The sequence below is a fragment of the Oncorhynchus tshawytscha genome, linkage group LG22 (genome assembly GCF_018296145.1).
Source record: "Oncorhynchus tshawytscha isolate Ot180627B linkage group LG22, Otsh_v2.0, whole genome shotgun sequence".
NCBI classification, from domain to species: Eukaryota; Metazoa; Chordata; class Actinopteri; order Salmoniformes; family Salmonidae; genus Oncorhynchus; species Oncorhynchus tshawytscha.
In genome coordinates this window covers 35,155,778-35,299,956 of record NC_056450.1, presented here as the reverse complement: position 1 = coordinate 35,299,956, position 144,179 = coordinate 35,155,778, and the positions used below count along the sequence as shown (strand labels likewise).

General features: G+C 41.4%; 6 protein-coding genes across 8 annotated transcripts in view; 1 reads left to right on the top strand and 5 right to left on the bottom strand.

Moving 5' to 3' along the window:
• si:ch211-180f4.1 (uncharacterized protein LOC100144405 homolog) overlaps positions 1-6,429 on the bottom strand; it is a 12,646-nt gene extending 6,217 nt beyond the window's left edge. The window contains exon 1 of the mRNA XM_024385130.1: positions 6,182-6,429. The gene's annotated coding sequence lies outside the window, so the exon portion shown is untranslated. The remainder of the gene's footprint in view (positions 1-6,181) is intronic.
• Positions 6,430-34,514: 28,085 nt separating this feature from the next.
• Positions 34,515-46,525, bottom strand: elk1 (ETS transcription factor ELK1). Its single transcript, XM_042303583.1, has 7 exons — positions 45,556-46,525; positions 36,783-36,991; positions 36,086-36,460; positions 35,777-35,920; positions 35,286-35,555; positions 35,071-35,206; positions 34,515-34,786 (listed from the first exon to the last, which is right to left on the bottom strand). The coding sequence occupies exons 1-7, from the start codon at positions 45,578-45,580 to the stop codon at positions 34,515-34,517; spliced, it is 1,431 nt and encodes a 476-aa protein (XP_042159517.1). The 5' UTR covers positions 45,581-46,525.
• Positions 46,526-47,893: 1,368 nt separating this feature from the next.
• Positions 47,894-49,821, bottom strand: uxt (ubiquitously-expressed, prefoldin-like chaperone). Its single transcript, XM_024383613.2, has 7 exons — positions 49,714-49,821; positions 49,433-49,587; positions 49,240-49,321; positions 48,848-48,915; positions 48,651-48,758; positions 48,367-48,430; positions 47,894-48,193 (listed from the first exon to the last, which is right to left on the bottom strand). The coding sequence occupies exons 2-7, from the start codon at positions 49,516-49,518 to the stop codon at positions 48,131-48,133; spliced, it is 471 nt and encodes a 156-aa protein (XP_024239381.1). The 5' UTR covers positions 49,519-49,587; positions 49,714-49,821; the 3' UTR covers positions 47,894-48,130.
• A 9,861-nt stretch (positions 49,822-59,682) lies between these two features.
• Positions 59,683-63,423, top strand: zgc:86609 (TMCO1/EMC3 family protein). 3 transcript variants are annotated; one of them, XM_024385124.1, is made up of 9 exons: positions 59,683-59,784; positions 60,152-60,330; positions 60,454-60,511; positions 60,588-60,681; positions 60,866-60,970; positions 61,181-61,262; positions 61,752-61,831; positions 62,093-62,175; positions 62,437-63,423. In XM_024385124.1, exons 1-9 carry the CDS (start codon positions 59,758-59,760, stop codon positions 62,563-62,565), a joined length of 837 nt encoding a protein of 278 aa, XP_024240892.1. In that variant the 5' UTR covers positions 59,683-59,757; the 3' UTR covers positions 62,566-63,423. The 3 variants fall into 3 exon arrangements, with proteins under 3 accessions (XP_024240892.1, XP_024240893.1, XP_024240894.1); XM_024385125.2 differs by having other exon boundaries at positions 59,698-59,784; positions 60,147-60,330; XM_024385126.2 differs by lacking the exon at positions 59,683-59,784 and adding an exon at positions 59,805-60,031.
• Positions 63,424-64,546: 1,123 nt separating this feature from the next.
• usp11 (ubiquitin specific peptidase 11) lies at positions 64,547-76,902 on the bottom strand. Its single transcript, XM_024385123.2, has 21 exons — positions 76,691-76,902; positions 74,919-75,028; positions 74,700-74,830; positions 74,139-74,256; positions 73,885-74,030; positions 73,676-73,737; positions 73,359-73,458; positions 73,087-73,260; positions 72,806-72,964; positions 72,457-72,681; positions 72,283-72,366; positions 72,060-72,154; positions 71,752-71,958; positions 71,491-71,612; positions 70,746-71,372; positions 69,183-69,253; positions 68,956-69,068; positions 67,758-67,907; positions 66,710-66,825; positions 66,542-66,630; positions 64,547-66,446 (listed from the first exon to the last, which is right to left on the bottom strand). The coding sequence occupies exons 1-21, from the start codon at positions 76,798-76,800 to the stop codon at positions 66,276-66,278; spliced, it is 3,180 nt and encodes a 1,059-aa protein (XP_024240891.2). The 5' UTR covers positions 76,801-76,902; the 3' UTR covers positions 64,547-66,275.
• A 6,846-nt stretch (positions 76,903-83,748) lies between these two features.
• Positions 83,749-128,638, bottom strand: grm6a (glutamate receptor, metabotropic 6a). The gene is made up of 12 exons (XM_042304124.1): positions 128,243-128,638; positions 121,220-121,831; positions 102,721-102,937; positions 102,286-102,421; positions 100,575-100,729; positions 99,780-99,920; positions 99,456-99,656; positions 97,043-97,182; positions 95,978-96,601; positions 91,388-91,699; positions 90,326-90,567; positions 83,749-86,269 (listed from the first exon to the last, which is right to left on the bottom strand). Exons 2-12 carry the CDS (start codon positions 121,781-121,783, stop codon positions 86,266-86,268), a joined length of 2,736 nt encoding a protein of 911 aa, XP_042160058.1. The 5' UTR covers positions 121,784-121,831; positions 128,243-128,638; the 3' UTR covers positions 83,749-86,265.
• Between the last annotated feature and the right edge of the window lie 15,541 nt (positions 128,639-144,179).

Sequence of the window (144,179 nt, the reverse complement as noted above, 5' to 3'; positions counted from 1 at the left end):
CCAAAGAGACAGCAAACCCACAGTCTCATTCAATTATTCACTAAAGTACAGTGTGGGGAGAAAAAGAAGTGGGTAACAAATCACAAAAACACAGTGTGAGTATTCTGTGGCGCTCCCAAGACATATTCTCTTGCTCAGCCTTTGGAAACGTTGGCATGACAAAGCCTTGTTTGAAATCTTCTGAACAAAGCCGGTACATTGACACACTAGAGTTACACCAATAGAACCAGAATGAAAAGACACGAAAATGAAAACAAGATGGGAATAATTACCCAGCTCCTTTCAAGCGCTGCACACAAATTGACTCCCTGGAGAGTTGCATCAGAGAAAGCTAAGCCGCAGAGGGGCAGAGCCGAGCACGGTTAGTGGCTTTAAAATATATCTGATGGAGGAGGCTACAGTGGAGGCAAGCTCCAGTCCTAATATTACATTGGGAGATGTTTCAGAGTGGTACTCGCTGAGCTGGCAGCACTCAGTGATGGGCTGGGGCCCCTGTCTGGCTGGGAAGTGTGACAGTCTCCACCACGCCTGTCTGATCACATTAGAGAACAGGGGCACACTTAGGACGTAACCCCCACAGTTCCTCTGGGCGGCAGGAAACAGGGCCACCTTGCCTGATGCCATGGCAACCTGACAGGAAGTAGCAAAGGAACCAACCCTTGGGCTGCTCTTAATGGCTGGTGCTCCGTGGCTGTTCCTTATCTCTAAAACCTCAACGGGCTCTAACGGGTGGAACACTGGAACATGCAAATGGAGGACAGGATAGACACAGAGCTGAAAGATCAGTGGGTGTAACTAAAATATAGAAATGTAGGTATATACAAAATAGTGTGTGTTAGAATGCTTTTACAGCAGGATGTACAGTAGGAGGGATGGATCAGTTGGGAGAACACAACAACCAGACCTCTATCTGGATCAGAGGCACATTCAGCAGCCAGTACTCTGACACCAGTATGTATCACTGTACATTTTCCTTCATTTCCATTTTGATATCACTACCCAGGCAGACATACCTCGCCCCATTATCAACCCCTCTAGCCATGTTTAAAGAACCCAACTACAATGGATCCTTGATCAACAGGATGCTCTGTCCCAATCATTCTCCAATCCTTTGTCAACAGGATACTCGGTCCCCATCATTCTCCAATCCTTTGTCAACAGGATACTCGGTCCCCATCATTCTCCAATCCTTTGTCAACAGGATACTCGGTCCCCATCATTCTCCAATCCTTTGTCAACAGGATACTCGGTCCCCATCATTCTCCAATCCTTTGTCAACAGGATACTCGGTCCCCATCATTCTCCAATCCTTTGTCAACAGGATACTCGGTCCCCAACATTCTCCAATCCTTTGTCAACAGGATGCTCTGTCCCAATCATTCTCCAATCCTTTGTCACTCAGACATGACTTCTTGCCTCCTCTCCTAACCGTGAGTGATGTGTCTGTCCAATCCAGACAGTATATTAATAAATTGTCCAAAGGTCTAGTGTTATTTTTAGGCTGTCAACTGTGCTCCTAGACCTAGGGCATCAGATGCTTGCAGCTGTCTCATTTTGATGGACGCGGCTCTTTAAAATGACAACCTCACAAAACAACAAATTAACCACTAATCACTATGTATTACCTCTCACTCCAATTTTTGTTTAACAAGTGTAATTTCATATTTTTTAAATGCACTGGTAACCATGTAAGCTAATGTCCTAGGAAGACAACAACACCCTGTTGTTAATAAATAACAGTCCTCCTCATGAATAAACAATTTGCACCAGACCTGACATTATGCATTTTACGGAATGCTGGGGACTAAGGTCTGTTATTGTTTTTCTGAATGCTGCGATGAACAACCTTGTTTAGGTGCTCTCATGTTGAAATGAGAGATAATAACTAAGTATCTGAAAAGCCCTTTCTGGCATTAGAAACACAACCCTTAGACAGATGTTAGACTCCATGCTTCCCCTTAATACAAAGTTGAGCCACTCAGGGCCATGACCAGGCAGGGTGCTTTGCATGGCTCACATTTTAATTTAAGAGAGATTACCGCGCCAGATGTTCACACTACCATTGTGAAGTTGAGCTACTACTTCATTACTTACAGGCAGGGGAGAGTTGTTTTGTTTGTTAAATCAACACAACATACACCAGCTCTGCTTTCAAGTGACAGTTATTGGCTAACCAGCCTGTGCTTTATGAAAGATCAATCGCAAAAAAAATACATTATACAAATGAACATAATATTGCTGTTGCCCGCCACTAAATCACTATGTAATGTAAAATGGCTGTGGCAGTGCAAGAAATGTGTGACAATGTATCATACAGTATTGGTCATCTACCTTGTCATTCAGAAGCCGCACATATGTATGATGACTTTACAACCAGGGGCAGTTCTAATTATACCCTCTCTTGTGCTCGCTCCTTCTAAAAACATGTTCTTTCCCCTAATCCTGAATGTTATACAACATCTCTGCACATTTGCAAATGTATTGGAGACGATAAAACATTTATGTCTGCTTTATGAATTATTGATAGGGCTGTAGGCATGTCTCTAATTTTCAGCCTGGCCTTTTTTGCACTGAGCAAAAAGACAACAACGTTGATTCAACCAGTGTATGCCCAGTGGGATGTCTCATTTAATGATAATGAAATTAATTGCACAGGTTTTTATACTAATTTCATCATAATTTTATTTCAGCTCAGCCAGACTGAATCAACACTGGTCCTGTTGGGAAAATAAATATGTTAATTTCTTACAATGCTTTCTGTGAAAATGACTTTGGCACTATGTAATTCAGAGCAGCGTGAAAATGATCTCTACCCCTTTTAATATCTAACACATGGTCACTACAGTTGGTGTTTGGAACATGTGCACATGACCCATGGAAAATGCATAAAATTAGTCTCTGAAAAGAACCACTGGTGAAAGCATTTTTCCAAAATGCTTGAAATTGTAATTCTTAACCGTCTCTTGCAGTCTTCATGCAAATGCACAGTAAATGACCTTACAGTTATGGAACAAACTAATGGATATTCAACCCCTGGGCATAACTTGAATTTAAGTATTAAGGTTATGAACAATCAAAGAACTGTAACATCTTTAAAATATGACTGCATTCATTATTCAAATTCACTGTCTTTAAAAAAAATCTAAATTTATCCATTTAATCACTTAAAGATGCACCCCAGGATCTTAAGCACAACAAATTCATAATATATAGTACGAGTGGAATTCGTAACACACGTAGTACACAATTTGATGATGTGGTACACAAAAAACGGGGACCCTTTTTGGCTGGCTGAAATTATTACAAAGTTTGAGAGTGCATATTTAACATTTTTTTTAAAGGACATTTCAACTTCCACAGATGCATAGCATAGCACTCCATTATTTCCAGAGATACCAGAAACAATTTCCTAATTATCCACTTTTTGTTCCACTATTTTCCAGAGCACTTCAAGTATAGGTAGTTGTATTTCAGCATAGAGGTAACATTAATATGTTATCATCAATTCATGCTGTAGGCTTTATGCAAACAACACTCTTAATACCATGCTGTATTGGGTTATACTAGTATGCTGCCTAAGATTTTAGTCTGATCCATTTTATTTGCTGCAATGACCTCTCTTCTCTCTCTCTCTCTCTCTCTCTTCCTCCCTCTCTCTCTCTCTTTCTCCCTCCCTCTCTCTCTTTCTCCCTCCCTCTCTCTCTTTCTCTCTCTCTCCCTCTCTTTCTCCCTCCCTCTCTCTCTTTCTCCCTCTCTCTCTTTCTCCCTCCCTCTCTTTCTCCCTCCCTCTCTTTCTCCCTCCCTCTCTCTCTTTCTCTCCCTCCCTCTCTTTCTCCCTCCCTCTCTCTCTCTTTCCCTCTCTTTCTCTCTCTCTCTCTCTCCCTCTTTCTCTCTCTCTCTTTCTCCCTCCCTCTTTCTCTCTCTCTCCCTCTCCCTGTGTATATCTGATGCGTTGTCTACTGTGAGAGTGTGAATCTGCTAAGACAGAGCTAGTGATACACATCAATAGACATATTACTCTGGCTAGATAGAATGAAAAAGCATCACTCAGGGGAGAAAAGCCTTGCTCAAGGACATGCCTTGGAGCGCTTTCATGTTCATTTGTTCTGGGACATAAAAGCTACCAACGCACTCTCCTCCCACAGTGCAGTCGACTGTTAATGATTTAGTCTGTGAAGTTAATTTATTATCTCCTCAAAGTGATGCACAGAGCTTCTTCACTGTGTTTCACTGTATTATGTAAAGCTACAGCAACCAACCAACCAACCATTCTGGCCCCACTCCTGTTGCAATGATGTCTGGGTAAGTACATGAGGAGGCCTCAATCCCATTGAAACTGAGGGGGCATGTGTCTCCTGAATTTCATCCACTTGAAGGATGAAAATACATATACAGGTAACTGCCAAAATAAAGGAAACACTTTAGTAAATGAGGGATACAAAGTATATTGAAAGCAGGTGCTTCCACACACAGGTGTGGTTGCTGATTTTATTAAGCAATTAACATACCATCATGCTTAGGGTCATGTATAAAATGATCTCAACCCAATTGAACACTTACTGTACGGGAGATTCTGGAGAGGAGCCTGAGACAGCGTTTTCCACCACCATCAACAAAACCCCAAATGATGGAATTTCTCATGGAAGAGTGGTGTCGCAGGCCTTCAATAGAGTTCCTGTCACTTGTAGAATATATGCCCAGGTGCATTGAAGCTGTTTTGGCTCATGGTGGCCCAACACCCTATTAAAACACTTTAGGTTGATGTTTCCTTTATTTTGGCAGTTACTTATATTTGAGTGAATAACGTATTCAACTGTATTTCCAGCACGATGCCTGTAAGTACATGCATGGGTCTCGCACAGCATGCGGTTCATTAGATATACTGTATGGGCCTAATTGCAAGATATCAAAGAGCAGTTGATTGCCCTTTCAGTATGTTCATCTCAGAGAAGCTAGCGTGAGTTGCATTAAAGATCTGGTGGCATCTGTTCTCTTTGCAGCCCTAACACTGAAAAGGGATGCTGATGATGATTTACGTTTTTTTGCAAGATCCTTTATACTGTCCAATGCACATTCTCTGGGTCCAATATGTCTCTGAGCAAGGGTAAGTTCATCAGTCACTTTTAACTTCAGACCCCCCCCCCCCACACACACACACATTTAAAAAATATATATATAATAATAATAATCTGGTGGGGGACCCCTGGTGGTCGGTGCCCCGGGGCTCCTTATGCGATAATACGGCCCTGTTTTTTGCAGATCCTATATTTGTGGAGAACAATTTAGGTGGGGGACATTCAAGAAGTCAAGAAGCAGTAAAACTAATTGTGTTGCAAAAGGAGGTCAAGAGCATGAATTCTTCAAAATAACCATCCATGCCTTTGGGGAATAGCTCCCCAAGTTGAAGCTCTAAACTGTCAAATAAGATACAATTAGACACTTAATGAGCCCTAGGTACAGACCCTCTGGACTTGTCAGCCAAAGCATATAATATATGTTCAGGTGATGAATATTACATGATCAAGTTGAAGTCTGAGAACACATATTGCCTTTTGAATCAAATGATCGGAAATAAAATCATATTTACATATCATGATACTGTATATCACTTGCAGCAGTTTAACCTTACCGGAGGCTACTTATTTATGGGATACAGTGAAGGGGGATACTTAGTCAGCTGCACAACTGAAAGCATTCGTTCAAAATGTGTCTTACGTATTTTAATTTATCTAGCCAGGTAGTTGCTGTTTATTATTTTGGGCACCTGTACAATCCAGAAAATGTACAACATCATATCGGAATGATGAGCATGATCTATAAACCTGCAAAGAAAATACATACATTCCATTATGAGAATATGTTTAGGCTACTTTGTGTTGTCCTATAAACATGCATCCAAAGATTATGAATATGGATGATGGTTGATAATCTTAATAAGAAGCATTTCCAAGGTTAAAGGCTGACTGTGAGGCAACATTATTGGTAAACTTGAGTATCACCGTAACCTAAACCACACAGTCACAGACAGAGAGGGATGTGATAGATACATAGGCTACTCAGACAAAATGTGATATTATAATCAAACAAAGCATTTTGAAACTTTTTCTAAATTGCCACACTGAGGAGAGGAACAGAGTAGGCTAGTCTACTGTAGTCTACTGTAACTGGATAACGCCCTTACCTCTGTACCAAATGCAGGCGGCTTCCAATTGAACGATGTCTTCCACTCCTTGGTTACAAGAATTTCGCTGTCACCTTGAAAATTAAATGACCAATATCGACATCTTCGGTCGTAATAACCTTGCGGATGTTGAATTTGAACCTTTCTCGCTATCTCGAAGCTCGCATTACAATAGAATAACCGACTTCTGTAAAATCATAACATCAGTGCATTATAACCTGGCCCGACGTTCCTCACTGTATTTGAAGCACTATGCGCGCTCCACAGAATACGTCGCTAAAGTCCGCCTGTTTTACTATCATTAGCCAATAGAATTATTGGGCCACGACTATCCTCCAATCACATGGAGGAGGCTATCGTGCTTTCTCTCAAACAATGATGTAATGCTTCAGTTTTCATCCTGCCCTAATGTTTACCGATGCGCCAGAAAGAATGAGACAGAATTGTAAGTCATGTTATGATTCGGTCATCGATTAGGTCATTCACTTTCTGTAAACGAGAAATAGTTTCAGTGAGGTCATGTTTTCCAGTATAAAGGTAATGTGCCAAACATGATACAGAGACACAATGTAATTTATTATGTACACAAACACAGTGCATTTTTGATGGCAGCATTGTTATTGGTGGATTATGATATTGTTATGATTTATTATGTACTTTTCTTACCTTGCATTATTGTATCAAATTATGAATGTTAAAATGATATATCACAGAATGAAATATGAGTTGTAGTTTTGCGTTCTCATTATACTCTCCTCTTTACACAGTCTACAAAGCAACCGCTAATCCTTTGTTGACATATAGCAGTGGTTCTTTAAAGGACGAACATGCACTGTCAAAGCGACCCATTTGTTTCCATTTCAGACGGTTTTTCCTCCGCTAAGCCACTAAATGACAACCTGCATGTCAGTTTGTGTAGCTGTGGCATCTATCCAATTCCTTCATCACTGGTGATGAAGATCTACAACTCATAGTCAAGAGAGAGACCATGGACAGGCAATTCTAAACTTTTAATCCAACCTGCTATTCTACACATTTTTCCATGAGGCTGAGAGAAATTGTTGAAGTTTTAAAGCTAATTTCCAGCAATTCTACAAAAACATGGCATCTTTACCTTTATTTTTATCATGTATGAAATGTAACATTTTTTATTACCTACTTACCTACCTAGTTAAAAGTATAATATTGCTTACTTAGGTATTGTATGTTTTAATATGGGGCTATGTATTGTCATGCATTTAGGTTCCATGTGTTTCATACATCATGCAATAGTTGCAACGATTTATTTATTCACAATCTCTGTATTTCAACATTCCAAAGCAATTAAATTACTATCTGAGGTCAGTAAGTGATATGAAAACTAGACAATAGCAAAGTGGATTGAGAAGAATCCAAAAGGATTAGATATGACATGAAATTAGATATTTGATTACCAACCCTGTTATCCCCAAAACCCATTTAATATCCCAGACACTCTTAACCTTTATTTAAACCAGGTAGTACCATCGAGGTTAAGGATCCAAGGATTGCGTTTACAGAAGACTGTTTGTCATGTACACTACCATTCAAAAGTTTGTAGTCACTTAGAAATGTACTTGTTCTTGAAAGAAAAGCACATTTTCAATCCATTAAAATAACATCAAATTGATCAGAAATACAGTGTAGACATTGTTAATGTTGTAAATGACTATTGTAGCTGGAAACGGCTGATATTTAATGGAATATCTACATAGGCGTACAGAGGCCCATTATCAGCAACCATCACTCCTGTGTTCAAATTGCACATTGTGTTAGCTAATCCAAGTCCTCATAGCGCTTGATGGTTTTTGCGACTGCACTTGAAGAAACTTTAAAAATTCTTGACTTTTTCCGGATTGACTAACTTTGATGTCTTAATGTAATGATGTACTGTTGTTTCTCTTTACTTATTTGTGTCACGACTATCACTGAAGGTGGCTCCCCTTCCCGTTCGGGTGGCGCTCTGCGGTTGTCGTCACCGGTCTACTAGCTGCTACCGATCCCTTTTCCCCTTTTCGTTTTGTTTGGTCTAATTGGTTTCACCTGTTCCTTGTTTGGGGTTTTGGGTTGGGGTTATTTAAGTTCAGTTAGCCCACCTGTGTTCGTGCGGGCTTGTTTGCTGTTTTTGGTTCAGGAGTGTCCTGTCATTGATTTTCCGCTGTACAGCGTATGTACCGGTGTTATACATTTTGGAATGTTTTACGCCTGTGTTCGGCGTTACCCTCTTTTGTTTGCTGTGATTGTTGCGGAATAAATGTTTTTTCTGAATCCTCTGCTCTATGTCCCTGACTCCACATCCATCACTCTTCGAAGCCTAACAGAAGTCCGCACCATCAACTGTGGAGTCAGCAGGAGCAGCAACCACCCCTCTCCCAACGATGGAGAACCGTGTCCTTCATCATACGTCCATCCTCCATAGCATCGGATCGGCGATGGATCAGATGATGGAGAAGATGGACCAGTGGGAGAGGAGTGGTCTCCCTACTTCCCCTCCAACCCCCCCACCTACAACGCTACAACCTCCTCCAGCGGTATCCGGAAACCAGCGCACTGCGTATTGCGCCTCCGAGGGAGTACGATGGAGCGGCGGCGGAGTGCCAGGGATTCTTGCTCCAACTCAAGCTTTACCTGGCCACCGTTTGGCCGACTCCCTCGAACGAGGAGAGCGTGAGTGTCCTCGTCTCTTGTTTGACGGGTAGAGCCCTGGAGTGGGCCAATGCCGTCTGGATCGGGCCCGACTCGGCGAGGGGCCACTACCCGGGTGAGGGATTGTTCCATCTCAGGCAGGAGACGAGGAGCGCGCAGGACTTCGCACTGGAGTTCCGGACCTTGGCCGCTGGGGCGGGGTGGAACGACAGGGCCCTAATAGACCATTACAGGTGTAGCCTGAGAAAGGACGTCCACAGGGAGCTGGCTTGTCGGGACACCACGCTCATCCTGGACGAGCTCATAGACCTGTCATTCAGGCTGGACAATCTGCTGGCTGCTCGCGGACGTTCTGAAAGGGTCCTGTCTCTTCCACCTCCTGGCCCTCCCGCTCCCATACCAATGGAGTTAGGGGGGGCCGCATCTAGGGGGACCGGAGGAGGAGGCTCCTCCTGCACCAGCTGTTGCCGGAGAGGACACACTTCCGGTCGGTGCTGGAGGAGTCCATCTGGGAGTCGAGAGGGCAGGCAGAATACTTCTCGGTCACCCCAGGTGAGTCAACACCACACTCACCCAGAGCTTCCTGTTGGTCACATGTTTTTATTAATTTGTTTCCCCCAAATGTTCTCCTTCTCTCCAGCATAAGGCTCTAGTCGATTCAGGCGTAGCTGGGAACTTTATAGATCGCGGACTTGCCCAGAGGTTGAGGATTCCGTTAGTACAGATAGATCCCCCTTCCCCGTGCACTCCTTAGATAGCCGACCATTAGGGTCAGGGCTGGTCAGGGAGGCCACGGTTCCACTGGAGATGATTACGCAGGGGGATCATAAGGAGCTGATTAGTCTGTCCCTTATTGATTCACCTGCATTTCCGGTGGTGCTGGGGATTCCCTGGCTGGCTAGTCACAATCCTAGGATTTCGTGGAGACAGGGAGCTCTCCAGGGGTGGTCTGAGGAGTGTTCAGGCAGGTGTGTAGGAGTTTCCATCGGTGCTACGATGGTGGAGAGACCATCCAGACCAGGTTTCCACCGTGCACATTCCCACTGAGTATGCTGATTTGGCTATCGCCTTCTGTAAGAAGAAGGCGACCCAATTACCACCCCATCGACAGGGGGATTGTGCGATAAACCTCCAGGTAAACGCTGCACTGCCCAAGAGTCACGTGTACCCATTGTCCCAGGAGGAGACGTTGGCTATGGAGACATATGTCACGGAAGGTCTGGGACAGGGGTACATTCGGCCCTCCATGTCACCCGTCTCCTCGAGTTTCTTTTTCGTGAAGAAAAAGGTGTGAGATCTGCGTCCGTGCATTGATTATTGAGGTCTCAATTCCATTACGGTGGGTTTTAGTTACCCACTACTTGTCATCGCTACGGCGGTGGAATCATTTCACGGAGCGCGGTTCTTCACGAAACTGGACCCCAGGAGTACGTATAATCTGGTGCGTATTTGGGAGGGAGATGAGTGGAAAACCGCATTTAGTACCACATCTGGCCATTATGAGTACCTCGTCATGCCGTATGGGTTAAAGAATGCTCCAGCCGTCTTTCAATCCTGTGTAGATGAGATTCTCAGGGACCTGCACGGACAGGGTGTGGTGGTGTGTATTGACGATATCTTGAGCTACTCCGCCACACGCGCCACGCATGCGTCTCTGGTGCGCAAGGTACTTGACCTGTACATTAAGGCTGAGAAATGTGAGTTTTCCAAACGAGCCGTTTCCTTCCTGGGTTATCGCATTTCCACTTTGGGGGTGGTGATGGAGTGTGACCGTGTCAAGGCCGTGCGTAATTGGCCGACTCCGACCCCGGTAAAGGAGGTGCAGCGGTTCTTAGGGTTTGCTAATTACTACCGGAGGTTTATCCGGGGTTTTGGTCAGGTGGTGGCTCCCATTACCTCTCTGCTGAAGGGGGGGGCGGTGTGTTTACAGTGGTCGGCAGAGGCAGACCGAGCTTTCCTCCGTTTGAAGGCGCTGTTCAACGATGCTCCGGTGTGGGCGCATCCGGACCCCTCTTTGGCGTTCATAGGGGAGGTGGACGCGTCCGAAGCTGGGGTTGGAGCCGTGCTCTCACAGTGCTCGGGTACGCCACAGAAGCTCCACCCCTGTGCTTTTTTTTTTCGAAGAAGCTCAGGCCGGCGGAGCAAAACTATGATTTGGGGGACAGGGAGCTGTTAGCTGTGGTTAAAGCCCTGAAGGTGTGGAGACACTGGCTTGAGGGGGCTAAGCACCCTTTGCTCATCTGGACTGACCACCGCACCCTGGACTATATATCCGATCAGCTAGGAGACTGAATCCTCGTCAGGCAAGGTGGGCCATGTTTTTCACCAGATTCAGATTTACGATCTCGTATAGACCAGGTTCCCTTAACACTAAGGCCAGCGCGCTGTCCCGTCTCTACGACACCGAGGATCAGTCCATCGATCCTGCTCCCATCATTCCGGCTGCTAGGCTGGTGGCACCGGTAGTATGGGAGGTGGACACGGACATCGAGCGGGCGCTAAGGGGGTAACCTGCGCCTCCACAGTGCCCGGAGGGTCATAGGTACGTGCCGCTTGCTGTTCGTGATCAATTGATTCGGTGGGCTCATAGTCTACCCTCGTCGGGTCACCCGGGGATTTCGAGGACATTGCGGGGTCTTAGGGGGAAGTACTGGTGGCCCATCTTAGCTAAGGACGTGCGATTCTATGTCTCCTCCTGTTCGGTGTGCTCCCAGAGCAAGGCTCATAGGCACTTGCCTAGAGGGAAGTTACAGCCCCTCCCCATTCCACAATAGCCGTGGTCTCATCTATCGGTGGACTTCCTCACTGATCTTCCCCCGTCTCAGGGAAACACGATGATCCTGGTCGTTGTGGATCGGTTCTCTAAGTCCTGCCATCTTATTCCATTGCCCGGTCTCCCTACGGCCCTACAGACTGCGGAAGCTCTGTTCACCCACGTCTTCCGGCACTACGGGGTCCCTGAGGACATCGTTTCTGATCGGGGTCCCCAGTTCACATCCCGAGTGTGGAAGGCGTTTATGGAACGCCTGGGGGTCTCGGTCAGCCTGACCTCGGGGTATCACCCGGAGAGTAATGGGCAGGTGGAGAGAGTGAACCAGGTGGTGGGTAGCTTTCTGCGGTCGTATTGCCAGGACTGGCCAGGGGAGTGGGCGAGATATGTCCCCTGGGCTGAAATGGCCCAGAACACACTCCCCCACTCCTCCACCAACATGTCACCGTTTCAGTGCGTGTTGGGTTACCAGCCGGTCCTGGCACCGTGGCATCAGAGCCAGACCGAGGCTCCTGCGGTGGAGGAGTAAATTCATTAAAAATCCTACAATGTGATTTTCTGGATTTTTTTTCTCATTTTGTCTGTCATAGTTGAAGTGTACCTATGATGAAAATTACAGGCCTCTCTCATCTTTTTAAGTGGGAGAACTTGCACAATTGGTGGCTGACTAAATACTTTTTTGCCCCACTGTATATTGCACTGGTCATCCCCAAAGCCAACACTTCCTTTAGCCACCTTTCCTTCCAGTTCTCTGCTGCCAATGACTGGAACGAATTGCAAACATCTCTGAAGCTGGAGTCATATCTCCCTCTCTAACTTTAAGCATTAGCTATCAGAGCAGCTTACCTATCACTGTACCTGTACACAGCCAATCTGTAAAAACCTCATCCCCATATTATTACTTACACTCTTGCTCTTTTGCACCCCAGTATCTCTACTTGCACATCACCATCTGCACATCTGTCACTCCAGTATTAATGCTAAATTGCCTACCTCCCTACTCTTCTACATTTGCACACACTGTATATAGATTTGTCTATTTTTCTTTTCTTTTGTGTTATTGACTATGTTTGTTTATGTGTCACTCTGTGTTGCTGTTTTTGTTGCACTGCTTTGCTTTATCTTGGCCAGGTCGCAGTTGTAAATGAGAACTTGTTCTCAACTGGCCTACCTGGTTAAATAAAGGTGAAAAAAGGGGTATTTTACCAAATAGGGCTGTCTTCTGTATACCTACCTAGTCACAACACAACTGATTGGCTCAAACGCATTAAGAAGGAAATAAATTACACAAATTAACTTTGAATAAGTTAATTGAAATGTATTCCAGGTGACTACCTCATGAAGCTGGTTGAGAGAATGCTAAGAGTGTGCAAAGCTGTCATCATGACAAAGGGTGGCTACTTTGAAGAATCTCATATATAAAATATATTTGGATTTGTTTAACACTTTTTTGGTTACTACATGATTTCATATGTGTTATTTCATAGTTTTGATGTCTTCACTATTATTCTACATTAAATAATCATTGAAATGACTGAACATATCAAATGTATGATAAGGTCATATGATCAAAATGTACATTTCTATCTCGGGTTGATATATCTTTGTTGCATTACCATGATGAAATTACAGACCTCTCTCTGATAATTCAACCTCAGTGTACACAGTCCTGAGAGCAAATAAGTTGTTTGTGTTTATAGGGCTCCTTCACACACTCTGGTTAATGTGTGAGACCTCAGACCTGTGTGTCTGTCTTTCAGCTCCCCAGCGCTGAATGAAAAACAATCACATCCCTTGAAATCCGGGATTAAGTTGGATTAGGAAGGCAAATATTAATTCCCCCGGGTCGGGACTTTATTGTGCTTGGTCGGGCCTCAGTCTGTCACTCTGGGACAGTCACGTTGCAAGTGACACAGAAACATCCAAATGCCTTAGGACTTCAGAGTCATTCTGATACTGAGATTCTCAAAGTGAATTCCAGTATGCCATAGAGAAATGTATTTAATGCTGTCCGCATCTAGTGTTGTGTAGGATAATACCAGTTCAACAAAGAAATGATATCATTTCTGTGTTGAATGCTAGAGGAATCAAACTCGCTGGATTTTAAATCAAACATTTTATATAAACAAGAAAACTAACTGAAGATGTTACATTCATGTCTTTTATTTGGGATAAACATTTACTTGTAATAATTCAAAACTCATCTTGATAAAAATGTTTATGATTTCATCTGTGATGTCATGTATATTTCTGCCTAGTTGAGTTAGTTAATGTTGTATTATAATTGTTATTGTTTACTGTAGGTCAGGATATTGATCCAGCATTAGAGCATAGTGCTGACTCATCAACAGACGGTTGACGTGTTTGAATTCTGCCCTCTCTCCTCTCCTCCACCACTGTCTGTTGTCCTCTGGCTTAACCAGGAAAGAAGCATGCAAATTACTATAGCTCTTAGCTTTTCTGTCTGTTTAGTAGTCTAGATTTCTATCATGTGGTCTTTGTCTATTCACTGCCCGAGGACTGAGTCAAAACACATTCACTGATGCTGTACTGTAATTATGTAGTGGTGCCACAGCATTTTGTGAACTTTCTATTGCAGTCACTCTGTGTTACTGTACCTATTCAGCATATTATGCTTAGGACTATGTCTTGACCCACAGCATTTAGTGGTAACCTTGCTAATACAATTCAATATGTTCAAGGAGACAAAATTGCTGAACTGATTTGAAATACAGTCTGCTTCTGATGGATAAAGGGACTGTTAGGGTACAGAGAGGCTCATTTCACAGAATTTTTATGGGACCATTTGAGATTTTAAATAGCCGCCCACCATTATATCTAGGTCAGAGTACGTTCTGTGTCATTTTAGAGGAATAGGTTTTAATGTTAGCAGTTGGCACCAGTCACTTACTAATGTACTGTAGCTTTGGTACAGACCCTCACTCTGCTTGTCAGTTGTGAAACCCATGTAGTTTGCACCTTATTTTATGGTTCACGTACACTACATTGCCAAAGTATGTTGACACCTGCTTGTCGAACATCTCATTCCAAAATCATGGGCATTAATATGGAGTTGGTCCCCCCTTTGCTATTATAACAGCCTCCACTCTTCCTGGAAGGCTTTCCACTAGATGTTGGAACATTGCTGCAGGGACTTGCTTCCATTCAGCCACAAGAGCATGAGCGAGGTCGGGCACTGATTTTGGGCGATTAGGCCTGGCTCGTATTTTTTTGTTCCAATTCATCCCAAAGGTGTTCGATGGAGTTGAGGTCAAGACTCTGTGCAGTTCAGTCCTGTCTGGGTTGGCGCCCCCCCTTGGGTTGTGCCATGGCGGAGATCTTTGTGGGCTATACTCAGCCTTGTCTCAGGATGGTAAGTTGGTGGTTGAAGATATCCCTCTAGTGGTGTGGGGGCTGTGCTTTGGCAAAGTGGGTGGGGTTATATCCTTCCTGTTTGGCCCTGTCCGGGGGTGTCCTCGGATGGGGCCACAGTGTCTCCTGACCCCTCCTGTCTCAGCCTCCAGTATTTATGCTGCAGTAGTTTATGTGTCGGGGGGCTAGGGTCAGTTTGTTATATCTGGAGTACTTCACCTGTCCTATTCGGTGTCCTGTGTGAATCTAAGTGTGCATTCTCTAATTCTCTCCTTCTCTCTTTCTTTCTCTCTCTCTCAGGACCTGAGCCCTAGGACCATGCCCCAGGACTACCTGACATGATGACTCCTTGCTGTCCCCAGTCCACCTGACCGTGCTGCTGCTCCAGTTTCAACTGTTCTGCCTTATTATTATTCGACCATGCTGGTCATTTATGAACATTTGAACATCTTAGCCATGTTCTGTTATAATCTCCATCCGGCACAGCCAGAAGAGGACTGGCCACCCCACATAGCCTGGTTCCTCTCTAGGTTTCTTCCTAGATTTTGGCCTTTCTAGGGAGTTTTACAAAACTTTACAGTTGGCACTATGCATTGGAGCAGGTAGCATTCTCCTGGCATCCGCCAAACCCAGATTCATCCATCGCACTGCTAGATGGTGAAGAGTGATTCATCACTCCAGAGAACGCGTTTCCACTGTTCCAGAGGCCAATGGCGGAGAGCTTTACAACACTCCAGCCGACGCTTGGCATTGCGTATGATGATGTTAGCCTTGTGTGCGGCTGCTCCGCCATGGAAACCCATTTCATGAAGCTCCCGACGAACAGTTCTTGTGCTGAAGTTGCTTCAAGAGGCAGTTTGGAACTCGGTAGTTAGTGTTGCAACCGAGGACAGACAATTTTTTTTGCCGGCTACGCACTTCAGCACTCAGCGGTCCCATTCTGTCAGCTGGTGTGGCCTACGACTTTACTGCTGAGCCGATGTTGCTCCTAGACGTTTCCACTTCACAATAACAGCACTAACAGTTGACTGGGGCAGCTCTAGCAGGGCATACATTTGGCAAACTGACTTGTTGGAAAGGTGGCATCCAATGACTTTGAAATTCACAGGCCATTCTTCTGCCAATGTTTGCCAATTGAGATTGCAGGTCTGTGTGCCCGATTTTATACACCTGTCAGCAATGGGTGTGGCTGAAATTGCCAAATTTCCTAATTTGAATGGGGTTCCATAAACTTTTGTCCATGTAGTGTATTACAAGGTACTGTATGTACTGACATACACTGAGTGTACAAAACATTAGGAACACCTGCTCTTTCCATGACATAGACTGATCAGGTGAAAACTATGATCCCTTATTGATGTCACCTGTTAATCCACTTTAATCAGCGTAGCTGATGGGAGGAGACAGGTGAAATAATCATTTTTAAGCTTTGAGACAATTGAGACATGGATTGTTTATGTGTGCCATTCAGGGGGTGAGTGGGCAAGAAAAAATATTTAAGCGCTTTTAAATGGGGTATGGTAGTAGGTGCCAAGCACACCGGTTTGAGTGTGTCAAGAACTGCAACGCTGCTGGGTTTTTCACGCTCAACAGTTTCCTGTGTGTGATCCACCACCCAAAGGACAACCAGCCAACTTGACACAACTGTGGGAAGCATTAGTCCAGAGTCAAAATGGGCCAGCATCCCCATGGAACACTTTTGAAACCTTGCAGAGTTCATGCCCTGACAAATTGTGGCTGTTCTGAGGGCAAAAGGTGTTCCTAATATTTGGTATACTCAGTGTATATGGAAGTTGTTTAGACCAGGGAGGTTTTCCAATGCCTTGCAAAGTAGGGCACCTATAGGTAGATGGGATTTTTTTTTTTAATAGACATTGAATATCCCTTTGAGCATAGTGAAGTTATTAATTACACTTTGGATGGTGTATCAATACACCCAGTCACTACAAAGATACAGGCATCCTTCCTAACTCAGTTGCCAGAGGGGAAGGAAACCACTCAGGTATTTCACAATGAGGCCAATGGTGACTTTAAAACAGTCACAGAGTTTAATGGCGGTGGTGAGAGAAAACTAAGGATGGGTCAACAACATTGTAGTTACTCCTCAATACTAACCTAATTGACAGAGTGAAAAGAAGAAAGCCTGTACAGAATAAAAAATATTTCCAAACATACATCATTTTTGTAACAAGCCAGTAAAGTCATACTGAAACAAAATTGGCAAAGCAATTCCCTTTTTCTCCTGAATGCAAAGTGTTATGTCTGGGGCAAATCCAGTACAACACATTACTTAGTACCAGTCTCCATATTTTCAAGCATAGTGGTGGCTGCATCATGTTATGGGTATGTTTGTAATCATTAAGGACTGAGGAGTTTTTCAGGATAAAAAATAAACGTAATGGAGCTAAGAACAGTCAAAATCCTAGAGGAAAATATGGTTCAGTCTGCTTTTCAACAGACACTGGGAGATGAATTCACCTTTCAGTAGGACAATAACCTGAAACACAAGGCTAAATCTACACTGGAGTTGCTTACCAAGAAGACAGTGAATGTTTCTGAGTAACCGAGTAACAGTTATGACTTAAATCTACTTGAAAATGTATGGCAAGACCTGAAAATGGTTGTCTAGCGATGATGATCATCAACAAATTTGACAGAGCTTGAAGAATAATTGGAAAATGTTGCACAATCCGGTCTGGAAAGCTCTTAGAGACGTACCCAGAAAGACAGCTGTAATCGCTGCCAAAAGTGCGTCTACAAAGTTTTGACTCAATGGTGTGAATACTTATGTAAATGGAATATTTCCGTATTTAGTTTTTAAATACATTTGCTAAAATGTATAAAAACATGTTTTCTTTTTGTCATTATGGGGTACTGTGTGTAGATGGGTAAAAAAAGCAAACAATTGGATCCATTTTGAATTCAGGATGTAACACAACAAAATGTGGTATAAGTCAAGGGATGAATACTTTCTGAAGGCGCTGTATGTATCTCTAGTGTCATGACGTTGGCCTCTTTGGGTATAGCAACCCCATCCCCCTCTCCCTGCCTCCCCCCCTTGCCTCCTTCAACTAGGCTGCTGTGGTCAGAGGTCGTAAATTCCTGAGAAGAACCTGCCACATGGCCACATAGTAGAGAGAGGGTACACTTTCATAGAGGGCAAAGGAAATCCTTCCACCTCACAGAACTTGAGGTACAAACACATTTCATGTTCCGGAGAAAGTGTAAAAGATCGGTGAAGAATCCAGCTACGAACTGGTCCGTTTGTCACAACTTGGGGAAGCTCATGGGAGACGGTGTGGCCACATTACCATAACGCTGTTTATATAATAGCCTCAGATATGAGGTTTACATCTAATTGTTGTATAAGATGAATGAGTGAGTATGATACTGTTTGTATAATTGTGTAATATGATTGTGGACTGTTTAATGAAGAAAAATACAATTCCCTTTTGATTTGAACTAAATCAGAGGACCGCTCGACAGAATAAGAACAAGTCTTTGATACTAATTACTAGTCTGCAGTTAGGAATTCGGTATCATTCAACGCGAACAACGACATCATCCATTCTATAACGAATGTCACTTTGAACTATCCCCTCTAACCAAGACAGAGAGAGGGAGAGAGACGGACAATTCTACGAAAGACACAAACTTTTCACCAGCGACCAAGACGACACACTGAGCGTAAATATATGTATTGATTGCAATTGTTCCCGAATGAATGAGCGTTCATGTGTAAAGGATTCGTATTTTAATTGTTGTAATTATCACTCTGTAGTGACTTATTAGTCGACCCCTACTTCCCCTTTTTGTCTAACAAGCCGCCATGCCGGTTTAGCCCACTAGGGCGCATTTTCCTATCATTACATTTACCTTGTTTGTTTGTTTGTTTATGCATTTCTGTGAATGACTTAGTAATAAATAAATGATTTAAGACAATTGATGTATGGATGACTCATAGTGAAGACTGGGGTCGTGCAGATAACCAACAATTTCGACGTTTGGAATGAGACTAACGTGAGGTACAGTAAATAATTCATTAATTCGAAGACTAATCGATCAGATACTTTGTAATCTGAATATTTTTCCTTGGTGCCCCGACTTCCTAGTTAATTAGTTACGTGATTAATCAGTTGATCGCGCAGTAACTAATTACAGAGAATCTTTGATAAAAACTATCAGTTAATGATAGTAAAGACACGACACTGTGTAGTGTAGGATGATACAAGTTAGACAGAGAAGTGATAGCATTGCTATGTTGAATGCTAGAGGAATCAAACTCATTGGATTTGAAATAAAATATATGTTATATAAACCAGAAAACTAACTGAAGATGTTACATTCATCAGTTTTTTTATAGACAGTTTACTTGTAATAATTCAAAGCTCATCTTGATAAAAAAAATGTTTTCCTTTTTATGATTTCATCTTTGATGTCATGTATATTTCTGCCTAGTTGAGTTAGTTATTGTTGTATTATAGTTGTTATTGTTTACTGTAGGTCAGGATATTGATCCAGCATTAGAGCATAGTGCTGACTCATCAACAGACGGTTGACGTGTTCAAATTCTGCCATCTCCTCTCCTTTCATCCACCACTCTCTTTTGTCCTCTGGTTTAACATCATTTGAGGAGTCGCCTGAAGCATGAGAGGAATGCAAGATGGAGGCATACAGCAGTGGTGAGGCAGAGGGCTCGTAGTGAGGACGACTGGCTTGGTACTATTCTGAACTTTGTGTGGTGATCTTTCTGGTGCCCAGAGCTGCTGAGGCCTCACCTAAGTGGTGTTACACAGAGTGGAAGAGGAGAAGTTCAGTGGCTATATGAGTCAGGGTGGTTCCCAGACTCTTACAACATCATCTACCATCCTCTGTCCAGATCCCTTCTCTCAAGCCATGAACTGACCCTCTCTATCTTCGGAGGATGCCGCTTTCAAAGACTGGGCCTGTATTGGTCGACCTGTCATGATATATTGGTTGTTTGTTTTTTGCTCTTGAAACGCTTTAAGATTCTATGAAAAGCGCTATAGAAATGTAATGAATTAATATGAATTATTATTCTCATTAACCAGGAAAGAAGCATGCAAATTACTATAGCTCTTAGCTTTTTTGTCTGTTTAGTAGTCTAGATTTCTATCATGTGGTCTTTGTCTATTCACTGCCCGAGGACTGAGTCAAAACACATTCACTGATGCTGTACTGTAATTATGTAGTGGTGCCACAGCATTTTGTGAACTTTCTATTGCAGTCACTCTGTGTTACTGTACCTATTCAGCATATTATGCTTAGGACTATGTCTTGACCCACAGCATTTAGTGGTAACCTTACTCATTAGTGAAGGACAAAGTGCTAAAAAATAGGCTAATACAATTCAATATGTTCAAGGAGACAAAATTGCTGAACTGGTTTGAAATACAGTCTGCTTCTGATGGATAAAGGGACTGTTAGGGTACAGAGAGGCTCATTTCACAGAATTTTTATGGGACCATTTGAGATTTTAAATAGCCGCCCACCATTATATCTAGGTCAGAGTACGTTCTGTGTCATTTTAGAGGAATAGGTTTTTAATGTTAGCAGTTGGCACCAGTGACTTACTAATGTACTGTAGCTTTGACACAGACCCTCACTCTGCTTGTCAGTTGTGAAACCTATGTAGGTTGCACCTTATTTTATGGTTCACATATTACCAGGTATGTACTGACAAGTAAGTCTTGGTAAAACTGTAATTCCACTGTAATGAAGTATGAGTTACTTGTTTGTTTCTACCCTTATGAATGTACCAGCAATATGTTGTCATTATCATGTTTGGAGTCTGTAGATAAGTCTCTGGACTGTAGATACGTCTCTGGACTGTAGATACGTCTCTGGACTGTAGATACATCTATGGACTGTAGATAAGTCTCTGGACTGTAGGACTGTAGATAAGTCTCTGGACTGTAGATACGTCTCTGTATGGAGGATGGGACTTTTGGATGAGATGACCCCAAAGGTTTTTAATCTTTTTGTCTTGGCCGAGCGCCAACCATCAGCTTGTCTTCCCTCACATCTCACACACTTCTTATGCACTTTGATAAAATATTGCCTTTAATAGGTTGCACCTCACATGTCAATTGTCATTTAGTTTGATAGTTATCTTGGTTAGGATACATTTTGAAAAAAACACCTCATCGAATAAAGGTGACTTTTCTCTCTTTGATCAGTAGAGTAATTAAGAGTTAATGAGTGTTGATGACAAGCCAAAGTGTCATTACCAAGAGGTCAGAGGGCGTGTAGCAATAAACATTGAACAGCAGCAGAGCCCAGACAAGGCCATCAGTTTGGTGAAATGAAACATTTGGCAGCTCTGTGATCCATGACAAGGATCAGCTATCTCACCATCTGCATCAGTCGTCTCCCAACCTGCCTGCAGACGGCCAGGGAGTCTGCCTCATTTTCTTCGCCTAATCAACTCCTCTGTAATAAAGACTCTCCACCGCCCACCTCTATATAGAGCAGATAGTCGTCCATCATTCCCTCTCAACTTCCAGCCAAGTGTTATCAAAGAACATTTTCTGGGAGTGTTCTGGGGTTTGGTTAATCAGTACATTGTGTGAAAGTCCTGCTGTGCCTCTGCTTGCTTTCCTCTTTAATTAATACCTAACCTGGTACCCTGGAGGACCCGCTCTCCCCAGAGGGATGATGACACCAGCGACGGAAGCTCCTTCAGGGAGTGCTTTTGGAATATTTTGAGGGATATAGTACTGTGTATTAAATCCCTCACAGGTTGCATCTGATGCTGCTATCACAACCAAAAACAGGAAGGATGATTGTGGTTGGATTTCTAAATTAAGAGGCTGCATTTTGATATTCAGAGATGTTTATTCATTTGTTGTAAAGTTTTGGTGTCAAGAATATCTCCCAACTGGGGCATTATTGGTTTCTGTCATTTCAGAAAGAAGAAACGTGCATGGTGCTGGAAATGATCATATGCTGTTTGGCTGAGTGTAGTTCCAGTGATGGCATACTAGTTTGACTGTCACTCCACACACCTTTCAGCCTTGTGCATCATTTAAGATAAACCTTTTGAGGTGTACTTCAAACTGCAATACACTTCAGAGAAACAAACAGCATCAACGTGATTTCAAAGAAAGGAAGAACAAAACCTTGTACAGAACAAAATAGGATTTTATTAACTCCTAATATTAGTTCTAGATCTGTTTTTAGAAAACAAGAATAATATCTATAACATTTACACAAACAAATTGAAGTGTGTAGATAAAAAATAGTTTGTCTCTCTCTCTTCCAGTAAATATAATATATTTGGATATTTCCAAAAAAATAAAAGCAAACCCTCCCCTCTGTAAATAAACCCCCAGAGACAATCACTCCCATGGGGAAGGGAAAAGGCTACACGCATCTGAAACCAAACGCGACAGAAACAAACAAGAGCCAATACCTCAAAGACAATGGGTACTTATTTCAGCAAGAGATACGACAATTTTCACAAACATATATACAGTATTTTAGGTTTCCCTAAACATTCTTGAATAAAAAACTGTACACAATGACAAAGCCATCACACAATAGTACATGTCAAGGTTGTAGATCCCATAGTGTTTCAGAAACGTTCAAAAAGAGACAACAAAAAGCAGCTCAAATCTCTGGTCAGAGTTGAGAGCCACAGAACGTTTGGAAACACAACTGCATTTTTCATACAACCGAAAAACACAAATGTACTGTATGTAGCATTTAAGTTACAATGAGATGATAGACAATGTGGGTCTGTCTGTGTGGCATTCAGACTATAGCGCTCATGAGCAGAGTAAAATATCCCTCCTCTGAAAAAAGACAATCAATACATCTTTTGCTGGTGAAAGAAGTGGTGAACTTAAATACTGAAGTTTATCGAACTTCTAAGCAACTCAAGATGCTCATAATTTTCCCCACTTCTGGTAGGTGAAAATATGTTCCAATAAATGGCTTTTCTTCACAATATCCATCTCACCCGTTTCAAAAAATCCCTCACTTGCATAAATGGATACCTAACACCCAAATGTTCCTCATCTCCATTTGTCTGAAAACTTAACTTTAAGGCTTTGGCTAATTCATTTGCATGGTAGTCAAAAAAGAATGATCAAATTCATACATGCTGTATATTATTAACAGTCTGAAGAGGGTTCAGAATGGCCTGGTGCGTTTATATCCATTTCACATTTGATGGATATCATAGTTTATTAGTTCAGCTAAACTTGCTTCGCATTAATAACTGATTTCTGAACAGTTTTCAGGAGAGTTGAGACAGCAACATGCTAAAATGTGTAGACTATGGAACTGGGACAAAGAGGGCCAGTATGTTAAAGACAAGCACATGATGAACAACCTCCTCCTCACTGGGCAAAAACTGGTTGAATCAACATTGTTTCCACGTCATTGTGAGGACGTCGAAACAACGTGAAAAACTGATTGGATTTGCAAAAGGTCAAAGGGCATTTAATTTTTTATTTGAACCAACATCCAATGACATGGTGATTTTTTGTTGTTGTTGAATTCACATTAGTTGACAACTCAACCAAATGTAAATCGAAACTAGACATTGAACTGACGTCTGTGCCCAGTGGGTCATGTGCCATCTGAAAATTGGGATGAAGAAAGGATCAAGTGAGTATTTTCATGTCATCCATATCTAAAAAGAGCTTAAACATGGATGTCTTAAGAACATATTTACAGCACATTACAGGGCTTATGTCCATATATGCAGTAGAATAAACTCTAGCACACAACAGTCAGATCCTCTTATCATAGAAGACGTAGCAGAGCGCTGTATCTACGTGATAAAACTGCAATAACACATTTACAAAAGCAATACATTTCTGTATAGACAATTATTCATATGCAGACAAACATACTGTATTCTTAGGTATATCATTTAGGCTTGTATTTCCAAGAATAGTTTTCATTTGTGACCAAAACGGACAACTTTTTTTTAAATCAAAAGGCTTTTGCCCCAACACTTGAGCAAACAGTAGCAGTCTCTCTCTTCTGTAAAATGCTGCCATTTATCCCTCACTAACCTATGACATCACTATCCCATCACTGTTGCTCCTTCTGATTTAAACTGTCAGCCCACGGGTCTGGGGAAATCCCCCAGCTGTCAAACTGAGAAATAGGCCAGGTATTTGAGCAATCCATCAACATTCATGTCATAAAAGTGACTGGTCAATAGTAAACACATTTCATTCAATTGCCTACACAACACAAACATGCTAGGCTAGAGCAGGATGTATCACCAGTACTGTAGCAATACACAGGCAGAAGTATCAACAAGGTACTGGAGTTACACCACGGACACATAATATTACACACAAACTATCAAAACTATCATTTTTCAATTAGAAGGGGTAAGTACATTTTAAGTCCCAGGTAATACAATCGAATAATATTAGCACACGACTGTTAAAAGACAGCAATATCATGAACAGAACACAGCCTGAGATGTATAAAGCTACAGACTGGGGCGTAGGATGTTAAAATATACAGAGGCATTTATAATCTTCTTGTTTCCATGATGCTTACAATTTTGTTGTTAAATACACTCTGCACAAAAAGACAGTCTAGCCAACAAGGCATTGCTAAGCGCATTGTCATAGAATAGATTGCATGTATATTTAGAACTGTTGTTTCTAACCGTTCAGTTGCAATAGTGTTTATCAGCGTTAGAAATGACTTTTAGACCCATGTCATGATGACTAATAACAAGGCATATTCTTGTGGTAAGTGTACCACCATGACATCGGCGTTAGTGACTGATCACGTGAAGGGTAACTGATTTGACGAGAGTGGCACACACCGTTCCAATACTAGCTAATTGTTTTGCCAATTGTGACGAGGAATGAAGTAGAAAAAAAGTCAGTCCCTCAAAGAGGGTTTTGACATTGTGATGTTAAGTTCAAGGTAAAGTGCTATGCATGAAATCACTGGCCAACAGTCTTTACTTGACTAGAAGTAGGGTAAGAGAGTGAAGCAGGTACTTAGAATAGCCAAACATCCACTAGGATTATTTTTAAGTGCTTTTGAGTGGGCAGATGTGACATTTCTAAAGGTTGCTTAGTAATCGAATGAAGCCTATTTCCTCAGATCTGCTGGGCACCTGTAACTAAAACCAGAGGTTAGACAGGCTCACAGAGAAACAAACAGTCACAGAGCAGTGATTGAAGAGACACACATTACATTCTGGGGAGAGGGTTCAACCAAAACACTAACTGGTTAACAGTTGGGTTCAATTCCTTATTCTTGAGGCACTCCTATTTTTTTTTTTAATATTTTTTTTAGATGCACATTACAATTATGATTTAAAATATGCCAATCTAACATTACAAATGAAATACCAAATGCAACTAGGTGTGTTTTGATTGAATCACCTCATTAAATACAATTTCAGATATTGTCCGTAGACATAACACTAAAAAATACATTAAAAAAAAAAGCCTCATTTGTCCTGAATAAGCCCCCGATTAGACAATAATTACAAGCTCTCAAACTACAAAAGATGATTAAATGAATTCAGATATTATTAATGAATTCAGATATACATTATAGACTCCAGTACAGTAACAGACCAAAAGAGCCCTGCCAATAACAAGTTACTGTAGTCCACTGACTCTAGAAGGCTAACACTACTTCATTAGATGGTACAGTAAGTATATTTGGAAAGGCTATTTGGTGTGAAGCTGGACTGTTGTTAAGGATACTAATGCATCTCCTTTAACTAGGAGCAAGCTGAGCTAACAATGTCATGAGTCAGAACTTTATAAAATGCACTCTTTAAGAGTAACATATGTACTATTTTAATGTACAAAAATAATTGTTGGACACCAATTGCTAATCAACCAACAAAGCTTTTTAAGCTATTTGCTATAAGCATTGTCTGAATAAATTAAAAATAATTGTGTCAACATTTCCAATTGTTTGCTAATGTAAAAATGGCCAGTGGACAAATATCTCTATAAATCAACCAAGTTATTTTCAGTAAAAACTAAATTAAATCAAAGCTGATCAAAAGCTTAACCATTTTATTTTCAATGATAACCTGATCTATTGTAAGTTATACTTGGTCTTTAACCATGTCGCATAATGATTATGTACAATTATGCAAGCAAACCTAGTCTTTTCTAAATCCATTTTGAAAGTAAACTGGGTATTCTGTGTGTGATTTTGGTAACATTATAAGGTGTTATAGCCCTTGCATGAATGAAGGCTACCACTGCATCTCTAAAATTACATAGGATTTAATCAATGCAGCTGGTCTTTGGTGAAGTTTCACATGATACTCCAGAACCAATGTTCCATCTTGGCATCAAAATAATTAACTAGTAATTAAACCTAAAAGAAAACCTGGAATGGACAGTGAACATGACCGACTATCAAATTCACATAACAATAGAACGCGATCACACCTGATTCTCCATCAAAATAAACAGTACATTTGAATGTATTCATCTGAATCGTTAAAACACATCCACTAGTTCTCTGGTTTTCATGTTAAAAAAAATCCAGAATAAACTTTTCCAGAATAAAAGTTTCAATCCAGCCATGAGATTATCAATGGTAAGCGCCATTTCTTCACCATGATAATAAAATGTTCCCATGACTTGGCTTCTTTAAAAAAAACAAAAAAAAACAGCATCAAGCATCAACATGCCTTCCAAGTTCATCTCAAAGTAAAACACTCGGTATGGTACCACTACAGGTACCCATGTCTTCTTCATGGAACTGCTCATTTGAAAAGTACTTAGAGAATAAGAAACCAATTACATGTAAAGCAATGGGCAAGCACTACCATAATGCTTTCATGGACAAAGTTTAATCTATAAAGTCAAGTGCCCTGTGATGGGGGAAAATTATAAAACAGGAAAATATATTTAAATATATATATAATATCAATTTAAAATTTGAGGCAAAAATCTGAATCGACAAAGAAAGAGAGACGCACCAAAAATTCCTTATCTGGCAACAAAAAAAGAAAAAAGTAGCCCCTCTAAGTTTCAAAGTTGCCAACACCACCTCTTGGCCTTGATCCAGAACCTCTGGGCTAGCCCGTCATGAGGTTCTTTGAATGCAGATTCCAACTGCTAAAAAAATCATTCATTCAACAGCACTCCGGACACCAGATCTCCACTCATGAGTGCACTCTGGCTTGGAGTACTTGATTTGGTCATGGAGTGTACCTTCTGTCCCATAGGCTGAACTGGGGAATCAATGTCCACAGGACTGTGGAAGGACTCCAGGACTCTCCTCATGGTTTCTGTGGGCCTGGCGACAGCACTACAGGAGTAGACAGGCCGTCCACACTCAAGGCAGGGATATGGATATGATTGCTTCCATTGGAGGGGAACTAAAACAATAAAGTACAGCTGATTAGTAACATCTAGAGTAGTTACATCCTGTTGCCCATTTGTTATGTGTTAAAAGGCTCAACTATGTAATAAATGAGAAGTTGTGGTCCAGCACTGGGACGGTGTAAGATGTTGTAGTATGATTGTTAACCAGTAGAGGGAGGTTAAAGTATTTTCTATTAACGCAGTAATCATAATGTACCTAAACCTACATACAGTACAGTACCAGTCAAAAATTTGGACACACCTACTCATTCAAGGGTTTTTCTTTGTTTTTACTATTTTCTACATTGTAGAATAATAGTGAAGACCTTAAAACTATGAAATAACACATGGAATCATGTAGTAACCAAAATAAGTGTTAAATCAAAATATATTTAATATTTGAGATTCTTCAAGGTAGCCACCCTTTGCCTTGATGACAACTTTGCACACTCTTGGCATTCTCTCAACCCTCTTAATGAGGTAGTCACAGTCATGGAGGAGGAGGGGTAATGGTGCTTTGCTGGTGACACAGTCTGTGATTCATTTAGAATTCAAGGCACACTTAACCCGCATGGCTACCACAGCATTACGACATCCCATCTGGTTTGCGCTTAGTGGGACTATCATTTGTTTTTCAACAGGACAATGACCCAATACACCTCCAGGCTGTGTAAGGGCTATTTGACCAAGAAGGAGAGTGATGCATCAGATCACCTGGCCTCCACAATCACCCGACCTCAACCCAATTGAGATGGTTTGGGATGAGTTGGACCGCAGAGTGAAGGAAAACCAGCCAACAAGTGCTCAGCATATGTGGGAACTCCTTCAAGACTGTTGGAAAAGCATTCCAGGTGAAGGTGGTTGAGAGAATGCCAAGAGTGTGCAAAGCTGTCATCAAGGCAAAGGGTGGCTACTTTGAAGAATCTCAAATCTCATATCTAATTTGATTTTGATTTGTTTAACACTTTATTTGGCTACTACGTGATTCCATGTGTGTTATTTTATAGTTTTGATGTCGTCACTATTATGCTACAATGTAGAAAATAGTAAAAGTAAAGAAAAACTCTTGAATGAGTAGGTGTGTCCAAACTTTAGACCGGTGCTGTACATACGCAAGTAGTTGTGCTGAGCAATTAGTGATTTGTGGTCAGTTTTCGATTTCAACAATTTTCTTTAGACATTAAAGGTGCACTACGCAGAAATTGCTCCACCATTTTGTGGTTGCTAAAATGTTAATAGTTTGCTTAATTTCAGTTTGTGACAAAACAAGCTCTTGTACCTAAGTGTACATAACTCTAAACCACTGTGAAATATCTTTTCCATAACCCAAAATATTGTATTTCCAGCTGGTGTACAAAACCGAAGGTAAAAGACGCAAAAACAAAACTTAAGAACGGGAAGCATTGAAATAATGCACACAGATCTACCGCTTCTTAGACTTGCTTTCAATGAGAATGACTGATCTATAACTCACATTTCTATGGGAATTTGGTCAGCTCGCCCCAAAAGTTTCATATTGTAGCTTTAAATGCACTATGAATTATATTGAATGCTGTAACACCACAGAATAAAACAATTAATACTTAAGTCCCATGATGATAGTGACTGCCCATTACCTGCTATTCACTTATTAACCATCATTTATTCACATTACTTTAATAAAATATTTGTTTTATTTTACAACTTTTTTTATTTAATGCCGAGTCATCATCTCATATCTATAGAGCTGTAGCCTATTCTGTCTGACAAAAATCACTATTTGAGTAGTTCTTCAAAGTAAATAAGGTATACTTTTATGACTGCTGAATACCAACTATCAACAGTTTAGATCAGGGGTCTCCAACAGATAGATCCCGAGCTACCAGTAGCTCACCTATGAGTGGCTCACCTATGAGTGGCTCACCTATGAGTGGCTCACCTATGAGTGGCTCACCTATGAGTAGCTCACCTATAAATAACCTTAGTGGCTCACCTGAGTAGAACCTATATCATGATGATCTCACCTATGTAGTGGCTCACCTTGAGTGGCTCACCTTGTTTTCCAAAGTGCTCACCTATGAGTAGCTCACCCTAACAGAGTAACTCACCTATGAGTGGCTCACCTTGCTAGATGCTCACCTAAAGGGGAGCTCACCTATGAGTAGCTCACCTGATGAGTAGCTCACCTATGAGTGAACTCACCTAATGAGTGGCTCACCTATGAATAATTGCTCACCTATGAGTGAAAAGCTCAAAAAAATACAAAATATAAGTCCAGCTCAAGAAAATACTGTACTATAGTGGCTCACCTATGAGTGGCTCACCTATGAGTAGCTCACCTATGAGTAGCTCACCTATGAGTGGCTCACCTGTGAGTGGCTCACCTGTTTATTCACCATTATTTCACCAGGTATATTGGCTCAAAACATGTCTTGCTCACCTATGAGAGCTCACCTATGAGTGGCTCACCTATGAGTGGCTCACCTAATGAGTGGCTCACCTATGAGTAGCTCACCTATGAAAAAAACCTATGAGTAGCTCACCTAAAAGTGGCTCACCTATGAAATGCTCACCCTGGAGTTAGCTCACCTATTTTGGCTCACCTATGAGTGGCTCACCCTCTGAGTACAAGCTCACCTCAGTGAGTGGCTCACCTGTCTGCTCACCAGAGTAGCTCACCTATGAGGGCTCACCTATGGAGTAGCTCACCTTGAGTAGCTCACCTTTTCTGGCTCACCTATGAGTAGCTCACCTTTGAAAATAGCTCACCTATGAGTGGCTCACCTATGAGTGGCTCACCTATGAGTGGCTCACCTATGAGTAGCTCACCTATGAGTGGCTCACCTATGAGTGGCTCACCTATGAGTAGCTCACCTAAATGGCTCACCTAAGTGGCTCACCTAGAGTGGCTCACCTTAGTGGCTCACCTAAAGTGGCTCACCATAGTGGCTCACCTAGTGAGTGGCTCACCATTATAGTGGCTCACCTAGAGTAAATCCTAAAAGTGGCTCACCTAAGTGGCTCACCTATGAGTGGCTCACCTTCTGAGTGATGCTCACCTATGAGATCACCTATGAGTGGCTCACCTCTGAGTGCTCACCTCTGAGTGGCTCACCTAGCAGTGGCTCACCTAGAGTGGCTCACCTGATGAGTAGCTCACCTATGAGTGGCTCACCTGGGACTGAGTGGCTCACCTATGAGTGGCTCACCTAGGGGAGAGTGGCTCACCTATGAGTGGGACTCACCTATGAGTGTAGCTCACCTATGAGTGGCTCACCTATGAGTAAATCACCTATGAGTGGCTCACCTATGAGTGGCTCACCTATGAGTGGCTCACCTTGAGTGGCTCACCTATCAAATGGCTCACCTATGAGTAGCTCACCTACATGTGGCTCACCTAGAGTGGCTCACCTATGAGTGGCTCGCCTAAGTGGCTCGCCTATGAGTGGCTCACCTATGAGTGGCTCACCTATGAGTAATCACCTACAAGTGGCTCACCTAAGTGGCTCACCTGTCATGAGTGGCTCACCTATGAGTGGCTCACCTATGAGTGGCTCACCTATGAGTAGCTCACCTATGAGTGGCTCACCTATACAGTGGCTCACCTATGAGTGGCTCACCTATGAGTGGCTCACCTATGAGTGGCTCACCTATGAGTGGCTCACCTATGAGTGGCTCACCTATGAGTAGCTCACCTATGAGTGGCTCACCTATGAGTGGCTCACCTATGAGTGGCTCACCTATGAGTGGCTCACCTATGAGTAGCTCACCTATGAGTAGCTCACCTATGAGTAGCTCACCTATGAGTGGCTCACCTATGAGTGGCTCACCTATGAGTAGCTCACCTATGAGTAGCTCACCTATGAGTAGCTCACCTATGAGTGGCTCACCTATGAGTAGCTCACCTATGAGTAGCTCACCTATGAGTAGCTCACCTATGAGTAGCTCACCTATGAGTGGCTCACCTATGAGTAGCTCACCTATGAGTGGCTCACCTCATGAGTGTGCTCACCTATGAGTGGCTCACCTTAGTGGTGGCTCACTGATGGCTCACCTTGAGAGTAGCTCACCTTGAGTCAGCTCACCCCAGCTCACCTGATGCACTCACCTGAGTAGCTCACCTTCTGAGTGGCTCACCGAGTGAACAGGCAGTGGCTCACCTTGATGTCTCACCTGATCTTTAGTGGCTCCTGTAGCACCCTATGAGTAGCTCACCTATGAGTGGCTCACCTATGAGTAGCTCACCTGAGAGTAGCTCACCCATGAGTAGCTCACCTATGAGTAGCTCACCTATGAGTAGCTCACCTATGAGTGGCTCACCTATGAGTAGCTCACCTATGAGTGGCTCACCTATGAGTAGCTCACCTATGAGTGGCTCACCTATGAGTAGCTCACCTATGAGTGGCTCACCTATGAGTGGCTCACCTATGAGTGGCTCACCTATGAGTGGCTCACCTCCTGAGTGGCTCACCTATGAGTGGCTCACCTATGAGTGGCTCACCTATGAGTGGCTCACCTGTGAGTGGCTCACCTATGAGTAGCTCACCTGTGAGTGGCTCACCCGATGAGTGGCTCACCTTGAGTGGCTCACCACTACTGAGTGGCTCACCTGGAGTGGCTCACCTATGAGTGGCTCACCTATGAGTGGCTCACCTATCAGTGGCTCACCTTGGTGGCTCACCTGATGAGTGGCTCACCTTGAGTAGCTCACCTATGAGTGGCTCACCTCCCTGAGTAGCTCACCTATGAGTGGCTCACCTATGAGTAGCCACCTATGAGTGGCTCACCTATGAGTAGCTCACCTATGAGTGGCTCACCTATGAGTGGCTCACCTATGGTAGCTCACCTATGAGTAGCTCACCTATGAGTGGCTCACCTATGAGTGGCTCACCTATGAGTGGCTCACCTATGAGTAGCTCACCTATGAGTAGCTCACCTATGAGTAGCTCACCTATGAGTGGCTCACCTATGAGTGGCTCACCTATGAGTGGCTCACCTATGAGTAGCTCACCTATGAGTGGCTCACCTATGAGTGGCTCACCTATGAGTGGCTCACCTATGAGTAGCTCACCTATGAGTAGCTCACCTATGAGTAGCTCACCTATGAGTAGCTCACCTATGAGTGGCTCACCTGAGTGGCTCACCTATGAGTGGCTCACCTATGAGTAGCTCACCTTGAGTAGCTCACCTATGGTAGCTCACCTATGAGTAGCTCACCTATGAGTGGCTCACCTCAAAGTAGCTCACCTATGAGTAGCTCACCTATGAGTAGCTCACCAGCATGAGTAGCTCACCTAGCTGAGTAGCTCACCTCTGAGTAGCTCACCTGGTGGCTCACCTATGAGTGGCTCACCTATGCTAGTGGCTCACCTTTGAATGTAGCTCACCTATGAGTAGCTCACCTGATGAGTAGCTCACCTATGAGTAGCTCACCTATGAGTAGCTCACCTATGAGTAGCTCACCTATGAGTAGCTCACCTATGAGTAGCTCACCTATGAGTAGCTCACCAATCAATTCTGAAAGTACATGCATTTCTTCATTTGTTCCATCACAAACTGTCAAAAACATAAATCTCCCGGCTACTATCCAATCAAAGCCACAATGACATTATATCACCCCTGGTTAGCCACTGCAAAAGTAACAACCTCTGTCAATACATTTCTAGCACGTTTGTCTATGTCTGTCTATTTGGTGCATTGTTTGTTTACCACTCTATATGTAGCCATTGATTGATGCTAATGATAACCGCCATGTGGGTAGACAAAGAATTTCCCAAAAACCTTCTCAATTAAATGTTAACTGCAAATAATTAGGCCTAGCTGACAGAACTATATCATGATGATCTGTATCAATTGGGTGGCCATTGTTTTCCAAACTGTGCCATGACGTGTGCTGCAGCAGTAGGCCTAACAGCAGAAACATCGCTAGACTGACACATTCCTCTCTTGCTAGTCCAATGGAAGGGGTTCCATATTAGTATGTTGTTCTGATGTGATTTAAGCATTGACATGAACTCAACCTAATTTTTGTTTTTCTGTCTGTATGAATAATTGTAAAATTGGAGTGAAAAGCATTTAAAAAAATACAAAATATAAGTCCAGAATTCAAGAAAATACTGTACAAAAGGGTTTTCCACCCTGGGGTCTGTCATGGCAAATCCTGTTTATTAACCTTATTTTACCAGGTATATTGAAAAAACATGTCTTGCACACCAAGGACATTGGGAAATGTTGCAGGGTGAGAGAGGATAATAATGTATCTATTTGAAAGCTACATAAAAAAAATCGTATATAAAAAAAAAAGTAGTTAAATAAAAATGATCAGAGCCATGATGTGTCTGCTCATGGGGATATTCGGCTGTGATTATAATCGAAGAGAAGCTTCTCTTGGTAGATAATGCGGTCTACATTTGATTGTGAGGAATTCTAAATCAGGTGAACAGAAGGATTTGAGTTCCTGTATGTTTTTTCATCACACCATGTCACGTTGGCCATAAGACAAAACCCCTACTACATCTCTTCTTACCAGAAAGATGTTTGTCTTCTGTCAGAAACTGCACATGCGTGGAGAAACCCAGAAAAACTGGCTGCACCAAATAATTGCGTCTCTCCAGTTAGCCATTTAAAAAAACTGAAGCAGAGAACGTTACATAGTCTCTGATGTCCCTCTGGAATGCTACCCTTGCTCGACCAACATTATATGGCATTAGAAGAATGCTAAATCTAAAAATATTTATAATCCAACCCATCTCTCTATACTTCTGTTAGTGATGTAGATGAGATCAGGATGGCCAGATGGCCTGCTCTAGTGCCCTCTGCCAGGCTGAGCAGGGACAGGACAGAAGGACATACCTGAAAGTCGAGCTTTTTTTTTGGTCGGGCTGCATGTGATCCATGGGACACTGGTGTGTAAGGCAGAAGTGGATGGTGGAAAACATATTCTTGGTGTCAGTAATGATGGTGAGTCTGACAGAGATCTTAAATTCAGTAGATTATTAGCCAGTTTAAAGAAACTATTTTAATCAATGCATTACTAGTGTAAGAAACTAAATACATTAAAAACAAAAAAATGCATAGTTTCCTAAACATTTGCGAGGCGTAGATCTATGTCGGCGCCGGAAAGTTGAAAACACACTAATACACCGACATTTGTTAAATGAGGCCCCAGGAAGTGTGACAGTTTAATTTATTTTTATGTGGCACTGACCAGGCCAGAGATGTCACTTACCAGAGAATGGGAGGTGAACACTGTAGGAGTCAGAGTGTTGGTGGCACTTCCAGGGGCCAGAAGGCTGTTGACGGCAGCATTGACCTGATCCAGTGACAGACCAGGGGGTAGGAGGGTTGAGGAAGAGGGCAGTTCTAGGACTTTGGGCTTCTTGGCTTTCGGGGGTTGTACTTCCTGGGGCGACCAGGCTGGATGAGTAGCCGCTTGAAGAGCAACTGCTGGAGTCATGGAATTTTCTGAGGGGGAGGAAGGACCAAGAATGAGGGAACAGTAGGCATACCTGTCTTTACAGGAATAAAAACCCAGTAATAAGAACAGTGTAATGTTTAAGTGAGAAGCCAGTGTTAGGAAGATATATTGGCACGGGTGTAACTTCTGGAATAGACACTGGCTGGAATGCAGTTTTAACCAATCAGCACTGCAGATTAGACCCATCTGTTGTATAATACCACACATCTAAAGCATACAGTATAGCTACAAATATGTGGACATCATATTGTGTGAGGTATGTATGACGTGCCTGGTAAATGAGCCTCATCTTTGCCTTGTTCCTCCCCTTCCCCAACAGGCTGGCCCACTGGTTCCACGCAGGGTGGGAGGACATCAATGGAGAGGGGGGTTTCAGGTTCCCTTGGTCCTGATGCAGATTCAGGAACCTAGAAGAGGAGAAAGGTCCAAATAAAACCATGGAACAATGGAACATGTAATTTGCTTGTGTGTTCTCTTCTCATTCACCTCTACAACATGTTTCTCCCCCAAGGTCATGATCTTCACCAGTTCCTCTTCAGACGTGAGGTTTTGCTCTTTGGAATGCACCAAATGTGAGGGCTTGATGACCACAAAGACAGGGTGGCCCTGAGGCTGGTTCACCACACACTCCCCCGGGGCCCCAGGTGCAGCAACAGGGGTCAGGGTCAGAGGAGTGAGGGAGCCAGGGTCCGACACACTGGTCAGATAGATCTGAGGAGGGTCGCATAGGTTCTGGGTCTTCTGTGGCTGAGACTTCTGGACGTTCAAAACAGCATTTAAAGAGAAACATTAGATTTGCACACCATAGCATCTAGAATCAGAATCCGTGAGCAACATTTGAGTCAACAGGGTACTATGGTTCAAACAGGGCATTTGGGTGCACTTTGTATAAAATAGTTTTAAGCACAAATGTTAACATATGGATCAACAGAATCTTTGAGAAAAGGAGGACATATTGTGACTTGTGAGTGTCTTACCGAGCTGCCTGTGGTTGACACTGACAAGGTCTGGGGGCTGAGGGCAGGCGTGGCGCAGGGCGAGGGATGAGTCAGTGTGACCTGCAGGCTACTCTCTACGCTGCCACAGCCCTGCATGGAGGAGCTCTGGCCATCCAGACACACCTGACAGACAGGTAACACTTGTAGTAGTCTGAACCGTTCAATAGTCACTTCAATCACACATTTGACATTTCATCAACACCAATAACGGAAAAAAAAGGGAAAAAAAATATATTTAGTAGTAATGACCATGGTTAAAATGGAGAGGTCCTCGTCATGGGCCCTCACCTCCCGCAGTGTCCGTTCAGCGCTGTGGGGTCTGGGGGAAGAGTCCTGATTCAGCAGCTCAGTCTTTATAGGCTGTGGAGAGGTCCTGCAGGGGGCTTGGAGGGACTGGATGGTGAAGGTGGAGTAGAGCCCTGACTTCATGTAGTCGTTGCGAGAGCTGCGCTGGACAGAGACTGGAGAGGACCGCTGCATCTGCAGGTTCTTGGAGGGGCAGTTAGAAGACCCCCCTCCTGGGGACTTGGTCTGGCCCGCTGCATCAAGATTCTCCTGTTGCTGAGAATCCTCACCGCCTCTGACACAGTCCACTGATGAAGGGTCAGGGTGGGCTACAAACTTGTAGACAAACTTCTGCCCACTCACCTTCTTGATGATATTCTATAAAGGATTACACTGAATTAACAGACAATTGCAATAAACCATACTGAAAAAACAAAGACAATTACCTCAATAAAATATCTAGCTGAAAGAAGTAGGCTTACACCTACTGGGCTGCTACCAGTATACTGCTACACATAAATGATCTGGATTAGCCTTTTCTGCTTTGAGTCGTGAATTTACACCTGAACACAATGCTGAGCTCATTGTTTGTGGACAGAAAATCAACAAATATGATTAATTTTATAGCTTCACTCAGTGCATCAAACATCTCATAAATACTTGAAAAAGTCTCATACCAAACAATAAGCAGCAAGGATACCTTATCATAGTAGTATCGCAGCGCCCTGCTTAGTTTATCGTAGTTCATGTTGGTCTTGTTCTTGCGGAGCCCCCAGAGGCGAGCCACCTCCTCTGCGTCCAGCAGCTTGAACTCCCCATCCCCAGAGGTCCAGGAGATGAGGTGCCTATGGCTGTCGTCCTCGAGGAGATGCAGCAGGAACTGCCACAACGTGATGGACGGGTCCATGGCTGCAGGGTGGAACAAATCAGAAACATGAGTGAGACTGCCTTGCAGCAACGATCCATAACAGACAACATCTGAATGAGCTCTCACAGCCTCATTTAGACACAGCAGCTAGTCTAGCTACTGAGTTAAGATTAGGGCCACCTCATTTGTGCCATGGCTAGCTACTGAATTTAGTTTGGGGTCTACTCATTCGTGCCATGGCTAGCTACTGAATTTAGGTTGGGGCCTACTCATTCGTGCCATGGCTAGCTACTGAGTTAAGATTAGGGCCACCTCATTTGTGCTATGGCTAGCTACTGAATTTAGGTTGGGGCCTACTCATTTGTGCCCTGGCTAGCTGCTGAATTTAGGTTGGGGCCTATTCATTTGTGCCATGGCTAGCTACTGAATTTAGGTTGGGGCCTACTCATTTGTGCCATGGCTAGCTACTGAATTTAGGTTGGGGCCTACTCATTTGTGCTATGGCTAGCTACTGAATTTAGGTTGGGGCCTACTCATTTTTGTGCCATGGCTAGCTACTGAATTTAGGTTGGGGCCTATTCATTTGTGCCATGGCTAGCTACTGAATTTAGGTTGGGGCCTACTCATTTGTGCCATGGCTAGCTACTGAATTTTTGTGCCAGGTTGGGGCCTACTCATTTGTGCCATGGCTAGCTACTGAATTTAGGTTGGGGCCTACTCATTTGTGCCATGGCTAGCTACTGAATTTAGGTTGGGGCCTACTCATTTGTGCCAGTGTTTGGGAAACATTGCAAGAAAAGGAAAATATTTTGTCACACTGATTTGTTATTTTTCAGATCTGTGACTAGGGTTGCACATTTTGGGGAATAATCAGGTGGAAACCTTCCATGGGAATGAACGGGAATTAACAGAAATATATGCAAATGAATATTAACACCATTTAAAATTTAGATATTTTTTGCATTGGACATATTTACCATATCACATGGAGATGGAAACATAAACCTTTTACCTTATAAGTTGACATAATTGCAATTTTTAAATCCTTCCAATAGAAATAAAAAAAACAATTTAGTTATGAATTCAACTTTAATTAAATGAGTTGATTCTTCACATTGGACGATTTAACTGAACAACAAAAAAAAGGGAATATTGAATGATCCCCAATGATCCATCGCATCTCCCAAAAAGGTTTTCAACATACATCTGTAAAATGATAGTCTAGAAACTAAAGCTTTGATTGTCTTCCTCTCAAGCTTCCATGTCTTCTCCTTGGACCTCCTCAATGTCCACCTCTTGAACGTCAGACTCTGGGGCCTCATCTTCCCTGTCACTTTCCAACTTTTTCACCCCTTGTATTGGTCAGCCTGTTGCGTGCTTTGGTGTGTGTGTTCCCAAACAAGGACCAGTTGCGCTCTGAGGCGGCTGATGTTGGTGGGATTTGAAGGATGATGGAGGCAACAGGGGGAAGATCCACAAAGTCCCTTCTACAAGGTATGCTGATGAGATACAGTGGGGCAAAAAAGTATGTAGTCAGACACCAATTGTGCAAGTTCTCCCACTTAAAAAGATGAGAGAGGCATGTAATTTTCATCATAGGTACACTTCAACTATGACAGACAAAATGAGAAAAAAAAATCCAGAAAATCACATTGTAGGACTTATGAATTTATTTGCAAATTATGGTGGAAAATAAGTATTTGGTCAATAACAAAGGTTTATCTCAATACTTTGTTATATACCCTTTTCTGGCAATGACAGAGGTCAAACGTTTTCTGTAAGTCTTCACAAGGTTTTCACACACTGTTGCTGGTATTTTGGCCCATTCCTCCATGCAGATCTCCTCTAGAGCAGTGATGTTTTGGGGCTGTTGCTGGGCAACACAGACTTTCAACTCCCTCGAAAGATTTTCTATGGGGTTGAGATATGGAGACTGGCTAGGCCACTCCAGGACCTTGAAATGCTTCTTACGAAGCCACTCCTTCGTTGCCCGGGCGGTGTGTTTGGGATCATTGTCATGCTGAAAGACCCAGCCACGTTTCATCTTCAATGCCTTTGCTGATGGAAGGAGGTTTTCACTCAAAATCTCACGATACATGGCTCCATTCATTCTTTCCTTTCACACGGATCAGTCGTCCTGGTCCCTTTGCAGAAAAACAGCCCCAAAGCATGATGTTTCCACCCCCATGCTTCACAGTAGGTATGGTGTTCTTTGGATGCAACTCAGCATTCTTTGTCCTCCAAACACGACGAGATGAGTTTTTACCAAAAAGTTTTATTTTGGTTTCATCTGAACATATGACATTCTCCCAATCTTCTTCTGGATCATCCAAATGCTCTCTAGCAAACTTCAGACGGGCCTGGATATGTACTGGCTTAAGCAGGGGGACACGTCTGGCACTGCAGGATTTAAGTCCCTGGCGGCGTAGTGTGTTACTGATGGTAGGCTTTGTTACTTTGGTCCCAGCTCTCTGCAGGTCATTCACAAGGTCCCCCCGTGTGGTTCTGGGATTTTTGCTCACCGTTCTTGTGATCATTTTGACCCCACGGGGTGAGATCTTGCGTGGAGCCCCAGATCGAGGGAGATTATCAGTGGTCTTGTATGTCTTCCATTTCCTAATAATTGCTCCCACAGTTGATTTCTTCAAACCAAGCTGCTTACCTATTACAGATTCAGTCTTCCCAGCCTGGTGTAGGTCTACAATTTTGTTTCTGGTGTCCTTTGACAGCTCTTTGGTCTTGGCCATAGTGGAGTTTGGAGTGTGACTGTTTGATGTTGTGGACAGGTGTCTTTTATACTGATAACAAGTTCAAACAGGTGCCATTAATACAGGTAATGAGTGGAGGACAGAGGAGCCTCTTAAAGAAGAAGTTACAGGTCTGTGAGAGCCAGAAATCTTGCTTGTTTGTAGGTGACCAAATACTTATTTTCCACCATAATTTGCAAAAAATTCATAAAAAAATCCTACAATGTGATTTTCTGGATTTTTTTCTCTCATTTTGTCTGTCATAGTTGAAGTGTACCTCGAATGAAAATTACAGGCCTCTCATCTTTTTAAGTGGGAGAACTTGCACAATTGGTGGCTGACTAAATACTTTTTTGCCCCACTGTTTGTTGGCATCTCCATCCCAAAGCCCTTGCTTGGAAGCATACTTCGCCAGACTGCCCTCATCCAGGCCACGGTGGCGAGAAACAGTAGTGATGACACCATAGGCCTTGTTGATCGCTGCACCAGACAGGATGCTCTTGCCAGCATACTTGGGGTCCAACATGTACACTGCGGCGTTTATGGGCTTCAGGCAGAAGTCATCACGCTTTGTGATGTATTTCAGAACTGCAGTTTCCTCTGCTTGGAGCAACAGTGAAGTGGGCAGGGCAGTATGGATTTATTCTCTTACATCTGCAAGCAGAGTCTGAACATCAGACATGATGGCATTGTCTCTCTCAATCCATGCAATGGCTGCTGCTACAGGTTTCAGGAGTTTCAGGCTGGCTTACCACTCTCTCCCAAAATACATCATCCAGGAGGATCCTGTTGATGGGGCTGTCCATATCGGCAGATTGTGATATGGAACATTTCTTGGAGAAACTCCTTCCCCTCCAGAAGACTGTCAAACATGATGATAACACCACCCCGACGGGCGTTGCTAGGCAGCTTCAATGTGGTGCTCTTATTCTTCTCACTTTGATTGTTGAGGTAGATTACTGCTACAACTCAATGACCCTTCACATAACTAACCATTTCCTTGGCACTCTTGTAGAGTGTATCCATGGTTTTCAGTGCCATGATGTCCTTGAGGAGCAGATTCAATGCATGAGCAGCACAGCCAATAGGTGTGATGTGAGGGTTGGACTCCTCCACTTTAGACCAAGCAGCCTTCATGTTCGCAGCATTGTCTGTCACCATTGCAAATACCTTCTGTGGTCCAAGGTCATTGATGCCTGCCTTCAGCTCATCTGCAATGTAGAGACCAGTGTGTCTGTTGTCCCTTGTGTCTGTGCTCTTGTAGAATACTGGTTGAGGGGTGGAGATGATGTAGTTCATTATTCCGTGCCCACGAACATTCGACCACCCATCAGAGATGATTGCAATAAAGTCTGCTTTCTCTATGATTTGCTTGACCTTCACTTGAACTCTGCATCCAGCAAAATAGTAGATAAAGCATGTCTGGTTGGAGGGGTGTATGCTGGGCAAAGAACATTCAGAAATCTCTTCCAATACACATTGGCTGTGAGCATCAGAGGTGAACCAGTTGCATACACAGCTCGAGCAAGACATTCATCTGACTACGTTCCTCCATTGAGTCAAAAAAACTTCTGATTCCAGGAGGACCATGAGCTGTTGCCATCGATGAGGTGTCGGATTCATCATTTTCACCTCGAATAGAAGTAGAGGGACTTTTGTCAGAGGTTGCTTGATGCGAGTGCTGAGGGAACTTTATGCACATGGCTAGATGATTCTGCACCTTTGTTGCATTCTTTACATATGATTTGACACAGTATTTGCCAATCCTTCTACATCAGCTGCAGTGAAATGTCTCCACATATCAGATAGTGCACGTGGCATTTTCCTGTAAAAATTAGAAAAATAAATAATAATAAAAAAAGTAAAATACAATTCCATGTACAGATAAATAGTTAAGCAGTTAGATTAAACAACTCATTTTGTAAGATAAATGTTTTAAAATGAAACGTATGGAAACAGGTGAATTAACACTCCTCAGTTAGCAGGCTCAAGCAAGCTAAAACCCACATGGTAGCAAAAACTAACTAGCAGAAATTATTTAGAAATTATTTAAACAAACTTTGCTGTAGGCTACTATTTACTTTAATTATGAATGTCATATAAAACATATTCACCACAACCAGTACTGTAATCAAAACTTACCAGAAAGCATGTAGTCCTTGGCTCAGACAGTGTAGTAGTGTAGGCTCAAAAGCATATCATTAGTGTGCAAGATCTTGATAATCAGCTGTACATGTGATGGAAGAATGCACTGTGCATGTAGAGGGTTGCAATTCCATTGAATTGGGGATAGTTTAACCAAAATATGCCACAAGACCTAGAATTGCCTTATGTGTATCCCACAAAAAAGGTTCACCGTTATAAGCTAACTAAAGCAAAATTCCCCAAATTCCCAGGCAAAAATAATAATAATAATAATTCCAGAAATTCACCGGAAAGTTTTCAACCCTATCTGTGATCATGGTGTACAAAACAGATTATTTTAATTATTGGGTTTAATGTTGCCTACCCATTCCCCTTATTAGGGTTTAACAACATTCAGTATGTTAATCCCTTTTATCATAAAAGAACATCTTTATTTGGCCTTGCTCATTTCCTTACAGTGAAGAGAGTAGTAGTGTAGTATTTCAATACAGTTGTTTCTGGGTAGTGTAGTATTTCAATACACTGAGTAGTGTAGTATTTCAATACACTGAGTAGTGTAGTATATCAATACACTGACTCTATAGTGTAGTATATCAATACACTGAGTAGTGTAGTATTTCAATACAGTTGTTTCTGGGTAGTGTAGTATTTCAATACACTGAGTAGTGTAGTATATCAATACACTGAGTAGTGTAGTATATCAATACACTGGGTAGTGTAGCATTTCAATACACTGAGTAGTGTAGTATTTCAATACACTGAGTAGTGTAGTATATCAATACACTGACTCTATAGTGTAGTATATCAATACACTGAGTAGTGTAGTATATCAATACACTGACTCTATAGTGTAGTATATCAATACACTGAGTAGTGTAGTATTTCAATACACTGAGTAGTGTAGTATATCAATACACTGGGTAGTGTAGCATTTCAATCCCCACGGTAGTGTAGTAGTGTAGTGTTTCAATACACTGGGTAGTGTAGTATTGTAGTATTTCAATACACTGGGTAGTGTAGTATTGTAGTATTTCAATACACTGGGTAGTGTAGTATTGTAGTATTTCAATAAAGTGGGTAGTGTAGTATTTCAATACACTGAGTAGTGTAGTATTTCAATACACTGGGCAGTGTAGTATTTCAATACACTGACTCTATAGTGTAGTATTTCAATACACTGACTATAGTATAGTATTTCAATACACTGAGTAGTGTAGTATATCAATACACTGAGTAGTGTAGTATATCAATACACTGAGTAGTGTAGTATGTCAATACACTGAGTAGTGTAGCATTTCAATACACTGGGTAGTGTAGTATTTCAATACACTGAGTAGTGTAGTAGTGTAGTATTTCAATACACTGGGTAGTGTAGTAGTGTAGTATTTCAATACACTGGGTAGTGTAGTATTTCAATACACTGGGTAGTGTAGTATTTCAATACACTGGGTAGTGTAGTATTTCAATACACTGGGTAGTGTAGTATATCAATACACTGAGTAGTGTAGTATTTCAATACACTGGGTAGTGTAGTATATCAATACACTGAGTAGTGTAGTATTTCAATACACTGGGTAGTGTAGTATTTCAATACACTGGGTAGTGTAGTATTTCAATACACTGGGTAGTGTAGTATATCAATACACTGAGTAGTGTAGTATTTCAATACACTGGGTAGTGTAGTATTTCAATACACTGGGTAGTGTAGCATTTCAATACACTGAGTAGTGTAGTATTTCAATACACTGAGTACGGTAGTATTTCAATACACTGGGTAGTGTAGTAGTTGACAGATCTAATGGTCTAATTCCAGAATAAAAGACAGTAAACGAAGAGCTACTAGCGAACAACAGGCCACAGAAAGAAAGGAAGTGCATTAGTAGTTAAGGAAGGACATGTTGGGCATGCAAATGAACCTTATTACCATTTTTTCCCCCCAATTACATAACTCCTATCAAACACCTTGGAAACTATCACCATGGTAAAAAGCCTTTCATTAATGGTAACTAGGGGAGGGAAACAACAAAGTCTAACATGAACATATGTGAGTGTAGCCAAGTTAGGCAAATACTAAAGTGTAAGGATGCATCATTACTGTCAACATGATTTTGAATAACAAAGTTACAAGTCCTTTAGCTCATGTGAAGGAGGGAAGAACATAGGCCTAGCTTCAAAGTAACTGTTTCCCAGCTTCCTTAAGGCGCACTCTGAACATGTCACTAGGTTTTTAGGTGAGTGCTGGGATAGAAGAATTGAGTAATGTGGACATTTTGTAATGTTCAGCTAAACAGTGTACAATGCATCATAAATTAAATGGCTGTATAAATATTAGCGGAACTGACAAAGAGTTGTTGTAAATCTGTTTTCACTGACAAACATTATTGCCTCAGAGGTAAACCTATGCATGGAGTGAGCCTCAGCTTCAATAGCCAATTATTATTCACAGACAAAAAGGTCTGAGAGGATTTATACACCTAAATGAATGAACTGCATTGACCTCATCAAGACAAAGCAGCAGCATTGTACATAGAGATTAGACTCAAATCTATCAATCTGAATCTCCATTCATTCAAAACTGACAGAAGAACAATTACCAATGGCGATATTTTATAGGCTAACTATGATTTTTGGGGGGCTTCATGCCACCCATATGACCATCCTTCAGGGGGACAATGCATCAAAGGGTGTCTCCATTTTGAAAAGTGGTATTAGCCATCTATCAAGGCTTTAGCTTCCCTACAAGCATGAGACGAGTAATGCCATTGTAGTAAATGAATGTACTGAAAAACAATGGCATAAACCACAACACTTAGTACTGAGGTATAATTGTGTAGTCCAGTAAGATACTGGTTTGGATGGTAGATCTAATGGGAATAGGACCTTGAGTGTGAGAAGTCCTGGGAAGCTATGTGGTGTTGCTTTTGTGGTTGTTAGCAGGTACAGACTTTCAATAAACTGGGGTGGAGGAGGCAGCGGCAATAATTCTGTGAAGTGCACCACAGAGAAACAGTATGGGTGACCTTTGGGCTGTGAGGTAAGGCAAGAGGGGGAGCATGTTTTATGTACTATACACATACATTTTCTTGATCAAGTTTACCCCTTCATTTATGGAGATGACTTATGATTAGTTTAGTACCGCATAATGACCTATATACAAATTAGCCTACCGTTTCAACTCAAAACAGTTAGGCCAAGGCTATATAGAAATCAAGTGCAACTTGCATGCGAGAATACACCGTGAAATGCACCTTAAAATAATGCACCAATTCTTGCTTACATTATGGTCTACTCTTCATAGTAAACTAATCTTACATAATGTGTGGTTTAACATTCTTGTTCTTGGAATGGTGAGCAACCTGTATCTCTTGTGAGTAAATCATCTTCATAGTAACGTTACAGTAGTTCATGAAGATTGAATAATTGCTTTCAAAATCACCAATGGCTGAACCTACAAATTATTGTGACTATAATAAAATGCTTTAAAACACCTGTTGCGACATTACATTTAGCCAGAGGCTAGTTCGATATCCACATGGCTAGTAGCAATCTAGTCACTGGTAACATCCTAGTCCGATTATGAATTGAAGGCCAAACCTTTCTATTTTTAGCTAGCACAAGATGAACATAAACAAATATACATGACAGTCGAGACTAGCACGGAAATGTTTTCCCCGATTACAATCAATTTACATACATTCAGGGTAAACACTTACCACTTATTAAGGGGTTAGACTCCATCTCGTCTTGAAATTCCTTTTTATTTTATCCGTCAATCAAATTACGTCCATTATGTCAGCGCACTGAACGAAGGTGTCAAAAGTCGATTTGCGACACGGTAGAGATGGATGCGATTTACAGATACAACACCGATTTGTTATTATGCAACAGTGATCCGATGGTAACACTTGCATCTCTCCCTCCATGCTACAGAAGCTGGTTATTGACAGTGGTGAGCTAGCTATCTAGAAGCTAACGGGTAGGAATGTTTGTTTGAGGGAAAGTCATGTTTAATTTAATTATAGCAAATATGAGAATTAAATTCGCAAAACATTGATTCGCTCCTTTTAGCTAGATAATCAAAACTTTCAAAATTACGTATGTTATTTTTTTTTTTAAACAAATGACAACAGATCATGTTGCTAGCAAGCTAACATAATCGCCAAGATTGCGTCGCTGCCCCTTATGAAACCCCCACCGTCTCTCATTTGTGCGTCAATTCCAACGACTCAACGCTCAATGTAGACTTGCTTCCGAGTTCAGTGGAGAGCGCCAAAAGTCCTCCATAATGTTAAAGGCGTTTGCGATTATAGTTCATGGTATAAAAAACATTCAACAAGGTGTGTCTTTCTGACGCCCGAACGGCCTGACTTAATCCTTTGCTTTTCCCTCGTTGCTTCCTGTTTCCACAAATGCCTCGACTACTTTCGTGTTCCACCATCACTCATTGCTGCCTGTTGGCTTTTTTTTCCTTGATCGGCTGCTGCCTGAAAGGCTTCAAACGTCACAAAATCGATGACGTTTCTTGCTCACCAAGGATTTAGACAAGGTGGTAAAGTGAGAGTTTCAACTGTGTCCCCTTGCAGTTAAAAGTTTACCCATTATATTTGGAGCAGCATTCATTTAGTGAATAATCTGAATCTGTAGTAATCTTGAACAACCCACAGGTATACTTTCCCCCGCCATATTGTTTTTTTTCTTTTTTTCTTACATAGCATAACAAAACATGATGAATGCAATTAGGCATGGGCAGGCATATAACAAAGTACAGGCCTATTTGTGGTAGTATTCAGTGCCTGACTTAGACTGAAATAGGTGCCGGTACTGTTTATATTTAGGTGCAGGAGCTCCACAATACTTTTGAGCTAATATTCTATAAGAGGAACAGGAGCACAAGCAGTAGAACATTTGAGGTGCTGGTACTCAGCTCCATTGAGCTCCTGCCCAAGTCAAGCACTGGTAGTATAATTTTTTTAGCTTTATATAAACATTATGTTCTTTACAACAAGACCATCATTTTAAGATTCAGAGGCCCCGTAATATTATTTATTTAATGTTTAACTATTACATTATATTAGCTTACATCTTTCTTTTTAACCTTAGGTCACATTTTCTTCAATTGTAAATCTTTAAAATGTTTTTTTTTTTTTTAAAGTGGGCTAAATATCTTAGCAGCATGAATCTTTCTTGTTCCACATCAAACTAACACCGTATCGGGGACATAATCATGCATGTGTCCCTTTTAAGCAATATGTACCCAGAAAAAATATATATCTATTTTGAGAGTCAGGTCTTAACATCCAGTTGCCATGGAAACTATTTCTGGTGTGATGGGGCATCAGTCAAACAGAGATCCTATGAAATTACTTTTTAATTTAAAAAAAAAATACAATTAATGAGTATCCCTAATTCTATGGTCACAAAAGCCTTACAGGTATATGATTGGAATAAAAATATATATTAATGTGAGTACATGGTAACTTGTCCAAAGGGCCCGAATTAAATGAGCTGTTTTGTAAAGCGATGGTGACATGGCTTCAAATGTCATCATTTAATAAGTGAAAGTTTAAAAATACATCATTACAAAAATAAATTAAGTGAAAAAGTGGATATGGTTCCTGTGGATTTGGTTTCTGTTGCCGTATAAGTCAAGAGACCAATGTCTCTGATACTTGAAGTATTATCCAGTTTCTCAGCATGAGAAACTAATATAGAGTACTCTGAACGTTCCCTTCACAACAGCACTTCACCATGCTATTCGAAGATGAAAGTGCTGGTGGCTTTGAAGATGTGACATTTATGCGAGATACCATACTAAGATCAGACATGCATGTTCATCCGCGTTTGCAAGCTTAATTTTCTTCAATCTTTAATTGTGTTATTGATGATGACTTCAAGCATTGAAAAGAGAGGTCAGGATACCAAAAATGTGAATATATTTGAGATATTATTGGAAAGAGTTGTAGGAATATAGTTTGTCAACATAAGGTTTGCTTGATCTAGTAATACAATGCAGAAAAAAATGCATCAAACATGAGCAAGCCACTGAAACTGTTTAACAGATTTTAAAACTTCTTTCCCCATTTTATTTTATGCAGAATTACAGTTTTAAAGCAACTTCTAAACAGTACAACCTGTTCAGATGCCAAGTTTGTATCAAAGGTTTGTTTTACACACCATTTATATTACTTCAGATAAACCAAAGAGCAATGGAAATAATACAGTCTTATCACTATTATGAATGTGATAGAAAACTGATATCTAAAGGTCTGAACAGAAGCACTACTGCAGCTAAAGAGCATCTCTCATCCTTTTCTCCGGAACATCCGTAAGACTTTGAAGTTCTCTTAATCCCTGTTAGTTAGAAAAACATTTGCATCATTAAAAAATAAATCTGCCATTACATTTAGTTGTGAAATATTTCCCACATTGTGTAATATTGTACCATGCTCATAATACCATCATAATAGTTTGCAAGTAGTAAATACTATTGTGCGAGCAGGAATACCATCTTTTCAATCACTCACCTCCAACACCATGCGAATGTTGGCTTTGATTTTAGCTGCGTCTTTGGTCAACACTTCGGTATGTCTGGAAAAGGAAATAGAATTTATAAGGATTCACTCATTTCTAAGGTTTATCCAAGATTTGAGAGCTTGAAACATGGGCCTAAACACAATGCTGTATCACAGTAATGTAATAACAAAACACATGTGCCCCCTAGAGGCAATTCTTTTGACAGATGTTTACAAAATACTGTACTAATGACCTCTGTGTGTGTGTTTTAATGGATATTGCTGGTGCTACTCACACTGTAAGCTGATTTGTCTTTTTCTCAATGAACTTCAGAGCTTCCGAGTGCGTTAACTCGACAAAAAAGCCATATCCAACAGCGACAAAGATTTTTGACGAGTCCTCCCTGAAACAAAACAACTCAGTCAAGGCCTCAATCAAATCACAATAAAAATAAAGTAATATGGACAATTTTCAATAAGCCTAATCACTTACACATGTGCTTGGACGTAGAAATTACAGCCAAGATCTATCTCTGTTTTGAGTCCCTTCGTCTCAGATTCCTACAAAGACAATTTGTTAGTACAAACAAATATAAAAATGTGTGCACTAACTACTGTAAGTCGCTCTGGATAAGAGCGTCTGCTTAAATGACCAAAATGTAAATGTTCTCAATAACTGAGGAAAAGCACAACAAAACAACACATTTATAATGTACAACATTTATGTTATACAATATCTATATGCCACAACATAGCCACATTAATATACATGTATAGAACGTTTAGAAATGTTGATGGCCCACTGTTTGATGGTCACATCTATTCATCATGGTGTTGGCCCATAGATATCCCAAAGTAAGTGGGTGCCATGGTGGTAACTTATACCTTTAGGCTGTCAATGGTATTTTTCAGTTGTAGATATTGTGCAATTTTTTCATACACTCCATCTCTTTGCTCCAATACCCTCCTGTCAGAACATTAAAAAAATCAATACATATTGTGCACATGCGCGAAAATGTTGCGCACATCCGAGTTAGCGAATAAACTGACACTGGTCTAAGGAAAATAGACTACTCACTCCAAATCTCGTTTCAACACATCGCTAATAAACGTTTCATACTGCAAGACCTTTTTGTCAATGCTGGGTTTTCCAGCATGAGCCATTATGAGTCGTGAAATCAATCAGTTGTTGATGGTCATTCGTGTTCGTAAACGACGCAATGATTCTGAATCCTGAAAACAAAATGTTCCAAAGATATTACCCATATAATGAAGTTAATAAGGCGACTGCAGAGTTATTGTTGACTATCTATGTTTAATAACAACATAGTCCACAATTTTGTTGTAGCTTTGGCTTACCTAGCTCCACAGCACAAAAAAAACTGCAGCTATCTTATGTAACCACTGTCAAGCTAGCAGGCATGAATAACTAAATACTTCCGGGCTCACGGATTTGTGGAATTCTTCAGAATAAGAGTTGTGTCTTGTATGCTTTGTAAATTAATAATTAGGGTGAACATTTGAACAATTATCGATACATTTTATGCTAGTTATCATACAAATAATAATTTTAAGTTTTTCTATTAGATATTGTGATTTTTGGGGAAAAAAATGCAAGCCTAAATGGTCAACTATGTTTATTGTGTGTCTACTAATATAATTTATTTCCCCGTACACACTTTTCTGTACATTGTGTCACAGTAAAATGGGGTCAATTCTACTAAGGCGCACTTCTAGTTTCCAAATCCATAGAGTTTACATCAAGAAGAGCTTCACTGCTCATTCTGCGGACCTTAAAGAGCGGCCCATCAGCTTAAATCCAATATGGTTTTCATGTTTGACATACATATTGCACTGTACACCATTTTCTATATGTTTTGTCACAGTAAAAGGGGGTCCATTGTACTTAGAAGCACTTCTAGTTTCCTAATCCACAGATTTTACACTCCGAGGAGTGTCACTCATTCTACAGGCAAACAATATGTTTATTCAAAAAGACAAGAGATGCAATTTGGTCAAAAAAGCATACTTTATTCATAACAAATATCACAGTGAAGTTATTCAACTACTTTTCGTGAAATTGATCATCAACAGTGTAACAGAAGTTTGAAATGATATGCAAGATCCTCTTCATCTCATGGGTAGAGTCAGTCCACGGGCGCAAACTGGCTGAGTCAACATTGTTTTCAAATAATTTTAAGCAAAAATCTATGCAATGATTGGGGTTCTACTGACCTATAGAAACATGATCTTACCAGCATACTGCCTCAAAAATATATATTTTATTTATCTAGCCAAAACACTTGACCTGATGCATGTTTTGGCACCTAAAATGTGTAAAGTCTGTAGCCTTCTCACCATTAGGATAATGTAGGTCATTAACAGGTACAGTGACTTCAGAAAGTATTCACACCCCTTTACCTTTTCCACATTTTGTTGTGTTACAAAGTGGGATTAAAATGGATTAATTGTCTTTTTTTAAATGATCTACACAAATACTCTGTAATGTCAACATGGAAGAAAAATTCGAACATTTTAAAAATATATATGAAAAATGAAACACTAATATATATCTTGATAAGTACTCAACCCCTGAGTCAATACATGTTAGAATCACACTTGGTAGTGATTATAGCTGTGAGTCTTTTGATGGGAAATGATGTAAATATATCACTAGCCACTTTAAACAATGCTACCTTATATAATGTTACTTACCCTACATTATTCATCTCATATGCATACGTAGATACTGTACTCTATATCATTGACTGCATCCTTATGTAATACATGTATCACTAGCCACTTTAACTATGCCACTTGGTTTACATACTCATCTCATATGTATATACTGTACTCGATATCATCTACTGTATCTTGCCTATGCTGCTCTGTACCATCACTCATTCATATATCCTTATGTACATATTCTTTATCCCCTTACACTGTGTATAAGACAGTAGTTTTTTGGAATTGTTAGTTAGATTACTTGTTCGTTATTACTACATTGTCGGAACTAGAAGCACAAGCATTTCGCTACACTCGCATTAACATCTGCTAACCATGTGTATGTGACAAATAAAATTAGATTTGATTTGATTTGGTAAATCTCTAAGAGCTTTACACACCTGGATTGTGCAACATTTGCTCATTATTCTTTACAAAATTCTTCAAGTTCTGTCAAATTGGTTGTTGATCATTGCTGGACAACCATTTTCAGGTCTTGTCATAGATTTTTAAGCAGATTTAAGTCAAACTGTAACTCGGCCACTCAGGAACAGATTTGGCCTTGTGTTTTAGGTTATTGTCTTGCTAAAAGGTAAATTAATCTCCCAGTGTCTGGTGGAAAGCACACTTAACCAGATTTTCCTCTAGGATTTTGCCTGTGTTTAGCTCCATGATGTTTATTTTTTATCATGAAAAACTCACCAGTCCTTAATGATTACAAGCGTAACTATAATATGATGCAGCAAAAACTATAAATTAAAATTTGGAGAATGGTATTCAGTATTGTGTTTTATTGGATTTGCCCCAAACACAACGCTTTGTATTCAGGACAAAATTTGCAGTCTTTTTTGTTGCAAATAGGATGCATGTGTTGGAATATTTTTTATTCTGCACATGCTCCCTTCTCTGCCAATTAGGTTAGTATTGTGGAGTAACCACTATGTTGTCGATCCATCCTCAGTTTTCTCCTTTCACAGTCATTAAACTCTGTAACTGTTTTAAAGTCCCCGTTGGACTCATGACGAAATCCCTGAGTGGTTTCCTTCCTCTCTGGCAACTGAGTTAGGACGGACGCCTGTATCTTTGTAGTGAGTGGGTGTATTGATACACCATCCAAAGTGTAATTCATAACTTCCCGATGCTCAAAGGGATATTCAATTTCTCCTTTGTTTTTACCTATCTACTAATAGGTTTCCTTCTTTGCGAGGCATTGGAAAACCTTCCTGGCCTTTGTGGTTGAATCTGTGTTCGAAATCCTCTTCTTGACTGAGGGACCTTACAGATAATTGTATGTGTGGGGTACAGAGATGTTAAAATCATGCTAAACAATATTATTGCACAGATAGTGAGTCCATGCAATGCATTATATGATTGTATGGCAAGCCTAAATAAGTTCATGAGTAACAATTTGCTTAACAAGTCATATAATACATTTTTACTCCTGAACGTATTTAGGCTTGCCATAGCAAAGGGGTCGAATACATACTTACTCAAGACATTTCAGCTTTACATTTTGAATTCATTTGTATACATTTCGAAAGGCATAATTTCACTTTGACTTTATGCGGTATTGTGTGTAGGTCAGTGACAAAACATCTCAATTGAATCCATTTTAAATTCAGGCTGTAACACACCAAAATGTGGAAAAAGTCAAGGGGTGTGAATACTTTCTGAAGGCACTGTAAGCCAGTCAGTTAACACTCCATCTACTGATCACATTATTTCCATTGTTTCTCTTAAGCAGTTAGCTTCTCACCCAATCACAAGCTAATAGTCTGAATTTGTCACCTCCATTATTGGGCAAGCCAATAGTGAAAGTCTGTTATAGAATGGCATTTTATTGTACACTGGAAGTAAACAAGCTAAAATAGTTACTTTATTCTTTTGTAAATAAAATATTGTCCTAAATTAGTCAGTGGTCAGAGGGATAACACGACAGTACAAAAGTGCAGACTGGATCCAAAGCTGTATTTGAATGCGCATACTAACATACTGTATGTAGCATAACATACTGTAGCATAACATACTGTAGCATAACATAGCATAATGAATGACTAGCTAGACATCTTACGACTTCATTAACAATGCCCATTGAGAACGCACAACGACTACTCAATTTACGTCGCAAATAGTACGGTTAGTATGAGTATTCGAACACAGCTCTGGTTTTATGGACAAAAACAATCGATAATTTTTCCTGTAAAGTGCTATATTTGTACCATATAGTGGCCCCATGCAAACCTATTTGACCACAGTAGAAGTCTAGCAATACTTCCTATGACCTAGCGTTTTGTTCAAACTCATCTATTTTATAATCTACGGACTCTAGCCTGGACCCTGGTTTCATGGAGACGCAATCGATAGTTTTTCCTGTAAAGCGCTATATTTGTGTCCAGACACCCCACATTAAGCTGTTTGACTACAGTAAAAGGCCAGCAACACTTCCAATGATCTATATTTTTGTCCAACTCATCTATTTTGTACAGATAAAAACATACTCAATTTCATCTCCCCTGTGTGTAAACGCTGTGATTTTAGATACTTGAACTGTGTTCTAACCCTTAAAACACACACCCTATCTCCTCAGCCCTCAAATTAAGAGGGCACTTCTAATGACTTATCCATGACATCTAACGATTACACTTGCAGGGCAAGGGGTGAGGGAGGAAGGAATGATTTTTAAATGGACCGTCCTTGCCTGGAAATTCGTCACTCGTTCATCCCTTGATGATTGTGTTTTCAGCCACCGGTCGCTTGGGGGTGCTTTATACGCGCCACAGTCAGTTATGATCGCATGTCTACTTATATTAACTATACAATTATTAATATACGCCTACTTTATGATAGCTAGCAAATTAATTATCTTACTTACGTTAGCCTGTGCAGTTGGAACTACTTTTACGAGAAGTGTTTGTGCATTAGTAGCACAATTTCTAACTTGTTTACATTCGCGAATTGAATTATGGGGCGTTTCAGGCCCGAAGTGAACATCATTGTACACTCGCAAACTCCATTAAAAACGAGGGCGTGGTGTTTACGTTGCAAACCTCCCTTGCTTGGTTAATCATTTGGAATGAAAATGAATTAGAGAAAGAAAGTATAGGGTTTTGGAATAAACACCGAAAATAAGGTCTGAGGTTAACACAGGCTTAGGAGATCTTATAAGTGTTGTTCTATAAGATAATAGCAGTCAGTTAACATGGCCTGTATGAATTATAAAGTGTTAAGTGCTTTTCTTACATTCATTCTTCAAAATTCACAAAAATGTAGGTTAGCTAATGAAGATTATCTCATAGAACAAAACGTATAAAATATTCTAAACCTGTGTTGCTGTGTTCGCCACAGACCTTATTTTCGGCATTTATCCAAAACCCCTACAAAAATGCCCTTAATTTTCCCCAGAGTCTCTGTCTAATGAACCATGGCAGAGTTAGTGCCTACAAAATAGATGCCATTATTATTTCTCTTTGTATAGTGGCTTGCAAAAGTATTCACCCCCTTGGCATTTTTCCTATTTTGTTGTTACAACCTGGAATTAAAATGGATTTTTGGGGGGTATGTATCATTTGATTTACACAACATGCCTACCACTTTGAAGATGCAAAATATGTTTTTATTGTGAAACAAACAAGAAATATGACATAAAAACAGAAAACTTGGGCTTGCATAACTATTCACCCCCTCAAAGTCAATACTTTGTAGAGCCACCTTTTGCAGCAATTACAGCTGCAAGTCTCTTGGGGTATGTCTCTATAAGCTTGGCACATCTAGCCACTGGGATTTTTGCCCATTCTTCAATGCAAAACTGCTCCAGCTTCTTCAAGTTGGATGGGTTCCGCTGGTGTACAGCAATCTTTAAGTCATACCACAGATTCTCAATTGGATTGAGGTCTGGGCTTTGACTAGGCCATTCCAAGACATGTAAATGTTTCCCCTTAAACCACTCGAGTGTTGCTTTAGCAGTATGCTTAGAGTCATTGTCCTGCTGGAAGGTGAACCTCTGTCCCAGTCTCAAATTTCTGGAAGACTGACACAGGCTTCCCTCAAGAATTTCCCTGTATTTAGCGCCATCCATCCATCATCATCCATCAATTCTGACCAGTTTCCCAGTCCGTGCCGATGAAAAACATCCCCACAGCATGATGCTGCCACCACCATGCTTCACTGTGGGGATGGTGTTCTCTGGGTGATGAGAGGTGTTGGGTTTGCACCAGACATAGCATTTTTCTTGATGTCCAAAAAGCAACATTTTTGTCTCATCTGACCAGAGTACCTTCTTCCATATGTTTGAAAAGTCTCCCACATGCCTTTTGGCCAACACCAAATGTGTTTGCTCATTTTTTTCTTTAAACGGTTGCTTTTTTTCTGGCCACTCTTCCATAAAGCCTAGCTCCGTGGTGTGTACAGCTTAAAGTGGTCCTATGGATAGATACTCCAATCTCTGCTGTAGAGCTTTGCAGCTCCTTCATGGTTATATTTTGTCTCTTTGTTGCCTCTCTGATTAATGCCCTCCTTGCCTGATGTGTGAGTTTTGTTGGGCGGCAAGTTCTTGGCAGGTTTGTTGTGGTTTGTTGTGGTGCCATATTATTTTTAATAATGGATTTAATGGTGCTCTATGGGATGTTCAAAGTATCAGATATTTTTTTATAACCCAACCCTGATTTGTACTTCTCCACAACTTTGTCTCTGACCTGTTTGGAGAGCTCCTTGGTCTTCATGGTGCCGCTTGCTTGGTGGTGTCCCTTGCTTAGTGGTGTCCCTTGCTTAGTGGTGTTGCAGATTCTGGGGCCTTTCAGAACAGGTGTAAATACACTGACATCATATGACAGATCATGTGACACTTGGATTGCACACAGGTGGACTTTATTTAACAATTTTTTTAAATTATTTTTTTCACTTTATTTAACAAGGTAAGCTAGTTGAGAACAAGTTCTCATTTACAACTGTGACCTGGCCAAGATAAAGCAAAGCAGTTCGACACATACAACAACACAGAGTTACACATGGAATAAACAAACATATAGTCAATAATACAGTATAAAAAGTCTATATGCAGTGTGTGCAAATGAGGTAGGATAAGGGAGGTAAGGCAAGAAATAGGCCATGGTGGTGAAGTAATTACAATATAGCAATTAAACACTGGAATGGTAGATGTGCAGAAGATGCATGTGCAAGTAGAGATACTGGAGTGCAAAGGAGCAAGATAAATAAATAAATACAGTATGGGGATGGGGTAGTTGGATGGGCTATTTACAGATGGGCTATGTACAGGTGCAGTGATCTGTGAGCTGCTTTGACAGCTAGTGCTTAAAGCTAGTGAGGGAGATATGAGTCTCCAGCTTCAGTGATTTTTGCAGTTCGTTCCTGTCATTGACAGCAGAGAACTGGAAGGAAAGGCGGCCAAAGGAAGAATTGGCTTTGGGGGTGACCAGTGAGATATACCTGCTGGAGCACGTGCTACGGGTGGGTGCTGCTATGGTGACCAGTGAGCTGAGATAAGGTGGGGCTTTACCTAGCAGAGACTTATAGATGACCTGGTGCCAGTGGGTTTGGCGACAGGTATGAAGCAAGGGCCAGCCAACGAGAGCATACAGGTCGTAGTAGTGGGTAATATATGGGGCTTTGGTGACAAAACGGATGGCACTATGATAGACTGCATCCAATTTGTTGAGTAGAGTGTTGGAGGCTATTTTGTAAATGACATCGCCGAAGTCGAGGATCGGTTGGATGGTCAGTTTTACGAGGGTATGTTTGGCAGCATGAGTGAGGAATGCTTTGTTGTGAAATAGGAAGCCGATTCTAGATTTAATTTTGGATTGGAGATGCTTAATGTGAGTCTGGAAGGAGAGTTTACAGTCTAACCAGACCCCTAGGTATTTGTAGTTGTCCACATATTCTAAATCAGAACCGTCCAGAGTAGTGATGCTGGACGGGCGGGCAGGTGCGGGCAGCGATCGGTTGAAGAGCATGCATTTAGTTTTACTTGCATTTAAGAGCAGTTGGAGGTCACGGAAGGAGAGTTGTATAGCATTGAAGCTCGTCTGGAGGTTAGTTACCACAGTGTCCAAAAAGGGGCCAGAGGTATACAGAATGGTGTCGTCTGCGTAGAGGTGAATCAGAGAATCACCGGCAGCGAGAGCAAGAGCAAGTATGTGACTTCTGAAGGTATTTGGTTGCACCAGATCTTATTTAGGGGCTTCATAGCGAAGGGGGTGAATACATATGCACACACCACTTTTCTGTTTTTAATTTTTAATTAATTTTTTTAAACAAGTTTTTTTTCACTTCACCAATTTGGACCATTTTGTGTATGTCCATTACATGAAATAAAAATATAAATCAATTTAAATTACAGGTTGTAATGCAACAAAATAAGAGAAACGCAAATGGGGGTGAATACTTTTGCAAGGCACTGTATGTCCAATATGAAAAAGCTATTACATTTGTGATTGGCCACTCTTTAAGGAAAGTACAATGTGCAGTGACACTCCTCTAGGTGTAAACTCTGTGGATTTGGAAACTAAAAGTGCTCTTGAGTAGAATGGACCCCCTTTTACTTCAACACTACTGTACATTCAGGGAATTATGTACGGTGCAATATGTATGTCCAATATGAAAAACGTAATAAACATTGTGCAGTACGATGGGTTAATTAGCAATGTTAGTAATATTGTTACTATAATTTATAATTAATAGTAGCATTATAAATAATGTGTTATTTGTATTCTCGTTGTTACTCTAATAACTATCTAGTAATCATTACGTGTATTGCTGTTAACAATAATGTCAACGATATAATATTATTTGTGTTATAAAGGTGATTCACTTTCATCAAGAAAAAAAATCTATGTCTACTAAGATTTCCTCATAAAATGTTACGAATTTCGACCATTTTATTTTTTTACAATCTTCATTGTGGGACTTTTAAGGGAAATCGCCGAGGTCACGTCCATATTCTTGCTCGGTCTTGCTGGCGGAACGGATTTTCACATCCCCTTGCATGTACCGGAAACGGAAGTAGCTAGCTCTTCTGAACTTTTTTCAGTTTTTCGATGGTTAGTGCTATCCGACTTCCTCGGGACGTACCTACCCTAAACCCTAACTCTTACCATTTAAAATGTCAACTTCAACAGAGAGGAAGAGAGAGAGAACAAATCCAATTTTGATAAACTCCCATTGGGTGAAATACCACAGTGTGCCATCACAGTAGCAAGATTTGTGACCTGTTGCCACAAGGGCAACCAGTGAAGAACAAACACCATTGTAAATACAACCCATATTTATTTTCCCTTTTGTACTTTAACTATTTGCACATCGTTACAACACTGTATATAGACATATGACATGTCTCTATTATTTTGGAACTGTGTAATATTTACTGTTAACTCTGTTGTTTATTTCACTTTTGTTTATCCATTTAATTTGCTTTGGCAATGAAAACACATGTTTCCCATGCCAATAAAGCCCTTTGAATTGAGAGCGAGAGGCCCAACTCAGCGGAAAATCTGTCTCCTTCCAGCAGGTGGAGTTTTTTCGCACACAAAACGGAGTTTTTTGTATGGAGTTCGATAAGAGTGTTGAATTTGGTGAACAAAAACATTTATGGCTTATTTACTATGTGAGGTTTATTTAATTAAATATACGTTTCGTAATGCTTAAGTTGTTACGAGTGTACTGATATAAGGTGGACACGTGACATCCCGGCATCTTTGAGAAAAACACTTTTTATCGGAGTTGTCTGGAGATTGATATGCACGTTCATGGCATGAGGCTAGTAGCATAGCATCTCTCTCAATTTAATACATAAGGGATAATGAAAGTGGTGGAACTAACCTTCCACGGAGTTGTATTATTGTCCTGAGTATGCATAACTCCGATTTGATTACCCATTTTATACCATGGCTATAATTTAGCCACATTTGCTGATAGAAATGTGTTCAACATCCACTGAAGTAGCTAGCATGTTTACTAGATAGCTACAGTTGTTGTCTTGGTAACGAAACAAATTAGCTAGTTTAGCTAACCAAAACATCACTCCTAGTTTGCTTTTATGAAAATCGAATTCAACAGTGCCGATAAGGTTTTCAATTTGACTTTTGCTTTCAAATGCAGTTCAAACAACATGTGGGAATGAACTATAGCCATTGAATTCTACTGTGCTGATATACTGTGTGTTATACGGAAATAATGCACGTTCTAGTATTCCCTTAAAGCCAATCAGAAACAACTATTCAACAATGCCATGGTATGAATGCAGTTGAGGTCAACAACCCTCATCATATATTTCAAAAAGGATTACAGTAATGAAATGTATCCACCAATCCAGAGAAAGTATAAGCGGGAGCTAGAAAGCCCAACATATCGCTATGTGGACAACGACTCTCCCATTGCTAGGGTGGAGAGACATGTAATCTTGTCAGTTTATCCATAATGTTTTAAATCAATGGGGACGTCCCAAGGATCCCTACTAGCATGCACCGTTTTTCGACAGCTGAAACTACATTAATTAGATCATTAATTGGTTGAACTAAAATGTATTATTGATTATTTAAATGTGGATGCTTTCTATCTTCAGAAAATACATAATATCATTCTGCATAATGACCGTATTTAATCATACGTCAGGGGTCAAAGCGTTATGGAGTTCAAAGGTCAGAAGAAAGAGCGCTCGCTACTCTGATGGTCGGAGAATTGGACTTAAAAAAGGTATAAACGCGTTATTTGAGCTTATCATTTAATTAATATATTAACGTATGTGAAAAATACGATTGTTGTTTGGATGACTACACTCACTCCTTTCAATAATCTGTGGTTGGAGACGGTCTTGTCTTATTCAATTATTTAAGGAAACCTATTTGGGTAGCATGCTATATGCGAACTAGCAGCTAGCTAAGTTAAGTTACAGGAAGCCCCCTAGGGCCGTCGTGTCAACTAAAGATCCGAGCCAAAGATAGTAAGCAACGCTTTCAGGACAGCCTAGAACGAGGAAGTTATTTGTCTAGTGACTTGAGCAGCTCACAATCTATTAGGATAACCTTATTTGTTCAACTGTCTTTTTTCCTTCACAAAATAGTCCTGTAGGTACGCTAACCAGTTAAAAAACATGGCTGAGTTGCTTCTGGATTCAAGTATCCGAATATGGGTGGTTTTACCAATTGTATTGATTACATTTTGCGTTGGAATTATCCGTCACTATGTCACCCAACTCCTGCAAAGTGACAAAAAAGTTGATCTGGAACAGGTGTCAGACAGGTGAGTTAACTGACTGAAATACTGTGATCCCATGGTATGAGAAACTTTAGGCAAACTGTTGTAATCATGATTACTAAATATGTCAGCTTATTGCTTACTATAACCTTAAATTGACTTTTGCAGCCAAGTCCTTCTGCGTAGCCGCATCTTAAGAGAGAATGGAAAGTATATCCCTAAACAAGTAAGATTTGCATACTATTCTGAAATGTTCTATACCTAGTGTGTGTTAGAGAATAAATGTATATATTTTTTTGTAGTCATTTAACATGCGAAAGCAATATTTCAATGATGCGGAGACTGGGTTCTTCAAGAAGGTCAAGCGAAAGGTGACTCCCAAAAACCCAATGACTGGTGAGTCAATCTAACTATTTGTGTTCTTCCTACTTTGACAGCCTATTTTAGTTCCATTCTTATAAATGAGATTAGCAAACGCATTTTCTCACTCTCAGAGATGCATTAAAATGTGGTAACAATTATTATTATTTTTTTTACTGCTGTGCTACACAGAATTATTCAACAACGCTTCCCTTTTCAGATACCAGCATGCTGACTGACATGATGAAGGGAAATCTGACCAATGTACTTCCCATGATTGTGATTGGAGGATGGATCAACTGGGCATTCTCTGGCTTTGTCATCAGTAAGTTCAGCCTGTTAGGGACATTGACTGCCCTGCATAACCTCATGTTAGATGTTGAACTTGCAAAATTGGTCCAATAATTAGATAGGAAACGATGCCTACATAATATACAGTCATCCTGAATTGTTTGCAATATAATTACACCACAGCCACTTACTATTGTATTGAAGTGGTATTGAACACTGTTAATAATCGTTTTTCCCCCCACAGCTAAGGTTCCCTTTCCTCTGACATTGAGATTCAAACCAATGCTGCAGCGTGGAATTGAACTGTTGTCTCTTGATGCATCCTGGTACAGTATTCCATTCATTCAGTCAGTTGTCTGTTGTTTTCAACCAGCCTTTTAATTACACCAGCAAAGCACAAATATAAACATACTTTGGGTAATTCAAGGGTAATGGAATTCCGCAGAAAATGTATACCTAACAAAAACCTCTTGAAGTTTAACAAACCATAGAATGGACCTCTATGCACAACTTCTAACAATTTCCACTGAACATTTTACAAAAACACATTTACAGGAAGAATTGTGCAGATATAAAGTTTGGCAACAGAATACAACCGAGGGAGATTTTACTGTTTATTCTGGTACCAAACTTAGCATCAGCACAGTTAATTTTCTTTACTGTGTAAATTGATCAAATTAGTCATTTTGCATAGAGTTGTATGGTAGGAATTATCCAATGTCTTGACAAGAATGCAAATCTTTAGGATGTGATTCAGTATATTCCTATGTTGAGGATGTGATTCAGTAGATTATTTTATTTGTAATTGTTTCTAGGGTGAGCTCAGCCTCTTGGTATTTCCTTAATGTTTTTGGACTGAGGAGTATGTACAGCCTCATTCTTGGACAGGACAATGGTAAGCTGATAATGCCAAGTCTTTGCCATTTTCATAGTGTATATGTTTAACAAGAATACAGAAAGACTTGGTACCTTGGTGTTAATGTAGAAAACATGTTGGAACAACTCGTTTTAGAACTCTGTTAACAGAATACTGTATCTACCTCGTGAATGCATTTCAGAGTTGTTTACTGTACTTGTCCCAGTTGCAACCCAACTGAGGTACGATGTGGCGGGCACATTTTCGTATTACATGATGACTGTTGGTCTTGTGTTCCAGCTGCGGATCAGTCGAGGATCATGCAGGATCAGATGACTGGCGCTGCCATGGCCATGCCGCCTGATCCTAACAAGGCCTTTAAGGTGAGAAACAAGCAGCCTTGATGTCAGTCTCTCAGCATTAGCTAGCTGTATGTGGACGATCACCGTCAATCATTAAGCTTTAATGTCTAATCTTGCTAATATACTTTCATCTAAAGTCATGAGGATATGGTTTTGTTCTATCCTGGGGCAATTAGTTATTGTGTAATGATGGACTTAAATCAAAGACATAGTGGTTGTTGGAGCCAGTTTTCGTACTAGTAGGGGTTTTCTTTTTTAAGCCGGTCTCCCTTGTTCTTTCAGAGTGAATGGGAGGCGTTGGAGATTGTGGAGCACAAATGGGCCCTGGAGAACGTTGAGGAGGAGCTGATGTCCCGAGATCTGAACTTTTGTGGAATCTTCAGTCAAGAGATAAAAGCCACAATGTTCTAATGAGATTATTGACTTAACTGCTGCTGTAGAGCCAGCTAGTTTCTGTGATACAGTGTATCATCAGGGTTCTCTGAGGCAGTTGTAAAAAAAACATTAAAAAAATGTCTTAAATATGATTGTGATACCTAAACAGTATATTTTTGTCTCAAGGCAATAATAAAAAAACAATAGAAAGGCAAACATATTTAACCTCTGACATTAATTTAATGACAACTAATGCCTATTTGTTTCGTTGTGTGAAAATAGTGTAAGTTGAATGTAAATTATGCATGTTCTCAGCTTAGTTTTATTGTTGCCTTGCAATTTTTCACTATTACGCCTTACTGTTAACTGTTTTCATTCTGCATTCAAATATCAGTGCATCACACAGATGTATTATTTGTAGAAAATAGTTTGGTTGATTAATTTCAGACATGCTTCTCTGCACATTTCTGAAATGGCTTGTTCTCTTTGTGTGTGTGTGTGTGTGTGTGTGTGTGTGTGTGTGAACCAAGGCCTCATCTCTGATATTGTCTGCATTGCTTGTTTGTTTAAGTTGTAAGGTTCTTAGGAGTAAAAAAAAAACTTTTTTTTCTTCAGCTATTCTGTGCCCGCGGGGTCTCTTTCAGAGGTGAACTGGTGTTACATGATTAGCTCCCAATACCATTTAAGCATTTTTAAACATACAAAATCTTGCCAAAACATCTGCTTTGGCTGTACTGTATAATTGAATGAGATGTAGCCTGTCCATTGGAGCTGATGTTTTTGTATCTGTGCCAGAAGAGGTGGTGATATGGGCAGGTGATGATGTATTGGAAATATACCATCTGCTTGGCTGTGGAGATTTAGAAATAAATTATCTGAAGGCTTTCTCATAAAGTGTATGTATCATCAATTATGTGGAATGCCTGATCTCCGTGTAGAAAAAGCAATGCGTAGTATGTATGGTACATCTGAGGACTGCATAATTAGATGTTTAGCCATGTCATCCTGAGGCTGAAGTATTATACACATACAATGTATAAGAATGAATCAGACATTTTATTTTATTTCACATACTCATCGCAAAGTAGCAACTTCACTGCATTGTGTCAAAGTAACATTGGGGACAGAAGGGGAAGATGACGCAGGTGTGAAATGCCCATTTTCATTAAGGTATGAATATGAAAACTTCTTTATGTAAAAAAGTTTCTCGTATAAGAAAGTGGGTACAGTATTCAGTGCACTGCAACATCCTAAATGTGGACATTCATGTATCGTACTGGACGTTAAGAAGTTCTGGAGGACCAAGGAATACGTTTGGGATGGCAGCTTGGCCTCTTCCAGATCACTCAGAAAACACTAAACTACCTTGGAGAGTGCCTCTGTTCCCACTAAAAGCCCAGACATTTACTGCAGCATCACCAATCGCATGTTGATACAAGAATATAATCATTGTAGTCACTCCATTGTACAAAATGGCTTTATGTTTTGAACAGCAATTTCAGAAAAAAACAGGTGTTGGTGAATAAGATAATTGTGTAGTCAGGTTGGCTGGCATTAACCTTGTGTGTGTGCCTGAACATATTGTACCAATGTGATTGACAAACAAAAAATATGAAGATGGACCTTTTACAGGTTTTTAGGCAGTAAAATGGCCTTCCGCTCCAGTTTCTATAAACTGCATATTGACAACTACATACTGCATATTGCTCTCTCAGGAAAATAATGAACATCCCAAACTAAGCAGGCCTTGCCATTCAGAGCATGGCCACAGCCCAATCTAAACGACATCTCTAAAGAAGGGCTTGAGTTAACCAGCTCTCACAGCCACCTTCGATCGGATTGTAAACCCTGATCATTTACTGGTAAAAAAGATAAGGAAAGCCAGGATGTCATGTAAAAGTGTAAAATCTACCTCATACCTACTGGCTATAGTAATCATTTATTAATATCAAAAGATGAGTATACAATAAAATATTTAATCTATTAACAAAGTCAATGAATTCACCCCATCCCTGTCTCTGAATCAGATGCCCAAAGACAAAACATTTATTACAATAGAAAAATACTGTACAGATGCGCTTTAAAAAATCATTTTAGAGCTCTCTATCCATTGCTCATCATTAAGAAATTGCACAGAATAAAATTAAACTAATATCTAATTTTAAAGATGTAGCCATTTATTTGCTTCTACTAAAAGAGTACAAATTATATTTGAACCCAAAAAATATGCATCTGTTTATGTCCTGCACCAGAGATTCTATCTCAAAAATCACTGTTGATAGTGGAAAACTAATCCTAACTAGAAATATGTCCACGAGCACCAAGAGGCCCAATTTATGTGTGTCTGATAATTCAACGAAAAACAAATAATGGATCGCAAGAGAAAATATACAACGCTTCCAACAGTATTCAAAGTGTCTGCTTCTAATACTATGGTTTTCTTCACCTTTATGTTCCATATAAATCACATTGCAATGTTTCGGTTAATGCAGTTCTTGATATAAAGAAAACAGTAATAGGAGAATGTAATCTAATTTTAAAATCAGGAGTTAACTCAAACCAGGTTATCCATGCTGTTAAAGTGTAAATCCACCAACAACAAAAAAAAACGATCTTTTGGTGTATTTTTCAATAGTACAAAGATAGCTTTTGAGTGGATTTTCCCTTTCCTTTATGATCTGAATATCAAATCATTTCTGTGTAACAATTAAGTACCTTACTGTGATTTAATATATCTATATATTTTTTTAATGGGGGGGTCAAATCATGATGTCAGTGATCTTCAAGTCAGACAGTCGGAGTTCTAGAAAGATGCCACAGTTTCCGATTCGGATGACCGTTCAAAACTATTTTTACCAGTCAGAGTTTTTCTTTTTCTTCTCAGAGTTCTCAATTGTCTTGAAGGCACTGAAGTCAGATATTTCTGAGTTGTATTGAATGAGCCATAATTGGAGGGATATGTATCCTGAAAACTAGCCGTTATTGGTAGGGAGGTTTGAAACGGTTATTGGTCTAACTTATAACGCCTGGTGATGTCACAAGGCATGCCAAAACTCCACCCATGGAAATCAAGCTGAAATTCAGGTCTGCTTTTCAAAATAGCTTACACCAAAAGGGCATAATTTTCACAATTTCACAGTATTATTCCAATCTCATAATGAGGAAATATATAAAACACAGGAAATCAAGTTTGACTGCACTGGGCCTTTAACCTCATACATTGTGATTTACCTTCTAGAGCAAAATGCATTCAAATCTATTCAAACAGCCTCAAGGAAATCTGCCTCGATTTCAGCTCAATTAAGAAGCACAGCAGTGGATCAAAGTTAGAGGTCATCTTTCCAGCAGTGCATCACAGTACAGATAGAGTGGTGCACAGATATACACAATTCATAGGTCTTGAATCATCTAAATTATGATTGACTATATCCAATCACTAAGAGGTCCATTTGGCATCAGCATAGACAGACACTGCATACCTTAGTCTGATTAAGCAATGACAGATTTCATCATTCAATGTTCTACTATATTGGTGTCCCCAGATTTACTCAATAATCTAAAAAAAAAAAGAATAAATTGTATTCCTCACTCTTCTCCACCGGCCTGAGAATCTAGCCTCTCACTCCTTGTTCAATGCAGAACAGAGGAAGAAGGTTCAAGTTTTTTTGGAATAGAAAAGAAATAAAACAATACAAAATCAAAAAGCCCCATCAACTCAGGAAAAAGAAAAAACTAACAAATCTGCTTCAGTCTGTTTCCATGTTGACACAGGGAGTGGCTCCCTCCATCCCATCGTGTTTGGGGGAAGTGACATCATTAGCAGGCTGGGTGGGAGAGGAGCTGTCCAAGGGGGCGGGTAAGGTGGGCTGGCGAATCTTATCTTGTCGGTGGTAGAACAGGAGGTAGGCAGCATTGGTCTAGAAGGGGAGGGTAATAGGCAAAGGAGGGGAGATCATGACATTGCAAGACAACAAAAATTAATAATTCTCAGCTGTTCTTTAGCTAAACTTACCACAATTTGTTCCTCCCTTGCATATGTCACCTTGCTGTCATCGAAGTAATACCATTGTCCGTTGTCTTTGTTCCGGGCATAACTGGTGTCTGTCGAGAGAGGAGAGAAATGTTAAACACTGACTTGAAGGCATATATCAAAGTATGACATACAAAAGCAGCGTCTCACAATGTCCATCTCTGAGTCCGCCGTAGTGGTTGGAAACTGCTATCAGATCATATCGGCTGGGCGGCTCTCCGTTTGTACCGGTCTTCCTCAGCAGACAACCTGAAAAGTCGAGGTGTCTGCAATAAAGAGCAATAGGGTTGGATTAGGATAGCTCCTCTCAACACTAATAACTCTGTAGTGGCTTAGATTTTACACTAGTCACACTGACATCCTCCCCACTTAAAACCATGTGGACAGAATGTTTATTATTATACTGAACAAAACTATAAATACAACAATGACTTTATTGAGTTACAGTTACAGAAATAAATTCATTAGGCCGTAATCTATGGATTTCAAGACATGATAGGGGCACAGCCATGGGTGGGCCTGGGAGGTGGAGAGCACCCACTGGGGAGCCAGGCCCAGCCAATCAGAATGAGTTTTTCACCCCACAGAAAGGGCTTTATTATAGATAGAAATACTCCTCAGTTGCATCAGCTGTCTGGGTGGCTGGTCTCAGACGATCCCACAGGTGATAAATCTGAATGTGGAGGTCATGGGCTGGGGTGGTTACACATGGTCTGCGGTTGGGAGGCCGGGTGGACGTACTGCCAAATTCTCTAAACGACGTTGGAGGGGGCTTATGGTATGGTAGAGAAATGATCATAAAATTATCTGGGAACAGCTCTGGTGGACATAACTGCAGTCAGCATGCCAATTGCACGCTCCCTCAAAACCTGAGACATCTGTGGCATTGTGTTGTGTGACAAAACTGCACATTGTAGAGTGGCCTTTTATGGTCACAATGTGCACCTGTGTAATGATCATGCTGTTTAATCAGCTTCTTGATATGCCATACCTGTCAGGTGGATGGATTATCTTGGCTGAGGAGAAATGCTGATTAACAGGGGTGTAAACAAATTTGTGCACAGAATTATAGAGAAATAAACTTACTGTGTGCATGAAAAAGTATGTTTTATTTCAGCTCATGAAACATGGGACCAACACTTTACATGTTGCATTTATATTTTTGTTCAGTGTAGAAGACAGACAGTATGTAACTAACCTGAGAGGGAAGTCAACGATGATGTCCAGCTTCTCCCTGGAGTACTTGGTGTAAGAGAAGCGCTTCAGGTGGATGATGAGAACCTCCGGCAGTGACCACAGGTCCAGTTTCTTCGTGGCCAGTTGGTGTTTCTTACACATTGGGCAGTACCTGCAGAAAACACATGCAACACATCTTTAGAAGACCATTGCACACAAATCACAACAGTATTTAGCAGTAATATGTCACTGATGTAAAAAATATTAAGACTACATCTTTTTCTGGGAAAACTGACATTTTAACTCTATTCAGCGTCATTCTTGTTAGACAGAGATCGATAGATACTGTAGATGGATAGAGATGCTGTAGACGGACATATCCTATTTATTTAACTTGAACTTAGATAGATACTATAGATATCTACTGTAGGTAGATAATATAGTATCTAAGTTAAAGTTAAAAAGGTTCAATCAAATCTACAGTATACAGTAAATAGATAAATACTGTAGATTATATATAAATACTTTAAATAGATCGATAGTGTAGTGTAGATATAGATATTGTACATAGATATACATACTGTACATAGATAAATACAGTAGATAGAAAGATAGATACTGTAAAGCTCTAGGAAGAGTCTTGTTGGTTCCAAACTTCTTCCGTTTTAAGAATGATGGAGGCCACTGTGTTCTCGGGGACCTTCAATGTTGCAGAAATGTTTTGTTACCCTTCCTCAGATCTGTGCCTCGACACAATCCTGTCTCTGAGCTCTACAGACAACTTCTTCAACCTCATGGCTTGGTTTTTAGTCTGACATTTACTGTCAACTGTGGGACCTTATATAGACAGGTGTGTGCTTTTCCAAATCATGTCCAATCAATTTAAATTTACCTCAGGTAGACTTCAATCAAGTTGAAGAAACATCAAGCACGATCAAAGGAAACAGGGTGCACCTGAGCTCAATTTTGAGTCTCATCACAAAGGGTCTGAAAACGTATGTAATTTAAAAAAAAAAAATGTTTTTAACAGTTTTTGCTTTGTCATTATGAGGTATTGTGTGTAGATTGCTGAGGATTTTATTTTGTATTTAATCAATGTTACAATAAGGCTGTAACGTAACAAAATGTGGAAAATGTCAAGGGGCCTGAATAGTTTCCAATGGCACAGGAGGACAGATAGGGTAGGATAGATAGAAATAACAGGTGTGGGGCAGTAGTACCAAGGGTTTTCTTCCTCCAGGGTCTCCACAGTGGTGAAGAGCTCAATGCACTCCTGCAGCTGCACTGTGGTCTGCTGGTGAGGAACCTCCATGCTTTGGTGTTTCACATACTTCTGTGGATGGAAGGAGTTCTGGAGTTAGCTAAATGACCAGCAAGCAGGCCCAAACACATTTAACACCTTCACACTTTAATAACACATATACTGTAAAGCATTATTCACACATACCTCTGCCTCATTCTCGTTGTAGTATTTCTTCTTCATGTCAGGATCCCAGTCCATGGCTACATATGGTTGAGCTGTGAAAGAGATACAGTAATATCACATCAAATGTCCAGCTACTAAGCTCCAAAACAAAGGAAAAGTACACTACGTGGCCAAATGTATGTGGACACCTGCTTGACGAACATCTCATTCCAAAATCATGGACATCAATATGGAGTTGGTCCTCCATTCGCTGCTGTAACAGCCTCCACTCTTCTGGGAAGGCTTTCCACTAGATGTTGGAACATTGCTGCGGGGGACTAATGCCACAGGAGCATTAGTGATGTTGGGCGATTAGGCCTGGCTCGCAGTATGTGTTCCAATTCATCCTAAAGGTGTTTGATGGGGTTGAGGTCAGAGCTCTGTGCAGGCCAGTCAAGTTCTTCCACACCAATCTCAACAAACCATATCTGTATGGACCTCGCTTTGTTGGGCGGCAGGTAGCCTTGTGGTTAGAGCGTTGGGCCAGTTACTGAAAGGTTGCTGGATCGAATCCCCGAACTCACAAGGTAAAAATCTGTCGTTCTGCCCCTGAACAAGATAGTTAACCCACTGTTCCACGGTAGGCCGTACATAAGAATTTGTTCTTAACTGAATTGCATAGTTAAATAAAGGTTACATTTAAAAATGTAAAAATGATCTACAAAGCTGGAAGCATAGAATGCTCTAGAATGTCATTGTATGTATTAAGGTGGCATTAAGATTTCCCTTCACTGGAACTAAATGGGGCCTGGCCCGAACCATGAAAAACAGCCCAGACCATTATTCCTCCTCCACCAAAAATTATAGTTGGCACTATGCATTGGGGCAAGTAGCGTTCTCCTGGCATCCACCAAACCCAGATTCGTCCGTCGCACTGCTAGATGGTGAAGAGTGATTTATCACTCCAGAGAACGCGTTTCCACTGCTCCAGAGTCCAATGGTGGTGAGCATTACACCACTCCAGCCAACGATTGGCATTGCACATCTTAGGCTTGTGTGCGGCTGCTCGGCCATGGAAACCCATTTCATGAAGCTCCCGACGAACAGTTCTTGTGTGGACGTTGCTTCCAGAGACATTTTGGAACTCGGTGGTGATGTTGCAACCGAGGACAGACAATTTTTTACGCGATATGCACTTCAGCGGTCTTGTTCTGTGAACTTATGTGGCCTACCACTTTGCGGCTCAGCCGTTGTGGCTCCTAGACATTTCCACTACAAAATAACAGCACTTACAGTTGACCGGGGCAGCTCTAGCAGGGCAGAAATTTGACAAACTGACTTGTTGGAAAGGTGGCATTCTATGGCGGTGCCACATTGAAAGTCACTGAGCTCTTCATAAGGCCATTCTACTGACAATGTTTGTCTATGGAGATTGCATGGCAGTGTGCTCGATTTTATACACCCGTCAGCAATGGGTGTGGCTAAAATAGCTAAATCCACTTATTTAAAGGAGTGTCCACATACTGCTCTATAGACAGTGTATATGAGCCTAGCTACAGGAGTGACAAAGCAGTTGCCAGTGTGAAAGTGATGTCTGAGACTCACAGCTAAAAGAGAAGGCACTGCCGTCCTCTCCCATGCCTCTCTCTGTGGTGCCGTTGGAGTTGACCGCCTGGATGGAGAAGAGCAGCTTCCTCCGTCTGGCCTCACAGCCCTTTCTCTTTGCCTGCCTCCTGTTGGCCTGTGGCAGGCAGGGGGGGCACTCACCCCTCTCCTCCTCCTCCTCCTCCTCCTCCTCACATGGCTGCTGGTGGCCTGCACCCTGCTGGCTGTCTGTTGGGCCTGTAGCACTGGCATCAACACTAGCACCACCACTGGCTCCAGCACCACCACTGGCTCCAGCACCACCACTGGCTCCAGCACCACCACTGGCTCCAGCACCACCACTGGCTCCAGCACCACCACTGGCTCCAGCACCACCACTGGCTCCAGCACTGCAGGATGCAGAGGTACTGCAGGATGTCGAGGCACTGCAGGATGTTGAGGCACTGTCCTCTGTGCTGCACCCTGCCCTGACCTCACTGCTGGCCCCCTCGTCAGCTTGTGCCTCTCCTCCAGACTCCTGGGTCTGGTCTGGCTGAGTCTGGGTCACAGCAGGCCCTTGGCCGACACCATCACAACAGTGATCCCTCTTGGAGGGTTCTGGCCTCTCACAGTCATCCTCGCCGTCATCTGTGGAGACAGACAACATTGTGGAGTGGAGACAATAAGTAAAATCGTGAGTTTGTAGAAATCCATTCTGTCCAGCGTATCAATGATTTGCTAAGTGAGAATTTTAGAGCTCAGTTACCGTAGCTGACACCATTGGTCTGGGTCTTGTACAATTCTTCCTCCTCATCGTCGTCGTCATCATCATCTTCACCCTCCTCCTCATCCTCCTCCTCTGAGGGATCTGGTGGTCGGACATACCGCCTGTGGAAACATCATCGCACCATCTTTCAGACACAGTACAGCATCTTTACAACCAGTTATCACAATCAAACTTGATAAGAACCTCCATTATAAAGCATTGACTCTTTTAGCTGATGTTTGGTCTGTGACAGTAACTCACGCTAGCCGCTGCAGGAAGAGGTGATAGAGGGCGTCACGGCTGCACTGGCCTCGAGGCACGGTCATGAGCAGTGGGTGTCCGAACAGGGACGTCCCGTAGCTGCTGCTCCCTGAGCCGTAGTCCCTGTAGTGGGAGCGCTCCCTCAGGTACAGAGCCAGCACCACCTCATCCCCCTCCTCCTCCATAGAGCCTCTGTTCAGCTCATACCTATCAGGAAAACACACAGACAGGTGTCAGGGGAGATGCTAACAGGAACAGCCCCAAAAGTATGTTTTTGGTGTGGAGGTAAATGCTGTTTTTTTACATACACAAATATGTCATCCCGGTCCAGGATGCAGCTTAGAGACTCATCAGCATGATACAGCTTATAGAAGCGATGGTTGAACACGTCAGCCACAACCATCTGAAATAGGAAATAAGGAAATGAGAGAAGCACAGGTCAGTATCAACTCAACATTTTATGTGACGAATGACAAAAGAGTTACCAGAGGCTACTGTTTATTTCACAGTGACTTTAAAATGGTGTCTTACTTGATTGGCTGGGATTTTGGTCATTTCCGAGAGAACGGAGCACAGGTCAAACACTTTGCCAGCTTTGGGTACAACCAAGCGATGCTGGTGGGAGAGTAAACACATAAATCAATACACATGGTCACATATAAAAAGCATGATGTAGGGCCAGCTACAGGAAGATGAATCTTGTACCTGAACAGGTTTGGCCACAGGATCCAGAGAGACGAAGAATACCTCCATAACCCGGTCCTTGCTAACAGGCAGGGGCACGCTCAGGTAGCAGAAGGGGTCAAAGGTGACAGACACTTTGCGGCACTCGGGGCAAACCAGGGTGGACTTGAACAAGCCGTGGAAGGTGTCAACAATCGCAGAGTCGTTCCGTCTCCGGTGGTTACGCCATGCCTCCTCTGCCACTTCCTGAACGTTGAGGTCAAAGGGTGAGTGTGAAAATGCCTTTTAGGTCTACTACAGCTTGCAGAGCCATGGTGGTACAGTATTTTACCATTATTCTCCCTGCCCTCTTTCCACTACATGTTGTTACCTGGTCAGGCCTGCCAGCGGCGTCCCTCAGCTCGATGTACTCCTTGTTCTTGACCCGATTGAGATCCTCATGAAGCCCGTCCAGCAGGAAGGAGAGCAGCTCCTGGGAGTCATGCTGCTGGTAGCCCAGAAACTGGGAGGCAAAGTGACCAACCTTGGTCTGGTATGAAAAACAACACGAGGTTCTCAAGGTACGCATGGTAACACCGTGGCATGACAGACTGACAAGCCTTATTAATTTATTATAAAAGTGTGGGCAGAGTGTCACACACTGATAACTACCTTGAAGATCCTGGGAACCACAGAGTAGTGCCTCCCCGACCACATCTGTTTGATGACATCAGCGTAGGCCTCTGCGATCTCCCCCTTCATGCCAAGGGGGTTGGTGAAGTTGAGCTCCTCCAGATAGGCATTCCTCAGGAAGTACTCCGTCAGTGGAGGAGTGTTACTGAGACACTGGACAGAGCAGGGAGAGGAACACAATCCATCCATCATAGACCAGGTCCCTGCATTTAGGTACAGCATTGACACATTATGTAGTAATGATGACTTACCTGCAGTGCAGAGTTCATGAAACATGTGTTTCCCAGATTGGTGAGGCCACAGACTCCTGGCTGGCCCCGGTAAGAGTCCTGCTCCTCCACAGAGTTCCTCCTACAAGACAGGGAAGGAGAAACATATCATCTACTGAATAATACAATTAAAAAAAGGTAGTGTAGACTGCTACAGATACAACACACTTTCTTATCCGACATATGGGAATCACCATTACCACAAAACTGCGTTGCTACATTAGCAACAGTACATTCTCTAATGACACACTGATAATATTAGCAAAGAAAGAAAAATGGTTAAAAGAAAGAACCCCCACATGATCTGCGGTCTGGAGCTGGGCCAGGTACCATCTGCATTCCTCATCTCCATGATCACCGTCTGCAATGCAGGCAGGACATGTTACAACACAGCTGCCATTGAAACACACTACCACTGTATCTCAGCGCTGACAGCCAGGGGAGCAGGTAGGTGTGGGGAGGGGTGGGATGAGGGGCGGAACGCTGACAGTCTGGGGAGCAGACATACCATGCCAGAGCTGAGGCAGGAGTCGAGGACTCTGACGTGGACATTCCTCAGCCTCTCACAGCTGGTGTCTGAGCTCTTCATCCACAGCCGGGTCTCTGCCCCCTCCACCACATCAAACTGCGTCATCATCACCTTCTGAATCGTATCTGAAGGGGAAAACATGAAAACACACACACACACACATATATATATATAGAGGTGCACAGTGACTCAACATAGCTACTAACGCATCTTTTGAATGTGTTTCTACTTACGGATGTGATCAGCACGGCTAAACTGTGCCGTCACAACATTTTCCATGTTGCTATGGAGGCACAAGAAGATTTCCACAGGGTAGACCTCAACCTTGACTAGGCTGGGCAGATCCACCACCTGAAACAGACCATGCATTAACAGTCAATGTACTGCCTAATACTAATGAAACACTTCAATGGAAGTTGTGTCTTTTCATAGCCATAACATGAGTTAGTACAACATATGATTTGACCATTGGTTCTGCAGGTTCTCTGCATCTCTGTGACCATTCTATTTTGGGGCAATTCCACGTTAAGAGTGACATTTTACAAACATGTATTTACTTGAAGAACAGTGCCAATGCAAAGTTTGGTCACAGAATGACAGTGTGCTGCATCTGCATTGTTCTTCAATTAAATGTGTTTTTTGTAAAATTGTCAGTGGACATTTTTAAAAGTAGTCCTTGTGCATAGAGTTGTATTGTTTGTTTAACTTTGAAATCATTAGTTTTTGTTTGACATACATTTCATAGTGAAAGATCTGAGTCTCAGTGTCACTGTTATTGTGGAATTGTCATTTACCTTTCGCTCCAGGGCAGGCTGGACCTCTACCATGCCATACCAGGCCAGAAGCTTATGCCATGCTTCAGCAGGGATCAACACAAAGTCCTCATTCTCCACCAGACGCTCCTTCAGGTGGTATGAATCCAGTTCTGTGGGTATCATAATCATAATGATACGTCTCTGACTTAATACGGTGTCTTCTGTTGTTACAGGACCACTTTGTGATGTGACACTCACCCTCAAACAGCTCTGTGTTGTCAATCTGTCCAGGAAAAGAAGAGGAGTTCTGGTCTCCTGTTTCCACATACTCCTTCCACTGCTCATACCATCGCCTCTCCACCAGGTACCTGCATGTGTTAGTTATAGGAACAGCTAAATTGGAGACTTATATTTTGTCTGCCGACATTAATTAACCAACAGCTCCACATCACATCCCCCTAGACTAGTATTTTATCATTACAGCAATCTCTTTTCTGATTGGGGTGCATTTGGTTTATTTATTGATACAATTCTAGCTATAATGGAAAATTCACAATTGCAGGAATGGATATTTCAAAATTAGGGCAGCTAACCTTTACCAAATCATGGCTACCTAGCTAACGTTAGTGGTCTAATTCCCTTTTTAAATGGAGTTTGTTGGGACAAAACAGCACTTGAATGGTGTTTCATTCCTTCACACAGATTTCCTGGCCTTTATATAACCACAACGGTAGCAGCGATCCTTCCTCATCTGGGTGTTATACTGATAAATCCAGTGGTGTAAAGTATTGAAGTAAAAAATACTTTAAGGTACTACTTAAGTAGTTTTGGGGGATATCTGTACTTCACTACATTCCTAAAGAAAATATACGTTTTAACTCCATACATGTTCCCTGAAACCCAAAGTACTTCTTACATTTAGAATGCTTAGCAGGACAGGAAAATGGTCCGATTCACACACTTATCAAGAAAACATCCTTGGTCATCTCTACTGCCTCTGACCTGGCGGACTCACTAAACACAACATGCTTTGTTTGTAAATGATGTCTGAGTGTTGGACTGTGCCCCTGGCTATCCGTCAATATTATTTTTTTGAATCAAGAAAATCGTCCGGTCTGGTTTGTTTAATATAAGGAAAGTGAAATTATTTACTTTTACTTTTGATACTTAGTATTTATTTACATTTATTTCTGAAACTTAAGTGCATTTAAAACCAAATACGTTGACTTTTACTCAGGTAGTATTTTACTGGGGGACTTTTACTGGAGTCATTTTCTATTAAGATGTTTTTACTTCAACTCAACTATGACAATCGGGTACTTTTCCCACCTCTGAATAAAACGAAACTTTGCTGGCAAAAACGAAAGTACCAGCCAGCTAGCTAGCTAACTTAGATGGCGCTCACTTTCTCAAAATAATAGGGACAACACAGAATAATCTACAAGCTTTAGCAAACAAACAGAATGCCAACAATTTGACATTAAACCGAAAGGATTGCAAGTTACTAGATAGCTGTCCCTCTCCTAGCTAGCGTAACAGCTAACAGGCGGGCTAGCCTGCTGGCAGTGGAGCTAGCTAATGTAAGCTTGCTTCCTACAGCCAAAACTTTGACATGATATGTCCCAACAGGCTATGTCAGCTGGGAGTCTGGGACGTGATGTTAATCGTAATAATAGTATCACAATCCAACTAACTAGTTGGTTAACCAAACAACTACAGTGAGTTGACATAACGTTAGCTCGCTAGTTTTCCGCATCATGCTCTTCCCTAAAATGCTAACTTGCTAATAACGCAGTGATCAAACGTCATTCCACAAACACCAGCGCATATATTTCAGGCAAGAGTAATAACACACATTTGGCAATTAAAAAATGCCATTATCTAAACATAACGCTAAATTATGATGATTACGATATATGCCATCTAAGCAACAGCAAAGACATCACTGTCATTATTTGTTTTCGGTACATCAGTGTAGGGTTTAAATTCAGAGCAGAGGGCGGGTTAGTTATAAGTATCTTTAGTCTTACCAAGTATCCCCTGCACGGAGTTCATGTTCCTGAAGTAAAGACTCGATTTCTTTGCGTTGAGTCTCTAATCCAGGAGGTTCTGTAACCGCAGCTGAAGTAGTAGTAGCCATAATAACTCATAAATATCAGAATTCTGCAAGAAAAACACTGAAGTCAACCACCGCATAGATTATGTGGAGAAACCCTTGGTGAGATGATTCAGGAAGCAGGAAGTATTTTGATGGTGACAACATCCTTGAATGCAAACGTTTTTTAAATATTTTTATTTTTTTTACTTGTGAGTGTTTTCCTTCCAAGCAGGTGATATTGTATCCAGAGGTCACACGTTCAGTATGTCAAGAATTATGAATCCAATCGTCACTTCATTATCTAATGTTAGTGTTTCCCATATCTCTCCTTGGGGACGGCCAGAATGGTTTATGCTGATCAGTTGAATTAGTTGTATCAGTTTAGGGCAAGAACAAAAACGAGGACCACCTATTGGACCACAAGTTTATATACATGATGGGAATACCTGACAAGGGAACAGTTGTAATGCAGGGTGCCATGTGGCTCAGTTGGTTTAGCATGGCACTTGCAACGGCAGGGTTGTGTTCGATTCTCACCTGAGTCCAGTATGAAAATGAATGCACCAACTACTGTAAGTCGCTCTATATAAGAGTATTTGCGTAATGACTAAAATGCTAAATATAGTGCAGCTTGAACCAGCCACCCTGTGGTTATGGCGCTCCAGGCCTCTTGATTGTCAGTAAATATGCATTCCTACAGAGCGGCTATCATATGCTGTTCTGGTGTAAGATACATTTTTATAAATTACACATGATTTGTGAAGTGTGGTCAATGGATGATGATATTGGAGAGAATATCATGGAGGAATGCCATTTTCATAATAGGCACAAGATGGCACTATACACTCATTTGGTAAAAACATTTGTAAGTAAAAACATGACCTATTTCCTCTGTGGTTGAAATATAAGTAACAAGGCTGTTTTTGTATATTCCTAGCCTTCCTTCTTTTTAGGGTTCATTCTATGGACATGGTGTAGTTATGATCAGTTGTAAGTGCTGCTTCAGAGTCTGGTCAGAGTTATCTAAAGGTGTTATTTGATTGCATTTGATACAATGAACCCAAACCTATGACTATCGTAGTTACATTAATCTCTAATACCTGCATCCATAATTACACAGTTACCTAGTGAGGACTAAGTCTCAGTTGCCCCACGGTAACACGCTGCAGAAATTAACTACCAATTGCAATCACAATGGATGTCCAAAGCCTCAGGTAGTATTGGCGCTGAGGATTCTGCAGCAGCACCCCGTTAAAAAAATCAGAATAAATAAAACATTTGAAAACAATGATTTTCTCAAAAGTGGTGGACTGGGCCTTTACTAGTCCTGTATTAGCAGATCGATATAGCCACCTGTAGTGCGGGAATTATTTTTCAGCAGTTTGGTCTGTCTGCCCTTATTTGTTAAATATGCAAACAAGCTTTGGTGTTGGTCTGAGAGTGTTAGGCTTGCAGAACCCCATGTGTATCTTTTGCAGTGTTAGAACCCATGGGATATTGGAATTCACTGACACCTCATGGCCATGCTGCCTTTTTATATCCATAAATAGTTCACATCCTCAAAAGAATCTGCACACGTTTATGGCAAAAAGAATATCCTATCATTTCCTGTATGTCAATATTATTCATTGCAGAGAAAGGCATAACTAAGATGTTGGTCACACCTGCGTTTCCAGGTAAAGATGTTGGTCACACCTGTGTTTCCAGGTAAAGATGTTGGTCACACCTCTGTTTCCAGGTAAAGATGTTGGTCACATCTCTGTTTCCAGGTAAAGATGTTGGTCACACCTCTGTTTCCAGGTAAAGATGTTGGTCACACCTCTGTTTCCAGGTAAAGATGTTGGTCACACCTGTGTTTCCAGGTAAAGATGTTAGTTACACCTCTGTTTCCAGGTAAAGATGTTGGTCACACCTCTGTTTCCAGGTAAAGATGTTGGTCACACCTCTGTTTCCAGGTAAAGATGTTGGTCACAGCTCTGTTTCCAGGTAAAGATGTTGGTCACACCTCTGTTTCCAGGTAAAGATGTTGGTCAATTCTCTGTTTCCTGGTAAAGATGTTGGTCACACCTCTGTTTCCAGGTAAAGATGTTGGTCACCGGTTTCCAGGTAAAGATGTTGGTCACACCTCTGTTTCCAGGTAAAGATGTTGGTCACACTGTTTCCAGGTAAAGATGTTGGTCACACCTCTGTTTCCAGGTAAAGATGTTGGTCACACCTCTGTTTCCAGGTAAAGATGTTGGTCACACTCTGTTTCCAGGTAAAGATGTTGGTCACCTCTGTTTCCAGGTAAAGATGTTGGTCACACCTCTGTTTCCAGGTAAAGATGTTGGTCACCTGTTTCCAGGTAAAGATGTTGGTCACACCTCTGTTTCCAGGTAAAGATGTTGGTCACACTGTTTCCAGGTAAAGATGTTGGTCACCTCTTTCCAGTTTTTCCAGGTCACACCTCTGTTTCCAGGTAAAGATGTTGGTCACACCTCTGTTTCCAGGTAAAGATGTTGGTCACCTCTTTCCAGGTAAAGATGTTGGTCACACTGTTTCCAGGTCACACACTCTCTGTTTCCAGGTAAAGATGTTGGTCACACCTCTGTTTCCAGGTAAAGATGTTGGTCACACTCTTCCAGTTTCCAGGTAAAGATGTTGGTCACACTCTGTTTCCAGGTAAAGATGTTGGTCACACCTCTGTTTCCAGGTAAAGATGTTGGTCACACCTCTGTTTCTAAAGTTTGGTCACAGGGTAAAGATGTTGGTCACACCTCTGTTTCCAGGTAAAGATGTTGGTCACCTGTTTCCAGGTAAAGATGTTGGTCACCTGTTTCAGGTAAAGATGTTGGTCACACCTCTGTTTCCAGGTAAAGATGTTGGTCACACCTGTGTTTCCAGGTAAAGATGTTGGTCACACCTCTGTTTCCAGGTAAAGATGTTGGTCACCTCTGTTTCCAGGTAAAGATGTTGGTCAAAGATGTTGGTCACCTCTGTTTCCAGGTAAAGATGTTGGTCACACCTCTGTTTCCAGGTAAAGATGTTGGTCACACCTCTGTTTCCAGGTAAAGATGTTGGTCACACCTCTGTTTCCAGGTAAAGATGTTGGTCACACCTCTGTTTCCAGGTAAAGATGTTGGTCACCTCTGTTTCCAGGTAAAGATGTTGGTCACACCTCTGTTTCCACCTCTGGGTAAAGATGTTGGTCACCTGTTTCCTAAAGATGTTGGTCACACCTCTGTTTCCAGGTAAAGATGTTGGTCACACCTCTGTTTCCAGGTAAAGATGTTGGTCACCTGTTTCCAGGTAAAGATGTTGGTCACACCTCTGTTTCCAGGTAAAGATGTTGGTCACACTCTGTTTCCAGGTAAAGATGTTGGTCACACTCTGTTTCCAGGTAAAGATGTTGGTCACACCTCTGTTTCCAGGTAAAGATGTTGGTCACACTCTGTTTCCAGGTAAAGATGTTGGTCACACCTGTGTTTCCAGGTAAAGATGTTGGTCACACTCTGTTTCCAGGTAAAGATGTTGGTCACACCTCTGTTTCCAGGTAAAGACGTTGGTCACCTGTTTCCAGGTAAAGATGTTGGTCACTCTCTGTTTCCAGGTAAAGATGTTGGTCACCGGTTTCCAGGTAAAGATGTTGGTCACACCTCTGTTTCCAGGTAAAGATGTTGGTCACCTGTTTCCAGGTAAAGATGTTGGTCACACCTCTGTTTCCAGGTAAAGATGTTGGTCACACCTCTGTTTCCAGGTAAAGATGTTGGTCACCTGTTTCCAGGTAAAGATGTTGGTCACACCTCTGTTTCCAGGTAAAGATGTTGGTCACACCTCTGTTTCCAGGTAAAGATGTTGGTCACACCTCTGTTTCCAGGTAAAGATGTTGGTCACACCTCTGTTTCCAGGTAAAGATGTTGGTCACCTGTTTCCAGGTAAAGATGTTGGTCACACTCTGTTTCCAGGTAAAGATGTTGGTCACACCTTTTCCAGGTAAAGATGTTGGTCACAGGTAAAGATGTTGGTCTCTGTTTCCAGGTAAAGATGTTGGTCACAGGTAAAGATGTTGGTCACTCTGTTTCCAGGTAAAGATGTTGGTCACACCTCTGTTTCCAGGTAAAGATGTTGGTCACACTCTGTTTCCAGGTAAAGATGTTGGTCACACCTCTGTTTCCAGGTAAAGATGTTGGTCACACCTCTGTTTCCAGGTAAAGATGTTGGTCACACCTCTGTTTCCAGGTAAAGATGTTGGTCACCTGTTTCCAGGTAAAGATGTTGGTCACACCTCTGTTTCCAGGTAAAGATGTTGGTCACACCTCTGTTTCCAGGTAAAGATGTTGGTCACACTCTAAAGATGTTGGTCACACAGGTAAAGATGTTGGTCACACCTCTGTTTCCAGGATGTTGGTCACCTGTTTCCAGGATGTTGGTCACACCTCCAGGTGATTTTGGTCAGGGTAAAGATGTTGGTCACACCTCTGTTTCCAGGTGTTGGTCAAAGATGATTGGTCACACCTCTGTTTCCAGGTAAAGATGTTGGTCACACCTCTGTTTCCAGGTAAAGATGTTGGTCACCTGTTTCCAGGTAAAGATGTTGGTCACACTCTGTTTCCAGGTAAAGATGTTGGTCACACCTGTTTCCAGGTAAAGATGTTGGTCACACCTCTGTTTGTTGGTCCAGGTAAAGATGTTGGTCACACCTCTGTTTCCAGGTAAAGATGTTGGTCACCTGTTTTCCAGGTAAAGATGTTGGTCACACCTGTTTCCAGGTAAAGATGTTGGTCACACCTCTGTTTCCAGGTAAAGATGTTGGTCACACCTCTGTTTCCAGGTAAAGATGTTGGTCACACCTCTGTTTCCAGGTAAAGATGTTGGTCACACTGTTTCCAGGTAAAGATGTTGGTCACACCTCTGTTTCCAGGTAAAGATGTTGGTCACACCTCTGTTTCCAGGTAAAGATGTTGGTCACACCTCTGTTTCCAGGTAAAGATGTTGGTCACATCTCTGTTTCCAGGTAAAGATGTTGGTCACATCTCTGTTTCCAGGTAAAGATGTTGGTCACACCTCTGTTTCCAGGGAAAGATGTTGGTCACCTGTTTCCAGGTAAAGATGTTGGTCACCTGTTTACAGGTAAAGATGTTGGTCACACCTCTGTTTACAGGTAAAGATGTTGGTCACACCTGTGTTTCCAGGTAAAGATGTTGGTCACACCTCTGTTTCCAGGTAAAGATTTTGGTCACCTGTTTCCAGGTAAAGATGTTGGTCACACCTCTGTTTCCAGGTAAAGATGTTGGTCACCTGTTTTGGTCCAGTTTCCAGGTAAAGATGTTGGTCACACCTCTGTTTCCAGGTAAAGATGTTGGTCACCTCTCTGTTTCCAGGTAAAGATGTTGGTCACACTTCTGTTTCCAGGTAAAGATGTTGGTCACCTGTTTCCAGGTAAAGATGTTGGTCACACCTCTGTTTACAGGTAAAGATGTTGGTCACACCTGTGTTTCCAGGTAAAGATGTTGGTCACACCTCTGTTTCCAGGTAAAGATTTTGGTCACCTGTTTCCAGGTAAAGATGTTGGTCACACCTCTGTTTCCAGGTAAAGATGTTGGTCACACCTCTGTTTCCAGGTAAAGATGTTGGTCACACCTCTGTTTCCAGGTAAAGATGTTGGTCACCGGTTTCCAGGTAAAGATGTTGGTCACACCTTCTGTTTCCAGGTAAAGATGTTGGTCACCTGTTTCCAGGTAAAGATGTTGGTCACACTTCTGTTTCCAGGTAAAGATGTTGGTCACACCTCTGTTTCCAGGGAAAGATATTGGTCACCTGTTTCCAGGTAAAGATGTTGGTCACCTGTTTTCCAGGTAAAGATGTTGGTCACACCTCTGTTTCCAGGTAAAGATGTTGGTCACCTGTTTCCAGGTAAAGATGTTGGTCACACTCTGTTTCCAGGTAAAGATGTTGGTCACCGGTTTCCAGGTAAAGATGTTGGTCACACCTCTGTTTCCAGGGAAAGATGTTGGTCACCTGTTTCCAGGTAAAGATGTTGGTCACACCTCTGTTTCCAGGTAAAGATGTTGGTCACACCTCTGTTTCCAGGTAAAGATGTTGGTCACCTGTTTCCAGGTAAAGATGTTGGTCACCTGTTTCCAGGTAAAGATGTTGGTCACACCTCTGTTTCCAGGTAAAGATGTTGGTCACACCTCTGTTTCCAGGTAAAGATGTTGGTCACCTGTTTCCAGGTAAAGATGTTGGTCACACCTCTGTTTCCAGGTAAAGATGTTGGTCACACCTCTGTTTCCAGGTAAAGATGTTGGTCACACCTCTGTTTCCAGGTAAAGATGTTGGTCACCCCTGTGTTTCCAGGTAAAGATGTTGGTCACACCTGTGTTTCCAGGTAAAGATGTTGGTCACACCTCTGTTTCCAGGTAAAGATGTTGGTCACCTGTTTCCAGGTAAAGATGTTGGTCTCACCTGTTTCCAGGTAAAGATGTTGGTCTCACCTGTTTCCAGGTAAAGATGTTGGTCACACCTCTGTTTCCAGGGAAAGATGTTGGTTACCTGTTTCTAGGTAAAGATGTTGGTCACACCTCCGTTTCCAGGTAAAGATGTTGGTCACACCTCCGTTTCCAGGTAAAGATTTTGGTCACGCCCGTTTCCAGGTAAAGATGTTGTTCGCCCGTTTCCAAGTAAAGATGTTGTTCACCTGTTTCCAGGTAAAGATTTTGGTCACACCTCTGTTTCCAGGTAAAGATTTTGGTCATGCCCGTTTCCAGGTAAAGATGTTGTTCACCTGTTTCCAGGTAAAGATGTTAGTCACACCTCTGTTTCTTTTACTAGTAGGCATCGGATGAATGTCATAAATATGAATCTGATGGAGCACAACAGTTATTTATGCAGTTATGTTCCTTACCTTTCAGGGAAAAACATTGATTAACTGTACATCATTTAAAAGGCATACCGTACTAGTGTCTGCAATGTGCACAAATTAAAGTCAAGCTGAATCATTTCATTGCAGTATTAAAACATTTATTCCAACATGCATCATCATAGGCATTTTTTATTCAATTTTTTTATTTAACTAGGCAAGTCATAGGCATACATTGAACATAATACCTTTATGCCTTGTATCTGTCCTAAGGAAACAGCTTTCTTTACAAATAGGAACTATCCATACAGAGTGTGACATTTACAATGAGAGATTGTCCTTTATCCAAATGCAAAATAAAACACCTGAGTTTCGTGTAGAGGAGGACATTGTAGTCTTTGCATGTATAAACAACTATGTGGTTCTTCCTAATGCCTTATTTGGAATCACTAATGGTATTGTGGCATTTTTATAACCTAATTGAAACGTATTGATAAATAATAGGTGATAGCACCATACATAAAGCATGACATAAAGCATGAAACTTGCCACAATCAAGATGGTTTCTACTTGTATTCTATTCTTATGCCATACTTGACACTATATGTAGAGAGCAGAAAAACTTTAATGTATACAACATTACCTTGTTGTTTGTTTTAATGCACTGATTGCATGAGCTATTAAAGGCTTAAAGCAAAATGTAATTGAAGCTGCTTCTCCACACATTATGAACCTCGTTTATTTTTTTTGTTATCGGTTGTTGTGCTTTAATATAAGTTGTGTCTGTAAGACCTTCTGCCAATCCTAGAAGTAGTCGCCATGATAATGTATCAATGTCATGGATTCTGTTAACCACCACATGGGTACAGTGAACTGTTCTGTCGAGTAAAGTATAGTGAATATTCACCCAAATATTCAGTGTGCCTCATGTCTAAAGTGTATGTGCCAAAATTACATGTACAGTACTTTGTTCCTTCTGGTCATGGGAGAGAACCCTTTTTCTGATAAATAGATGTCCTGTCATCAACAATGCACATTGCTTCCTTGTCAATTATGTTGAGATTAAATTTAGATGCCACTATTCAAAGCAATACTTTTGTCATCTGTGATCACCATATATGCAAAAACACAATGTTCCACCACAAATAATTTATGACAACTTTAACTGAAAATGAAGCTGTGCTTGTGCTCTATATCAGTGCTGATATGATTTGACAATACATGGGAACCCACCGGATATTAGGAATGGCTGCTTTCCCTCCTTTAGCTTTCTGTGATGCGGAGTCTTTATGCTTAAAGACATGAAGATCATATGCATGCTCTCATCTGCACCACACATACAGTACATTGAATTCAGACATAAGTCAGACATGTTTTTGCCATGACCTTTATAAACACCCTATTTACATCATTATCTGAATCAAGTCTATATTGTGTATACTTTATCATATAAAAATGTCAGATTTTATTCTGTGCACATGCAAAAATGCCCAAGGAACCATGAGAGGTGTACAAATAAAAAAAGTAATTTTAGGATTTCCCTTTAAAAAATAACACTGTAGTTATGGACTGGATGAGGGAGAGAATGAAAATCCATTCAGTACTTTAAATTGTACAGTTTGAATACAAATTGGTTACTCTGTAGATACGACCTTATAATAGATCATCCTGTGAACAACATTTGGGCCTTTTGTGAGAAAACATCAGTAAATCTTTGGATAAGGTGGCAAAAAGTGCAAACGTCAAGAAGAAAAGCATCGAAATGAAAGTAAATCAGGGAAAATAAGGATATGAAGATGAATAAAAATCAACACGGTTTATTGAATGAGTTGATAAATAACTATATTGATCCAGGTACAGTCTACACTACAGCTTTGTACATTACTTCCACATACATACAGTAAGGAGACAAAATAACAGGGGCAAAATATTGTTGGGGCATCTCAAACAACATATAACCTAAGTTAAGTTTGAAATTAAGCAAACAAAGCCAAATAGTATCACTGCATGTTGTTCACTACAAAATAGTTCACTGTCATTTAGGTCAGTTTCTAACTGGGGCATCTGTGTAATTTATTGCAGTGTCTGAGCATCTCTGCAGAGCTCCACTGTAGATTTTTATGGACACAAATATTCACACTAAAACAACTCATGTTGATATGTTGATGAACAAAGCATACAACTGATCCAATGGAGACAACATGTCCTCTGGAGCAAGTTTGAATGTCAAGGTAATAGAACTGTGAGCAACGAGATTAAAACAGCACAATATTTAGATCAGTCTCACATTGTGGTGGCCTTGGTCCACACCTCTTGCTGTTTGCTGTGTCTCAGTATCCAGATGTGTTTCAATGTGATGATCGTTGTGATGCTGTAAATCTAACTGGTTGATAACGGATGGATCCAGTTTGACTCCACCCCCCCATTTTAAATGTGGGCTTTTGGAAATCTTTAACATTTTGACACCAGTTTAAGTTCATTCTAGTTCTTGTTGAAGGGGTGTAACACTTCCTTGTTGCAGTTTCATTCCATTGACATCCAGTGGACCAGTGAAGTACCTAGTTACTGTTAAAGACAGGCCTCCTCTCCCTACTGCATGGCCTTCAATAACATCTCCTGCTCCTTCGTGAAATGTACATCCTCTGGATAAATTATTGGCCACACTTCAGTTACCTGTTGTGATAAAAGGATAACGAGTAAGTCAGAATGATGCATAATCAAAAGCTCATCATAAGCGACACATGCATGATTAACAAAATGTGTAGAATGTACATTATAAACATACAGTATTTCAAAGTAACAGTCAAATAGTTCACTAGAGAAACAATGAAATAGCTCTGCTATTTCCACAGTCGTGATGACCATGTTATTCTTAGTTAGTCCAACCACATGACACTTTTCACAATGAGTCTGGACAACAGAGTTAACGCAGCAGTGAATATGCTGTGTGACTGAATGAGGCTAAAACATGGTGTGTTCCTATAGTCCTCTCAGATGATGGGCTTGGGAGATAATATTCTGTGTTTGGTCTCTGGTCTCAGTCAAAGTAGATTTTCTTAAGTCTGTAGAGAGGGATGCAAATGAACTAAGACTGTGAAGAGGAAGGAAGAAACTAAATGAATTGCTGTTTCTAATTAGTGGGAAATAGATTACGAGACCTGTCAGACCTTAATGTTCAAGAGTCACTGGTACTCTACAGCTATCCTGTTTTGTTGGAACAGATATTTAATTAAGCTGGCCCATTATGTGCATGAAGGCCAATCCATTTTGGAATTTCCTGCCTTGACTAAATTCGATATGTGCGCCAACTTGTTTCATGGAAACGGCCCATTGTTTCATGGGCATAGCCATGTGTTTGACTGATGAATATGATCTGTTGTTGAAATAGTGAAATAATTATTGTAGTTCCAATGAACATGACCAAGAACAGTTGAGCAAAAAAAGGCAATAGCTTTGATATTCACTCATACTTGAAAAGACAAGTTAAAAATAGGCGATTCATATGCTATCCAGTACTTCAATATCCTGTTCCAAGATTAAAGTGATATGATTCATAATCTCAATAAAAGCTATACTGACTCATCATGCCAAAACTCCATGAAAGCAATTATAGTGTATGATAAGGATTATACTGTCTGAAAGATTCACCACCTAAATATGGACAGAAATGTAATTTCCTTTTTCTAAAATTCCATTCTTGATGGGACACTTGAAATGATTATTGACTATACTGTGCATGATAAACAAAAAGCAGAGAGCATTGGAGACTGGTCTGTGCAATATGTTTAAATCTGATTAAAATAACCATTGTTGGGGAAGTTACTCTGAAGATATAGTCAGCTAAACTCCAAGCTATTCCTCAATGGACTTGCTACTTCACAACAAATACTGTTAGAAACACCTTCATTAATCTATGTCATGCATCAAAGTGGTGATTTTATTTAACCTTATTTAACTAGGCAAGTCAGTTAAGAACAAATTCTTATTTGCAATGACGGCCTATACCAGCCAAACCCGGATGACGCTGGGCCAATTGTGCGCCGCCCTATGGGACTCCCAATCATGGCCGATTGTGATACAGCCTGGATTCAAACCAGGGTGTCTGTAGTGACGCCTCTAGCACTGAGATGCAGTGCCTTAGACCGCTGTGCCACTCGGGAGTGATGTGACTCTCAGAAGCACGTCAACCAAGAGCTAAAATACTCTGTTTTAAATACACATTGTTAATTTATAGAGAAATCATGACAATTGTCCCAACAGCCAGTCTGGAATTTCAATAAAGTATTCTATGTTTACTTAAGAAAGTTAATCAAATGAGACCCTACTAAACGGTGATAACATTAGATACCCTACTAAACGGTGATAACATGAGATACCCTACTAAACGGTGATAACATTAGATACCCTACTAAACGGTGATAACATTAGATACCCTACTAAACGGTGATAACATTAGATACCCTACTAAACGGTGATAACATTAGATACCCTACTAAACGGTGATAACATGAGATACCCTACTAAACGGTGATAACATTAGATACCCTACTAAACGGTGATAACATTAGATACCCTACTAAACGGTGATAACATTAGATACCCTACTAAACGGTGATAACATTAGATACCCTACTAAACGGTGATAACATTAGATACCCTACTAAACGGTGATAACATTAGATACCCTACTAAACGGTGATAACATGAGATACCCTACTAAACGGTGATAAACGGTGATAACATGAGATACCCTACTAAACGGTGATAACATTAGATACCCTACTAAACGGTGATAACATTAGATACCCTACTAAACGGTGATAACATTAGATACCCTACTAAACGGTGATAACATTAGATACCCTACTAAACGGTGATAACATTAGATACCCTACTAAACGGTGATGATAACATTAGATACCCTACTAAACGGTGATAACATTAGATACCCTACTAAACGGTGATAACATTAGATACCCTACTAAACGGTGATAACATTAGATACCCTACTAAACGGTGATAACATGAGATACCCTACTAAACGGTGATAACATTAGATACCCTACTAAACGGTGATAACATTAGATACCCTACTAAACGGTGATAACATGAGATACCCTACTAAACGGTGATAACATGAGATACCCTACTAAACGGTGATAACATGAGATACCCTACTAAACGGTGATAACATTAGATACCCTACTAAACGGTGTTAGTTAAATACTGAAGTAGCTAGGTTTAGCTGCAGTAATGCCATGGAACTGTAAAATGTAGTAAACTAGTAGTGAGCCTTGTACTCCCAGTTTCTGTGCATCCAAGAAATCAAGTCTTTGAGTAGGTTATACCTTGAACAGACTGAAATGTATGCAGCTCTATACAAAGATGTGATGTCAACTGAAAACTGGAGGGGAAGCTGATATAAATATGAAGCTTCACTGGAGGAGAAACAAAAGGCACTGGATTCACGGAAAGGGGCAGTATTAATGCGTACTCTTTTTAAAACATCAACCTACTCTCTGTATATACTATAGCATAGCCTCAATAACATCAAACATTTTTTGAAATGTAGGAGGAAAGATATATTCGTATTAAGTTATTCCAAGGTGAAGGGAGGGATAGATTATTTGCTGAATGAGTTCTTCTTAAATGTACCTCCAGGTATTTTTCTTTCCTTTTCATAATTCCTCTCTAATAAAGTTTCTTGCGTCTGCATCCAAATGTTCACTATGAGAATATCCATATCAATAATGAGCATTTTGGAAATGTCATGCTAACTTAGCAATATTTTGCTCCAAAAACCCGATAATAGGGTTGTAATGAGATGAACAGCCTGAAACTGCCTGAGTTTTCCTTTGGTAATGGAAGGGAGTGTGTTCGGTCGAGATAGAGGACCGGTGGAAATAAACCCATAAGGCTTTACAGAGATTTAGGAGGGAGAGAAAGGACAGAAAGGACAGAGAGAGAAGTGGAGTTGGATATCGCACAAATAAAGCTTCAGAGCAATGTGTGGATGAAAAGACTGGCCATGGGGCAGTTATAACAGGCAACTTAAAATAATTCAAGTCACCTTATAAATGTTGATTCTATAGATACATTAGGATCAGCTCAAGAGGTCATCCTTTAGATTCGTTCTGCTATGAGGCAAAAGGATTCTGACATTTTATGGTACTACAGTGTGGTACTGGTAAGTCATGAATTCAATTAGCTCTGTTTGTTACTTTAGCTGTGATGGCCAATACATAAGAAATATATTGTACGTTGATGCTTAGCAAATGTACCGAGTTTAGTGTAGTTACAGAAGTGAAGTCACAGTGCAGGAGACCAATGTGTGCCAATGAGAGACCTACTGTGTTCTGTCTGGCTCATCAGCCAATGAAAGACCTACTGTGTTCTGTCTGGCTCGACAGCCTCTTGAGAGCTACTATGTTCTGTCTGGCTCAACTGCCAACGAGAGACCTACTGTGTTCTGTCTGGCTCATCAGCCAATGAGAGACCTACTGTGTTCTGTCTGGCTCAACTGCCAATAGGAGACCTACTGTGTTCTGTCTGGCTCATCAGCCAACGAGAGACCTACTGTGTTCTGTCTGGCTCATCATCCAATGAGAGACCTACTGTGTTCTGTCTGGCTCGTCAGCCAATGAGAGACCTACTGTGTTCTGTCTGGCTCATCAGCCAATGAGAGACCTACTGTGTTCTGTCTGGCTCATCAGCCAATGAGAGACCTACTGTGTTCTGTCTGGCTCGATCTTGTTCTGCGTCTCTCCGTTCTGCTTGTCGTTGGACTTCTGGGAGAGCCGAGTAGACATGGTGGCTGCCTGCACAACGGCCTTGAAGCTGCGCTTTCTTTTCTGTACGTTCTGCTCTGGGTGGAAGATGATGACATAGACCTTGGGTATGTAGAGCATCCCCAGAGACACAGAGGCACTCAGGCTCATGGAGACTGTCAACGTGGTGGTCTGGATGAACATCTAGATAGGAAGAAGAACACAGGGAAGGGTCAGAGACACAGATACAGAGACTCCATATTCATATGGTAACACATTCGACCTGGACACATAGTAGACTAAGGACAAATGAGACCATGGAATGTGATCCTAGCTGTTCTATTTCAGGGTAGGTTTTATGTATCTTCCCCAGGGGAATCATATATTTCTTTCTGAGTAATTCCTGATTCTCACACATATGAACAAAATAATCCTTCTCGCCCCAGCCCCTTTCTTTTAATCAATAGTCTTTTGTGGGAGGCCACCTGGCCACTAGGTGGTAATACATGCTAATGCAATAATTCCATATTTCCATCACACAGATTTATTAAGAGGGTTAAAACATTGTTCCCCGGTCTCCCACACACTTCTCTTATCTTCCTGCTACCACAATAAAATTCCCCCAAAGCATGCGGTTGGTAAGAGCAGTCTTTGTCAGTGTGTCATGGTGTGTCGTCGTATGATAAAAAGGAACAAAGCGTTCCTGGCGTTTCATCCCGCTCCGTGTCTCTCCTCATGCCCATATCAAAGGCTGGCTATAGAGAAACACTGTCTGCTTTGGAACTTCCAAATGTTATCAAGAGCCGGGCAGGTTGTTTCCCAATTTAATGCTCTCATTTAGACAATGGTTCATTTGCATAAATTCCGAGTAAAGAACAGGGTAAGAAAGTCAGCGTGAGCAAGTGAGCGTGGGAAATACTTACTGCTAAATACTTTTTTACAGAGCAATTTCTATCATATTAAATAATGCAAAACAGCCCATTTCAAAAAGTTACATCAGTATCATGTCACGGTAGAATCTCACCTTCTCTGTGGACTGTGCCGTGCCAAAGAAGATGGGCACAAAAGCTAGCCAGACAATGCATGTGGTGTACATGGTGAAGCCGATGGGCTTGGCCTCGTTAAAGGTCTCCGGTACCCCTCTGCTCTTGACTGCGTAGACAGTGCAGGTCACCATGAGGACAATGCTGTAGCTCAGGCAGCAGATTAGCGACAGGTCGGACATGTCACACTTGAGGACGCCCCGGGCCATCTCCGGGTTGGGAGGCCTCTGCTCCTCGTAGTCTATGATGGTATGGGGTGGTATCACAGCGAACCAGACAAACACCCCTAGCAGCTTCATAAACACATAGAGACACACAGTATGAATCAGGACTCTCAAATGAATATACGTTTTATATATGTTGATCTGTTCTGCATGTCTATCATTTTATGTATAATTGAATTGCAATTACACAAAACAATATACCTTTACATTCAAATCGCAACAACATATATTCTTCTTCTATAAAAGTTGTTTTGAGGTGTGAGTGGGGGACAGAGGAGAGAGAGCAATAGAGAGAGAGAGAGAGAGAGAGAGAGAGAGAGAGAAAGGGGGAGAGAGCAAGAGAGAGCAGATGTGTCCTGTCAGACTGAGTGGTTAAGTGGCAACTCATTCATCTGTTATGTTACGCTTCTGAGAGAGAGAGACACCATGGCCTTGCTGCTGAGAGAGAAATAGAGAGAACGTCTGCATGTGTAATGTTTACTGTTCATTTTTATTGTTAATTTCACTTTTGTATATTATCTACTTCACTTGCTTTGGCAATGTTAACATATGTTTCCCATGACAATAAAGCTCCTTGAATTGAATTGAATTGAGAGAGAGAGAAGCCAAGGCCTTGCTGCTGAGAGAGAGATCACAGTCTACTTATACAGAGCAATACTCAATCATGAGGCATCAAAGCCAAAGGAACTGAGTAACATTAAGAAATGCTATAGATGGAAGGAATGCAGTTTGGAAACCTACCAAAAAACAATTAGGCAACAACAAATTCAATCCCCTTTAGACAATTTCCTGGGTAAAACGTTCCACTGTAATAGTGAAGGTGTAAACTTGGCAGTAGAAAATCTTAACAGTATATTTGACCTCTCAACTTCCCTATCAAATCTAAAAATCTCAAATAGAAAACCAAAGAAAATTAACAATAATGACAAATGGTTTGATGAAGAATGCAAAAATCTAAGAAAGAAATTGAGAAACCTGTCCAACCAAAAACATAGAGACCCGGAAAACCTGAGTCTACGCCTTCACTATGGTGAATCACTAAAACAATACAGAAATACACTACGGAAAAAGAAGGAACAGCATGTCAGAAATCAGCTCAATGTAATTGAAGAATCCATAGACTCTAACCACTTCTGGGAAAATTGGAAAACACTAAACAAACAACAACATGAAGAATTATCTATCCAAAATGGAGATGTATGGGTAAACCACTTCTCCAATCTGTTTGGCTCTATAACAAAGAATAAAGAGCAAAAACATATACATGATAAAATACAGATCTTAGAATCAACTATTAAAGACGACCAGAACCCACTGGATTCTCCAATTACCTTGAATGAGTTACAGGACAAAATAAAAACCCTCCAACCCAAAAAGGCCTGTGGCGTTGATGGTATCCTCAATGAAATGATCAAATATACAGACAACAAATTCCAATTGGCTATACTAAAACTCTTTAACATCATCCTTAGCTCTGGCATCTTCCCCAATATTTGGAACCAAGGACTGATCAGCCCAATCCACAAAAGTGGAGACAAATTTAACCCCAATAACTACCGTGGAATATGCGTCAACAGTAACCTTGGGAAAATCCTCTGCATTATCATTAACAGAAGACTCGTACATTTCCTCAATGAAAACAATGTACTGAGCAAATGTCAAATTGGCTTTTTACCAAATTACCGTACAACAGACCATGTATTCACCCTGCACACCCTAATTGACAACCAAACAAACCAAAACAAAGGCAAAATCTTCTCATGCTTTGTTGATTTCAAAAAAGCCTTCGACTCAATCTGGCATGAGGGTCTGCTATACAAACTGATGGAAAGTGGTGTTGGGGGTAAAACATACGACATTATAAAATCCATGTACACAAACAACAAGTGTGCGGTTAAAATTGGCAAAATACACACAAATTTCTTCACACAGGGTCGTGGGGTGAGACAGGGATGCAGCTTAAGCCCCACACTCTTCAACATATATATAACGAATTGGCGCGGGCACTAGAAAAGTCTGCAGCACCCGGCCTCACCCTACTAGAATCCGAAGTCAAATGTCTGCTGTTTGCTGATGATCTGGTGCTTCTGTCACCAACCAAGGAGGGCCTACAGCAGCACCTAGATCTTATGCACAGATTCTGTCAGACCTGGGCCCTGACAGTAAATCTCAGTAAGACCAAAATAATGGTGTTCCAAAAAGGTCCAGTCACCAGGACCACAAATACAAATTCCATCTAGACACTGTTGCCCTAGAGCACACAAAAAACTATACATACCTTGGCCTAAACATCAGCGCCACAGGTAACTTTCACAAAGCTGTGAACGATCTGAGAGACAAGGCAAGAAGGGCATTCTATGCCATCAAAAGGAACATAAATTTCAACATACCAATTAGGAATTGGCTAAAAATACTTGAATCAGTCATAGAGCCCATTGCCCTTTATGGTTGTGAGGTCTGGGGTTCGCTCACCAACCAAGACTTCACAAAATGGGACAAACACCAAATTGAGACTCTGCACGCAGAATTCTGCAAAAATATCCTCCTTGTACAACGTAGAACACCAAATAATGCATGCAGAGCAGAATTAGGCCGATACCCACTAATTATCAAAATCCAGAAAAGAGCCGTTAAATTCTATAACCACTTAAAAGGAAGCGATTCCCAAACCTTCCACAACAAAGCCATCACCTACAGAGAGATGAACCTGGAGAAGAGTCCCCTAAGCAAGCTGGTCCTGGGGCTCTGTTCACAAACACAAACACACCCTACAGAGCCCCAGGACAGCAGCACAATTAGACCCAACTAAATCATGAGAAAACAAAAAGATAATTACTTGACACATTGGAAAGAATTAACAAAAAGCGGCAGAATACCTGACCACTGTGACTGACCCAAAATTAAGGAAAGCTTTGACTATGTACAGACTCAGTGAGCATAGCCTTGCTATTGAGAAAGGCCGCCGTAGGCAGACATGGCTCTCAAGAGAAGACAGGCTATGTGCTCACTGCCCACAAAATGAGGTGGAAACTGAGCTGCACTTCCTAACCTCCTGCCCAATGTATGACATATTAGAGAGACATATTTCCCTCAGATTACACAGATCCACAAAGAATTCGAAAACAAATCCAATTTTAATAAACTCTCATATCTACTGGGTGAAATTCCACAGTGTGCCATCAAAGCAGCAAGATTTGTGACCTGTTGCCACGAGAAAAGGGCAACCAGTGAAGAACACACACCATTGTAAATACAACCCATATTTATGCTTATTTATTTTATCTTGTGTCCTTTACCATTTGTACATTGTTAAAACACTGTATATATATAATATGACATTTGTAATGTCTTTATTGTTTTGAAACTTCTGTATGTGTAATGTTTACTGTTATTTTTTATTGTTTATTTCACTTTATATATTCACTTTATATATTATCTACCTCACTTGCTTTGGCAATGTTAACACATGTTTCCCATGCCAATAAAGCCCTTGAATTGAATTGAATTGAATTGAGAGAAGCCAAGGCCTTGCTGCTGAGAGAGAGAGAGCCAAGGCCTTGCTGCTGAGCGAGAGAGAGAGAGAGAGAGAGAGAGAGAGAGAGAGAGAGAGAGAGAGAGAGAAGCCAAGGCCTTGCTGCTGTCAATCCCAGGCAGGCAAGCAGACAACTTTCATAGTCTGCCATAGACTATGTACTGTTTTCAATTAGATCAATTACATTTTACCTGCCGGCCACCTGCAGAACATCCATGCATCAACCTGCTCTTCTTGGTATTACATTTATTTAGAGTAATTTTCTAAATACCGCTGGCCGACATCTATGATGAACAAGCTGAGTTGATAAGCACTCACATTGATGAGGTTTATCAGTTTGCATTCAAATCAATCACTATGTTGGCATAAAATCATAATCTTTTCACAGTATTGCCTTAAATCAAAAATACATGTATTTAATATATCTCACAGAGTTTATCTTGATTGACAAGATAATTACTGAACTTTTCAAGTTCTGGATATGACATTTTATATATTTTTCTTCTTTATAATGAATGTACTACTACAGTACACGAATAAATCAATATCTATCCTAAAGAGACCTTGATGTTGTAGCTTAAAAAGCATTGGAGGATATACATATGTAACATTACCATATACGAAACACACTACCACTACATACTAATCAACACCAGTACATGAAAGACCTTGATGTTGCAGCTTGATGAGCACATAGAGCTAGTGCTAGCTACAGTGAGAGCAAGTAGACACCCAACACATTAAACCTGACGCAAATCAATACACCAGGGGAACCAACTAGCGTTGCCTCGCTCTGAGCATGCCCTGAAACTCACCTGTACAGACATGAGGATGAACGTGATGGCCAGCTGAGAGGTGGGGCTGATGAACTTAGGTGGCGACACAGACTTCTTGCCCTGCTCAAAGATGCGGTAGATGCGGTTGGTCTTGGTGAGCATGGCGGAGTAGGTGATGGCCATGCCCAGGCCTAGCAGCAGCCGGCGGAACGCACACACCACTGCGCCTGGCTCTGCGATCATGAGGAAAGTGATGAGGTAGATGAGAAAGATGCCCGTGAGGAGGACGTAGCTGAGCTCCCGGCCAGAGGCGCGGACGATGGGCGTGTCGTTGAAGCGGATGAAGGTGATGACAACAAAGGAGGTGGCCAGGATACCCAGGATGGCCAGGAACACAGGGATGATGGCCCAGGGGGAGTGCCACTCCAGCTTGATGATGGGCGTGGACCGGCAGCTCGTCCGGTTAGGCGTAGGGCGCATGTTGAAGGGGCAGGTCTCACAGGTCATCTCATCCTGCTGGTATTGGTAGCCGTCACACAGCTCACAGTGCCAGCAGCAGGGCACACCCTTCACCATCTTCTTCCTCTCTCCAGGGTTACAGGGGAAACTGCACACTGAGTCAGGGATCTGACGGTCCCCACCTGACCACTGCATCTCCTCCATCTACAGTAGAGAGAGAGAGGGAGAGAGTGAGAGAGAGAGAGAGAGGGGGAGAGAGAGGGAGGGAGAGAGAGAGAGAGGGAGAGAGAAAAGAGAGAGGGAGAAAGCGAGGGAGAGAGAGGGGGAGAGGAGAGAGGGAGAGAGAGAGAGAGAGAGGGAGAAAGCGAGGGAGAGAGAAAGGGGGAGAGAAAGAGAGAGAGAGAGAGAGGGAGAGAGAGAGGGAGAGAGCAAGAGAGAGCGAAAGAGAGAGAGAGAGAGAGAGAGAGAGAGAGAGAGAGAAAAGAGAGAGAGAAAGAGAGAGAGAGAGAGCGAGAGAGAGAGAGAGAGGGGACAGTATGAGTGCTATAAATGTAGTTAAAAAAATATATCTTTCTTCTCACAAATCATCAACAATGTAGCAAGATGTTCAGACAGACAATGTAATTGTCCTTAAATATGAGTTACATTGAGTCGCAGATTGTTGGTCCATTGACCTATGACTCTGTATCCAGGAATGGTAGTGTTTGACATCTGGTACTGGAAGATGTCATATCGTCCTGGTGCATCTCCATTCTCATTGAATAGAACTCCTGTCCCTGCGCTGCCTGTATGAAAACACAAGAGAAGCCTAGTGAGACAAACCAGCAAATTCAATCACATTGAGGGAAATAACAGATTTACCGATAGTACTGCTGAAATCGCTGACCAGTAAGTAACATAAATTGATTCTATGAAACATAAATGCATAATGCATGTGAAAATCGGTGTCAATGGGAAGATTCAGTGTTATCTGATCACTGATACATGTCAACATTGCCTCCAAACAAGTCCACCTGTCATAAATAATAAGTAGGGAACACACTATCATCATCCTTTCAAGAAGATTGTATCGAGGGAATATACAGTAGTTCTTAGTGGATATACAGCAGAAGGGTATGATGTAAAAATGTGACTTGAGTGATTGTGAAGCATGTCAATTTGATTTTAACGCTTTGGTTAAACCAAGGTTTGCATGATTGGTCCTTTCAACATATTTGAGGATAGACCAGAACCAAAGTAGAAGATAGGCTTTATGCAACAGAACTCCTAAACCAAGGTAGAAGACAGGCTTTATGCAACAGAACTCCTAAACCAAGGTAGAAGACAGGCTTTATGCAACAGAACTCCTAAACCAAGGTAGAAGACAGGCTTTATGCAACAGAACTCCTAAACCAAGGTTTGCATGATTGGTCCTTTCAACATATTTGAGGATAGACCAGAACCAAAGTAGAAGATAGGCTTTATGCAACAGAACTCCTAAACCAAGGTAGAAGACAGGCTTTATGCAACAGAACTCCTAAACCAAGGTAGAAGACAGGCTTTATGCAACAGAACTCCTAAACCAAGGTAGAAGACAGGCTTTATGCAACAGAACTCCTAAACCAAGGTAGAAGACAGGCTTTATGCAACAGAACTCCTAAACCAAGGTAGAAGACAGGCTTTATGCAACAGAACTCCTAAACCAAGGTAGAAGACAGGCTTTATGCAACAGAACTAAACCAAGATAGAAGACAGGCTTTAAACAGAACCAAACCAAGGTAGAAGACAGGCTTTATGCAACAGAACTCCTAAACCAAGATAGAAGACAGGCTTTATGCAACAGAACTCCTAAACCAAGGTAGAAGACAGGCTTTATGCAACAGAACTCCTAAACCAAAGTAGAAGATAGGCTTTATGCAACAGAACTCCTAAACCAAGGTAGAAGACAGGCTTTATGCAACATAAATCCTAAATACTCCTAACCACTTTGTGCATATTCCTCTGAGCTTTTTACAGTCCTGTACTTCAACCCAACCAGCTGTTACATATGTATTATTCATTCAGACACTTTCCTTCCCTCAAATACCACACAGAGACACATTTCCTTTCATTTTCTAAACAAGGACAAAATAAAAACAGATGGATTTTGAATTGCATAAAGGACAATCACTGATTTTGGTAAATCAAAGGACAGAACATTTAAAAATGTGATTGGCAAATACAATTGTTGCATTAGCCAAGGTCTTTTATCTTCAATGGATGAGCAGCTGTTTCATTTGCATTAGATAGCTGAACTGTATAGCACCCTCTAACCGTTAGTTATGCTGAACTGTATAGCACCCTCTAACCGTTAGTTAGCTGAACTGTACAGCGCCATCTGACCGTTAGTTAGCTGAACTGTACAGCGCCATCTGACCGTTAGTTAGCTGAACTGTACAGCGCCATCTGACCGTTAGTTAGCTGAACTGTACAGCTCCATCTGACCGTTAGTTAGCTGAACTGTACAGCAACATCTGACCATTTGCGAACCATTTTCAGATAAATACAGATGCGGTTCTCCTCCACCTTAAAGATAAAGGAAGCCTCATTTGAAATGCCTGCATGGAAATAAGGACTTAGCAGGTTCTCTGCAGTAATGCATATTGCTTGTTTGGTAGGTCCCTTCAGGCATTCCCTTCACAGAGTGTTTTCAGATGACACTGGCACAGAGGGGCAGTCTAAATGGGAATGTTTCTCATAGAAAGCTTCCATCCCACAAAAGCAACACAGAACAAAAATGGTCTGTTATGAGATGAGAAGCCCAGGGAGGGACAGCGGGGAGGAGAAGGGGATTTTGTGCCTGGACAATGGTGGTGGGATTGGGGACTGACAGTGGCTTAAAGAGATGTATTCTCAGAACCACAGCACAGCACGTTAGCATGGAGGAGAAGGATGGCCACAGTGTATCACCATCAGACAACTCTACCAGTCAGCCAGCCAGCCAGCTCTTCCTGAGTAGATGCAGTAGTTAGCTGAGCTAAATCCCTCACACGTTCAAAATACACATCTGCTGTGTCAGTAAGGCACAATAATAACCCACCGTTAAAGTTCACAGAACGAATATAGTTGAGCAGCAACCGGCCCTCCACAGGATCCATCTTGTCACAGACGCCCATGGCGCCGGGGCACAGGTCCAGGTGCATGCTGTGTAAGGCATGGGCCATGGCGTAGACCGCATCGATTACAAACTGCACCTTCCCCTCCTGCTCATAGGCAGTGTCACGATTTATCCTCTCCTCTCCTGTCACATGGAGAGAGAGAGGGGGTGGTGTAGAGAGCGAGAGAAAGATACACTATTGCCAGTGTCCTATCACTACAAAATAGAGTAACCAACGTTGATGTTTAATCAATGCTAGGTTCTGACCTGTACACTTTTTCTTTTCGCTGTCTATTTTGATGCCTGGCCTTGTCAGTTTACACCTGAAATCGTCCTCCCAGAACTCAGCGAACCAAATGTTTCTACGGTTGTTCTCTAATGATCTGGAGGTGAAGTACTGGTCGAAGCCTGAGCCATGGAAACAAAACATCCAGTCAGAGGATTAGTGAAGTGGCAAACAGTGGCATCTTATCCCTTTGATCAACCACCATGGCAATGATACATAGGCATTGTTGGTTGGGGATGTAGGGTTGTTGGATTATAATGTAGGGTTGTTGAAGTGTGATGTATGGTTGTTGGATTGTGATGTATGGTTGTTGGTTTGGGATGTAGGGTTGTTGGTTTGGGATATAGGGTTTTTGGATTGTGATGTAGGGTTGTTGGATTGGGATGTAGGGTTGTTGGTTTGGGATGTAGGGTTGTTGGATTGTAATGTAGGGTTGTTGAAGTGTGATGTATGCTTGTTGGATTGGGATGTAGGGTTGTTGGTTTGGGATGTAGGTTTGTTGGCTTGGGATGTAGGATTGTTGAATTTGGATGTAGGGTTGTTGGATTGGGATGTAGGGTTGTTGGATTGGGATGTAGGGTTGTTGGATTGGGATGTAGGGATGTTGGATTGGGATGTAGGGTTGTTGGATTGTAATGTAGGTTTGTTGGCTTGGGATTTAGGTTTGTTGGCTTGGGATGTAGGATTGTGGGATGTAGGATTGTTGAATTTGGATGTAGGGTTGTTGGATTGGGATGTTAGGTGGTTGAATTGGAATGTAGGGTTGTTGGGGATACCTTCAATAGAGGCTCTCTTGGGTAGAATGGTGACAGCTCCCTCAGCTACGTCCTCCTGGTCTAGAATAGGGGAGCTCTTGGCACCCCAGCTGTCAGAACCTACAAACAGGAAGTGACCCGTGAGGTTGGCCCGCTTCGCTGCCTCCAGAACCCGTCTACACACACACACACACACACACACACAAAGGAGGAAATGGAGTGGGTTAAACTCTAGTCTAGGGCACAGTAGCCTAGACTATAGCAATCAGAGACAGACTTTCCTGTTTTTCACATTCAAATTTCAAACAAGACGTACGCCAAAGGTGCTTTGTGTGTCAGAATAATAAGCAACCAAGTCTCTGAGGTGAGAATAGAATCAACAGTAGGGGAGGTTTAATCTTATCGTACAGAAGGAAATGAAATATATTCACACAAATCTTTAGGCAATTTACATAATGCCACCTGACAACTCCATATTCCATATGGTGTGCTGATATACGTTTAACAACTGACAGGGAGACATGACTGCTTCCAGGCAAGTAGATGGAATCAATCAGATGGATTGGCTGCCAACACACCTTATAGAGATGTAAGACTACAACATATACTGTAGTACATGTCTTGTTTGTCCTTCCTGCAGCGCACGCAGGCACGCACACACACACACACACACACACACACACACACACACACACACACACACACACACACACACACACACACACACACACACACACACACACACATATATACATATATATATATATATATACAGGACAAGTGGCACAATGAAATTAGATAAAACATGTGACCTACAGTATCGTGCAATCTGAAAGAAATAGGCAGGTTTTGTGTTAAAAACGTTCCACATGGAAATCCTACAGAAACATGGTTGGAAAAGAGACTAACATGAGTGCTTTTCAAGAGAGTCTGATTCTGTTACACTGTACGTGGCAAGAGCAGAGCAGCAGCAAAAAGACATGAGTCATTGAGTACATTAACTCATGCAATTGTGTCCTTGTAAAACCATGGTAATTTAAAGAAAGGGATGACTGATCCTGTATGACATATATTCCATAATTTTTGAATATCCTTTTTCCGGTTCAATGGTAACCTACATTTACCTTATATTTAAATCAGATAATACAATCTATGTTTCTATTTTATGTGTCATGGGACAGGACAGTGGTCGTTTTTCATCCTTTAAGATCTATGGTTCAATTAGAACACACAAGGGTACTTCACATATTTTCATATTAAGTTCATTTCCTTTTCCACCCAAGCTTGAATCAACTGAGCCCATAGTTTGGATCAGTTCAGGCATGAAACAGACATGTCTCTCACTCAATCAAATCAAATTTATTTATATAGCCCTTCTTACATCAGCTGATATCTCAAAGTGCTGTACAGAAACCCAGCCTAAAACCCCAAACAGCAAGCAATGCAGGTGTAGAAGCACAATTGATTGCATCAATCAATGCAAATTCCATTTGAGCTCCACAGACATTTAATCCTCAGGTACCACATAGATGAATTCACTAGGGGGGCAGTTGGAATTTCCTTTTTTTAAATCCCCCTCCTTAAATACCTAATAGAACACTCTAGACAGTATTCCATTCATACTTCTGAGCCTCATTCATATGGAGACTGCATTCTAATTACAGTGAACCATCACCGAAGAGAGGAGAATCTAACATGCAGTTCTCTACGGTGTAACTTCTCTTTCACTTACTTGATGTCATCCTCATTTGCAAATATGATGACCCCCCGGGCATTGGAAGTTTCCATCAGCCTTTTAATGATCTTGTCAAACTCTCCCGGCTTGGGCTCCCGTGGGATCTTAAGAGACTGTGCGATGCACAGACCTCCTTCAGAGAGAGAAGACATGGACATTGATGTTGATACTGAACAAATAAAAATGAAATATGAATGAGAATAAATTATGACAGCTACCAGCAATAATCCATATTTGTGCTCTTGGAGATCTCATTATTAATTGATGATGGCCACAGGAAGAACGTGTTGACCACAGAGAGGAGACGATAGACTTCAGAATGGCTGTTTTCGGCTACAGCAGCCAATACATGTATTATGATGGACAGCTGATTAACGTAACAGATTCTATATATTGTACCAGGAAGAGAGGAGAGGAGCTTGTTGACTGTACCTGCCTCTCTCGAGATCTGCTGGAAGGAATCAACTCCACTCTCCCCGTAGCTTCCCTCTGATGCCAGTGTAGACACATAGTTCCAGCCCATTGCCTTGACTATGTCCACCATAGCCTGGGCCTGGTACGAGTCAGGAGGGACCACACGCGAGAAGAAGTCGTAGCGGTTATTGTCACTCAACTCTGGGGCTGTGGAGGCATAGCTGATCTGGGGAATCTGAACAGAGAACATGGTAAACCAGTAAACTTTCTCTTTATAATTCATCTGTACAGCTGTTCATCTACACTAACAATAAAATCAAATTTTATCTGCGTCAACTCTTTTTATGTGCCCTGAGGTTCATAAATGTCTAATTAGATATACATGTATGCAGTATACACAGTATATCTGGAAGGCATTTCCCAGTTTTACTGCAAACATACCACAGTCCCAAGCCAATGCTTTATATTAGGATATCAACCTGATAGAGCGGTGGCTGTCAATGCATAAACTGACTCTGTGCTTATTTCCCAAGGCTCTCTGCTTGTATAAGGGTCTTAATGTCAAGGCAACTCATTCCAGTGTTGTCTAGGCATTTAAAAATATATATTTTTCATAGTCAGGTTTAGACAGATACAGAGGGATGTAAATAGAAAAGGAGAGAAAACATTGGACAGATTATCTGGTTTGGATTAGAGGGTTTTTTAGTATAATTAAGTTAAGCACAGAGGGAGAGAGACAGAGAGCAAGAGGCAGTGGTGTTGTTTCTCAGCTTTACACCACACAGTACATTTAATACTGACCATGTGCCTCTTAACCTGCATTCAAAGTCTGACCATGTGCCTCTTAACCTGCATTCAAAGTCTGACCATGTGCCTCTTAACCTGCATTCAAAGTCTGACCCTGTGCCTCTTAACCTGCATTCAAAGTCTGACCATGTGCCTCTTAACCTGCATTCAAAGTCTGACCATGTGCCTCTTAACCTGCATTCAAAGTCTGACCCTGTGCCTCTTAACCTGCATTCAAAGTCTGACCATGTGCCTCTTAACCTGCATTCAAAGTCTGACCATGTGCCTCTTAACCTGCATTCAAAGTCTGACCATGTGCCTCTTAACCTGCATTCAAAGTCTGACCATGTGCCTCTTAACCTGCATTCAAAGTCTGACCATGTGCCTCTTAACCTGCATTCAAAGTCTGACCATGTGCCTCTTAGCATTCAAAGTCTGACCATGTGCCTCTTAACCTGCATTCAAAGTCTGACCATGTGCCTCTTAACCTGCATTCAAAGTCTGACCATGTGCCTCTTAGCATTCAAAGTCTGACCATGTGCCTCTTAGTATTCAAAGTCTGACCATGTGCCTCTTAACCTGCATTCAAAGTCTGACCATGTGCCTCTTAGCATTCAAAGTCTGACCATGTGCCTCTTAGTATTCAAAGTCTGACCATGTGCCTCTTAACCTGCATTCAAAGTCTGACCATGTGCCTCTTAGCATTCAAAGTCTGACCATGTGCCTCTTAGCATTCAAAGTCTGACCATGTGCCTCTTAGCATTCAAAGTCTGACCATGTGCCTCTTAGCATTCAAAGTCTGACCATGTGCCTCTTAGCATTCAATGTCTGACCATGTGCCTCTTAGCATTCAAAGTCTGACCATGTGCCTCTTAGCATTCAAAGTGTGACCATGTGCCTCTTAGCATTCAAAGTCTGACCATGTGCCGCTTAACATTCAGTCTGACCATGTGCCGCTTAACCTGCATTCAAAGTCTCAACTCATTCTACACATTTACACACAATATCTGTGTGTGTGTGTGTCTGTGTGTGTGCCATGCCCTATCCGAATCAAAGTAAATATATATTAGCACTAGGAGAAATGCAAGTGTATTTTGTTTAACAATTAAAGGTTATGTTGGTAAGAACCAATCATATTAATTAATTAATTCCTTAATGATTTCACATGGGATCAGCCCAGCCCATGGATGAAATACTGGCGGACTAACCAGACAGAGAATTTAATTCTCCTTTAGCTGAGGGGACCCCAATCCAAATCCAATATTTTAATCACCATAATGGTTTCTATCTCTATCATACTGTTGTTGCTTTGTGACTGTGAAAGCAGACTATCTGTATCTACACAGAACAAAAATATAAACGCAACATGTAAAGTGTTGGTCCCATGTTTCATAAGCTGAAATTGTCCATACACACAAAAAGCTTTTTTCTCTCAAATGTACATCCCTGTTAGTGAGTGTTTCTCTATGTCACCCACTGAGCAGGTTTGGGATACTCTGGATCGACGTGTACGACAGTGTCTTCCAGTTCCCGTCAATATCCAGCAACTTCACACAGCCATTGAAGAGGAGTGAGACAACATTCCACAAGCCACAATCAACAGCCTGATCAACTCAAATGAGATGTGTCACTCAGTATGAGGCAAATGGTGGTGACACCGGATATTGACTGGTTTTCTGATCCCACGCCCCAACATTTTTTAAAGGTTTCTGTGACCAACAGATGCATATCTGTATTCTCAGTCATGTGGAATACATAGATTAGGGCCTAATACATTTTTTTCAATTGACTGATTTCCTTATATGAACTGTAACTCAGTAAAATATTAGAAATTGTTGCATATTGCATTTATATTTTGTCTCAGTATATACAGTGGGGCAAAAAAGAATTTAGTCAAATCAAATCAAATCAAATCAAATTTTATTTGTCACATACACATGGTTAGCAGATGTTAATGCGAGTGTAGCGAAATGCTTGTGCTTCTAGTTCCGACAATGCAGTAATAACGAGCAAGTAATCTAACTAACAATTCCAAAAAAAACTACTGTCATACACAGTGTAAGGGGATAAAGAATATGTACATAAGGATATATGAATGAGTGATGGTACAGAGCAGCATAGGCAAGATACAGTAGATGATATCGAGTACAGTATATACATATGAGATAAGTATGTAAACCAAGTGGCATAGTTAAAGTGGCTAGTGATACATGTATTACATAAGGATGCAGTCGATGATATAGAGTACAGTATCAACGTTTGATGATCTTTATGGCCTTCCTGTAGCATCGGGTGGTGTAGGTGTCCTGGAGGGCAGGTAGTTTGCCCCCGGTGATGCGTTGTGCAGACCTCACTACCCTCTGGAGAGCCTTACGGTTGAGGGCGGTGCAGTTGCCATACCAGGCGGTGATACAGCCCGCCAGGATGCTCTCGATTGTGCATCTGTAGAAGTTTGTGAGTGCTTTTGGTGACAAGCCGAATTTCTTCAGCCTCCTGAGGTTGAAGAGGCGCTGCTGCGCCTTCCTCACGATGCTGTCTGTGTGAGTGGACCAATTCAGTTTGTCTGTGATGTGTATGCCGAGGAACTTAAAACTTGCTACCCTCTCCACTACTGTTCCATCGATGTGGATGGGGGTGTTCCCTCTGCTGTTTCCTGAAGTCCACAATCATCTCCTTAGTTTTGTTGACGTTGAGTGTGAGGTTATTTTCCTGACACCACACTCCGAGGGCCCTCACCTCCTCCCTGTAGGCCGTCTCGTCGTTGTTGGTAATCAAGCCTACCACTGTTGTGTCATCCGCAAACTTGATGATTGAGTTGGAGGCGTGCATGGCCACGCAGTCGTGGGTGAACAGGGAGTACAGGAGAGGGCTCAGAACGCACCCTTGTGGGGCCCCAGTGTTGAGGATCAGCGGGGAGGAGATGTTGTTGCCTACCCTCACCACCTGGGGGCGGCCCGTCAGGAAGTCCAGTACCCAGTTGCACAGGGCGGGGTCGAGACCCAGGGTCTCGAGCTTGATGACGAGCTTGGAGGGTACTATGGTGTTGAATGCCGAGCTGTAGTCGATGAACAGCATTCTCACATAGGTATTCCTCTTGTCCAGATGGGTTAGGGCAGTGTGCAGTGTGGTTGAGATTGCATCGTCTGTGGACCTATTTGGGCGGTAAGCAAATTGGAGTGGGTCAAGGGTGTCAGGTAGGGTGGAGGTGATATGGTCCTTGACTAGTCTCTCAAAGCACTTCAAGATGACGGATGTGAGTGCTACGGGCGGTAGTCGTTTAGCTCAGTTACCTTAGCTTTCTTGGGAACAGGAACAATGGTGGCCCTCTTGAAGCATGTGGGAACAGCAGACTGGTATAGGGATTGATTGAATATGTCCGTAAACACACCGGCCAGCTGGTCTGCGCATGCTCTGAGGGCGCGGCTGGGGATGCCGTCTGGGCCTGCAGCCTTGCGAGGGTTAACACGTTTAAATGTCTTACTCACTTCGGCTGCAGTGAAGGAGAGACCGCATGTTTCCGTTGCAGGCCGTGTCAGTGGCACTGTATTGTCCTCAAAGCGGGCAAAAAAGTTATTACCAATTGTGCAAGTTCTCCCACTTAAAAATATGAGAGAGGCCTGTAATTTTCATCATAGGTACACTTCAACTATGACAGACAAAATGAGAAAAAAAATCCAGAAAATCACATTGTAGGATTTTTAATGAATTTATTTGCAAATTATGGTGGAAAATAAGTATTTGGTTAAAAACAAAAGTTTATCTCAATACTTTGTTTTATACCCTTTGTTGTCAATGACAGAGGTCAAACGTTTTCTGTAAGTCTTCACAAGGTTTCCACACACTGTTGCTGGTATTTTGGCCCATTCCCCCATGCAGATCTCCTCTAGAGCAGTGATGTTTTGGGGCTGTTGCTGGGCAACACAGACTTTCAACTCCCTCCAAAGATTTTCTATGGGGTTGAGATCTGGAGACTGGCTAGGCCACTCCAGGACCTTGAAATGCTTCTTACGAAGCCACTCCTTCGTTGCCCGGGTGGTGTGTTTGGGATCATTTTCATGCTGAAAGACCCAGCCACGTTTCATCTTCAATACCCTTGCTGATGGAAGGAGGTTTTCACTCAAAATCTCACGATACATGGCCCCATTCATTCTTTCCTTTACACGGATCAGTCGTCCTGGTCCCTTTGTAGAAAAACAGCCCCAAAGCATGATGTTTCCACCCCCATGCTTCACAGTAGGTATGGTGTTCTTTAGATGCAACTCAGCATTCTTTGTCCTCCAAACACGACGAGTTGAGTTTTTACCAAAAAGTTATATTTTGGTTTCATCTGACCATATGACATTCTCCCAATCTTCTTGTGGATCATCCAAATGCCCTCTAGCAAACTTCAGACGGGCCTGGACAGGCGGCGTAGAGTGTTACTGATGGTAGGCTTTGTTACTTTGGTCCCAGCTCTCTGCAGGTCATTCACTAGGTCCCCCTGTGTGGTTCTGGGATTTTTGCTCACAGTTCTTGTGATCATTTTGACCCCACGGGGTGAGATCTTGCGTGGAGCCCCAGATCGAGGGAGATTATCAGTGGTCTTGTATGTCTTCCATTTCCTAATAATTGCTCCCACAGTTGATTTCTTCAAACCAAGCTGCTTACCTATTACAGATTCAGTCTTCCCAGCCTGGTGCAGGTCTACAATTTTGTTTCTGGTGTCCTTTGACAGCTCTTTGGTCTTGGCCATAGTGGAGTTTGGAGTGTGACTGTTTGAGGTTGTGGACAGGTGTCTTTTATACTGATAACAAGTTCAAACAGGTGCCATTAATACAGGTAACGAGTAGAGGACAGAGGAGCCTCTTAAAGAAGAAGTTACAGGTCTGTGAGAGACAGAAATCTTGCTTGTTTGTAGGTGACCAAATACTTATTTTCCACCATAATTTGCAAATAAATTCATTAAAAATCCTACAATGTGATTTTCTGGATTTAAAAAAATAATTTTGTCTGTCATAGTTGAAGTGTACCTATGATGAAATTACAGGCCTCTCTCTTCTTTTTAAGTGGGAGAACTTGCACAAATGGTGGCTGACTAAATACTTTTTTGCCCCACTGTATATCTACAGTACAATGTCAGTCAGTCAGTCAGTCAGTCAGTCAGTCAGTCAGTCAGTCAGTCAGTCAGTCAGTCAGTCAGTCAGTCTGTCTGTCTGTCTGTCTGTCTGTCTGTCTGTCTGTCTGTCTGTCTGTCACCTGTCTGTTGGTCTGTCTGTCCCCTGTGTGTCCCGTCTGTCCCCCTGTCTGTCCGTCCCCCTGTCTGTCCGTCTGTCCGTCTGTCTGTCTGTCTGTCAGTGAGACAGTTAAATGAACAAAACAAACATGTGTGCTTCCAACAAAGGTAATGTGGAGTTCAGGTGATGCTCCCAATCTAAAGTATTATCATGAGGGAAATAATGTTATGATAATAATTTATTACAGCTTCAGCAGACAACTCAAATAGGCCCCTACGTGCAGACTACAGACAATGGTTATGCTTTCAGATTCAATACAAAGAACATCATTATTAAGTTGTGATAAATTTTCTGATGGAAGTATCACAATATTTAGCTTTTTACCATATCGTTCTGCAGAAAATATCAGGACTGAATAGAATAGACAGGACCTTGGCACAGAATGGGCTGGATTACAGTAATCAGTGTTATAAAACAATGTTAGTGACCCTACATTATGAGGTAATTTCACAGTAGGGATGAACAGCTCCTACTGGGCACAGCTGGTTCTCACTGTTCTGTCTGTATCTGGGTCTGTCTGGGGAAATGAGTCTATTCCCTTTTTACCTGCTGGCTTCGGCTTTCACCTAGAGGCAGCGAAGCAGTAGACATGTCGACCCTGATGTCCACCCCTCTACACAACCCTCCCCTCCATCAACATTTGACATCTAGCTGGAATTCAATTACACTCTGGATATTAAATAGTTGGGGTTTTCTGAACTTACATTCCTATCTGAAGATAAAATCCAGCTGCTCATGATTTTTACATTGGAATAAAGCTCTATTTAAGGAAGAGGAACCGAGTCAGAAGTCATGTATGATTTAGTGTTTTTTCACGGAGGAAGAGGTTGAGTGGCCCAAAGCGTGAGGAGTCACCACAGAAGGGGGAAAGTCTACTGTAGACCACCTTTCAACTCAAACCACCACCCTGGAGACCAGCCAACTGGGCCAGCCCTGAAAGACAACGGCACTATTCCTAAACACACTGAACAGGTATGCATAAGAGCATCTGAACTCCCGAGACCGACACCTGCATGGGTATTGCGTGACATTTGCTCATGGTTATGCACTCAAAGACACTGCTAGGCATACTGATCATCCTGAAGGAAATGCTCATGTCTATTGAAGAGAAGAGTGAGACATTGTACAGTGAAGACAAAACACAACTTGATTGCAGCTAGGGTTGCACATTTTGGGGAATATTCAGAGGTGGAAACTTTCCATGGGAATTAATGGGAATATATGGGAATTAATGGACATATATGCAAATTAATATTAACACCATTTAAATGTAGATGTTTTTTGTACTGGATATATTTACCAAATCATATGGAGACAGAAACATAAACCTTTTACCTTCATGAGTAGACATAATTACAAATGATTAAATCCTTCCAATAGAAAAAAAACAAAAAAAACAATTTAGTTACGAATAGAACTTTAATTAAATGAGATGACTCTTCACATGCGATGATTTCACTGAACAACAAAAGAGGGAATTGTCACACACTGATCTGTTTCACCTGTCTTGTGATTGTCCTTGTGATTGTATCCACCCCCCTCCAGGTGTCGCCCATCTTCTCCATTATCCCCTGTATTTATACCTGTGTTCTCATTTTGTCCGTTGCCAGTTTGTCTTGTTTGTCAAGTCTACCAGCGTTTTTGTTCTCAGCTCTTGCTTGTTGTGACTCTGAGCCCGCCTGCCTGACTGCTCTGCCTGCCCCTGTCCTGACTCTGAGCCCGTCTGCCTGACTGCTCTGCCTGTCCCTGACCCTGAGCCTGTCCTGACCCTGAGCTTGTCCTGACTCTGAGCCTGTCCTGACCCTGAGCCTGTCCTGACCCTGAGCCTGTCCTGACTCTGAGCCTGTCCTGACTCTGAGCTTGTCCTGACCCTGAGCTTGTCCTGACTCTGAGCCCGCCTGCCTGACTGCTCTGCCTGCCCCTGAGCCTGTCCTGACTCTGAGCCCGCCTGCCTGACTGCTCTGCCTGCCCCTGACCCTGAGCCTGTCCTGACTCTGAGCCCATCTGCCTGACTGCTCTGCCTGCCCCTGACCCTGAGCCTGTCCTTACTCTGAGCCCGTCTGCCTGCCCCTGACCCTGAGCCTGTCCTTACTCTGAGCCCGTCTGCCTGCCTGCTCTGCTCTGCCTGCCCCTGCCCCTGTTTGCCAACCTGAACCTTTGCCCCACCTCTGGATTGCTGACCCCTGCCAACCCTGACCCTGCCTACCGTACGGTACCTTTGCCCTACCTGTTTTACTGACCCCTGCCTACCCTGACCTTGCCTACCGTACGGTACCTTTGCCCCACCTCTGTTTTACTGACCCCTGCCCGCTTTAACCTGTCTATTGCCTGCTCCTGTTGGACAATTAAACCACTGTCAATTCGACATGTCTGCATCTGGGTCTTACCTTGATTCCTGATAGAAATATTGAATGATTCCCAATGATCCATCGCATCTCCCAAAAACGTTTTCAACACACATCTGTAGAATTATAGTCTAGAAACTAAAGCTTTGGTTATCTTCCTCTCAGGCTTCCATGTCTTCTCCCTGGACCTCCTCAATGTCCACCTCTTGAACATCAGACTCTGAGGCCTCATCTTAACTGTCACTTTCCAATCTAGTTGAGGTTAGCTCGTTGACAGGCAAAAATATGCCCGAATGGCCACCAATTTTTGACCCCTTGTATTGGTCAGCTTGTTGCGTGCTTTGGTGTGTGTGTGTTCCCAAACAAGGACCAGCTGTGTTCTGAGGCGGCTGATGTTGGTGGGATTTGAAGGATGATGGAGACAACAGGGAAAAGAGCCTCAGATCCACAAAGTCCCTTCCACCACTTGCATATTGCATCTCCATCCCAAAGCCCTTGCTTGGAAGAGTACTTTGCCAGACTGCCAAGAACTTTGCCATCATCCAGGCCAAGGTGGTTGATCTCTGCACCAGACCATAGACCTTGTTGATCTCTGCATCATTAGTGTGCAACTGACTCTTGAGAATCAGCTGTACATGTGATGGAAGAATGCATTGTGCATGCAGTGTTGCAATTCCATTGAATTGGGGATAGGTTAACCAAAATATGCCACAAGACCAAGAATTGCCTTGTGTATCCCACAAAACAAATGTTCACTGTTATAAGCTAACTTTTTAAAATTAATTTAAGCAAAATTCCCCAAATTCCAGGGCTTAACTTCCCATGGAAAATTTCTGGGAAAATGCTGGAAATTTATCGGAAAGTTTCTGACCCTTTGCAACTGTAATTGCTGCACTCATAACCATGAATGAAGCTTATTTGCTGCAATTCGTTGCTCTTCTGAATCTGTTTAACGTGCTAAACTTTATCCTAAGTAGCGATGGCTTACTCTCCACAATATCTTTGTCGTCACGAGCCATTTATAGTTGAGTAAATTGCAGTTAAAACGCTTCCCACAGTTCTTCCCAATTTGCTTAATTCCCTAAATGTATTTTTTCTATCAAACATTTGCTTTGGTTGGTTAGAGAAGTGTATCCTGGAGCTGAATGTTTTTCTTCTCATTTTTTGTCTCTTCTCTTTCCTGCTAGTGCTCTAAATATAGCCAGGGGTCTGAGCGGTGGCCAGGGGCTTATTGTCCCGGAAGGCTTGCCTAATTCTCTGGCTAACAGCTGCATTGTATGTTATCTGGTTCCTCAGCTACTGTTAAATGGCTTATTGTGAAGGAAGTGTCATTAAGAATGTGTGACAAGCAGTCAGTGAGGAGCATGGGAGTTCTGTTAACTCACGAGGAGTGGGGAATTAGAACTGGCCATTTACTGGAGGCAAATAAAGAAAGGATCAGATACTTGTAGTGGGGGATACTTTCACTAAAAGATCCTGTGACAAGTTCTAGACAAAGACATTATGAACTGTATGTAGAGGCAGGCATACATACTGTCCAGTAGACGTCAGTGATGGATACATGTTCAGTTCAGGGAAGGAAACTGTAAATCATGATTTTATTTTAGAGTTGCTTCTATTTAATTGCAATATCTAATACATTCTGAGGCGAACTAACATATTTAGATTTTTTTTTAAAGGTAAAAAAAAAATCGGTCTGAGGTAAAAAAGCAGGGTCTAGAAGGACTATTAGCATGGCCGTGCCACAGCGCTGAATGCTAAAAAATTGAGTACCTAAAGATGTTCCTTGAACCAAAATGCAATGTCTCTTCATTAAATAAACATACGCTGCGTTCAAAAGCACATCTCCACATCTCCAGAAGGGTCCACGGCGTAGCATTCTGCAATTATGCAGCTGGCAGGTCGCTGAAGTGCTGTAGCCGCTGTTTGAGTGGAATTGACAGCACTGTTCGGTGCTTTTTTGTCACTTCATGACCTGTTTGTAATCAAAATAAGTGCGGATGACAGTGATTATGCGTGTGGCTGTCTGCCTCTCTTTAGCTGGCTCTTTGATAGATTAGAGACAGGGGACTGAGACACTGTATCTGAGGACCGTTGCCATACATTGCTGTAGGTACAGTGTATGAATGTGTCTCTTGTTTTGAGGGAGGAAGAACATTGGCAGCTAGGGCTACTCAGACAGTCACTGAACTGACATAGGGCTGACAGACAATAGCCTCACCAATCACAAAACACAATATCCCATCCTGACATGTTTGATTGTTAAGAGGATTTACTGGCGCAAAAAACTGCTGGAGGATAGACAGGCAGACAGGGCTAATGCTCAATTTACTGTGCTGTGCTGACAATTTGGACGTAACTTACCACCACTCAAATCTGACTTAAATCTTCCACAACTAATTTAAACTGATCCTGTTTTTTTTTAACTCAAAAGTACCTCTATCTGAATATAAATAATAATTACAACATTTTTTGCCTACCTTTTAACAGCAATTCAGACAAAGCTCCCACTGGGCAAAAACTGGTTTCCACTTAATTTCAACCCCAAAAATGTATGTGATGACAATGAATCAAGATGGAAAACTGCTTAGATTGACAAAAAGTCAACAACATAAAGGGCATTTCATATATTTTTCAACCAAATTTTTACCTAAATCAAATGACTTGGTGACATTTGATGTTGTTTTCACATTGAATTCACGTTAGTTGACAACAACCAAATGTAAATCCAAAACTAGACACAACTGACATCTGTGTCCAGTACTTTAAAAAAAATGGCTGTAACTTCAAATAAACTCAAAAACAATAGATCATAGTAAACCTTTGTTTGCCCTCCACTGAACAATGCTCAGGCCCAAATCATAACAAGTTGTGTGGTTCAATGGTTTTCATCTCTCCAATGCAAAATGTGCTTTTAATGAAGGTGCACAGGCTGCGTTGTGCAGTGTTCCTCTTTTGTCCTCGTATCGTCTGAATGTGGAAGGTTTAATTAGTGTTTTGTCTTCAGACAGCTGTCCCACTGCATGCCCATTGCCCAGTGCCTCTTTACAAATCTATTTTCTATTCGAACGGATTGCTTCCTTTCATAACGAAAACATTCTACAGTGTATTTGTCAGTTGAGTGTGAGTTGATATTTTGCACCATGTAGAATACAGTTCTCGGCTGAATAGATGGATTATAGGCTAACAGAAGCCATTGGCCTTTAGAGCTTAAATAGCAATGTTGTTGTTTCACTGTGCATTTGTTTTTGCTTTGAAATTGATACCCAACAGAGAGCAAGTCAGGAAAGGCCACTGAGAGAATGGACACCATTGGAAAATAGCTTGTCTAACAAAACATTTGAAAAAGGAAATGGGCTTTGCCGACATATGATGTACGTACAGTTGAAGTGGGAAGTTTACATACACCTTAGCCAAATACATTTAAACTCAGTTTTTCACAATTCCTGACATTTAATCAGAGTGAAAACATTCCCTGTCTTAGGTCAGTTAGGATCACCACTTTATTTTAAGAATGTGAAACAGAATAATAGTAGAGAGTTTTATTTCTTTCATCACATTCCCAGTGGGTCAGAAGTTTACATACACTCAATTAGAATTTGGTAGCATTGCCTTTAAATTGTTTAACTTGGGTTAAACGTTTCAGGTAGCCTTCCACAAGCTTCCCACAATAAGTTGGGTGAATTTTGGCCCATTCCTCCTGATACTGACCTGTAACTGAGTCAGGTTTGTTGGCCTCCTTGCTCGCACATGCTTTTTCAGTTCTGTCCACACATTTTCTATGGGATTGAGGTCAGGGCTTTGTGATGGCCACTCCAATACCTTGACTTTGTTGTCCTTAAGCCATTTTGCCACAACTTTGGAAGTATGCTTGGGGTCATTGTCCATTTGGAAGACCCATTTACGACCAAGCTTTTATTTCCTGACTGATGTCTTGAGATGTTGCTTCAATAGATCCACATAATTTTCCTTCCTCGTGATGCCATCTATTTTGTGAAGTGCACCAGTCCCTCCTACAGCAAAGCACCACCACAACATGATGCTGCCACCCCGTGCTTCACGGTTGGGATGGTGTTCTTCAGCTTGCAAGCCTTCCCCTTTTTCCTCCAAACATAATGATGGTCATTATGGCCAAACAGTTCTATTTTGTTTCATCAGACCAGACAGTACAATCTTTGTCCCCATGTGATGTTGCAAACCGTAGTCTGGCTTTTTCATGGCGGTTTTGGAGCAGTGGATTCTTCCTTGCTGAGCATGTCGATATAGGCCTCATTTTACTGTGGATATAGATACTTTTGTACCTGTTTCCTCCAGCATCTTCACAAGGTACACCAAAGTACGTTCATCTCTAGGAGACAGAACACGTCTCCTTCCGGAGCGGTATGACAGCTGCGTGGTCCCATGGTGTTTATATTTGCGTACTATTGTTTGTACAGATGAACGTGGTACCATTTGGAAATTACTCCCAAGGATGAACCAGACATGTGGAGGTCTACAATTTTTTTCTGAGGTCTTGTCTGATTTCTTTTGATTTTCCCATGATGTCAAGCAAAGAGGCACTGAGTTTGAAGGTAGGCCTTGAAATACATCCACAGGTCAAATCAAATCAAATTTTATTTGTCACATACACATGGTTAGCAGATGTTAATGCGAGTGTAGCGAAATGCTTGTGCTTCTAGTTCCGACAATGCAGTAATAACCAACAAGTAATCTAGCTAACAATTCCAAAACTACTACCTTATAGACGCAAGTGTAAGGGGATAAAGAATATGTACATAAAGATATATGAATGAGTGATGGTACAGAGCGGCATAGGCAAGATACAGTAGATGGTATTGAGTACAGTATATACATATGAGATGAGTATGTAAACAAAGTGGCATAGTTAAAGTGGCTAGTGATACATGTATTACATAAAGATGCAGTAGATGATATAGAGTACAGTATATACATATACATATGAGATGAATAATGTAGGGTATGTAAACATTATATTAGGTAGCATTGTTTAAAGTGGCTAGTGATATATTTTACATCATTTCCCATCAATTCCCATTATTAAAGTGGCTGGAGTTGAGTCAGTGTGTTGGCAGCAGCCACTCAATGTTAGTGGTGGCTGTTTAACAGTCTGATGGCCTTGAGATAGAAGCTGTTTTTCAGTCTCTCGGTCCCAGCTTTGATGCACCTGTACTGACCTCGCCTTCTGGATGATAGCGGGGTGAACAGGCAGTGGCTCAGGTGGTTGTTGTCCTTGATGATCTTTATGGCCTTCCTGTGACATCGGGTGGTGTAGGTGTCCTGGAGGGCAGGTAGTTTCCCCCCGGTGATGTGTTGTGCAGACCTCACTACACTCTGGAGAGCCTTACGGTTGTGGGCGGAGCAGTTGCCGTACCAGGCGGTGATATAGCCCGACAGGATGCTCTCGATTGTGCATCTGTAGAAGTTTGTGAGTGCTTTTGGTGACAAGCCGAATTTCTTCAGCCTCCTGAGGTTGAAGAGGCGCTGCTGCGCCTTCTTCACAATGCTGTCTGTGTGAGTGGACCAATTCAGTTTGTCTGTGATGTGTATGCCGAGGAACTTAAAACTTACTACCCTCTCCACTACTGTTCCATCGATGTGGATAGGCAGGTACACCTCCAATTGACTCAAATTATGTCAATTAGCCTATCAGAAGCTTCTAAAGCCATGACATCATTTTCTGGAATTTTCCAAGCTGTTTAAAGGTACAGTCAACTTAGTTTATGTACACTTCTGAGTCACTGGTATTGTGATACAGTGAATTATAAGTGAAATAATCTGTCAATTATTATTATTATTGTTCCAACAATTGTTGGAAAAATGACTTGTGTCATGCACAAAGTAGTTGTCCTAACCGACATGCCAAAACTATAGTTTGTTAATTAACAACAAATTTGTGGAGTGGTTGAAAAACAAGTTTTAATGACTCTAACCTAAGTGTATGTAAAATTCCGACTTCAACTGTATAACTATGCTGTCGGACAAATAGTACAATCAATTTCCCTCTTCCTAGATTCAAAGCACATAAACACCAACAAGGATCCCTAACAATGCTGTTCCGTTTCACAATTCACTTTCTTACATAAGACCCATGTAGGATGGGATTTTATTTTCATGGAGGGCCAAGAAGAAGAGGGAAATACTCAGTAAGCTTACAGTATGGTGCAAATCTGACAATTAGTTACAGAGATTCCACATTTTCTGTTCTCTGGCACACTATCTATACGGAGTAAAGAGCTCTTGAGCCTGACTGCCAACAAGACCCAATGAAGCAGAGGAGACATGATAGAGCATGCATTGCAAACGATACTGAGGTACACTGTCATTAATACTACTGTACAACAACACCTATTAACCTGAAGACTCTTGTTTAACAAACCTTTTTCAGTGATCGGTTTGGAGTCTTTCTCAGATTTTGCGTTCCATTTGTTCAGCTTTTTAGATGATCACATCTCCATATGCCTACTGACTTCAGATGAAAAGCCCAGGTCTGGCAGCAGCAACCGCGAGGTTGTTCTGTGTACTGTTTACCTGGGGCTTTTGACTTCCCCTCCAATACATTTACATGTTCCATCTCACGCATGATTTGTGTCGTTATTCTTTGTCGTAATTAAAGCATAATCCATTGACTGCATTACCTTACGCTACAAAGGACACATTTTGAGCTTTAATCATATATTCATTAATACAGTTTCCCCATACATATTTATCATTTTAATGTTCACTAAATGTCTGTGTGAACACATGGTTGTTTTGTTCCCTAATCAGAGCCATACCTTTTATTCTGTTTCATAGTGTAGTGTATACTACAGACTCTGGTTTCATAGTGTAGTGTATACTACACAACCTGGTTTCATAGTGTAGTGTATACTACACAACCTGGTTTCATAGTGTATACTACATACCCTGGTTTCATAGTGTAGTGTATACTACACACCCTGGTTTCATAGTGTAGTGTATACTACACAACCTGGTTTCATAGTGTAGTGTATACTACACAACCTGGTTTCATAGTGTAGTGTATACTACACAACCTGGTTTCATAGTGTAGTGTATACTACATACCCTGGTTTCATAGTGTAGTGTATACTACACACCCTGGTTTCATAGTGTAGTGTATACTACAGACTCTGGTTTCATAGTGTATACTACACACCCTGGTTTCATAGTATAGTGTATACTACACACACTGGTTTCATAGTGTAGTGTATACTACAGACTCTGGTTTCATAGTGTATACTACACACCCTGGTTTCATAGTATAGTGTATACTACACACACTGGTTTCATAGTGTATACTACACACCCTGGTTTCATAGTATAGTGTATACTACACACACTGGTTTCATAGTGTATACTACACACCCTGGTTTCATAGTATAGTGTATACTACACACCCTGGTTTCATAGTATAGTGTATACTACACACCCTGGTTTCATAGTGTAGTGTATACTACATACCCTGGTTTCATAGTGTATACTACACACCCTGGTTTCATAGTATAGTGTATACTACACACACTGGTTTCATAGTGTAGTGTATACTACACAACCTGGTTTCATAGTGTATACTACACACCCTGGTTTCATAGTGTAGTGTATACTACACACACTGGTTTCATAGTGTAGTGTATACTACACACCCTGGTTTCATAGTGTAGTGTATACTATAGACTCTGGTTTCATAGTGTATACTACACACCCTGGTTTCATAGTGTAGTGTATACTACAGACCCTCGTTTCATAGTGTAGTGTATACTACACAACCTGGTTTCATAGTGTATACTACACACCCTGGTTTCATAGTGTACTGTATACTACACAACCTGGTTTCATAGTGTAGTGTATACTACAGACTCTGGTTTCATAGTGTATACTACACACCCTGGTTTCATAGTGTAGTGTATACTACACACCCTGGTTTCATAGTATAGTGTATACTACACACCCTGGTTTCATAGTGTAGTGTATACTACACAACCTGGTTTCATAGTGTAGTGTATACTACACACCCTGGTTTCATAGTATAGTGTATACTACACACCCTGGTTTCATAGTATAGTGTATACTACACCCCTGGTTTCATAGTGTAGTGTATACTACACAACCTGGTTTCATAGTGTAGTGTATACTACACACCCTGGTTTCATAGTGTAGTGTATACTACACACCCTGGTTTCATAGTGTAGTGTATACTACACACCCTGGTTTCATAGTGTAGTGTATACTACATACCCTGGTTTCATAGTGTATACTACACACCCTGGTTTCATAGTATAGTGTATACTGGTTTCATAGTGTAGTGTATACTACACAACCTGGTTTCATAGTGTATACTACACACCCTGGTTTCATAGTGTAGTGTATACTACACACACTGGTTTCATAGTGTAGTGTATACTACACACCCTGGTTTCATAGTGTAGTGTATACTATAGACTCTGGTTTCATAGTGTATACTACACACCCTGGTTTCATAGTGTAGTGTATACTACAGACCCTCGTTTCATAGTGTAGTGTATACTACACAACCTGGTTTCATAGTGTATACTACACACCCTGGTTTCATAGTGTACTGTATACTACACAACCTGGTTTCATAGTGTAGTGTATACTACAGACTCTGGTTTCATAGTGTATACTACACACCCTGGTTTCATAGTGTAGTGTATACTACACACCCTGGTTTCATAGTATAGTGTATACTACACACCCTGGTTTCATAGTATAGTGTATACTACACACCCTGGTTTCATAGTGTAGTGTATACTACACAACCTGGTTTCATAGTATAGTGTATACTACACACCCTGGTTTCATAGTATAGTGTATACTACACACCCTGGTTTCATAGTGTAGTGTATACTACACACCCTGGTTTCATAGTGTAGTGTATACTACACACCCTGGTTTCATAGTGTAGTGTATACTACACACCCTGGTTTCATAGTGTAGTGTATACTACACAACCTGGTTTCATAGTGTAGTGTATACTACACACCCTGGTTTCATAGTGTAGTGTATACTACACACCCTGGTTTCATAGTGTAGTGTATACTACACACCCTGGTTTCATAGTGTAGTGTATACTACACACCCTGGTTTCATAGTGTAGTGTATACTACACACCCTGGACCTAATGAGTTACCATGGTGATAACTGTATCATTCTAATTATGGCAGAATCATACCATTACATTTGACATTTTAGACATTTTAGGCTCTTATCCAGAGCCTGGTACAGTTACTGCATTCGTCTTAAGATAGCTAGGTGGGACAACCACATATCACAGTCATGGTAAGTACATTTTTCCTTAATAAAGTAGCTTATCAACAAAGTCAGAGCTAGTAAGGGGGAAAAAAAGTCAAGTGTGAGTGTTAGTTCCCAAAAGGCTTTATTTATTTATTTATTTTACTACCAATCTTATTGTACAGTCTGTAGCCTAATAACACATATGACCACAGATCATATCTGACCAATTCACTAGAAAGTAGATGATTGAGTCCCATAATGAATCAAACTCAGTATATTTCCATTCCATTCCATTCACAATTCAATTTGTGAGTAGATTATTGGCCTTCATAACTTTTGCCTTGACACCAAATGTGATGAAGTAGAGATAAAGTAGAAAAACTGTAATGAAAAGTTTGTTGTTACTCAACTCCTACCCGAACTCTATCCAGCAGGCTCAATCCAGCCCAGAGAATACAATACCGGAACCTTTAGGCTGATCAAAGCCATAAACATGATTAGCTCCACTGTCTAAATCCTTATTGTCAATTAACTGTAGCTCTAAGTCAGCTGAATGGACTGTCCCAGAGCAGCCCCATGTGACTGGCCCCTCTCAGAGGGGATTGTGGGAGAGCGATGGCATTCCACAGCCACAGCGCCAGGGTCACCCTGACCCCATGTATCGCCAAGAACAACCATACACATTGTCTAACATGATAACACACTGGTCCAACATCAAAACACTGTAACAAATGACTTACAAACACAAACAAACTGGCCAATGGAAACTCCCACCACGTATAGGACAAACAAACTGGCCAATGGAAACTCCCACCACGTATAGGACATTCACATTGATCTCACCTCAAATAGACGCAGCACGTTGGCAACCATGATGGACACAGAGCTGGCTGAGGCCCCGATCACCCCTATCACACGCTCAGGCTTGCGGATGATGGGCGGCTCTCCGTTGGAGCAGCGTATGTCCGAGGTGTCCTTCTGGATGAGGGCCTGGACAAAGGTGAGCGACTGTTCCAGGGCGTAGGTGTCTCTAGAGCATGTGTCCAGGATCCTGGCCCCCAGAGTGATGTTGGGGAGTAGCTCCGGGTCACTGTTGATCTGGTCCAGGGCGTAGAGCATAGCCTCCATGCGGTGAATGCCTTTCTCCTTCTTGATCTCCCCACAGGGCAGGCCATGAGGCCCCCTGGCGTGGATGGGGAACAGGCCTCCAAGGGTGATGTCTCCAGGGATCTTGATGGAGTGGGGATGGAAGTGTTGATGGGAGGCCCAGGACCCAGGGCTCATCCCCACACACAGCATCCATAGGAGGCGAGGCCACATGGTGGAATGACAGCCACCCCATCCAAACGGCCAAACCATGCCATACTGGTGGTGGTTGTGTAGAGATGGGGGGGATTTAGATGTCATGATGCTATGACTTTATTGGCACGAGTCTTTACCCTCTACTTGAAGCACCTGCTAACAGATAAGATAAGGAGAAGGGAGTAATTGGGAGGTCTTGATTCAAGGCTTTACATTTCCAAGAGAGCATGACTCATCAGATTTATACCTTATTTCTTATGCGAGTACAAAAACTGATATAATTGAGAAGGAGATAGCACAGACCAATCAGGGAGCTCAGAATATATAAGGATGGAGGACAGTCACACAAGCCAGGATTTACTGTTGAATACAAATCTGGGAGATGCCAGTAACGGCCAAACAATATTTATGATTCTCAAGGTAATATTGTATTCTTTTCAGCTATAAATGGTTACATCTTCCATTCAGTCAATTGCTCAGGGCACACTCCTGTTGCAAACGTGTACAGTAATCCCCTCACTCTATAGGAATGAAATGTGTAATGAGTTGATACATTATGTAGCTTGTTTTCATTGTAGAAAGTGGATTTGACTGGTTCTTAAACTCTTCGAAAAAAAGGTTCCAAAAGAGTTCTTTGGCTGTTCCCATTGGATAACCCCTTTTTGTTCAAGTTAGAACCATTTTGGGTTCCATGTAGAACCCTCTGTAGAAAGGGTTCTACATGGAACCCAAACCAGTTTATACTTAGAACAAAAAGTGTTCTACCTGGAAACAACAAGGGTTCTACCTGGAACTAACAAGGGTTCTTCAAAGGGTTCTCCTATTGGGACAGCTGAAGAACCCTTTTAGGTTCTAGATAAAACCTTTTTTTCTAAGTGTAGTGATGGTGTGACCATCTATGGTCCAATAGGGTTAAAGCTTTTTATAGAGATCACAGTTGGGGCGGCAGGGTAGCCTAGTGGTTAGAGCGTTGGACTAGTAACCGGAAGGTTGCAAGTTCAAACCCCCGAGCTGACAAGGTACAAATCTGTCGTTCTGCCCCTGAACAAGGCAGTTAACCCACTGTTCCTAGGCCATCATTGAAAATACGAATTTGTTCTTAACTGACTTGCCTAGTTAAATAAAGGTAATATAAAAAAATAAAAAATGGATGCGCGATTGACAACACAGACTGCATTGTTGCATAAGCCAAGGCATTTTGTACACAAGTGGATGGTCAACTGATCATAAAAGGTTGCTTACATGGAGGCAAACTCTTATTGATGTAGGCCTACTATATGTACTGTTACGTTCCCCAGGAAGAAACCAACAATTGTCACTCAAACAGAAGGTGGAACTAACAATGAGTCACTGACAACAAGCAAAACAAAACAGGTGGGGTTTTAGGAGAGGTTCTGAAAGACACTCATGGGGGTGTCCACTGAAAGTCGATCAGCAACAACAACTAGAACCTAAAAGACACCCACCATGAGCGCCCATTAGTTTACACAAGAAGAGACAAACAAAAGAAGAACGCACATCAAATAGTGGAGCTAATCCAAAACAGGAAAGATTAGATAAAGTATTGTTTTTCTAGAACTCAAATAGTGAGAGTCAATTAAACATGTTAATCCTCCACGTCTCTCAAGACCACTGGAGCACTGGGCCAGCCACTCTTAAATAGCACCTGGGCCAGCCACTCTTAAATAGCACCTGGGCCAGCACAGGTGAAACAATTTCCCACTTACAAGATGGCAACCAGCACAGGTGTAACACATACTGACTAACGAGGTGACACCAATCAGTGCATCCCATGTCAAATCAAATCGAATCAATCTAATTTTATTTGTCACATGTGCAGGTATACAATGAAAATGTTAACGTACAAGCCCTTAACCAACAATGCAGTTTTAAGAAAAACACCACAAAAAAGAAAAGAAAATAAGTGCTATGGTGATAACATCCAACCTCAAAATATAATGCAAAAAAAACAAAGCCTGTATCAGTAGGAACAGAAGTATATGTCCCTAAATTACAATTATGTGTGATAACATGGAAATTGAGTGATAAAGCTGCCCGTCTTACATATACAATTCATTGCTGCTTTGTAATGCAGTCGTTCCTTGTAAAAGATACGTTAGTCTCAATGGGACTATCCCCTGCTTAAATGAAGGTTAAAAATGGCCCTTATCTACAATATGTGATATTTCAGTAACTTTGCATTTCTGGGAAAATTAGCACTACTGACACTTTCCACTGCCAGATTGGTGAAATCATAACGGATGCCTAAAGGGTTCTCTGCCACGGCTTCTTCTCTGAGTAGCTGATAACAAGCCAAGATCAGACTTACTATCAAATAGGCTTGAAGTATGTCACCCCAATTATCTATGTGTAATGAAAAGGCCTTCACTTGAAGCATGACTTTTCTCTAACTCTGTGATTAAATTGCTGGCTCGAGCTGACAACTTTCCTTAGTCAAATTCAAAATGTGTAACCTAATTACGTTTTAAAGCAGGCTCTTCATTACATAATTTGATTTGGAGCATGCTGTAAAATGGCAGTGGTGGAACTTTGGATGTTAAACACGAGAGACAAGCACTCTCTGGGTTACACTCCAGTAGATCTTGGAAATGTCATTCTGAACCTGTGAGCCTAATGGTCAGTATCAATAACATATAGAAACACTCTTGTGTTGCTCTAATAACAGTGTAAATGGGAGAGCTCTATTTACAGTGTAATGGGAGAGCTCTATTTACAGTGTAAATGGGACAGCTCTAATTACAGTGAAAATGAGAGAGCTCTATATACAGTGTAAATGAGAGCGCTCTATTTACAGTGTAAATGCGAGAGCTCTAAATGAAGTGTAAATGAGAGAGCTCTATTTACAGTGAAAATGAGAGAGCTCTATTTACAGTGTAATGGGAGAGCTCTAATTACAGTGTAAATGAGAGAGCTCTATTTACAGTGTAAATGAGAGAGCTCTAATTACAGTGTAAATGCGAGAGCTCTAATTACAGTGTAAATGAGAGCGCTCTAAATGAAGTGTAAATGAGAGCGCTCTAATTACAGTGTCAATGAGAGAGCTCTATTTACAGTGTAAATGAGAAAGCTCTAATTAGTGTAAATGAGAGAGCTCTAATTACAGTGTAAATGAGAGAGCTCTATTTACAGTGTAAATGGGACAGCTCTAATTACAGTGTAAATGAGAGAACTCTAATTACAGTGTAAATGAGAGAGCTCTATTTACAGTGTAAATGAGAGAGCTCTATTTACAGTGTAAATGGGAGAGCTCTAATTACAGTGTAAACGAGAAAGCGTCTTGTCAGAGTAATAATGCCTACATTTTATAGCGGCAGGATTGCAGGCAGGCAGGGAGTTTCATGTTCAAACCAACGATGTTGTTAATTAACGGTCTATTTCAGGTCAACCATCATAGATGTGGAGAATTGACAGCAGTAGGCTCAAGCCCAGCAGGCAAAACTGATTGCAAGGACATGACGCTGACATTTTTACTGATGGAAGAAAGTCATTTTTGGCGACCAGAAAAAGGAGTCACTACCTGGTTGTAATCTGCTTACCAGTTATCACTTCAACCAGATTTCAACCAAACGTGACGTCATTATGACGTCTGATGCAAAAAATGTCCTCCTGCCGGGAGCTGCTGTGTGTTTGTGACCTGTGATGTAACTTTTCAAAGAGAGAGTAACTTGTTTTGCACTAGAAAGAAAATCATGATTCAAATGCTGCTCATGACATCCACAGGCAGCACTGACTCATCAGTCAAACAAGTAAACAAGTAGTCTCAATGTATCTGAATGCATGATTACACCGAGGTAAATGCTTCAAGTTTAAACTAATTATCAAGTTAGGTCTGACTACAACCACCTATTGCTATATTTGAATCTACTTATATCATTTGTTGATGTATACTTTAATCTTCCCTACGTTTGGATTATCCTCATCCCTAAACTATTTTGGGAACATTTCATTGAAATATGTCAACAGACACACTGAGGATGATCCTACGTTGACACACATGTATGAGTGAGTTTCTCACTGGCTTCAAATGATGGACAGTCACCTCCACAGATAAACAAAGGCATTATAGTTCTAGACAGACTAGTTCCAAAAATAACCATCCTATATTCTCATCCTATAAGACAACGCCTCTGGATATGGGACACTGCTGTTGTCTGATCATGGATTGTGATGTGCTCTCATCAAGGCTTGTCCAGGAGGGGAAAAGGGCCCCAAACCTGGAAATCTGAAGATTACTGAAGTTAGTGAGGAATAGAATACACCAGCACTCACAAACACCATGGTGGTTGGTTATAGAATGGCTACTGGCATGCGCGCCGAGAGCCATTTGGAACACAGGAGTAGTCGTAGTGTGGTCCATTAACCAATGGCCCCAAGAGGGCTGATAATGTTTTGTTCTTTTAAAATCGGCAGCTGTAGTTCACATGGTACACAACAGGGACCAAAGCTGAACCTAGATCAAACTGATCAATAGTTAGGTTCATCTCATCTCAAAATACTTACTATTTGTGTTAGTTTTTTTTTTTTACTGTTTTACTACATTTGAATACTTAATGGTCAATTTTTTCCTCATATAGTAACAACATAAGTACACACCTAATGGCCTAATCAAGACCCAGGTTCGAGTCCCAGTCCGGCTAACCCCACAGTTTGCTGTTAGCAGTGGGATAAAAATTTCGGTGATGCATAAACGAGAAACCACTTATTCATCACCAAAATTTAGCGTGTTGCAAAAATAGGCAACGTGCGCATCAATTAGCTTGCTCTGTGCTGCAGGAGGGAGATTTTTGTGTGAGTGCACGTGTGGTTGTTTTATGAAAATCTGAGAATATTTGGCCAATGAAACATTTCTGGTTGGTCTCTGGGAATGTACACAGTTAGGAAGGGAGACTTTTTTGAGTTAAGTAGCAGCAAATATGTTGAATGTGCAACTAATGAGCATGAAGAGCGCCACAAGTTTGATGAAATTACCTTATATCTTTCAGTCTAATACGGCTATTTGCTTACTTTTGTAGCTCTTCGTTAGACTCGTGCTTTTTGTAAATAGTTAACTGTCCTCTCCAAGTTAAGCTGGAATTTAGCCAGAAAGGATTTGACAAATGTGATTGGTTGACAATATGCCATTGGCCTACGTCTCTTCTTGCACTGCACAGAATTATCATATTTTAACAACGATTGAAGAAGTGTTTATCATCACCAGCACCACATCCTTGATATAACATCTTGTCATAAGCACAACTTGACCGCAAAAGAGACAGGTTGGAATGTCAATTCTCATCAAATGAATAGGAAGTCTGACTGAAATATGGGACAAATCAACCTTTTTTGTAAATTAGTGGTGTTTTAATGTGTTGATAAAATGTGGGACATGATTGTTTGGTTGCAGGAAGCGGGACAACGGGCCAAAATGCGTGACTATCCCGCACAATGTGATCATCCTACTTTGGATAGCCTGTCTCCAGGATTAGTTAGGGACCGTCAATAAATTACACAATGTAAATGAGACAATATTTCCATGTTGCACAATTTTTAGTTTTCTCATTAAATTATTTTAATATTTGTATATGTATTTCTACAATTTATAGTTGGTTTGAGGTTTTTAAGTCATTGTAATTTGGAGCTATTTGAATTTTAACATATTGTCCCATGTACATTGTGCAATTTACAGATGGTCCCTAACTAGCCCCATAGGGATATCCAAAGGCAACCCAAGTTTACAACTGGCATTAATATTGGGTCACCTGCAGCTGCCCACCTGAATTGATGATACTTGTGTGCTGCAAACCCAACTTTAATTTACATTGTGACGCAGTCCTGACCTTAAGTCTCACAAAACTCAGTTTTGGAGGAGACCGACTTTATGACCAAAATTCTTTGTAGTCAATTTTGACATTAAAATAAATGTTTATAACATACCAATGCGACACAGGTTGTTTTCTAAATGAGAAGTTGTTTTTAGGAGCAGTTTCGCTTAAGTGGCTGGAAGAAGTATAGTGTCGTTTAGGCTACCATGAATCCAGAACCATGGCAAATACGCGCCAACGCAGTGCGTGAGAGATGAGGTACAGTTGCATACGGATGAATGGACAGACAGAGGGTCGAGGTAAACCTCGTCACACTTTTCGGTTTAAATAAGAAAACTGCTAACTGGCAAACTGAAACAACAATGTGTGAGCGAGTATGACTTGAATTGAAGAACTTTGCGCATCATCACAACGCAAGCCCACGCGCCAAATTTCAGCTGTGTACCCATGTAATTAATTGGAGCATTTTAACATGCAACTATTTGTAAGCTAGAACTTTTGGTGTATTACTGCGAAATCTACATATTTGTATTGTAAAGTAGCTATAATTACAGTCAGGCTACTGTGGCGTATGCTGATAGAAAAGGTGACTGACAGCAGAAAATCACCATCACATCTCAGTCCTAAAAAAAGCTGGACAGTGGTCTACTATAATATTTAGCATAGTTATAATATTTACATGATTAAACATACAATATTTGCTTGAAGTTTACATAAAACAGTGAGATGTGCAATCACTTACCTGGAAATTCCATCTTGATGTTTCTTGAACTTGCTCCTAAAAATACGCAGTCATTGAAACATTCCAAAACGCAGATCAGCCTCAACAAAATATTTCACATTTTCACACTCTCCGAAAGCAATTTGCGGTTGTCATCGATTAAACTATATCAAACATTTAGCAAAAAACAAAAATCAAGAACGATACTTGCTTGTGACGAATCGCTCTGAAAAAATGTGTCATTAATTGGATTAAAGTCTTTATAAGTTGCTTTCGAGGCTTTTGAAATTGGATCACACTAAAATGTGCAGTATTCCCCACAACTGTGACGCTTCAAATCACTATCAAATCTCTTAAAAGGCTGGTCTCTCTCTCTCTCTCTTTCGCTCTTTCTTTCTTTCTCTCTTTCTCTCGCTCTTTCTTTCTCTCTTTCTCTCGCTCTTTCTTTCTCTCTCTTTCTCTCGCTCTTTCTTTCTCTCTCTCTTTCTCTCGCTCTTTCTTTCTCTCTATCTCTTTCTCTCTCCCAGCTACACACTAATGGTGGCAGATGTGGTTTAAATGTTTGTGTGTCAAATATGATTATATGACATCAGACCGCTCATACTGGTCATCTCAAGGCTTCCCTTTACTTGGCCTTTACTGGTGCATCACCATTACATCACCATGACAGTGAAACATGGCGTAGCATCTGGAAGCAATTAGAAGGATGATATACTGTATCTGAGAGGAGATTTATTTGAGGTTATATGTGGTTATTAAGGCAAACCGAACTCCTTTTTGGGTGACAAATAAGGGACACATCGAAATTTACTATGGGGGGGGTCATAAAAACTATGCACGTAAACATTTTTCACATGACCCTTCCCTTGTACAGTAAAATAAATTGAACACCCTTCTCATCATAGAATTAACTCAAAATAATGTTTACGACCAGAAATTAAAATAACTGTAGAGAACCTGTATTTATAAACGTGGATATCTACTTGGCTTTTGTGGCGCAGTGGATTCCACGCAGGGCTATGGGCCAGGAGGCTGAGGGTTTGCCAACCACCACAGAGGAGCTCATCCTCCCTACCTGTTACATTACTTCAAATCAAATCTAATTTTATTTGTCACATACATGTGTTTAGCAGATGTTATTGCGGGTGTAGCAAAATGCTTGTGGTTTTAGCTCTAACAGTGCAGTAATATCTAACAAGTAATATCTAACAATATCACAACAATACACACACATCTAAAGTAACGGAATGGAATTAGGAATATATACATATTTGGGCAAGCAATGTCAGAGCAGCATAGACTAAGATACAGTAGAATAGTATAGAATACAGTATATACAGTTGAAGCATGAAGTTTACATTCACTTAGGTTATTATTAAAACTCGACAAGTCGGTTAGGACATTTACTTTGTATGACACAAGTCATTTTTCCAACAATTGTTTACAGACAGATTATTTCACTTATAATTCACTGTATCATTCATTTAGCCAATGAAAATGTATCACCAGAATTGAACTAAACAGGTTTAGCATATTTAAATAACTTGTTATGATTAATAAATAGGCATACAATAACAATGATATACAATAATAATGTAAAACAAATTATAAATAAATATACATTCCAAAATTGCATCCTTCCTGAATCTGGAGTTGCACAGTAGCCTGCATTCTGTTGAACTGACTAGGTATCCCTCTTTCCTTTTGTCCACTACAATATTAAAACTTAAATAAAATCCCCCTTGTAGGCTTTTCACTGCATGCTCTTTTCCCTCCAGGCTTTGTTTTAACTTCAATGAGAAAAAGTCCTCCGTCTTCACAATCAACAGCAGCCTAGGCCAAGGCTCCTCTCTGTGATGGGGGTTTCCGTCACATTTGAAATGGGTTTCCATTACATTTTCAACCCTAGGCCTACTGATGGTTTTGTCACTAAACATGTTTAGTGTAACGGTTTTCTTCCGTTGAAGGAGAGGAGGACCAAAATGCAGCGTGGTTAGTGTTCAACATGTTTAATAAAGACAATAAACGTGAACACTACAAAATACCAAATGTGGACATACCAAAACAGTCCTATCTTGTGCATAGACACAAAGACAGAAGACAACCACCCACAAAATACCCCCAAGAACATGGCTGCCTAAATATGGTTCCCAATCAGAGACAACGATAAACACCTGCCTCTAATTGAGAACCAATCTAGGCAACCATAGACTTACATAAACACCTAGACTAGAAAACACCCCATAAACATACAAAACCCCTAGACCAGACAAAACACATAAATCCCCCATGTCACACCCTGACCTAACCAAGATAATAAAGAAAACAAAGATAACTAAGGCCAGGGCGTGACAAGTAGGTATAGCGAATGTGCCCACTCTGGTATTGGCACATGCACAGCAGCTTGCAGATACAGTGCTACTACATGATGAGATTATTATGGAAAAAAGTGTGAGATTATTTGCATTTGTCAAATGGCAGCCAAGCATCGATCATCATGTCACCAAAATAAGACCCTCCATCAACCTCATGTGCACTTTCACCACCCTGTGAAGTTAATCAAAAACGTATTTCATCTGTATCCTAATAAACTGCATGCTTTCCCATGATGTGGTGGCATTTCTTATCAGTCATGTAGGCTACTTTACTCGCATAAACAGTTTGGATGGAAACCTGGTTCATGTCAAGTCATTTTGAGGATGCTGGAATTATATTTTGGATGAATGTGTGTATGCCTACAGCAGACTTTTGAAGTAGCCTAATCAGATAAAAACATGACTGATTGTGTTTATACCACATATAAAAGGAAATACATTGAAAAAGTTTAATTATAAATATTTAGGCTATATTGAAGCGTTAAATTCTAGGTGCGCCAGGAAAAGCCAGTCGGATTGGAGAGGAGGCAGAGCACGCATTAAGCTTTCCTGCTGGGAGCACATGTAGCCACATTACTATAGAATGACTTGGGAGAATGATGATCTGATACTGACAGCACATTCAGTATCAGAAGTAAAAATACAACCAGACTAGCCTGCTACTGTGCCTTTCTAGACCTTATCAACAGTGGAGAGTAGACCCACAACAGATCCAAATCGAATTAAACATTCAAATCACAGGAATATTGCACAGTTATTAAAATGACATTTTCACTGCATTCTAGAGTAGAATGTTGTACTCAGTTGAAAACAATAATGCAATTATTCATTGCATTGTAGTGTTGTAAGCTAGTCTAGGCAGGATCATTGTATTGTCACTAAACCAGATCAATAGAGGAGATTTTTGAGCTGTTTGGCTAATGTCTTCACTGTTCTTTCAGTCCAATTGGGCTGCGCACAATTGGCCCAGAGTCGTCCGGGTTAGGGGAGGGTTTGGCCCGGGTAGGCCGTCATTGTAAATAAGAATTTGTTGTTAACTGACTTGCCTAGTTAAGTAAAGATAAAAAAAATCAAAATCATTAAAAGCGCAATGATGCACCTGGTCTCTCCGCTACCTATCAGCTAATGCTATTTGTTGTTGTCGATTCATATCAAAAATGGATGAGCTTTCAATGTTTTTATGTTATGTATGATTACTAGTTAGCTTATTGCAGATCTGGACAAACGATCCACCTACAGTACTGCTATTGTCACTATGAATGATGGATAGAGGGCAGGATATACTTTTAGACTGGTAGACTATACTGACCTGTGGTACAGTACAAGTTAGCCCTTGGAAAAGCGTAGGGCAACAAGGGAAGTACCAAAACACCTTGATATAGGGGAGGCCCATGCAAGCACATGAGGAAATTTGGCTAGGATGAAATACATTATAGAGTAAAACCTGCAAAAGAGCGAACGTTAACCATGGAAAAAAAACACACTACCCTCCCCCGTGGCCAATAAAAAACACACTACCCTCCCCCGTGGCCAATAAAAACACACTACCCTCCCCTAATAAAAAACACACTACCCTCCCCGTGGCCAATAAAAAACACACTACCCTCCCCCGTGACCAATAACAAACAGACTACCCTCCCCCGTGGCCAATAAAAATCACAAAATAAAAACACACTACCCTCCCCGTGGCCAATAAAAACACACTACCCTCCCCCGTGGCCAATAAAAACACACTACCCTCCCCCCCTGTGGCCAATAAAAAACACACCCTCCCCCGTGACCAATAAAAACACACTCCCCCGTGACCAATAAAAAGACTACACATGGCCAATAAAAAACCACTCCCCCCCCGTGTGACCAATAAAAACACACTACCCTCCCCCGTGACCAATAAAAACACACTACCCTCCCCCGTGACCAATAAAAACAGACTACCCCCCCATGGCCAATAAAAACACACTACCCTCCCCCGTGACCAATAACAAACAGACTACCCTCCCCCATGGCCAATAAAAACACACACTACCCTCCCCCCCCATGACCAATAAAAAAAAACACACTACCCTCCCCCGTGACCAATAACAAACAGACTACCCTCCCAAACCCCCAAAATAAGTTTGACAACCCTCCCCTATTTTGGACCCCCCTCCGCCCCCAGTGAATTGTGATCTGTCCTTAATATTAATGGTTCATACAAGCTTTTCATTTGCAGTCAATATAGCACACGTGTCCTATTTTCAGTAATGACCATCTGCCCATAATGTATTGAACCGGTATCCTCAAGAGATATGCAAGGAGTGAAGATTGCTCTCCTGAACTAAAACTCTGCAGTATGCCTATAGGCTATGTGTGATAACAGTAGATTAAGGTATAGCACCTCACAGTAGAAATACAGAAGTGTTTAAGGATAATCTCATTTTTAAATCAGATGTACATTACCAGTCAAAGGTTTGTACACAGCTACTCATTCAAGAGTTTTTCTTTATTTGTACTATTTTCTACATTGTAGAATAAGAGTGAAGACATAAAACCTATGAAATAACACATATGGAATCATGTACAACCCAAAAAAGTGTGCAACAAATTAAAAAAAATGCATTTTTATTTTATATTTTATATTCTTCAAAGTAGCTATCCTTTGCCTTGATGACAGCTTTGCACACTCTTGGCATTCTCTCAACCAGTTTCATCTGGAATGCTTTTCCAACAGTCTGGAAGGAGTTCCCACATATGCTGAGCACTTGTTGGCTGCTTTTCCTTCACTAACTCTAACTCAGTTGGGTTGAGGTCAGGTTATTGTGGAGGCCAGGTCATCTGATACAGCACCTCATCACTCTCCTTCTTGATCAAATAGCACACAGCCTGGAGATGTGTTGGGTCATTGTCCTATTGAAAAACAAATTATAGTCCCACTAAGCGCAAACCAGAAGGAATGGCACATCGCTGCAGAATGCTGTGGTAGCCATGCTGGTTAAGTGTGCCTTGTATTCTAAATAAATCACAGACAATGTCAACAGCAAAGTAACCCTACACCATCACACCTCCTCCTCCATGCTTCACGGTGGGAACCACACATGCAGAGATCATCCTTTCACCTACTCTGCGTTTCACAAAGACACATAGTCCCAAAAATCTCACATTTGGACTCATCAGACCAAAGGACAGATTTCCATCGGTCTAATGTCCATTGTCTGTTCTTCTTATTGGTGTCCTTAAGTAATGGTTTCTTTGCAGCAATTCGACCACGAAGGCCTGATTCGCGCAGTCTCCTCTGAACAGTTGATGTTGAGATGTGTCTGTTACTTGAACGATGCGAAATATTTATTTGGGATGAAATTTCTGAGGCTGGTAAGTGAAGTTATCCTCTGCAGCAGAGGTAACTCTGGGTCTTCCTTTCCTGTGGCGGTCAACATGAGAGCCAGTTTCATCATAGGGCTTGATACATTTTGTGACTGCACTTGAAGAAACCGTCAAAGTTCTTGACATTTTCCAGATTGACTGACCTGCATGTCTTAAGTAATGATGGACTGTTGTTTCTCTTTGCTTATTTGAGCTGTTCTTTCCATAATATGGATTTGGTAGTTTACCAAGTAGGGCTATCTTCTGTATTCCACCCCCACCTTGTCACAACACAACTGATTGGCTCAAATGCATTAAGAAGGAAAGAAATTCCACAAATTAACTTTTAACAATGCACACCGGTTTATTGAAACGCATTCCAGGTGACTACCTCATGATGCTGCTTGAGAGATTGCCAAGAGTGTGCAAAGCTGTCATAATTTTACAATGTAGAAAATAGTCAAAATAAAGATAAGGAATGAGTAGGTGTGTCTTAACTTTTGACTGGTACTGTATATTGATAACGCTGGGTTTGCATGCAACGGCTCATACATAAGTAATGGAAGCATTGTATTTTTAAAGCCACAGAGAAAGTTTGAAGGCGCTGATGCCATTAAAGTTGTATGTGCTCTGGAGACAGCATTTACACTGAAAACAGTCTGGTGCTCAAGATGATTTTCAGAAGTGTCTTCAGGATAAGTTCCCTCCCCAAATGCAGAATTTCCCAACCATGGTCCACAGTATGTACAGTTGAAGTCGGAAGTTTACATACACTTAGGTTGGAGTCATTAAAACTCGTTTTTCAACCACACCACAAATGTCTTGTTAACAAACTATATTTCTGGCAAGTTGGTTGGGACATCTACTTTGTGCATGACAAAAGTAATTTTCCAACAATTGTTTACAGACAGATTATTTCACTTATAAGTCACTGGATCACAATTCCAGTGGGTCAGAAGTTTACATACACTAAGTTGACTGTGCCTTTAAACAGCTTGAAAAATTCCAGAAAATTATGTCATGGCTTTAGAAGCACCTGATACGCTAATTGACATAATTTGAGTCGATAGGAGGTGTACCTGTGGATGTATTTCAAGGACTACCTTCAAACTCAGTGCCTCTTTGCTTGACATCATGGGAAAACTAAAGAAATCAGCCAAGACCTCAGAAACAAATTGTAGACCTCCACAGGTCTGGTTCATCCTTGGGAGCAATTTACAAACTCCTGAAGGTACCACGTTCATCTGTACAAACAATAGTATGCAAGTATAAACACCATGGGACCACGCAGCTGTCATACCGCTCAGGAAGGAGATGCGTTCTGTCTCCTAGAGATTAATATACTTTGGTGCGAAAAGTGCAAATCAATCCCAGAACAACAGCAAAGGACCTTGTGAAGATGCTGGAGGAAACAAACGTACAAAAGTATCTATGTCCACAGTAAAACGAGTCCTATATCGACATAACCTGAAAGGCGCTCAGCAAGGAAGAAGCCACTGCTCCAAAACCGCCATGAAAAACCCAGACTGTGCACATGGAGACAAAGATCATACTTTTTGGAGAAATGTCCTCTGGTCTGATGAAACAAAAACAGAACTGTTTGGCCATAATGACCATCGTTGTGTTCGGAGGAAAAAGGAGGAGGCTTGCAAGCCGAAGAACACCATCCCAACCGTGAAGCACAGGGGTGGCAGCATCATGTTGTGTGGGTGCTTTGCTGCAGTAGGGACTGGTGCACTTCACAAAATAGACGGCATCATGAGGTAGGAAAATAATATGGATATATTGAAGCAATATCTCAAGACATCAGTCAGGAAGTTAAAGCTTGGTCACAAATGGGTCTTCCAAATGGACAATGACACCAAACATACTTCCAAAATTGTGTCAAAATGACCTAAGGACAACAAAATCAAGGTATTGGAGTGGCCATCACAAAGACCTGACCTCAATCCCATAGAAAATGTGTGGGCAGAACTGAAAAGGCGCGTATGAGCAAGGAGGCCTACAAACCTGACTCAGTTACACCAGCTCTGTCAGGAGGAATGGGCCAAAATTCACCCAACTTATAGTGGGAAGCTTGTGGAAGGCTACCTGAAACGTTTGACCCAAGTTAAACAATTTAAAGGCAATGCTACCAAATACTAATTGAGTGTATGTAAACTTCTGACCCACTGGGAATGTGACGAAAGAAATAAAAGCTGAAATAAATCATTCTCTCTACTATTATTCTGACATTTCACATTCTTAAAATAAAGTGGTGATCCTAACTGTCCTAAGACAGGGAATTTTTACTAGGATTAAATGTCAGGAATTGTGAAAAACTGAGTTTAAATGTATTTGGCTAAGGTGTATGTAAACTTCTGACTTCAACTGTATATACCTTTTAACCTGCTCCCATGCATTGGGCTACAGTACAAGTGATCTCACCAGATTGTGCCATTGAATCCTTCTTAACATGTTCATTCTACAATCACTCTTTGTTCGTGTTTGTGTTCATAGCAACACCGTAGCCTTTGAAAGTCTTTATGGATCTTTTACGGTAACCCGTTGCTATGCAACTGGGTTTGATATTAGTATGAGTATACTGACAGACATACTGATAGGGATCCTAATACTTCCATTGGCATTGAATAAATCCATAGTTTAGGTTGTTGCTTCATAAAATTGAATTTATCATGAAATGAGGTACATTTGGGTGAAGTGTTGTCATTGTATAGCCCACACTGAGTGTACAAAACATTAACAACACCTGCTTTTTCCATGACATAGACTGATCAGGTGAAAGCTATGATCCCTTATTGATGTCACTTGTTAAATCCACTTAAATCAGTGTAGATGAAGGGGAGGAGTCAGGTTAATTTAATAGTCATTTTTAACCCTTGAGACAATTGAGACATGGATTGTGAATGTGTGCCATTCAGAGGGTGAATGGCAAGAATAAAAGTGTAACTGCCTTTGGTTATGGTAGTAGGTGCCAGGCGCATCAGTTTGTGTCAAGAACTGCAATGCTGCTGGGTTTTTCTCACTCAACAGTTTCCCGTGTTTATCAAGAATGGTCCACCACCCAAAGGACATCCAGCCAATTTGACACAACTGTGGGAAGCATTGGAGTCAACATTGGCCAGCATTCCTGTGGAACGCTTTCGACACCTTGTAGAATCCATGCCCTGACGAATTGAGGCTGTTCTGAGGGCAAAAGGGGAGAGTGCAACTCAATATTAGGAAGGTGTTTCTCATGTTTGGAATACTCAGTGTATATAACCAATATTCAACAGATATTGTAATCCTCATATAAATAATATATTTTACTTCCTGTATTGCATGACAGTAAGACAGGGATTCCTAGAACCAGTCAATATTGACATCCAGGCATAGACCTAATTAGTCTGCCTCATGTGATATTACATTGTAGCTCTTTGACAGACACTCTCATCCAGAGCAATTTAGGTCTAAGTACATTGCTCAAGGGCACATCGACATATTTTTCAACTAGTTGGCTTGAGGATTCAAACCAGCAACCTTTGGGTTACTGGCCCAACACTCTTAACCGGTAGGCTACCTGCCACCAGTCTACATACAGTTCCCTTTTCCCAAATCGGCTGCATCAATTAGTAATTTAAGAATAATCAACTTGCATGATCATCTGCAAAATATGGGAAAGCCTTGCACTGAATGTGATGTATGAGAACACTTCCTGGTCACACTTCCTGGTCACACTTCCTGGCCATCTCCATTCATACTGTGACCACTAGTCTGCATACAGGAAAAGTGAGAGATTTAGTGGTTTTGACCAAAGTGTTTTGACCAAAGTGGTCTTCATGTATTAGATCTAGCCATAATGTAGCTTCAGCCATATAACACGGTAACTCAGCTCATAAAGAATGATGATCAGTTATAGTGCGTGCCTTGCATCTGTCTTCATCCCATCTCAAGCAGTGAAATAACTCCCAACACAGAGTTTCCGTGCAGCATATCCTCCCTCCTGCAACTCAACACACTGCTGAACTCTTGAATGAGTGGGCGACCGACAGGACATGCTATGTGATGTGCTTTAAGATCAATGACTTGGCTCTATCCACATGCAGCGGCTGGTCCCAGTGGATGGCAACGGCTGTAGAGTAGAGTGAGTCCGTCAGGCTTGCTGTGGTGTGCAGTGTACAGCCCTGGCTCAGGGGCTACCTCTTGGCCAGGAGTATAGATCCTCTCCTCTCACCTCACAGACAGGCCTGGCTGCCTGCCTTAGAACAGGGTGTGCATGGTGCCAGGAATAGGCTAAGCCCTGAAGTGTCGGGGCATGACATCCCATCACTGCCTTCACACTGTGCCCAATGGAGGTTAAAGAACAAAGCCATCCTGGAACAGGATTCCACCCATATTTCTGTTAGATGTCTGGACATTTTTCTTATTTCCATTAAACAGGTTTGAACAGCAGGAGCAAAATATACTGACAGTATCAGTTTGATTCCTGGGTTTATGATTTGTTGCACTGCACAGTGTATGTATTGGTGGCAGCATATAAACAGGGGTTTCTTTCTCATGACATTGGCATTGCAGTCTATTTACCACCATGCAAAACCAATATGCCAGCACTTTCATATATCCTTAGGGCAGGATATTTATATAACTAGGTGCTCTCAGTTGTATTTAACTTGGGTATGATTCCATACAGTTCACTTTTAAAAGCAGTGTTCATGCGGAGATGAAAACCCTGGCTGACACACATTATGCATATATCTCAGGGAGAACAGTACTGCCTGCTGCTCATTAGCACATCTGTTTTCCCCCTCGATCAATATTTAAAAACAGTAAATAAATCATTAGTACCAGGAGCCTCTGGGCACCTTTGCATTTTCACTGTAAATGAGAAGGGTGGTGCCCTCCCTCCCCTCCCTCCCTCCCTCCCTCCCTCCCTCCCTCCCTCCCTCCCTCCCTCCCTCCCTCCCTCCCTCCCTCCCTCCCTCCTTATACCTACCTACCTACCTACCTACCTACCTACCTACCTCCCTCTCTCACTGTCTTTTCTCCCTCCTTGTCTTTCTCCCTCTCTATTTCCCTGTATCCCTCTCTCTTTCCCTCTATCCCTCTCTCTCTCCTGCTATTGTTGATCTCAGCAGTGTGTGTCACCTTTGAAAGGAGGGCTCCTCAGACACACCTAATGGGTTGTGAGAGGCGCTGGCTGTAGCGTGTGTGTGTGTGTGTGTGTGTGTGTGTGTGTGTGTGTGTGACTCTAACTGGTGCTGTCACAAGGATCCAGACAGATGGCTCAGTGTTTATCTCCTGTTGTTGGATCTCCCGTCAGAGATGCACTTTGATGTTTACACCGTCATGGTCACAGCTTTCAGTCCTGTTTCACCCAGGGTTTGAAGAGTACACTCCAACTCTCTCCAGTTTACTCTGGGCTTTGTTCTCTATGAGAACAAAACATATCAACCGCTACTCAGGGACCTCCACACTACTTCTTGTTGTAAATACTTACTTTTTAAAGAATAAACAATTTGCTGTGATACAGGCTTTTCATGTTAAACTAGTGCCGCATGGCCCTCTCAAATGAATATTTGTACGCGAGTGGAACAAACTGGTGCCTGCCTTTTCACTTTGTTATTGAGACAATGGTTCTCTGAGCCATCCAACTATATTTTAGGGCTCCAACTAAACGAATGTCAAATATAGCAGTGAGTTTGTCTTTTTGGTATAACAGCTATCATCTGTGATTCACCATTAATGTTAGTGAACTACAATATCTACAAATACACCTTTCCTGTCTTACAATTTGTTATGCTTTGTAACCCTCTCCTCCCACACATAATCTGATGTCCTTTATTTCCTCCTCGTAATTCCATAATTCCTCAAACCCTCGTGATATACATTCTTGTTTGAAATTGTGCCCTGAAATAATGTCTGGCAGCAATAATCCACCATGCCTCCTCTCTGTTCTTCCCCCTGTTTCTCTCTATCTGCTTGTCACAAGTGATTCATAGCATGCTAATTTTAACGCTGTTTTGTTTGTGTACAAATTTGGTGGACAGTGCCCTGTCAAATACATGTTTGAAGCTGTCATTCATCCAGCAAATCAAACAGACAAAAAAAAAACATACTCTGCGAGGCATTTCCGATCTGTCACACAGCACTTCACTTAATGTTTCTCTGTCTAATTAAGAACTATTTGAAGTCTTTGAACACTTGAATCATTGAGTATATTGTGCAATGTCAATTTTCTATTTTAGTCCAGGCGATATTTGACAAATTGTAGGTGATATGTTCTCTTTTTCATAAAAACATGAAACTTGGTGTACTTGTACAGTTTGAGACCCTGAATATTTTCAAATATGGAGGCATTGCAAGAATACCTGGCCCATAACCAAATCATGTATTTTGCATCATATCTTCTGAACCAAACATTAAATCACAGAAAATGTGATGTCTACCCTTATGTTTTGATGGTCAATGATTACAATTATGACATGCACAACATCAAAAACGCCCCCTAACAGCAGTGGTGGCCATTTTGCTATTCCGACATAAACACATGAGGTATTTTCCATTATACTGTATCTGCTGAACCATGATAACCATGAAGCCTGATAACACAGAAAAGGTATCCTTTTTATAAACCATACTAAATATCATCACGTCACCAAATAATTGATTAAAACAAACTATCTTTTAAGGAAAGTCTACAGTAGCCTCAACAGCACAACTAGCTTCCGTTTAACACTGGGTACATTGACCTCAATAGAAAACCTAGGAAGCTCATGGTTCTCACCCCCTTCCATAGACTACATGCTGACCAGACCACTCAGGTCGCAAAATACATTTACACATACATGTTATTCAATCATTGCACCCACACTGCTCGCGCGAGCATCTGCGTTGCCAAGCGCGAAAATAGAAGTTCTATTTGTGCCGCAGAACGCGGTTATATCCACGTGGGTGATTGGAAGATGAACTGAGGTTGATCGGTGCGTTGTGGCAATACACCTTATTATGAACTTTAGATGCCAATCGCCATATAAAGTCCAAAGAAGTAAAAGCCTGGAAGGAGGAGAGATGACTAGAAACGATTTGGTTGACTGTTTTATGTGTGGATTAATTGTCGGAGTAGAGGACCTTGTGCATTTCAGGTAAAATAACAACTCAACGTTTAAATCCCAGGACAAATTAGGCTAGCAACAGCAAGCTAGCTAAATAGGACAAATTAGCTAACAACTGCAAGCTAGCTATCTAAATTGCCATTAATGTTTCATGCTTTTCAATCTTTTCCCTATTTAATATAATGGGTTCAGAGTTTGTTTTGATATTTCAACCTGTGTGTTTGATATTTCAACACGTGCGTCCGGTTTGGGCATGGTGTTACACAGTAGTTATGACAACTTCCGGAGGACATCCTCCAACCTATCAGAGCTCTTGCAGCATGAACTGACATGTTGTCCACCCAAGCAAAGGATCAGAGAATAAATATGATGTAGTACTAAAAGCATAGCTACAGTCAACTAGCACTACAGTGCATAAAATGTGGTTAGTTGACTCAACGAGAGAGAGATAGAGAAATGTAATTGTTTTATTCACTTTATTTTCTCGGTTTCACTTCCTTAGCTAGCAAATGCAGCTGATATGGTTTGGCATGGATTTTTAAAATTTTTGCCTGGTCACAGACAGCTGATGTGATGTGCATTGAAGCTCACAAGAGAAGGGAAAAGGTGAGAGGAGGAGAGTGCATAGATGTGAGAAGGAATACAGTGTGCCTGTGTAACGGTAGCTGTTAGCTGTGGATGTATTTCAAGGCCTACCTTCAAACTCAGTGCCTCTTTGAATGACATCAAGGGAAAATCAAGAGAAATCAGCCAAGACCAGACTACAGTTTGCAACTGCACATGGGGACAAAGATCGTACTTTTTGGAGAAATGTCCTCTGGTCTGATGAAACAGAAATAGAACTGTTTGGCCATAATGACCATCGTTATGTTTGGAGGATAAAGGGGGAGGCTTGCAAGCTAAAGAACACCATCCCAACTGTGAAGCATGGGGGTGGCAGCATAATGTTGTGGGGGTGCTTTGCTGCAGGAGGGACTGGTGCACTTCACAAAATAGATGGCATCATGAGGTAGGAAAATTATGTGGATATATTGAAGCAACATCTCAAGACATCAGTCAGGAAGTTAAAGCTTGGTCGCAAATGGGTCTTCCAAATGGACAATGACTCCAAGCACACTTCCAAAGTTGTGTCAAAATGGCTTAAGGACAACAAAGTCAAGGTATTGGAGTGGTCATCACAAAGCCCTGACCTCAATCCTATAGAGAATGTGTGGGCAGAACTGAAAAAGCATGTGCGACCAAGGAGGCCTACAAACCTGACTCAGTTACATCAGCTCTGTCGGGAGGAATGGGCCAAAATTCCCACAACTTATTGTGGGAAGCTTGTGGAAGGCTAATTGTTTAACTTGGGTTAAACAATTTAAAGGCAATGCTACCAAATACGAATTGAGTGTTTGTAAACTTCTGACCCACTGGCAGTGTGATGAAAGAAATAATAACTGAAATAAATCATTCTCTCTATTATTATTCTGACATTTCACATTCCTAAAATAAAGTGGTGATCCTAACTGGCCTAAGACAGGAAATTGTTACTAAGATTAAATGTCAGGAATTGTGAAAAACTGAGTTTAAATGTATTTGGCTAAGGTGTACAGTGGGGAGAATAAGTATTTGATACACTGCCGATTTTGCAGGTTTTCATACTTACAAAGCATGTAGAGGTCTGTAATTTTTTATCATAGGTACACTTCAACTGTGAGAGATGGAATCTAAAACAAAAATTCAGAAAATCACATTGTATTATTTTTAAGTAATTAATTTGCATTGTATTGCATGACATAAGTCTTTGATCACCTACCAACCAGTAAGAATTCCGGCTCTCACAGACCTGTTAGTTTGTCTTTAAGAAGCCCCCCTGTTCTCCACTCATTACCTGTATTAACTGCACCTGTTTGAACTCGTTACCTGTATAAAAGACAACTGTCCACACACTCAATCAAACAGACTCCAACCTTTCCACAATGGCCAAGACCAGAGAGCTGTGTAAGGACATCAGGGATAAATTGTAGACCTGCACAAGGCTGTGGAGATGGGAGAACCTTCCAGAAGGACAACCATCGCTGCAGCACTCCACCAATCAGACGGAAGTCTCTCCTCAGTAAAAGGCACATGACAGCGCGCTTGGAGTTTGCTAAAAGGCACCTAAAGGACTCTCAGACCATGATAAACAAGATTTTCCTGTCTGCTGAAACCATGATTAAACTCTTTGGACTGAATGCCAAGGGTCACGTCTGGAGGAAACCTGGCACCAACCCTACGGTGAAGCATGGTGGTGGATGCATCATGCTGTGGGGATGTTTTTCAGCGGGAGGGACTGGGAGACTAGTCAGTATTGATGCAAAGATGAATGGAGCAAAGTACAGAGAGATCCTTGATGAAAATCTCAGACTGGGGCAAAGGTTCACCTTCCAACAGGACGACCCTAAGCACACAGCCAAGACAACGCATGAATGGCTTCGGGACAAGTCTCTGAATGTCCTTGAGTGACCCAGTCAGAGCCTGGAATTGAACCCGATCAAACATCTCTGGAGAGACCGGAAAATAGCTGTGCAGCGACGCTCCCCATCCAACCTGACAGAGCTTGAGAGGATCTGCAGAAAATAATGGAAGAAACTCCCCAAATACAGGTGTGCCAAGCTTGTAGCTTCATACCCAGGAAGACTTGAGGCTGTATTCGCTGCCAAAAGCGCAATATTTATGTATTTTTATTTGTAATAACTATGCAAACATTTCTAAAAAAATACATATATATATTTCATCGATTTTAGAATAAGGCTGTAATGGAACAAAATGTGGGAAAGGTCAAGGGGTCTGAATACTTCCCAAATGCACTGTATGTCTTAATGGTCAAGGATTACAATTGTGCGATCAAGGATTACAATCATACATAGTTCAGATGATTATATAATGGTGGACTGCCATGGTAAGCCATGGGAAGTAGTCCAAAGAAATTGCGGTTTCTGACAAACTACGTCATATAATATTATTTCAGTGACATACTGAGCCATACAGCTGTCTGCTGCTGTCTTCTTGCCGCTGGTTGTAAACGTAGATTCTGTGTGACACTGTAAATTCATGGAAAACAAGAAGTGCCTTTGCCTGTCTGGACCCAGGGACTTGGTGATTTCATGGGCACATATGTACCTTCAGTGT

Bases quoted from the DNA above. Each gene is read 5' to 3' on its own strand.
- elk1 (XM_042303583.1), bottom strand. From the start codon at position 45,580: ATGGAGTCTAACCCCTTAATAAGTG. The intron at 35,556-35,776 runs GTAAGACACTCA...TTGAACGTCCAG, and splicing joins TGTCAACCACAGGCAGCTCG to AAGTCTCAGCCACAGAAGAC. The intron at 35,207-35,285 runs GTGAATGAGAAG...CTCCTCTTCTAG, and splicing joins GGGAGAAACATGTTGTAGAG to GTTCCTGAATCTGCATCAGG.
- uxt (XM_024383613.2), bottom strand. From the start codon at position 49,518: ATGGCTCATGCTGGAAAACCCAGCATTGACAAAAAGGTCTTGCAGTAT. The intron at 48,916-49,239 runs GTATAAGTTACC...TTGTCTTTGTAG, and splicing joins ATACCATTGACAGCCTAAAG to GAATCTGAGACGAAGGGACT. The intron at 48,194-48,366 runs GTGAGTGATTGA...TCTAACTAACAG, and splicing joins ACATTCGCATGGTGTTGGAG to GGATTAAGAGAACTTCAAAG.
- grm6a (XM_042304124.1), bottom strand. From the start codon at position 121,783: ATGACATCTAAATCCCCCCCATCTCTACACAACCACCACCAGTATGGC. The intron at 99,657-99,779 runs GTCAGAACCTAG...TCCATGTGACAG, and splicing joins CGAAAAGAAAAAGTGTACAG to GAGAGGAGAGGATAAATCGT. The intron at 97,183-99,455 runs GTGGGTTATTAT...GTTTTCATACAG, and splicing joins TCGTTCTGTGAACTTTAACG to GCAGCGCAGGGACAGGAGTT.
- zgc:86609 (XM_024385124.1), top strand. From the start codon at position 59,758: ATGGTCGGAGAATTGGACTTAAAAAAG. The intron at 60,331-60,453 runs GTGAGTTAACTG...TGACTTTTGCAG, and splicing joins CTGGAACAGGTGTCAGACAG to CCAAGTCCTTCTGCGTAGCC. The intron at 61,263-61,751 runs GTACAGTATTCC...AATTGTTTCTAG, and splicing joins TTGTCTCTTGATGCATCCTG to GGTGAGCTCAGCCTCTTGGT.
- usp11 (XM_024385123.2), bottom strand. From the start codon at position 76,800: ATGGCTACTACTACTTCAGCTGCGGTTACAGAACCTCCTGGATTAGAG. The intron at 72,965-73,086 runs GTAGTTATCAGT...TTTTCATACCAG, and splicing joins TGGTTCCCAGGATCTTCAAG to ACCAAGGTTGGTCACTTTGC. The intron at 72,367-72,456 runs GTACAAGATTCA...CTCTCCCACCAG, and splicing joins CTGTGGCCAAACCTGTTCAG to CATCGCTTGGTTGTACCCAA.